This window comes from Gigantopelta aegis, chromosome 10 (assembly GCF_016097555.1).
Source record: "Gigantopelta aegis isolate Gae_Host chromosome 10, Gae_host_genome, whole genome shotgun sequence".
NCBI classification, from domain to species: Eukaryota; Metazoa; Mollusca; class Gastropoda; order Neomphalida; family Peltospiridae; genus Gigantopelta; species Gigantopelta aegis.
This window is the reverse complement of record NC_054708.1, coordinates 46552800-46674686: the sequence shown is the minus strand read 5'-3', so window position 1 is coordinate 46674686 and position 121887 is coordinate 46552800. Positions and strand designations below refer to the sequence as shown.

The following is a 121887-nucleotide window of genomic DNA, read 5'->3' as shown; positions in this document are numbered from 1 at the left end:
ACTATTAAATATTTCAACTAAATGTCAGATATTTCATGCGCAAAATGTTTTTTTCGACGACACATAGTCAAAGGTAATTGCATTGTAGTATCACAGTGATACTTTTGCCTTTTAAAGAGTTTCAGTTGCCCTAGACGGTAATTGCTATTTTGCATCAACCCCCCACCCCCACCCCCAAAAACAAAAACAAAAATCCTAAATCCGCCTATGGAAATGTGGACATAGGACAAGCTCTCTAGTTTTTTGGGGAAAATTCCGGAAATTTTATGTTTATATTTTCATGCAATGAGCTAAAAACTCGTCCTATAATTTAAAATAACAAATGTTTTATCTCTGAAGATTTGTTCCGGGTGGGGGCGAGACGTAGCCCAGTGGTACAGCGCTCGCTCGATGCGCGGTCGGTGTGGGATCGACCCCCGTCGGTGGTCCTATTGGGCCATTTCTCGTTCCAGCCAGTGTACCACGACTGGTATATCAAAGGCCGTGGTATGTACTACCCTGTCTGTGGGATGGTGCATATAAAAGATCCCTTGCTGCTAATCGAAAAGAGTAGCCCGTGAAGTGGCGACAGCGGGTTTCCTCTCTCAATATCTGTGTGATCCTTAACCATATGTCTGACGCCATATAACTGTAAATTTTATACAGTGTGTTGAGTGCGTTGTTAAATAAAACATTTATTTGTTCCGGGTAGACAGCCACCCCCCCCCCCCCCCCCCCCACCCCACCCCCACATACACACACACCAACCACCATTCGCCCCCATACGCCGCTGATAAGCCAAGTCGTGGCAGGTTACATGATACACTTAAAGGATTCGGTGATCAAAGTCCACACACCCTACATAAACATATTGACAGGATGTGAACCTAACGTGGTCTTGGCTTAAATCGCATCTGTTTTAAATATACATGAACGATTAATAAATAATATATAAATTCATTAGTACAAAATATAGCATTACTAATTTTATAAATAATAGAGTACAAAATAATTAAAAACACTGTCCTTCCAAAAAAAAAAAAATTGCGCTTTCCATCCAAGTATATACCACAGTACTTTATCTACCAGAGTAAAAATGCAATCCATTAAAAATAAATCACAACCTGAAGCCCTACACTACGCATCAACAAACATAAACTACCCCATAAAGTAGACTTTTGTTGTTTTTGTTGTTTTGTTTTGTTTTGCTCTCTCTCTCTCTCTCTCTCTCTCTCTCTCTCTCTCTCTCTCTCTCTCTCTCTCTCTCTCTCTCTCTCTCTCTCTCTCTCTCTCTCTCTCTCTCTCTCTCTCTCTCTCTCTCTCTCTCGATATAATGTTAACCAACAAACGTAAAGCAGCATCAAAACCACTTTATATTGCCTGTAGATATTTCAGGTTTAGAAATACAAACGGGAGAGACGTTCTTATATTACTGGCTTCAGGATATTCCGGGTGAGTAATATTGGATAATGTTATAACGGGCTTTCTTGATTACGCTTTAAGACGTGGCTAATAAATCCATGCACTTCAAGTTACTCAATATAACATGCTGAGAGAGATCAATTTTATATTGCAAAACAGAACTTAAAATGTCAATTCCATATATATATATATATATATATATATATATATATATATATACATGTATATATTAATATAAAATTAATATTAATTTTTAAATTTTCTTCTGATTATTAGATTAAAATACTGGTTAGAGTGCTAATTAAATTAGCTGACATGCACGCGCCTAAAAACAAGTAATGCTAAAAGGATATATTATGGTTTGGTATTTAAATTACTGTCCCTCCCTCTAGCTAACCAGAGCAGTGAATACGCATGCGACAGAGTGAGGCGCGTGTGCAGGAATTTTATCTGTGTGGTGTGTGTGTGTGTGTGTGTGTGTGTGTGTGTATGTGTTGGAGGGATGGGGGTGGTATGGAGGGAACGGGTAGTGCTAGACTGTGGACAGCGAAGTTTTTAGGTGAGGTCGAGTCATACTCTCCCAGAAAATATATTGAAAAAAAAGAGAAAATTTGCTTCATCATGGAGAGTTCGACCACCTCCCCCTCCCTCCTCCACGCACGCGCCTGAAAGTGGCGACTATAATGACTTTTATTTAAGACGATTATATCTACAACAGCTTGCTCTGAATGTGCACGTTAAACAATTTTCCATTCCATTCCATACGATTATATCGCTAGCCTTTTCACTCTTGTATATCTGTTACTGCAGTATGGACAAAGAGCAAACAACCAATACGCTCACTGTTATAAAGACGTGTGTACTGGGTGTCTGGTTTGGCCCAGGTGAAAAGTTCGGGATGTTGGTACTGGCCAGTGACTATCATGATTATTTGAGATAAGTCTCTACCTGGATAACCCACATATTCCCGTCGCTCGGTTCAGTTTAAGTCAGGTGGATTGATTTGGTTTAACAAAACGTCAGGCTGGATACTCGCTGGTATTTATTACATGCTCGTACTCCCAGAGAATGGGTGTGGGGAAAAGCATGGGTGGGATAATAGGGACGCTTAAAGGGACATACCCTAGTTTTTAAACACTAAGGTATATTTTGCCTATTGTAGCCGTTTTTGATAACTGAAATCATACTTTATTTCGAGTTTATGGCTTATATTATCAATTTCCGTACATTCGAAGTGTTTTTGGTCATCCCGGTGTTTTAATATCACAAAATGCATTTCTCATATTTTTAAAAACGCACGTGCGTATGAGAAGTAAGTTGTAGAGTCGAGTGTTAGTCTATTTTTAGAAGGTATTTCACCATTTTAAAGTCACAGACTCATGTTTTACTCAGTTGTAACGTTATCCAAATGCGTTACAGATTTGTAGATTAACTAAACTTACTGTTAATGTTCACAGGTTGAAACTAGGGTCTGTCCCTTTAACACACAATCAGACATGAATAATATAATGATTACACGTTCTCTCTCCCTCAATCCCGGTCATAGTGTTTTGTAATTCTAAAACCAAACCCCTTTCAAATTATATTATGCTAATTTTTAAAATCAGATTTTCCAGCTTAGGCCTATATCCAATCAATGTTGAAGCTCCCTATCATAAGCGCCCACAAATCAGAAATTTGAGCTGTCCATGACCTTACACCTCTTGAATGGACCGTGGAAGGTCATCTCGTTTTGGAGCCAGTCACGGGCGTACGGGCTCCAAATTTTGTAGGGGGACAAATTTTTCATGTCAACTCATTTTGTCCGAACGTCGCCATCGTTTTTGCAGGAATGCTTACGGAGTCGATACCGGGATGCACACCCAGTCTCCACCCTTCTGTCGGCAGTAATAATGGAAACATGCGTGTTATAAAACTCTATAAACATTTTTTTTCCTCAGGGTGTGGGTTTTTTCTAGCCTCAGTTAAACCACAAACATTACAAACACAAAATATTAAAATACCACATGGTTTCTGTAATCAACAACAACAGCGACCGCTAACTTGTGTAAACTTCTCTAGTCATCATCCGTTGTACGTACGTAGTTCAAGACGTAGTTCACAATACCCATTGCGCCGTACACTGGCGACTTCAAACGCTGTCGCCGCCGTCGCTGTAGGCGGTCTTACAACACAGCGAAAATGCACTTACATTACAAACTGTTTTATCAAGTTAGATCTCGGTGTTACAGTTTGTACGAGGAAGACAACTGTAGATATAACAGAATATAACAGTATACAGTGACAGTGGTCAACTACAACAATACGGAAATTAATGGTGCGGTATTAAAGTCAAGCGTTCACAATGTACTTTAAAAAAAAAGAAAAAAAAAAAGAGAAGTTTATTCAATGTTTTGTGTGTATTTCTTCTTCTTCCCTTTCTTTCGAATAACAAACATAGCACGTCAGTACATACGATATATTATAGTATATGCATATATACCACATACGAGCAATGACGTCACACACAGATGGCGATTTACCAACCACATGTATGTGGTGCAAGCATTGAAAATACATCCTGATGCTAACAGTGCGTGCTACTACATAAATGATAAATATCCAACGTTTGTCACATGTCAAACCGTTTAGAAATACAATAGCTTTTAACCTTTATTTTCCGTGTATTGACAGATCTGTTATAAAGGTGAAAGTATTAATATTTTGTTGTTGATAAATTAGATAAAGCCTTTTTTTAAATTTAATTTTTGAGAAAAACAACATGACTACGTAAACTCACTACTGATATTTTATATAATGGGGCAAATCGTCGAGGGAAACACTTAAAGCTGCCGTCTTGGTCTCCACACCATTTCCTAATGCAAAATACAAACACACAGGTCTACTGTTTGATAAACATACGTGACACCTACTGTTTGATAAACATACATAACACATACTGTTTGATAACATACATGACACCTACTGTTTGATAAACATACGTTACACCTACTGTTTGATAAACATACGTGACACCTACTGTTTGATAACATATGTGATACCTACTGTTTGATAAACATACATGACACCTACTGTTTGATAACATATGTGATACCTACTGTTTGATAAACATACATGACACCTACTGTTTGATAACATACGTGACACCTACTATTTCATAAACATACGTGACACCTACTGTTTGATAAACATACGTGACACTTACTGTTTGATAACATACGTGACACCTACTATTTGATAAACATACGTGTTTGTACTATAGAAATCAGTAGAAAAGGTGTCTCGTCTTTCTGTCGCTCATGGTGAAACAACGCCATACCAGTCTGGCACAGAAGTTATTCCATCAGGGTTATGATGTCCAGGGACTCCTGAGGGATTTCAAAACGTTTTATGGTAGACATTTGGAGAAGTTATATCTACTAAATACGATGCATCACTGACCAAAATGATGGCTTATGCTACTCCATATTTTGAACTTATGCGTACCTTTTCATCTCTTTGGTGAAACTCTTGCACAATTGTTTTTATCGTTTTAGATAAGTGACGGACTTGACAGCTATAGTGGCAGTCCTCATGGCAACGGCGGGGCAGATTATGAACACCATTCGCAAACACCTGGTATAATCACTGTTTTGATAGTGATTCATGAATGTATGTCATAACAGCTGTACTTATTCCAATGAGCTCTGTCCTGTGCTAGTTTTGATTTAATAAACTAATATGTAGTGGCAGTCCTCTTTGTGACGTTGAAGGATGTATATTGATCAGTAAAGGTTCTCCTCGGGAGTGGCTGTTTTCTTAGGCACTAGATATAGATTCATAGAAGCAACCACTATTTTGCCAAATGTTACATACAATGTTAAATACAACAGAGTGAAAGGGCCAATCATGGATAGACAAATATTCATGGAAGCAACCACTATTTTGCCAAATGTTTCATACAATGTTACATACAACAGAGTGAAAGGGCGAATCATGGATAGACAGAGATTCGTGGAAGCAACCACTATTTTGCCACATGTTACATACAATGTTACATACAACAGAGAGAAAATGCAAATCATAGATAGATATAGATTCATGGAAGCAACCACTGTTTTGCCACATGTTACATACAATGTTACATACAACAGAGAGAAAAGGCGAATCATGGATAGATATAGATTCATGGAAGCAACCACTATTTTGCCACATGTTACATACAATGTTACACACAACAGAGATAAATGGCGAATCATGGGTAGATATAGATCCATGGAAGCATCCAATATTTTGCCAAATGTTACATACAATGTTAGTTGTTGCAACCTTTTGACGCCTATGCAAAATTCAGCTTAGAATTGGTAGAGAGACAACTAACAGCATACTGGAATTGATATATTTTAATGTTTTGTTTAGTGCGTATTAAAAACCGAGTGCTATGAAGCAGCATGGTAGAGGTTATTGATAAATGAAAGAACTAGAAAATAAAACCACATATGTCGTCTGTTGTTAAACATAGGCAGTGGGTTACTATTAAAAAAAGGCGTCGTAGACTTTCGCCTCATTAATTCATTTGTTGTCGCACATATTTTTATCGTAATTATCGACATCAGTTGGCAATCAAATAACGAAGCACTGGATATTGTCAATAATACAGGCGTAAAATAAAGCAATGAAATTCAGAACTTGTGATTTAAAAACCCAAACACCAAAAAAGAAAACCCTACTCAATCTGACAACACAATAGACGTGAATTAATGGAAGCAGAAATCTTGATTTTGAAATTAAAACCGCTTGGTTACTTATGGTCTTCTTTGGCGTTGCCAGCGAGTTTTTCATAGAAATTCTTATGATTCATCAAAGTTAATTATTGCAGATCCTCTTGATTTTTGACGGCATTGTGTCTTTCGAGTTCCACAAAAAATAACAATCAATGAGTTCTTGGAATTCCAGAAACGAAGCGTAATCTATCACAGCAGTTGTTAATCGACCATAAGCATCGCAAAATATAAGCAAATATATTGCAGGGCCCAGCATAGAGGGGTGCAGTGTAGAAGGGGTGTAGTGGGTATGTAGGGGCAAATGTCCCTAGAAAAATGCTATAGCTGGGGTGGATCCAATTTTGTCATGCCTTGGTTTAATTGGTTGTTTTTTTACTATCCACACCAGAAAGTTTTGTAATTAAAAACAACAAAACAAAACAAAACCCCCAACAATCCCCCCCGCCAAAAAACTGCCACCCCCCCCCAAAAAAAAACCCCAACCCCAAAAGACCCCAAAACAACAACAACAAAAACCCCCAACAAAACAAAACCCAAAACAAAACAAAACAAAACCCAACAAAAAAAAACAAAAAAAACAACAACCCCGCAATGTACAGTATATAATATAAGGCTCCAATTGGTAACCATCCATAAGCATTGTGAAAATATTATGCAAATGTTTCATCTGAGCTTTTGAAACGCTTGGTCTTTTTCTTTAAAAAGACGAAAGAGTCCGGTGATACAATACATTTTATAACACAGCGTAGGTTCGAATCCTGCCAATCGACACTTTGTGTTTTAAGCATAGCATAGCATAGCACAGCATAGCATAGCATAGCACATGTTCATAAATCAACGCTAATATATTCGTTCCTCGTAACACGAGGAACGACGAGGAACGAATATATTAGCGTTGATTTATGAAGATGAGCATAGCATAGCATAGCATAGAAGGGCAGGGCGTGGCACGACAAGACACATTACAGCGTATGAACAGCAATAGTGATAGTGTAGCATATAACGTAGCATAGCATAGCATAGCACAGCATAGAAGGGCAGGGCGGGGCACGGCAAGGCAAAGTACAGCATACCAACAGCAATAGTGATAGTGTAGCATATAACGTAGCATAGCACAGCATAGAAGGGCAGGGCAGGGCGGGGCACGGCAAGGCAAAGTACAGCATACCAACAGCAATAGTGATAGTGTAGCATATAACGTAGCATAGCATAGCATAGAAGGGCAGGGCAGGGCGGGGCACGGCAAGGCAAAGTACAGCATACCAACAGCAATAATGATAGTGTAGCATATAACGTAGCATAGCATAGCATAGCATAGAAGGGCAGGGCAGGGCGGGGCACGGCAAGGCAAAGTACAGCATACCAACAGTAATAGTGATAGTGTAGCATATAACGTAGCATAGCACAGCATAGAAGGGCAGGGCGGGGCACGGCAAGGCAAAGTACAGCATACCAACAGCAATAGTGATTGTGTAGCATATAGCATAGCATAGCATAGCATAGCATAGCATAGCAACGCATGGAAGGGCGGGGCGGAGCAAAGTACAACATATCAACAGCAATAGCGATAGTGTAGCGTATAACGTAGCATAGCATAGCACAGCATGGAAGGGAAGGGCGGGGAAGGCAAGGTAAAGTACAGCATATCAACAGCAATAGTGATACTGTAGCATATAGCGTAGCATAGCATAGCACGACATGGCTCGGCACAGAATTGCACAGCATATCGTAAAGTAGCATAAAATTAACATAGAGCATATAGCTTAGCATAGCATAACACAAAAGATAAAGCAGAGCACAGCATAGAATATTTCATGTAATAGAATATAGAATAGTATTGCATAGCATTTCATGGCATGGCATAGTGTGGCATAGCGTAGCGTCACGTCACGTAACGTAGCGTAGCATATATAGCTATGCACAGCATAGAACCACAACATACATTAATTAATACATGTATGATAAAATAAAGAAAGGAAGAAAGAAAGAAATTAACTAACTAAATAAATAAATAAATAAATAAATAAATAAATAAAATAAATAAATAAATAAAAAATAAATAAATAAATAGATTAAACATTAGAGTGCTTCAAATGCCAATTGTATATTTCTTCTTATTACAACAGGTTGACCAGAATCCTTTGAAGCGTTATTCCGTTAACTAAGGACATTTATATATATTATGTAGGGTATAATTAATATTTAAAACGTGTCACGGTTATTTGCCGTAGGGTGAAATATAGATTGCTGATAACAAAACCATTAGGCCTTTCTTGACTGTACGGAGCATCTCATCCATAACTGATTTATAAATCAATCGTGTTTGATGACCCGAAAACACACGAAAGGTGAGCGGGAGAGGTGTCAAGGTTTTGGTAGTAGGAGTTTTATAATTGTTGCTTTCATCTCCAGTATCGCACGGCAGATTCAAATTTATGTATAGTATGTGGCAGAGCAGGTATGAAAAGATTTTCTCTGCGTTAATAAATTGAAGAAAGGATTTCAACTCGGGATATTAATATAAAGCGATATCTGATGATGCATGACAGGTGTGTGACATGGACAAGAGACAAACAATTTCTTGGCCGTAACTAGCAGAAGAGGAATGGGAATCAAGATACAATTGGACTGACCTGGTGTCATAGCTCTTAACCTCAGTTCTTGGAGAAGGACATGAATATAGAGAATAACTGGTCTTAATACATCGGCTTTATCTTACGAATGGCGAAGAATGCGAAGCTCTGTCGAGCAGCATTCGCCATTCGACCGTAGCAGGATAAAGCCGATATCTTAAGACCGTAACCAGTTAATTTATATTTATTATATAACATTTAGTGAAATATTCTAAAATATGAGTGAAATAAAAGTGCTATCAGTCACTCAGTGACGATAACACATTTTAGAATGAAATTTTCACTATTTCACTCTAAAATGTGTAATCGTCACTGTAGAAAGTGTTATCTTCACTGTAAGGAAGCCTGAACTATTTTACTGCTGGCATTTTAAACATGAAGGTAAATTGCCAAAAGTTATATAATAAATAGAAAATTTCATGGTTTTTTGTCAAATATGATTTATATATCATCTCGTGAAGTTTGCAATCATATCACACGAGACGCTCATTGACAAAAACATGAAATATCCTCTATATATCTGCAATCCACTGCTTTGGCTCCTGGTAGGATACTAATAACGCAACTTGAAATGGTCGAAGAATAATAGAAAATAAAGTACTAGAGCACATCACATTGATTTATTAATCATCGACTATTGGATATCAAACATTTGATAATTTTGACATATAGTCTTAGCGAGAAACCCGTTACGTTTTCCCATTAGTAACAAGGGGTCTTTTATATGCACCACCCCACAAACAGGATAGTACATACCACATCCTTTAATATACCAGTCGTGGTGCACTGGCTGGAACGAGAAATAGATCAATGGGCCCACCGACGGAGATCGATCCCAAAGTAACCGCGCATCAAGCGAGCGCTTTACCACTGGGCTACGAAGAATAGTAGCAGTGCCTATCCCGATTATCATGTCATCACGGAGTCTGCAATCTATTGCACTTCAGGCGGAAAGTCCTACAAGCTACAGCCCGCTCCCGAAATGAGTATCAGTTCCTGGTGAACTGACTGTAACAAATTACACATACACTAATTAAAACGGGACCGATGCAGGAGCGAGAGCAATTTACAACCAGAGTTTACAAATGGCACCTACGGTGGTTCATAGTACCATACGACGTAATATATTAGTAATATATTATACATGTATGCTATGGTAATCTATCAAAGAAAATTACATCCCCTGACTGTATCATATACAGTCATTAATTAGCGCTGGGGTTTTCTGACACTTCGCACGAATCTAGGTATACACCCTCCACATGTGCACATGTGTACCCCAGCACAAATAATACATCGGCTATTGGGTGTCATACAATGGTAATGAAAATAAATAAAGTGATGATCAACATCAATATAAAAATTCAAGACTTAAACAAAAACAGTGTAAAGAACTGTGCAAAAACACAAATATCACAGAATTTTACGGATACTGAATTTTACTCAAAACTTTGTGCTGTATTGGCCATTCTCAAAGAGAATGTTACACCCCTGCACCACGGTGAGGTTACAGCACACGCAGGGGTGCTAATATGAATACATGTTGTTATCCAGATTCGGACATTTTATAATTTTTAATTCGGGAAAAAGCCAACCTGCACCCCTACGAAAATGGAAGCCCGTACGCTTATGATTATCAGCATAGTAAAAAATGAGCAAAATGTATGGAAAACTGGTCTGACAATAACTGATTGATTTATTTGTTTTGTTTAACAACACCACCAAAACACATTGATTTATTAATCATCGGCTGAATGCATAACAACATTTTGTGCAAGTACACCTTGAAAAGCAAAACATTAATATTTCTTTGGACGAATATACAAACTTATCTAGAGCACAATGATCTTTCGGGTAAATGATCTGTGGGTCACACTTCACACAACTTACATGTTCTTCTGTTCGTTCAACCATGACAGACGGGAAACTTACTAAAAAAAGACATGGCGCTGACACAAGTTATCTATGTACACCGACCTCGGTGACGTGGTGACTCCATGGTGAGGTGTAGGGTCACTACGTCAACGCCCTTTTCACAAATCACTAAGTTAAAGTTATCTATATACACCGACCTCGGTGACGTGGTGACTCCATAGTGAGGTGTAGGGTCACTACGTCAACGTCCTTTTCACAAATCGCTAAGTTAAAGTTATCTATGTACACCGACCTCGGTGACGTGGTGACTCCATATTTTAAGTTAAAGTTATCTATATACACCGACCTCGGTGACGTGGTGACTCCATGGTGAGGTGTAGGTCACTACGTCAACGTCCTTTTCACAAATCGCTAAGTTAAAGTTATCTATGTACACCGACCTCGGTGACGTGGTGACTCCATATTTTGAGTGTAAAGTCATCTATATCAACGTCCTTTTCACGTCGCTAACTCCATGGTTAGGTGTAGGGTCACCACGTCGGTGACGTTTTCACTCCATCACTAAGTTAAAGTTATCTATATACACCGACCTCGGTGACGTGGTGACTCCATGGTGAGGTGTAGGGTCACTACGTCAACGTCCTTTTCACAAATCACTAAGTTAAAGTTATCTATATACACCGACCTCGGTGACGTGGTGACTCCATAGTCAGGTGTAGGGTCACTACGTCAACGTCCTTTTCACAAATCACTAAGTTAAAGTTATCTATATACACCGACCTCAGTGACGTGGTGACCCCATATTTTAAGTTAAAGTTATCTATATACACCGACCTCGGTGACGTGGTGACTCCATGGTGAGGTGTAGGGTCACTACGTCAACGTCCTTTTCACAAATCGCTAAGTTAAAGTTATCTATATACACCGACCTCGGTGACGTGGTGACTCCATGGTGAGGTGTAGGGTCACTACGTCAACGTCCTTTTCACAAATCGCTAAGTTAAAGTTATCTATATACACCGACCTCGGTGACGTGGTGACTCCATGGTGAGGTGTAGGTCACTACGTCAACGTCCTTTTCACAAATCGCTAAGTTAAAGTTATCTAGGGTACACCGACCTCGGTGACGTGGTGACTCCATATTTTAAGTTAAAGTTATCTATATACACCGACCTCGGTGACGTGGTGACTCCATGGTGAGGTGTAGGGTCACTACGTCAACGTCCTTTTCACAAATCACTAAGTTAAAGTTATCTATATACACCGACCTCGGTGACGTGGTGACTCCATGGTGAGGTGTAGGGTCACTACGTCAACGTCCTTTTCACAAATCACTAAGTTAAAGTTATCTATATACACCGACCTCGGTGACGTGGTGACTCCATAGTCAGGTGTAGGGTCACTACGTCAACGTCCTTTTCACAAATCACTAAGTTAAAGTTATCTATATACACCGACCTCGGTGACGTGGTGACCCCATATTTTAAGTTAAAGTTATCTATATACACCGACCTCGGTGACGTGGTGACTCCATGGTGAGGTGTAGGGTCACTACGTCAACGTCCTTTTCACAAATCGCTAAGTTAAGTTATCTATATACACCGACCTCGGTGACGTGGTGACTCCATATTTTAAGTTAAAGTTATCTATATACACCGACCTCGGTGACGTGGTGACTCCATGGTGAGGTGTAGGGTCACTACGTCAACGTCCTTTTCACAAATCGCTAAGTTAAAGTTATCTATATACACCGACCTCGGTGACGTGGTGACTCCATGGTGAGGTGTAGGGTCACTACGTCAACGTCCTTTTTCACAAATCGCTAAGTTAAAGTTATCTATATACACCGACCTCGGTGACGTGGTGACTCCATGGTGAGGTGTAGGGTCACTACGTCAACGTCCTTTTCACAAATCGCTAAGTTAAAGTTATCTATGTACACCGACCTCGGTGACGTGGTGACTCCATATTTTAAGTTAAAGTTATCTATATACACCGACCTCGGTGACGTGGTGACTCCATGGTGAGGTGTAGGGTCACTACGTCAACGTCCTTTTCACAAATCACTAAGTTAAAGTTATCTATATACACCGACCTCGGTGACGTGGTGACTCCATAGTCAGGTGTAGGGTCACTACGTCAACGTCCTTTTCACAAATCACTAAGTTAAAGTTATCTATATACACCGACCTCGGTGACGTGGTGACTCCATGGTGAGGTGTAGGGTCACTACGTCAACGTCCTTTTCACAAATCGCTAAGTTAAAGTTATCTATGTACACCGACCTCGGTGACGTGGTGACTCCATATTTTAAGTTAAAGTTATCTATATACACCGACCTCGGTGACGTGGTGACTCCATGGTCAGGTGTAGGGTCACTACGTCAACGTCCTTTTCACAAATCACTAAGTTAAAGTTATCTATATACACCGACCTCGGTGACGTGGTGACTCCATAGTCAGGTGTAGGGTCACTACGTCAACGTCCTTTTCACAAATCACTAAGTTAAAGTTATCTATATACACCGACCTCAGTGACGTGGTGACCCCATATTTTAAGTTAAAGTTATCTATATACACCGACCTCGGTGACGTGGTGACTCCATGGTGAGGTGTAGGGTCACTACGTCAGTCTTTTTCACAAATCACTAAGTTAAAGTTATCTATATACACCGACCTCGGTGACGTGGTGACTCCATGGTGAGGTGTAGGGTCACTACGTCAACGTCCTTTTCACAAATCACTAAGTTAAAGTTATCTATATACACCGACCTCGGTGACGTGGTGACTCCATAGTCAGGTGTAGGGTCACTACGTCAACGTCCTTTTCACAAACCACTAACAAGTTAAAGTTATCTATATACACCGACCTCGGTGACGTGGTGACTCCATGGTGAGGTGTAGGGTCACTACGTCAACGTCCTTTTCACAAACCACTAACAAGTTAAAGTTATCTATATACACCGACCTCGGTGACGTGGTGACTCCATGGTGAAGTGTAGGGTCACTACGTCAGTCTTTTTCACAAATCACTAAGTTAAAGTTATCTATATACACCGACCTCGGTGACGTGGTGACTCCATGGTGAGGTGTAGGGTCACTACGTCAGTCTTTTTCACAAATCACTAAGTTAAAGTTATCTATATACACCGACCTCGGTGACGTGGTGACTCCATGGTGAGGTGTAGGGTCACTACGTCAGTCTTTTTCACAAATCACTAAGTTAAAGTTATCTATATACACCGACCTCGGTGACGTAGTGACTCCATAGTCAGATGTAGGGTCTGTAGCAGAGGGTTACTACGTCAACGTCTTCTTCACAAACCAGTTAAACGTTAAAAGTTTGTTTTGTTTAACGACACCATGTGTGTGTGTATGTGTTGTGTCTGTGTGTTGTGTGTGTTGTGTGTGCTATGTGTCTGGTTCTCTCTCTCTCTCTCTCTCTCTCTCTCTCTCTCACTCTCTCTCTCTGTGTGTGTGTGTATGTGTTTGTGTGTGTATATCTGTGTGTCTGTGTGTGTTTGTCTGTGTGTGTGTGTGTTTGTCTGTCCGTGTGTGTGTGTTTGTCTGTGTGTGTTTGTCTGTGTGTGTATATGTGTTTGTCTGTGTGTGTATGTTTGTCTCTGTGTGTGCATGTGTGTGGTGTGTGTGCGCGCGTGTGTGTGTGTGGTGTGTGTGCGAGTGTATGTGTGTGTGTGTGGTGTATGTGTGCGTGCGTGCGTGTGGTGTGTGTGTGTGTGTGTGTGTGTGTGCGTGTTTGCTCCCCTGAGGCTCTCATGTCGTAGAACCGAACCACCTCAGTGGACCCATTCTTTTACCCCCCCCCCCCCCCCCCCCCGTCCAAACCAATGCACCACGACTGGTATATCAAAGGCCGTGGTATCCCCTGTCCTGCCTGTTTTGGGTAATTGAATTACGTGCACCCGATAGCCTGCTATACACGAATATAAATTAATATTGTCAACATATATTGTTAGATCAGCGATAAGAATGACCTAGTTACTTCTTTTTTGTTTCATTTTTGTGCCTAAAAACCCGTGACGCCACTGACGCGAATATTATATCTGAGAGAGAGGGACACACACACACACACACACACACACGTCTAAACAATGTACATGTATTGAATATTATAATTACAATATTACAAAAAATGTGTGGGATATGTCTACACATGTAATATGATAAGAATACACCAACAATTGAAAGTATTAGCGAAAATGATTCATTATGCATTCATAATGCATTAATAACGTGTCACAGATAGTGAGTCCGTCACGATCTAAAACCCCCACCAAGATTCGATATTTCAATGGGGTTCTTCAAGCGATTATAAAACGGTTATTTGAAAATCCATAGCAGTGCAATACAGCTTGCACGTGATACTATTATTATATCATGTTACAAACGTTAAAGGGATATACCCTAGTTTCAACCCGTGAAAATTAACATTAAGTTTAGTTAATCTACAGACCTGTAACACATTTGGATAAAGTTACAGTTGAGTGAAACATAAGTCTGTGACTTTGAAATGGGGAAATACCCTTTAAAAATAGACTAAAACTCGACTCCATAACTGTTACTTCTCAGACGCACGTGCGTTTTTAAAAATACGAGAAATGCATTTTGTGATATTAAAAACACCAGGAAGACCAAAAACACTTCGAATGTATGGAAAAATTGATAATCTAAACAATAAAGTCTATGTAAAGTATGATTTAAGTTATCAAAAACGGTTATAATAGTCAAAAATACGCGTTAGTGTTTAAAAACTAGGGTATGTCCCTTTAAGCTGTCGAGGGCAACTGATAAATAAATTGATACGAGAGAGAGAGAAAGAGAAAGAGAGAGAGAGAGAGAGAGAGAGAGAGAGAGAGAGAGAGAGAGAGAGAGAGAGAGAGAGAGAGAGAGAGAGAGAGAGAGAGAGAGAGAGAGAGAGAGAGAGAGAGAGAGAGATTGTTTGTTTGTTTAAAGGGGAACTAAAGTCAAATATTGGTCCTATGTGTTGAAAAGATGCATACCCGAACTACTAACACATAATGACCGTTTAAAAAATGCAAAACGCGTAATTTTATAAGTAATAAAAACGTCCCGTAATTATTCCTGCTAACTGGGGGTAGCCATTTTGTTTCGTTTTCGTTGCGTTCGGTATTCTAGCTGGAGGGGAGGGGGACAGGGAAAGAAAGAGAGAGAGAGAGAGAGAGAGAGAGAGAGAGAGAGAGAGAGAGAGAGAGAGAGAGAGAGAGAGAGAGAGAGAGAGAGAGAGAGAGAGAGAGAGAGAGAGAGAGAGAGAGAGAGAGAGAGAGAGAGAGAGAATTTGAAACAAATAATAACAATGCACCTACCATCACCACCGATAGCAGTTAATTAAGTTTTGTGATCAGTTTGGGTGGACAACTATTTAATTATTTAGTGATACATTTATATCTGTGTGATTAAGGTAATTGTATTTAATGATAACCACACGCTGAGAATGAGCAAATAAAACACTCATGCTACTAAACCCTTCCAAAACCGATAAAAGTCCATTGACATCACACTTATATCTCTTTAAGACTCAGTTCATAATTCTGCGTTTGTTGATAGAATTAAGCGTAAACGAAATTTTTACAGTGTGTGTGTGTATATGTATATGTATATGTGTGTGTATATGTATACATACATATATATAAATATTATACGTTTATATTTGTAATTTTTAGTTTTTCTTTAAATATAAAACATGGACCTCCAAAAGAGTACATGGGTTTTTTTTAAGGTAGGGTTGGTAGGGTTTGAGGACGGGAAGGGTTATCAAAATGCAACGGTAAGAAACACAGCCTAAGCCAGTGCTAAACTATACAAATAGACTCTATATATTTTGCTTCGTCTTAAAAAAAACACCCCCCACTGTTTGGACGCAAACGGACATACGATGTAATGTTACCTTCACTATACAGGTGTGTGCATGAATGTATGCATAGTGAGAGTCTAGACTCTAACGGGGCGGGACGAAGCCCAGTGATACAGCGCTCGCTCGATGCGCGGTCGGTGTGGGATCGATCCTCGTCTGTGGGTCTATTGGTCTATTTCTCGTTCCAGCCAGTGCACCACGACTGGTATATCAAAAGCCGTGATATGTGCTACCCTGTCTGTGGGATGGTGCATATAAAAGATCCCTTGCTGCTAATCGATCGATCGTGGGGTGTAGTACACGGCGAACATACTGTCCAGGACTATGTGGGTTTTTGGGTTGTTGTTTTTTTAATTAAAGAAAATTCGCTTCAGCAGAAAGGGATTTCGATTAGCCCCCCCCCCCCCCCCCCCCCGCGGCTGCACTACACAGTATCGGAACTTCAGAGCTGATTTATTGTATTAAAGCCCAAAAGGCGGACATACAAGGAAGTCAGCAGTTGTTAATATACACTAATTATTTTCCTATTTGGGGAAAAAAATCACCGCAGGGTCCGGAGCGGGTAATCGATCATTATCCTATAAACCGGCACGTCTTAGAACCGTTATTTCTAAGATACAATGAACAATGATTTGCGTGAGCTATTATTACCACCGTACCTCATTCATCCAAGTGAGTACTGGAAACTGATTAAATATGTGTACTGTTCTATAACAATGTATCGAAGGGAGGTAAATACATGAGAGAGACAGAATAATAGAATAATAGAGAAATAGACAAACATAAAAGAAAACAGTAAAGTAAAATTTATTTTGTTTAACAACACCACTAGAGCACATTGATTTATTAATCATCATCTATTGGATGTCAGCCATTTGGTAATCTTGACATGTGGTCTTAAAGTTCAGTTTGTTTAATGACACCTCTAGAGCACAATGATTTATTAACCATAGACTATTTGTAATACTAAGTCTTAGAGAGGAAACCCGCTACATCTGTCCATAAGTAGCAAGATATATTTTATATGCATCAAAGAAAATAACGACACTTCTGCCATATGAATTACCTTTTTTGAATAGAAAGTGAAAAAATCTAAAGATGAATAGCGGGAAACGTATGCAATTTGAAATATGAATACACAAAACTAGTTTATTGTGTATTGATAGTGCAATTTTTATTTTGATGTCTTACTTTTAATTGAAATAGCGTGTGATACAAAACGTGATGTCAAAAACTGCTATAGGGCAATTCCACGAAAACATTAACTTCAGAGTAAAAATCCAAAACATGCTTTCTGATGGTAGTTTATTGTTAGTTTTCAAGGCCAAAGGCCCCAGATAACTAAACCGCACTTCACAATTCATACATGTAACCTGTTACCTACTATTTCCGCTACTTAACATGGTAACACGTGTAACATTCAAGGTAACACACGTGACTTAATGGGTAACACAGGTGACATCCTGGACAAAATTTGTCTTGTTCATATTTGTAATATCATCAGGACTGGTTAGAATAGATGGGAGGGGGTGTTTAATTCAGTATTTCTAGCCTGAAAAAAATTAAAAAATTATGGTTGGTGTGAAAATAAAATGGTACGACAATTGATCATCGTTGTATAGTATGTAATTGTTTGACAATATATGTATTGTGTCATTTTAAAAGTAAGCCATGAATTAAAATGAAAATTTCACCATCAATTCGGAACAGGAAGCAGAGGACTCACTGGAAGATTTTAAGCCATCCCATTGGCAATCTAATTAAAATTAGCTCCACATGTGGATCTAACAGCAGCCCATTGGACCTCATGTCCAGTTGACCTTTCATTCGACCTATCAAAACATTACTTGCAAAATCATGCCAGTGATTTGAAAAGAATTTGAAATGATTCGGATGAATTACAAAGTATGCCGGAAACTAATTTTAATATAAAATTAGTTTCAAGATGGAAAAAAAAAACCCGTGATGGTATAGCCATAAAATCGGTTTATACTAGTATACAATCCAGAGTTTATTACTGCACTCCCTCCACCCCCTGGTTTTTCAATGTTGAAATAGACCAACAAGTTCGCCTATTGCATAAAGTCTCGCCCTGATATTTTTAGAATTTGTATGCTCCCGAATAACTCTATAAAAGGTGAAGTGTAATTGGTCGATATTTAAATTGTTATTTATAGATGAAATGTCACCTGGACATGGGAGTCCACACAAAGCTGTTAGATCTACTGGTACACCCAGTAGAGCTAATTTTAATCAGATTGTCCCATTCGCTGTTAGGATGTTCGGACAAGTCTATTTACATAGAGCAAAATGCCATTTGTTTGAGGTCAGGCCAAGTTGAAAAGAAATATGATTTTCTCAGTTCATTGCTGAAGACACTCTTATAGTATTAGCCAGTCATCTTGGATTGTGGTGTAGGGAAATGTCAAAATAAACTATAATTTCTTACATTTATGATTTCAAAAACATACCAATATATACTGACAGAATATTTTATTCATTCTGTATAGATTAAATATTTACACATATTACATAGCATAAAACATGCTCTTTGTTTCATAAATTTAAAGTAAAGAGTCACCAAATATTCCTCTTTGATAAACATTCTGAAATGGGTTCACATTTAGTATCAGTCTTCACACACTTGCATCTTTAAAACAAAGATGTAGGCATATTCTAAATATTTGTTTTATACTGTATGTTTCACTAGCTGGATATATTTTTTTGCACACTGTCCAAACACCATTTGCTAACAAGTAGATACTCGTATTTAAATTTCAATATTTGCTCGAGGCGTCTACCTAACCTTAAATATGAATGTAAACAATACGTTATACTTAAAAAAAGATTTAACATGGTTTATGGAATCAAATAAAACCTTTGATACTGAAATCTTTCAAACATATATATTACAAATCAGGGCCCCGTTCCACGAAGTGATCTTAGCCCTAAGATTACCTTAGGCACATAGCTATGCCCTATGCACTCAAGTTGATCTTAGGGCTAAGATCGCTTCATGGATTGGGGCCCAGATGTAGGCTTAATTCTTGACCCTGTGACTCCTCTGTAATGCAATATATACTGATGGAAAGAAATAAGGGAACACATCAAATTGTAGACCAGTGGTGCACTGGCTAGACCAAATTTAATTCACAACTAGCGTAGTAATGTCTGCATTTCACACCAAGTTGTAATGTGGGATTGAATGTCTGTAGTGTTGAATGTGCTGCCTATATGTTCCCAGTCAACTTCTGACCATATGAATTTTTTTTTTGATGCAGTCATCATTTCTTGTTGCTATGTGATCCTTTATTTCTTTATCAGTATAGAAAGCAATAGTCATATTACTATTAATCATATAACAAAAAAAATAACAAAAAAGAAAAAAAAAAAAAAGAAAGAAAAAAAAAAAGAAGAAGAAAAAAAAGGAGTTAATTTCAATAAAGTGATCGATATGATATAAAATATGGTCAATGCGACTTCCAACCCAAATAAATACAATTACAATTTTTAATAAATAACACAGGGCTTTAGATTGCATCAAGTTGAGGTGATAAATGTGCCCAATATAATGATGCCCAATAATTAAATACAAAGATGCTGATCTCAAAATATTTTACCTCAAAACCACTGAAATATTAAGTTACATTAGATTAAAAGAACCTGAAATTCATTTCTGAATATTGACACTCTACAACAGATGTTAATGGCAGTACTGAACTAAAACAAACGTTCTGCCCAAATTAGTGAGATCTAAAGCCCTCAGGGGTGGGAATTGGTGAACTGTAAAGAAGAGGAAATCTAGAGGGGTCTTGGAAATTCTTGAAATCCTAGGTTAAAATCTGTGCCATCTGACACATTTTGGAGGAATGGACGATTAAAATGTGAGGAAACGTAATGTTCCATGACAGAAAAACAGCTAATCTGAGAATTCCCAAGCCCTGTAATAAATTATCGAAGGTGAAGATAGCTGTGTTTGGTGGGGAAGGGAGGAGAGATTGTTTAAAATAATGAAAAACCACTCCATAACATGCTACATGAATTTACACAAAAACATCTATCAAATCGTATGTAATATTATTTCTAAAATTAAAGATACTCCTGTTTGAATTCTTCGACTTCCATGTCTGACAGTTTCCTGGTGCCATGCAATGGTCAAATTTTCTGTTTAATTAACTGCAAACTTTAAGGATAAAACAAAAAAGCCAACTAGTCTGCACAGAAATAAAATGACAAAAATAATAACCATGTGTTAAATGTTACATTTGTGTAAAATGATAAAATGACTAAGTCAAACACAAAGTCTTATTTATTGGTGCTTTATACATCCAAGAGCAATTTAAACATGGAAGATAAACAGACACAATAATAATAATAAGGGAAATGAATGAATGAATGAATGAATGTTTAACGACACCCCAGCATGAAAAATACATCGTCTACTGGGTGTCAAACAAAGTAATACATGAAATATGAAATGTCTTCTTAGACTGAATCACCATACCATACCATACTACACTGTAGTTGATCCAATACATCACATTAATTGAAAATAAATAATAAGAATAAGCTATCTATTGCACTTATGCAACAATAATTCCATGCAATAAAATGTCTTGACTACCAAAACCTGGTTTATAGACTCAGGTGTTTTTCATTCTGTGTTTGCAAACTTGTATAATTTAATTTAGCTCTATTTCATTAAAAAAAAATTTAAATTGTTATAATTCACTCTGAAATAAACATTAAGGAATAACCAAGACCCAAGTTTCACTAATAATGAAATGGATCTGAACGTGAAAACCTAACGTAGAGCTGTCATGTAAGAGTTGTCACCCTTGCCACAAAATATATTATAACATTTTGTTTAGTGAATTAAAACAAAAAATATATATCCGGTAGACGGTGGTATTTACTTCTCAACAGGATTTTCATTCATAAGTCTTTGTAGCTCAAATATCTCTGACCAGAAAATATCACATTCAACACATAAATGTTGTACAAGTGTTGTTGATTTTCTCCACTTTATTGAGCCATGGCAGATTAATATTACATCCAAGAAAGATGAAAACAAAGCTAATCCATGTCTGTCTACTGTAGAGTTGCTAGTGTCTTAAGGCCTTGAGATAACTTTTCTATTTCTATTGATAACTGGTCCATCTGAAATAAAATAAAAAAAGAAATAGATATACTCAATTTAGCTTTAATTTTTTAGAACAAATTACAACTTCAATGTTATTATTTTGGGGGGTGTTCTGGTCAAATTCATTAACTACAGTAATCAACTCTTTCCCTCCCATTCTCGACAAAACTAACGTAAAAACCCGTCTTGGTAAACTCAGCTGTTCACATTCACAAGAGTTATCTATCTTGATTCTGTGAAGACAAGAACATAGAATAACAATCAAACAAGTTCAATATATTTTTTTGACAACTGTTCATATTTAAGTTGTTACCATAATATCAAAAACAAAATGAAAAAAAAAGAAGATAGATTTTGTAAACTTTATTTATGACATATGGGTTCTATTTCTTTTAAAACAAACTGGAAATTATTTTTTAATGAAAATTGAACATGTTTTAAAGGATATATTCACTGACAATGATGGCTGATACAGACTTTGAAGAAGATCACGATTGGAATTATTCGTCATCGAGTGAAAGTAAAAATAGATTTGATAAAAGAGTCATAAAAAATGACGTTAATGACCATGATGGTAGGTTTTTAAAAAAATATTTAACAAATATTAATTAAGTTCTTGAGTAAATTTTATTAAATAATTAGACTTACTAGGATGTTCCCTAAAATATTCGATACATCAAGATACTGTTACCTCAGTTGTTTTCTTACAATTTAAGTTGGGAAAATGTAGGTTAAAAATTACAAATTTCACATTGGAGACTTGCATCAGTGATGACGTTTCCTGATTGTACACTGAATGCAAAAGAGTTAATCACAAACCTGCTATTTTGTGAATATCAAAGTTGTTTTGGATTTGAGCTTTAGAAAGTATCAGAGTATTGTTATTCTATTTGTTTTTAGTTCACAGATGCCTTCATTTTTTTTTTAAAGATCACTTTACATTTTTCTTCATCCACACTAGGGGAAAAGAGAGCACTATCGAGAATACTGTGAATCAAGAAATGTTAGCGAGCATAAAATGTTAGCGAATTTAGCGAGGTCATACAAGACGCTAATATTTGATGAAGCTAAATTTAAGGAGACATACAACGGACTATTCTGAAAACCTTTTGTGCGGTTTGTTTTGTCTATGATTACCTGAAGACACAAAAATGGTTACATATTATTGATTAAACCAAAAGGATAGCAAACAACAACAGTTAGTTAGCATGCACATTACTGCAATTTTGTACTAAATTCAAGATGTCTGTAAGCTGCATAATCGTCAACATTCGTCAAAAACATTATTTCAGCTGATCCTACAACTTAAGCTTATTCGTTTTTTAGTTTCTGATATGACGACCTCGCTAAAATTCTGTGTCGCTAATATGTCACTTATTTGGATTTCGCTAAATGTTAAGATCATTAATACTTTATGAATTACAGTAGTTTTTCCAAAATGATATCGGTTTTCCGCAAAAAAGATGATAAACAAAACAAAAAAAATCTAACCTTTTCAGAGTTCTGGTTCCTGATGTCTTCTGGTACTTTACTGCAGTAGTCGTCGGATGTCGATGTATCCTGTAGCTTCTTCAGCTGTTTGCCTAGAGTCTCTTGTTTGCCTTGTAACTTCGAGATTTCTTTTCCTACATCAATCAGACCCTAGAAGTAATAATATGGTTCTTGAAATATAGAAATGATATAAATCCAGAAAAATAATAAGATGCAAGTTGGATTACGAAAAAGAAATGCATTAGAGCTTTTATGAAATTCTGCTTTTTCGAGGTCCAAACTACATAAACCAGTTTCCCCTTTTATAATGGGATTAAATTTCTCAACATACGTAGTTTACAATATACTGGTAGTTAATTATGTGTCCATATGCAGTTGACCATAGAGTAGTGAGAAAGACGGTTCCCATATTGATTACATAGTGGGATTGGGAGGCAATTTTGTGTACACCCACAAAGGAACTAAAAGAAAAAAACAGAAAGAAGTGTTTTACTGTCACATAGATCCGATATGGTGACAAAATATGGCTATTTTGCCACTAGATCAAGAGAGACCAAGAAACATGCTTCCACCACATAAGCCACTGTTAATAAAAAGCAGCAAAGACCTTTTATATGTACACATGTAGTTTTTTTTATAGACAAGTCAGCACACACTAGTCTTTGATGTACTGTACTAGTCATACCCCCTCCCCCACACACACCCAGAGTCCATTAAAGGTTATTGATTGAACAATCCATCACATCTCAGAAGGGCCATAACAGAACAGTTCTTTATTTCACTCAGCACCACCAACCAGTAGCATCAGAGGATTGTATACATATAACAAATAAATATACTACTCAAAAGAATTTAAGGGTCAGACGATATTTTCGACATTATTTTCTGAATGTCAATTATATTAGCTAGACCATAATGTCACGCATGGTATTGTTCCATTTTGACGAAAGTGGGTATAAGCAACCCATAAATGAATTAAAATCCACTGTCAATGACACTGTCGACTAGTTCTAATGGCGAAAACATGCTTACATTTGCACGTAAATCAGGGCAAAAGCGAAAGGTCTGCTAAGTGCCCATAACTTGCTTTTTCACAAAGCGCTTCATTTGCACGCTTTGTACGTGTATTCCATGTTCCCAATGCTGAATTTCCGTATAATTGGAGCTTACGTTCGTGTACGGTGCACACTCCAAATTCGACAATGGTACGACGTCAACTGACTATCGAAGATCGAAGAAGGGCTATTGCTTGGCTTCAGGATGGCAATACGCAAAGAAATGTTACTCTGAGACTTTGTGTCAGTCAGAGTGTCGTTGGCCGACTGTGGCAACGGTACCAAGCAACGAATTCTGTTCGAAATCGTCCACGTTCGGGAAGACCCCGAAGCACTACAAATAGAGAGGACCGCTACATCACCAATATGGCTCTACGTCAACGCACAACCACTGCACGCCGATTACGTGACAATCTGCGGACTGCGACTGGAACTCGAGTGTCTGATCAAACCATACGCAATCGTCTGAGAGCTAATAATCTTGCTGCCGTTGCCAGGCTGTTCGACCACCACTCCTACCACATCACAGAACGACCAGACGTCACTGGTGCACGCTTCATCTGCGGTGGCAACGTGTTCAGTGGGAGCACTTCGCTGACGTTAACGTTAGACAACGTCACTGGTTCGGTGGTGGCAGCGTCATGGTGTGGGGCGGCATCTCTATCCACCTCAGGACCCCCCTCTATGTGGTGGATGGCAATCTGAATGGAATCCGCTATCTGAATCAGATTATCCGGCCGTTGGTTCTCCCAGGCCTTCAGCAGATTGGCGGCGGGGCAGTTCTGCAGGATGACAATGCCAGACCCCACCGTGCCAGGGTGGTAACGGACTTTCTCAGACAACAAGGTATCGCCAGGATGGATTGGCCAGCATATTCGCCTGACTTGGCCCCAATAGAGTTCGCCTGGGACGAATTAGGCAGGAGAGTTCGGGATAACCATGCCCCTCCGGCCAACCTTCATGATCTGGGTCAACGTCTTATGGCAGAGTGGCAGGCCATTCCCCAAGAGTTCTTCAGACGTCTGATCAACAGCATGAGGCAACGATGTGTCGAGTGTATTCGCGCCAGGGGTGGATTCACACACTATTAAATGAATGTTCTAATGTGTAAAATCCATGTTTGACAACCTTCAACTTTGACACATGTCATGTGACTTTCTTGTATACAGTGACGTTTATTTGTGGGTTTTTGTAAATATGGAACAATAAATAAAAATTTTGGTGTAGTTTACATCATCAATCTAATACACTCTGAAAGTTATTTGGTTATAAATTTTTGACCCTTAAATTCTTTTGAGTAGTATATATGCTCAAAGGAAAAAGTTATTGTGACATGGATTGTTTGGAGTAATAAATTTGTGAATGGATTTATGGATGTAAACCAGAGAAAATGTGCATGAAACAGCTCAAAGAAATGCAACCAAGCAGTCGTTGCAGCGATAGCATGCTTTGTGCAAAAAACATGGAATATTTGGGACAAATGCTGTCCAATGTTCACCATAAAAGGCCAGACATTCAGTCGTTAATCATTGCCACTCTGTGCAGCCTTCAGAAGTCCAGAAGTCAGTAAAAAAGACAGTAAAGTTTGTTTTATTTAACGACGCCACTAGAGCACATTGATTTTTTATCTTATCATCGGCTATTGGACATCAAACATATGGTCATTCTGACACTGGTTTTTTTTAGAGGAAACCCGCTGTCGCCAAATAGGCTACTCTTTTACGACAAGCAGCAAGGGATCTTTTATTTGCCCTTCCCACAGGCAGGATAGCACAAACCATGGCCTTTGTTGAACCAGTTATGGATCACTGGTCGGTGCAAGTGGTTTACACCTACCCATTGAGCCTTGCGGAGCACTCACACTGGGTTTGGAGTCGGCATCTGGGATCCGAATCCAGTAACTACCAGCCTGTAGACCAATGGCCTAACCACGACACCACCGAGACCGGTCCCCAGAAGTCAGAAAAACACCATTAGTGAACTGTTTGATGCAATTTCGTCATGCCACGCCTCACTGAAAATAACAGATGGTGAGTCATAGGGATGCTTGAATCTGAGACCTCGCAGCGTGACGTCACATGTCAATTCAACGTCCACAGAAACACCATATAGCACTTATGGCAATAATATCAACAAAACAACCAGGTCAGGGACTGTCCCCTTAGCGGCAGACTACCCGTGACAACCCCTTGCCAAGACACATGGATCCGAACCACGTATCTGCGAAACAGGTTGCAGCCATCAACCCCCACAGCCCATACCATCCCTTTCTCCAGTGTTTAGTGGCCTCAATGAGACGACGGTGCCAGGCCTGTATCAATGATGAACGTCTATGCGTAGGTGCAACTATAAACCAAGTTTCATTGACGTAATAGTTTGTGACAAAACTAATGAAAATGCGAAAACTAATGACACTGTCGCCACCGCCATCAGAGAAGTAATACCTATATATTGCCTTTTTACTTATAAAATGTAAGACAAAAGCAACAGTAAAACATTGAGCTTTCCCAAACCTTGAGCATGATGTGCGTTTCACACTTGGCTGACACGGTAGACATGCAACAGCCGACGGGCGGGTCCTGGTTCACGAGGATGACGATGCTGCTAGAGTTGGACAGGGTCTGGATCTTCTCGGTAAACGCCTGCAATGTGTTGGCAGTCTCCTCGTCCGAGCACTTCAGATACACTGGAGGAAACAAACATATCTGGGGTGCAATATAACAACAGAGCTTCTAGAATTTTTATAAAATCCACTAGCCATTGGATCAATGATTTAAAAAATTTACTGCCACAATTAAAAATTCACTAGCCCTACTTTTGTTTAAGTTAATAAAACTTTTCTAAATAATAGTAATAATCAGATATGTCACCTAAAGAGGGAGATACAGCTTAAAAACACTAACATTGGGGGGGGGGGGGGGGGGGGGGGAAGGGGGGGGTTGGAACAGGATATTCATATTTATAAAATAGACTTAACAAGTTAACTGCAATATTTGACAAAAAACATTTCACTAGCCGTCGGGCATGGCAATAGTAGTAATTTACTAGCCCAACATTGAATATCACTAGCCATGGGAGTGGGGCTACCATAATCTAGAAGCCCTGTAACAGTAAAACTAGGCAATACAAGTAATAAATAAGGGCAGAACCGTTTTATAAAAGTTTTACTTGAGTTTTAATTTAAAAGTTGTTAATGCAAAATTTTATTCAGCCTTTAAAATCACTTTTAAAAGGAATGTGATTCCTATTTAAAAAAATAAGAGAGGCTATTTATCTTTAAAAAAGTGAAAATTCTACATTACACCTAAATAAATTTTAATTTTGAGCATTTCAGATCAAATTCAGTCTACTTTGTAAAAATCATTTTACCAAAAGACAAAAAGGAAGCTGAAATCAAAATAAAAAGGTGAAATATCAAATGCTTGTTTTAGCTACTCGTTTAACTTTCAGGTCTCTCTTGTGGGCTCCTGTCTTATTGGCAGGATAATTATGATATGTTACGCTGTGCTAGAAAATGAATATTTCCGAGATGTCAACTTTTAAGTACAACTTGTTTTAATTTTTGTGTACTTGTAAGCAAGTAGGCTCTGGTTCCATTATACTAATGTATGTTACTGACAAATTTAGCTGTTTTTACTAATAATACAAATTTTAAAAACAAGTTAGCTGTAACTTTAATTCAATTTTATTGACCTAGATGGTTAAAATTTTTATGAATTATGAATGTCGACATTTTTTGAAATTGAAATAGTATGAGAAAGTATTAAACTGATAAGTTTTTGATGGCACAATTAACTTGTATGCTTTATTTTCATCATCAAAACATTTTCTTTTATATTCAAAAGATTACAGTATTTTAGATAGGTTTCTCCTCATAAATATGAGCTATGTAGTATTTCGGACATTATTTTCAAGTCAGAAGTTAAAAAAGTTTGTTTTGTTTAATGACATCACTAGAGCACATCGATTAATTAATCATCGGCTACTGGATGTCAAACATTTGGTAAATCTGACACATGGTCATCAAAGGAAACCCGCTTAATTTTTCCTAATGCAGGAAGGGATCTTTTATATGCACTTTCCCGCAGACAGGAAAGCACATGCCATGGTCTTTGTCCAGTTGTGGTGCACTGGTTGGAAAGACTGAAGTTGGACAAAATGGTAATTACGAGCACACTTGAAATCAGCATTAGACCTGTAAAGGGTCATCTTTCAGCCTACAGAAACTTTCGGAAGGTTTTACTGCCGACTGTTCCACTTCGGGAAATAATGCAGGAGGATTTGTTTTCTTAAAAGAGTTTGATTTTGCGTATTTATGTGAAAATGCATATGGTTATGGATAAAAAGGTTCCAAACGTGATAGTAGACTGCAAAAGATTAAAATTCTACATGTCTGGATGTGTTGTAACTGTATTTAGATATAAGCATTCTATTTCTTATAGAATAAGTTATTATACTCAAGGTCTGTTGACACAGTGATATTAATAAAGCATGTATCAGACGTACTAACCATCAGCCTTGGTTTTTGGTGTCAGATTGTAGTCGGCTCGTATTGACCGTATACTCTTCACAATGTTCTGAGCAAACCCCACAGCTGTCTCCAGTCTAGCATCGCGCAGTGTGTACTGGAATTAAAATAACATGCACTATGTTAATGTAACGAAATGTGGTCTTATTGGGGGAAAAAAAGAAGAAGAGTTTTTAAAACAAAAATAAAATACTAGAATAAAAATTGTTAGTAATTATAATAATTTGATGTCAGTGGACTTTTATTACCAAATCAGTTGCTTTTTTTCAATAGTAAATGTACGCTCAATAAAAATTTAAAAAACAAAAATCATACTAACTAATAACAATGTTTAGAGTCTAAAAAACCCAAAACAATCGCACAGATTAAATTATGGATGTCTTTTCCAGCACATACAAACAAAGCAACTCTCTGAGTTATAATACTGGCATAACCATGATCTTAATCTTTGAAATATATGTATAAAATATCAAATATGCATTGTAATTCATTCAAAATTCTTACATCTTTTTCCAGTGGATATGGAGTCACAACTAAACTTGGCGGTTCGTTGCTTTGTCTCCTTGGTAACCTCTGGTACAGCTCTTCCGTTACGAACGGCATTATGGGATGCAGGAGCCTCAGACCCACATTAAGACATGTGTAAAGCACATTGCGGCAAGTCGCCTTGCTGTCTTCGTCACTGCCATACACTATGGGCTTGAGGTATTCCTAGACAGATACAATGGAGAAAAGGAAAGGTTAAATTTGAGGCCTCAATCATGTTTGGTAATAGGCACTGAATTTGGAGATTTATTTTCATTTTAATTCTGTCTTAATTCAGGGCTCAAAATAGACAGTAGCATATGGTCTGCTGTTATTTTTTTATAATAGCATGTCCGAAAGAAATATGATCTGCTAAGTAAAAATATGGCCTGCTGGAACTAAGACAAGTGGAGGGTTTGGGACAGTAGAAAATTACGAGCTCTGAGAAATATTCTAGAGCATTATAAAATTAAAATATAACTGCATCACGACCTCAGCCTCAGTTAAATAGAAGATGAGATGATCGTACATACATCAGGACTCTTAAAAAATTACCTGTGATATTTTTGGTAATTTTAGCAGGTGAATTTTAATTTCAACTGGTAGGTCTATAAAAATGGACTGCTTTTTGCTGGCTACTATTTCGAGCCCTATAATTGTAAATATAATGTAAAACAGATATTTTGGGATTCCATCTTATAATACTATGCTTCCGATGTATAATCTGGGGTTTCGGGAAGCACAGAATCCTGCTAAATTTGCAACTCCATTAATAATTCTGAACAAGATTAGAATATCATAAAACTGGACACTTCTATAGAAATGGTAAATGTGTCACAGAAGACAACTGTCATTCTAAAAGTGAATCATATCCAAAGGCAAACAAAGATTGCTTAAATGTTCTGAGAAAATCTTAGTTGCCTCAGTAAAAAATAAATTCTCCCCCATCTTCCAAGACAAAAATATATATGTATGTTTTGTTTCTGTTACATATCGATCATATTTTATATTCAAAGCCATTTGATATAATTATGTGGTCACTGTCATTAGTAAATATCATTTGCTATATTTACCTCTACAAATTAAAATTTATCTAACCTATATGAAACCCATATAAATGATGTCCTAAATTTAATGTGCAAATACAAAATTAGCCCAGTAAAACTTAAGACTTGTACGACTGATGGACGAATAATCAATTGAGCATGAAATTTTCAGAGGACTGGCTACAGATTTTCAAAGCTATTTCAGTGCTATATCCTGACGTCACTACAACACTAGCCATTGTCTACGGAGGTTTTACAATAACATAGCACTAAGATAGCTTTGACAATATAGGCCCTGATCTACAATACTTGCCAAATACCAGTCGCACAGTTCATACAACCAGAAGTTGTAGCATGCTGTGGTAGCCGTTGGAAAGTCGTAATTTTCAAACCCAGAAGCACATTGTCCTACAGCATAGGACAGACGACTGAGGATCCACCGGTCCATGTCCTTCTCCTTACCACACAACTGAAAAATACAGAAACTAAAATATTTATAAATGGTGCAGTTAAACCCCCCCCAAAACTAAACAAATTAAAGTATATATTTCAACAGACTTTAACAATAAATGGAGAAAACTTGAGGTGTTTTCTCTTTTATGGCTGTTGGGATGTTTGGGCCAGACTACTAGCCGTAGGGTGGGGGAGTGCACATTTGAGGACAGGCAATGTTGAAAAGAAATACATTTATTGTCAAATGAAATGAAATGACCACTGCCTCTATATGCTCTATGTTTGCTGGCAGCAACACACATGCAAACAGGTTAAAGACTAAAGATTCCGTTTAGAAATAAACATTCTACATTCAAGGAATGAAAAGAAGAACAACATTGTTCGTTTTGAGAAAAAGGGCTCTATGGTTTCTTTAAGTACCAACTCATCTTAAAATGTTTACAGAACATAAACATAGTAAAAGATATGTACAAGACAAATGAAAAGAATATCTGTTTAACGATACCGAAGAAAATTATAAACTACAGCCATTTACAATGTAGTAGCACTAATATCTGGTCTAAATTTACAAATACAGATCACAGGATTTCAAATATTTGTATATCTTTTGCATATGTTGCTCTAAATGTACTTGAATAAAAGAAAAAAAGAAAAAAAGAAAAAAAAAGATTCTTTTGTTTAATGATACCACTAGAGCACATTGATTAATTGATCATCGGCTATTGGATGTCAAACATCAGAGGCAACCTGCTACATTTTTCATAATGCAGCAAGGGATCTTTTATATGCACCATCCCACAGACAGGATGGCACATACCACGACCTTTGATATACCAGTCGTGGTGCACTGGTCGTAATTGTACTTGACATTACAGTTGTACAGTAATTCACCTAGTCTAGGTCATGGTCAGTGATTACCTGTGGTGTTTCTGTTGGCTTGAAGTTGTCTCCAAGACAGTTGAGAGCAAATTTTGTTGCATTCCACATCTTGTTGCAGAAAAACCTGTAGCCCTGAACTCGCAGCACATCCAAGTTTATGTCTCTACCTGTACAAAAACATCAATAATTATGCAACCACATTTAAATATTAATTTATTAGCTACCAACCTCAATAGTAGAGGCTAGTTGGTATGACAACAGTTTTTGTCTAACATTATTCTGTCTCATACTGGTAGCCTAGGTAATTTAAGATGCATGCCCAGGATGACATGCTTGAACCAAAACTGGTTATAAACATACAATTAATCATCATTATGTAATGCCTTGCAATATTTGATATCATAGATTTATATACTAACACCACTGATAGATATCTTTGAAATGAGAACCTTAACTTATATCAAGGTCGTTATCAAATAAATTAACATCTGTAGAGCATAATGGCTTGGATTCATTATACATTCCAACAAGCACAGCTATCTGAACTGTGGTAGATAGTTAATGCAATATACTTTGATATAAATTAAAAAAACAGAACAACATAGTTTACCTTGTGATGTGTATGAGATGAGAGCAAACCTCAGAGCATCAGTCCCACATTCTGGAATACCAACAGGATAGTCTTTTTTCTGAAAAAACAAATCCCCCAACAAATATAGGCATTTTGTACAAGATTAAAAGTAAAACATGAGACCTAAACTCATAGTAGTTTTTAATTTATATACAGGGACCAAACCTGCTTTAAAAAAAAAAAACAGAAGAGAGACCTAGGTTGTGCTTTAAAATGTTTAGAGTAAAGACTCAAAAATATTTAATCATGTCACATGCATGCTTGATATGGCGTTAAAATCTCAAGACTGTTAGTCTTGAGTCCACAAGTTTTTTTACGCACAGGCCCAGAAGTGATGTATCAGCGGCTCATATAAAAATAAGAAATGTAAAACATTTTATGCAAATTTACATCTGCACCCCAAAAATGCCCCATAACTGATAAAGAAAGCTCACCATTTCTACAGCTTTATTGTATTTCCCCAGAGAAAGTTACATAAGAAACAATCCGAGATCTAAACAAGGCTCACATTTACAACCAGATTCAAGAATAAAGTGCTACTCACACAAAAACATCAAAATATGACAGCTGTATCTGCCAGACACAGTAACAGCAGCACTGCACATTTTCAGGTATGTCTCAATCTAGTAGTACCTCCAATTTCCATCAACCTTGACTAGCCATACTTAGCAGGGAGGTGAAAAAAAAGAGTAGTTTTCCACCTGCCTTACCCCCAAGAAAGGTGTCCTTTTAACTTGGACATATACTTTATTGTATATCTTAAAGACTTTGTGTATCATTTTGGGCCGATTCTTCTTTTTTGCTGCACCCCCAGTTATCATGTGCAAAGTATAGCCCTACGCTGTATACTGACCTGTCCTTCTTTTGCTTTCTTGATCTCCTTCTCATCGAGGTTGCTCTCAACCAGTTTATCATGCAGTTTCTATCAAAAGAAAACAAAAACCCTGCTTTATTACACTGCAGTGGAAGAGACACTCATGTGATATTTATCGTCTTTTCACATTGTGGAATAGGCTTTTTGAGAGGTCATGATCTCTGATCAGGTGATCCACTGTGTGTTACACAGTACAACTCTGCATAGATGTTCATGCAAAAAGTGTGAGCATAGTTCTTTCAATTCATATTTTTAAATCGGAAATAAATTTGCTATAATATTCTTATGATTAATGTTAGCAGCATAATGAAATTTTTTTTTTTTTTTTTTTTATAATATTGTTTGTATAAACATTATCGACAGATGTGTGCAGTAGGAATGAACAGTTTTACTGATAAATAGCTAAATGACATCATTTTCTCAGTCTTTAACCTGTGCATTTTCATGTCTTGTTTAGTTATTATTTTGGAAATCATTCTGTGTGATTTTTTTCATTGACGTGTGGTGTGATAAATAAAATACTATAATCTCTCTCGTGAGAGACTGTTTATATATTATAATATAAACAATCTTAAATGGGACCTCATTTAGTATTTTCTATAGAACAAATGCTCTGCATTTTATTCAGTTATGACAAGTATAGACATTATAGTAATTTAAAAAAATTAAAACTACATTACAAAGAAGGGTTTCGCTTCAAAAGAATAACCTGTGGAATTGTGTGTGTGTGTGTGTGTGTGTGTGTGTGTGTGTGTGTGTGTATATGTGTGAGTGAATGTATCTCTCACTAAATAATGCAATCCTGTACATTTTCATAACATTAGAATAATGGATATAAAAGTCTAGTAATTAGTTATCTCATCTGTCTGTAACTAACAGGGATATGACTGCTATTACTATACCTAAATAAAAGTAATTTTTAACCATTTCAAAGCAAATCTACTGTATAAAAAATTATTTTACACCATAAAAGATGAAATCAGATAAAAAGCTGAAAAATCACATCCTTGAACTAAAATTATTACCATGAGATATTCTACTCTTGATTAGTGTTTGACATTTAGAAGTAAAAATCAGTGTAAATGTAACAATTTGTCTACATTGTGACTCGAAGAACAATCAGTTATGACAGTGACAGGACAATAATTCTAGAAAATGTAAAGTCTAAGATTAATGTGACCGTATCACCAAAGAACAGATAGAAAAAAATAAAAATAAGTGATAAAATTCAAAATTCTGAAAAAGCCAAAGAATTTTAATTTCTGAACAACGGTATATTCTTTGTAGCATATTTCCAGGGTTTTTTTAACAGGTAACCTAACCCAAGTGACTGTTTAAGCTCATACCTCCAGAGTTATTCCATGTATGACATCAATGGGGTCAATTACATTGCCAAGAGATTTACTCATCTTCCGACCATGTGCATCTCGAACCATTGCATGAAGATACACCTGAAGGACAAATAAACAAACGTCGTTATTAACAATATTATTATCAATGACTATACAATAATTCCAGGTGATATTATAACAAAAAACAAACGTTGTTATTAACAATATTATTATCAACGACTATACAATAATTCCAGGCGATATTTTAACAAAAAACAAATGTCGTTATTAACAATATTATTATGAATAATCATACCATGATACCAGGCAATAGTTTAGCAAAAAAGAAACATCGTTATTAACAATATTATTATGAACAATCATACCATGATACCAGGCAATAGTTTACAAAATAGAAATGTTATTATTAACAATATTAATATGAATGACCATACAATGATTCCAGGTGATATTTTAACAAAAAACTAATTTTTTTATTAACAATGACAATTATTGCAAGTAAACATTTTAATGTATTTAGATTCTTTTTAATTCTCTATCAATTCCATAAAAATTGAAGATTTTAATTATCATGCTGTTGCTCCAATGGATTTAAATTATTTGGCAAGTCATAAAAATAATTTTTTCTATACAAATAACAAGGTTTTAAAAAATTATGCTCACCATAATACTACTACAAACAATCATGGCAACTAAGCACATACTTTCAAAACTCCACTACAAGTGATTTTACCTCTTTGAATGGCAATTTTCCCAGAAGAGTCTGTCCCATCATTACCATGCGGGCCACCCAGAAGAACAGTATGTCATGACCTGTCTCCAGCAGAGTGCCTGGGTAGAATGCCGACAGATCTGGAGTCTGGAATATACAACAAGAAACTTGAATGACACAATCATTCTCAATTAACAACAAGCATCCAAACCTCTGTGAAAAGTGGGTAAATCACCATGAAAGTTAAACTTGATCAATAACAGTACATGATAAAGCTATACACAAAATGTCAAGGCCTTCTGAAAACAAAGTCTGGAAAACAAATTTTCACACTGCTCAAGTTCAAGGGCCATAACTCCATCACAAATGGCTCAATCGTAATGAAAGTCAAACTTGATCTGTAATAGTACATGATAAAGCTATACACAAAATTTCAGATTAATATCTCAAGGCATTCTAAAAAAAACATTCAGAAAACTATGTGGAACAGACAGTGGGACAGACGGACGGACAGACACACAGACAAATAGATGGACGGATAGAAGGACAGAGATGAAACCTATCGGAAACACTGAAACCGGTTGGACAGGTAGGGGACTAATAAGACATAAAAACACTCAATTTAATGCCATAGTAGCATTCACCAAATTCAAGCATACCTTGAACATGATGTTTAAAAAACTTTAAATATTTACCAAATAAAAATAGTTTGAATTTATTAATTGGTGAATGTTCAAGAATTAAAAAAAACCAAAAAAAAAAACCCGTCAGAACCATTATGTATAAAGGAAGTATGATTCTATTAACTTATATATATCATACTTTATTACATTTCCAGTCATAGCAGGAAGCAATCAACAATCCAGCTCTATAGCAGAATATTTAATTTCTTGTATATTCTTGTAATAGTTGTAGTCGCTGTTATTGTCATATCATTATCGTATGTTATTAGGAGAATAATTTCTTGTATATTCTTGTAAAATTTTTAGTCGCCGTTATTGTCATATCATTATCGTATGTTATTAGGAGAATAATTTCTTGTATATTCTTGTAATAGTTGTAGTCGCCGTTATTGTCATATCATTATCGTATGTTATTAGGAGAATAATTTCTTGTATATTCTTGTAATAGTTGTAGTCGCCGTTATTGTCATATCATTATCGTATGTTATTAGGAGAGGGCTTTGTAAGTTGTATAACTTGTGCCCAAATCCATTTGTACATTATATGCAATAAAATATGTTTCAATCAATCAATTGAGCTGTGTTATGTAAACACTTTCAGACTGTTAATACTGTAAAACTTACCTCATCAGGCCAACCAAATATAGAGAAAGGAAACATTGCAGAGGAGAACCAGGTGTCCAGCACATCTTCATCTACACAACAAAATAAATAACAACTGTTTTTATAAACATTGAGGGTCGAATTTACAAAGTAATTTTTCTTAGACACAAGTGTTTAAACTTTGTAAATGTATGTTGTTACATGAGTGTAAACTGTCTGTCATATCCTAACGACAATTTTATTCATTTGGGCTACCACATGACTTAAGAAAAGTTACAATAATAATTGTTTTGTTTGAACAGTAATTTACAGTACATATTAAGATGATTTAGCATATTTCTAGATGTATCATTTAACATATTTTAACCACAGCATTAATTCATCTAGGTTGTTTGCTGATGGTTACACGTTTATTCAGCTGAATCAAATCCAACACTACTAATAAAAACAAAAAAATAAAAACTAATTTCAGGATGAGATGTAGCTAGCGACAGAGCTCTCACCGGAAGTGTGATGGACCATGGGATCATACTGCCCTCGATGGACTCATTCCTCCATTCCGCGGCGGGACATAGCCCAATGGTACAGCACTCGCTCGATGCTTGGTCGGTCTGGGATCGATCCCCGTCAGTGGACCCATTGGGCTATTTCTCGTTCCAGCCAGTGCACCACGACTGATATGTCAAAGGCTGTGGTATGTGCTACCCTATCTGTGGGATGGTGCATATAAAAGATCCCTTGCTGCTTATCAAAAAGAGTAGCCCATGAAGTGGCGACAGCAGGTTTCCTCTCTCAATATCTGTGTGGTCCATAACCATATGTCTGACGCAGTATAACCGTAAATAAAATGTGTTGAGTGCGTCATTAAGTAAAACATTTCCTTCATTCCCCCATTCCAGCCATCAGTGATAAGAGCTCTGGCCTGAAGTGTGATGGGTTGTTGGTTCGATTGCCCTCAATGGACTCGTTCCATCATTCCAACTACTATCCTTCCACTGGTTAATCAAATGCTGTGATATGTTGCTGTCCTATGTGTTGGAAAGTGCTTATTAAATACCTCTTGATGTTATTTAGTAAGAGTAGCCTATGTAGTGCAGTGGGTTTCTTTTCTCACAGTAACGTATTGTTCAGGCACAGAGCAGTCTTGTTTCTTACCTTGTCTCAGTGATATTTTGTCTGCTGAGACGTTGAACTTCTCAGCTGCCTTTTTCCTCGCTTCATCTTCTGTTTGTCCACACACCCAGTAATTGTCATCAGTGTCCTAAATATCACATTTTAATTAGAATCCTAAATAACATGTCAATATCGCTATACTACACTATACCCTACTAACCAGACCACAACACCCAATTATAATAGCAATTTAAAAATAATGTTTTTAGTCATTTGTGGTTAGGAAGGTTTCATAGAAACATATTAACATTAACAATTGTGCACAGTTATCTTGAATAATGTTTAAATAATATTTGTACACACTTTCCTGACTTACTTATTTTTACTCATCTCCAGAATAAAAGGGTAATTTCAGTTATTTAAAAGTTTTTTTTCACTATTATTTAAATACGTGAATCTGCATCTTTATAAAAGCACTATACATTTAAATTTAGATGCTATTTAAACAAGTATTGCAGTTATAATTATGTAGACTGTTGCCATTTACTATGCCACATGGAATGTGACCAGTTATTATTACACTTACTGTTCCTGCTGGTACACTTGGATCGTCGACGGTCACGAAGTAGGCAGGTATCCGATGACCCCACCACAGCTGTCTGGATATGCACCAGTCTCTAAATAAAGAATAAACAAAGTCAGTTAATACAAAACAGCTAGAATGAACGTAAGCGAGAACTGAGGAAATCATGTGCAATTAAAAGATGGGAGATTAAGTATTTGTGATGAGGGAAAACAGTCCAAATTTCCTTGAAATTATATTGCTGCAGGCATTACAAATTACAAATACCGTATTTAACTATAATATAATAAATGTTTTTACGTATGGAAATATAACGAAGCTCATTGTTCAAGAGTCAACCGGAAAGTGCTTAGGTGTTCTCTTTCCAGAATTACAAAAATCTACATTTTAACGTTATATCATTTCATAAGAAGCTCAGGAATTCACAACTTTGAAAACAGAAGAAGAAAAAACATTGTTATATATGGTATGTTATGCCTTATTCTGACTTACCTGACATTACCAAGCCAGTTGTTCCATGTTTTAATGTGCATGTCTGGAATAATACGAACATCACCAGTTTCTACAGCCTAAAAAAACATCACATAAACATTTAATTTATAGTCTTAACATGTTGAAACCATGTGCAAAAACCAACTCAAAATATATTAACCATCATCTCAGAAATTAATTTTTTGAATTAAAAAGAATCCTTGTTCCCAACACCTAGCCTCATAATTGCCGATGCAGTCCTAATAAAATAAGAGTTTTTGTCTCTCCTTAAGGAACTGTAGCATCTTTCATTCTAATTTTACTATTCGTAAACAGGGATAGGTGGCAACATGTTTACTAGTAATTATTACCAACAAAACATAGCTCACTTGACTTCTGGTTACATTAACAGGATAATGGTTTTGCATTTATTTCTGAAATTATTCACAATGTTCAGCGATAGTGTTAGAATATATTATCTGATGTTTATAATAAGTTCTGTCTTACAGAATATGTCAACCAAACACACAGACTCCAAACTAGATGGATGCAGACACACACAAAATTTTCTTGTTCAAATAATGTTTAAAGAAGTAATTGTTTTCTGTATAATTCCCCCCCCCCCCCCCCCCACCCACCCATTGTAATAAAAAATTCTAAAAATTAGTTAGGCAATAATGCTAAAAGACAATATGCAAAATAGCTATCTATAAAGTTCCCTATGGCCTAACAAGGAGTAGACTGGTTTTTAGTAACAGGCAAGCAACCTCACTGACCTTGATGGCAGCTGCATTCATCTCCTTGACATCAACGTACCACTGCGGCTTGAGAAGTGGTTCAATGATATCTTTAGACCTGCTACACATCGGCACAACCATAGGATTGTCTTTTGTCTCACGATACAGGCCTTTGTCTTTCAATGCCTGTAACACTGCTTTTCTGGCATCGAATCGCTTCATACCCTACAAACACCAGCAAATGTTCACATATATTTAGTTATTTAAGATAGTACAGAAAGGCAACACATTCTATATACCTGACAACAAATGCACAACATTTTAAAACTATTGATCAGCCTGCTTATCTTCTTTTTTTTAATATACACACTGTGAAAATAACTCAACTTAAAATAATGATTCATCTTGAAATGAAAGTTGTTTTTAACAAGCTATTTAATCAATTTTAATTGTATCTGACATTCAGACCAAAGAAATTAATAAAAAAAATTCATACAATAAAAATACAATAAGGTTAAAAAAAAAACAGAAAGAAAAAAATAGGGTTTAACTTTTAGTCAACTTACAGCAAACTGTGCACAGTCACTGGTGATGTTTCCCTTGTCATCTATGATGGTGATGAATGGAAGTTTGTGACGCATTCCGACCTCGTAGTCATTAGGATCATGTGCCGGGGTGATCTTCACCGCACCTGCAACAAATTAATCTCAGCATGAGAGGAAAGAACAGAGAATGAGAGAGGAAACCCTCAGTTATTTAGGCTAAAAAAAGAAGGAAATGGTTTATTTAACGATGCACTCAACACATTTTATTTACGGTTATATGGCGTCAGACATATGGTTAAGGACCACACATATATTGAGGGAGGAAACCTGCTGTCGCCACTTCATGGGCTACTCTTTTCGATTAGCAGCAAGGGATCTTTTATATGCACCATCCTATAGACAGGATAACACATACCATGGACTTTGATGTACCTGTCGTGATGCACTGGCTGGAGCGAGAAATTATTTAGGCTAGTGCTACTGAAAAACTACAAGGTATTTTTATTTGCACTGTCCAACTGATAACATGATAAAATTCAGGAACTTTGTAATACCTATTTTCAACAACATAAAATGTGAGTTTTAATCTATAAGAAAGATCCAATATGAAAGGTGCATTGTAATGAAATTAATGTAAACATATTGTTGTATAAATTATGAAAGAAGTTTTTCCGATACAAAACAATCTTTACTGCCACTTTAATTTCCCCTTTAATGTCATGGTTCCAATAAGAATAGACTTTCAAGATCAATAAAAAGTCTGAGACTGCTAAACTAGATTATTAAATGATCAGTCGTTATCAATATCTCACTTAAAACTGGATATAATAAGTATTTTGAAAGTACTGTTAAAGCAAGACATGTTTCCAACAAATTAACATATCTCATAAGTTAAAAAATAGGTAATTCGCTATGAAAATCAAACTTGATCAATATCAGTACATGGTAAAGTTATACACAAAATTTCAGCTCAATATTTTAAGACGTTGCCCCCCAAAATGTCTGGATCACAAATGTTTGCATCCCCTAAGTTCAAGGACCATTTTAAGTCCAAAATTAAGTTAACCGACATGAAAGTCAAACTTGATTTGTAACAGTAAATGATAAAGTTATATACACAGAGGACTAACAATAAAAAAAAGTCTGAGACTGCCAAACTAGATCATCAACAACCCATTTAAAAATGAATATGAAAACTGCAAGAATGCATTATAATATTATTAAAAGCCTGACATACCTGTACCAAATGCCATATCGACAAAGTCATCACAGACAACTGGCATTTTCCGTTCGAAGAAAGGATGTTTGATGAACTTGTTGTGCAGGTGTTTATACCGCGCATCGTCAGGGTGGACCGCAACAGCGCAGTCACCAAGCATCGTCTCAATTCGAGTGGTCGCCACTATGATCTCATCATCTGAACGTGAAAAGCAAAAAATAATAATAAACTGGCTGTTGAAATACATGGCTCCATGCATTATGTAATTTTGAGTAGTGGTCATTACTGAATAAACAGAAAATATCAAAGTTCCTATGATAAGTATAACTTCAAAATATGATGTAAAAACTGGTATTGGGGAAACATATCTGACTTCCAAGCATGTCAAGAAGCAAAGGAGTGATTAAAATGAGGTGTTATTTATTTATTGAATATAAAATTACAACTTCAATATGAAGAAAATCATACAGTTAATTTATACATTTGAGGACCTAACAATAACATATATTTTTTTTGTGTGTTCGTACCTGATCCTTCGACCTTGTATGCAAACGAAACGAGTACACCAAACTCAACCTTTTCCTTGTATCCTGGCACAGCCATCAATGTACGTCCAGGAATGTCTTTCTTGTCTACCTGCAACAAACAACATCATCTCACACTTTAGGAGGTATTGTGAAGGTCAGGTCCTCACAGAAACATTTTGTCCCAAGGGTTGGAATTACCTTATTTACACCTCACAATGGTGGTTAATTCCTTTTTTTGCCCATTTAATTACAGTAACAAAACATTAATTTTGTACGCTATGGTTTTGTTTATTGTAGAAGGATTCATAAACATCTCACCTACACACTCATTTAATCATATGCGGAAACATATAGTCCATATTATGCAATGACATAAAAATTAACAAGTTAACCAGAAATATAAAGATAAAAATAATAATGTAAAAATGTTTTTTTAAAAACAATGATCCAACATGAAATGGCAACTTGGGGAATAAGTAATTCAACAGAATTCCGAAAAACATGAGTTAATACATGATTTGTTGTAAAAACATGTTATGACGTAAGGCATATTTAGAAACAGCCCTGGAGGGCCAGACAGAGTTATCTGGCACTGTGCAAAAACAGGCTAATTCAGTCCAATGGGCAAGAAATAGATATACAATATTGATAGTGAAAAACGAAAAGTGATATTTCCACAGTAAAATATATAGAAAATTATATTTACATTTTCAAAATATATTTACTCCCGGTTTATGAAATTCATGGTAGCCTGGAATATTGTAAATGCAAGTAATCCAGTTAAGAAATGGATAAATGTTCTATTTCTAATACCTCAATGTCTGAAATGGCCGAGTTAAGAGTACAAGACCAGTTGACCAGTCGGACACTTCTGTAGATTTTCTTCATTTCATGCAGACGAATAAATGCTTCTGTGACAGCTCGGTACAATTTCTGAAAAGAAACGGGTGATTAATATTTTGTTGTGTCTGCATTTTCCTTTCAATGTGTATTTGAATTTCACCTGTTAGTATTAATACTCAGTAATTTAGCAAAAAGTGACAAAAGGAAAGGAGACAAATGTTTAATGACATCTTAGCACACTTTAAACAATAGCTATTTGTGGCAAACATATGGTTATTTTAAAACTGTCTAAAGCATAAGTGACAAAAGGAAAGGAGACAAACGTTTAATGACATCTTAGCACACTTTAAACAATAGCTATTTGTGGCAAACATATGGTTATTTTAAAACTGTCTAAAGCATAAGTGACAAAAGGAAAGGAGACAAACGTTTAATGACATCTTAGCACACTTTAAACAATAGCTATTTGTGGCAAACATATGGTTATTTTAAAACTGTCTAAAGCATAAGTGACAAAAGGAAAGGAGACAAACGTTTAATGACATCTTAGCACACTTTAAACAATAGCTATTTGTGGCAAACATATGGTTATTTTAAAACTGTCTAAAGCATAAGTGACAAAAGGAAAGGAGACAAACGTTTAATGACATCTTAGCACACTTTAAACAATAGCTATTTGTGGCAAACATATGGTTATTTTAAAACTGTCTAAAGCATAAGTGACAAAAGGAAAGGAGACAAACGTTTAATGACATCTTAGCACACTTTAAACAATAGCTATTTGTGGCAAACATATGGTTATTTTAAAACTGTCAATAGAAGCATAAGTGACAAAAGGAAAGGAGACAAACGTTTAATGACATCTTAGCACACTTTAAACAATAGCTATTTGTGGCAAACATATGGTTATTTTAAAACTGTCTAAAGCATAAGTGACAAAAGGAAAGGAGACAAACGTTTAATGACATCTTAGCACACTTTAAACAATAGCTATTTGTGGCAAACATATGGTTATTTTAAAACTGTCTAAAGCATAAGTGACAAAAGGAAAGGAGACAAACGTTTAATGACATCTTAGCACACTTTAAACAATAGCTATTTGTGGCAAACATATGGTTATTTTAAAACTGTCTAAAGCATAAGTGACAAAAGGAAAGGAGACAAACGTTTAATGACATCTTAGCACACTTTAAACAATAGCTATTTGTGGCAAACATATGGTTATTTTAAAACTGTCTAAAGCATAAGTGACAAAAGGAAAGGAGACAAACGTTTAATGACATCTTAGCACACTTTAAACAATAGCTATTTGTGGCAAACATATGGTTATTTTAAAACTGTCTAAAGCATAAGTGACAAAAGGAAAGGAGACAAACGTTTAATGACATCTTAGCACACTTTAAACAATAGCTATTTGTGGCAAACATATGGTTATTTTAAAACTGTCTAAAGCATAAGTGACAAAAGGAAAGGAGACAAACGTTTAATGACATCTTAGCACACTTTAAACAATAGCTATTTGTGGCAAACATATCTTAGCACACTTTAAACAATAGTTATTTTATTTTAAAACTGTCTAAAGCATAAGTGACAAAAGGAAAGGAGACAAACGTTTAATGACATCTTAGCACACTTTAAACAATAGCTATTTGTGGCAAACATATGGTTATTTTAAAACTGTCTAAAGCATAAGTGACAAAAGGAAAGGAGACAAACGTTTAATGACATCTTAGCACACTTTAAACAATAGCTATTTGTGGCAAACATATGGTTATTTTAAAACTGTCTAAAGCATAAGTGACAAAAGGAAAGGAGACAAACGTTTAATGACATCTTAGCACACTTTAAACAATAGCTAAACTGTCTAAAGCATAAGTGACAAAAGGAAAGGAGACAAACGTTTAATGACATCTTAGCACACTTTAAACAATAGCTATTTGTGGCAAACATATGGTTATTTTAAAACTGTCTAAAGCATAAGTGACAAAAGGAAAGGAGACAAACGTTTAATGACATCTTAGCACACTTTAAACAATAGCTATTTGTGGCAAACATATGGTTATTTTAAAACTGTCTAAAGCATAAGTGACAAAAGGAAAGGAGACAAACGTTTAATGACATCTTAGCACACTTTAAACAATAGCTATTTGTGGCAAACATATGGTTATTTTAAAACTGTCTAAAGCATAAGTGACAAAAGGAAAGGAGACAAACGTTTAATGACATCTTAGCACACTTTAAACAATAGCTATTTGTGGCAAACATATGGTTATTTTAAAACTGTCTAAAGCATAAGTGACAAAAGGAAAGGAGACAAACGTTTAATGACATCTTAGCACACTTTAAACAATAGCTATTTGTGGCAAACATATGGTTATTTTAAAACTGTCTAAAGCATAAGTGACAAAAGGAAAGGAGACAAACGTTTAATGACATCTTAGCACACTTTAAACAATAGCTATTTGTGGCAAACATATGGTTATTTTAAAACTGTCTAAAGCATAAGTGACAAAAGGAAAGGAGACAAACGTTTAATGACATCTTAGCACACTTTAAACAATAGCTATTTGTGGCAAACATATGGTTATTTTAAAACTGTCTAAAGCATAAGTGACAAAAGGAAAGGAGACAAACGTTTAATGACATCTTAGCACACTTTAAACAATAGCTATTTGTGGCAAACATATGGTTATTTTAAAACTGTCTAAAGCATAAGTGACAAAAGGAAAGGAGACAAACGTTTAATGACATCTTAGCACACTTTAAACAATAGCTATTTGTGGCAAACATATGGTTATTTTAAAACTGTCTAAAGCATAAGTGACAAAAGGAAAGGAGACAAACGTTTAATGACATCTTAGCACACTTTAAACAATAGCTATTTGTGGCAAACATATGGTTATTTTAAAACTGTCTAAAGCATAAGTGTTTAATGGCACACTTTAAACAATAGCTATTTGTGGCAAACATATGGTTATTTTAAAACTGTCTAAAGCATAAGTGACAAAAGGAAAGGAGACAAACGTTTAATGACATCTTAGCACACTTTAAACAATAGCTATTTGTGGCAAACATATGGTTATTTTAAAACTGTCTAAAGCATAAGTGACAAAAGGAAAGGAGACAAACGTTTAATGACATCTTAGCACACTTTAAACAATAGCTATTTGTGGCAAACATATGGTTATTTTAAAACTGTCTAAAGCATAAGTGACAAAAGGAAAGGAGACAAACGTTTAATGACATCTTAGCACACTTTAAACAATAGCTATTTGTGGCAAACATATGGTTATTTTAAAACTGTCTAAAGCATAAGTGACAAAAGGAAAGGAGACAAACGTTTAATGACATCTTAGCACACTTTAAACAATAGCTATTTGTGGCAAACATATGGTTATTTTAAAACTGTCTAAAGCATAAGTGACAAAAGGAAAGGAGACAAACGTTTAATGACATCTTAGCACACTTTAAACAATAGCTATTTGTGGCAAACATATGGTTATTTTAAAACTGTCTAAAGCATAAGTGACAAAAGGAAAGGAGACAAACGTTTAATGACATCTTAGCACACTTTAAACAATAGCTATTTGTGGCAAACATATGGTTATTTTAAAACTGTCTAAAGCATAAGTGACAAAAGGAAAGGAGACAAACGTTTAATGACATCTTAGCACACTTTAAACAATAGCTATTTGTGGCAAACATATGGTTATTTTAAAACTGTCTAAAGCATAAGTGACAAAAGGAAAGGAGACAAACGTTTAATGACATCTTAGCACACTTTAAACAATAGCTATTTGTGGCAAACATATGGTTATTTTAAAACTGTCTAAAGCATAAGAGCAGGGATTCTAGAATGTTTATCAAATCCACTAGCCATGGGATCAGTGATTTAAAAAATGTACTAGCCACAATTAAAAACTCACTAGCCCTACTTTACTTTAAGTTAATACAATTGTACTAAATAATAATAGTAATAATCAGATATGTCACATAAACAGGGAAATAGAGCTTAAGAACACTGAGATTGGGGGTTGGGGTGGGGACAGGATATTCATATTTACAAAATAAGACTTAACTGCAACATTTGTCAAAGACAAATTCACTAGCCATCGGGCATGGCATTAGCAGTTATTTACTAGTCTGACATTGAATATCACTAGCCATGGAAGTGGGGTTACCATAATCTAGAAGCCCTGATAAGAGAGAGTAAAGTGACCTTTGATATACCAGTCATGGGGCATCATTTGAAATTGGAAATAAAATAACTGAGGAACTGAGGTGCATCCCATGCCTAAAGAAGTGAAAAGTGAACAGCTTTTATCTTCTGTTACTTACCGGCTCCATTGTGAAACACGTCCTATTCCAATCATATGAGCCACCAAGTTTCCTCAACTGATGGTAGATCTGGTCTCCCTTCCTGAAATAAAACAATCAATCACAAAATCATTATAGAAATTATTATGCTTTATAACAGAAATCTAACAGTCATTTTTAACAAAAACTTTTGATGTACTAGCATTCAGATTTTTTATTGTATTTGTAGAATGTGAATAGATTTTCATTTACCACTCAACAGACATTTGTAATCCCCTTAGGTTAAACAAATATTTTATTAAACCTCAACACATTTTTAAAGTGCAGCAAACAACAGAAACGGATTGTTTATGTACTTTCCCACAGACAAGAGAAAACATACCCCAAGTGGGACAGTGGTTGGGGGATTGGATCCTACAACCCATCACACCTCAGAGGAGTGATCTATTATGGGGTTATCAACCCACATCAACACTACTAGAGCACAGATTAATTGATCACCGGCTACTGGATGTCAAACTCTGGTAACTCTGACATAGTCTTATAGAGGAAACCTGCTACATTTCTTTTCATTAGTAGCAAAGAATTTTTCATATGCACTTTCCCACCGACAGGAAAGCACATACCGTGGTCTTTGACCAGTTGTGGTGTACTGGTTGGAATGAGGGAAAAACCTAATCAGTAGTTGAATGGATCCACTGAGGTGGTTCGATCCTGTGACACAAGCACCTCAAGCACCCTAAATAATCAGTGCATTATTTAGTACATTGTCCGAGTAGAGTAATCATTTGTCACTGACATACTCATTTTTCCATTTCCAGACTTCATCCACAAACTTCTCTCGACCTAGGTCATGTCGTGACAGTTTCTTCTCTCGCATCAGTTTCTTTTCAACAACGACTTGTGTTGCAATTCCAGCATGGTCACATCCTGGATTCCATAGCACCATCTTTCCCCTCATTCTATGCCTGGAAACAAAAATTGCTTTGCTTTTACCAGCTAATAAAAAATATTCTAGATAAGTCCAATTCACCTGAACTGAACCAGAATAGTGGAATTTTGGTTTTGAAATATTCAATTTCTTAGATAATATTTATATGGTTATTCATATATGTATCTTTCTTCTTCTTTTTTTTTGTAATCAGACTAAAATCAAGGATGCACATTTGAAAAATAACAGAACATACCATCTTACGAGACAATCTTGCACTGCACTTGTCAACGCATGACCAAGATGAAGCTTTCCAGTTACATTTGGAGGCGGAATGACAATAATAAATTTGTCATCATAGCTTGTGTTCTGAGGATCACGGCCCTGAAAGAATCCGGAATGACAGTAATAAATTTGTCATCATAGATTGTGCTTTGAGGATCACGGCCCTGAATGAAACCGACATAAGTTATACAAATATTTATTAAAATATAATGTGAACACCCCCAAAAACAATACAATCAAAATTCAGATACTTCAACCATATAAACTAGTTTGAATTAATGTTTGTTTCTATTACATGTTGCACAGAAAACAAGAGAATATAACACACACACCCCTAAAAAAACCCCCACAAAACACAACCCCCCCAAAAAAAAACACACAACCCCCTAAATATTTTAGCCTCTCCTTTAAAAACAGAAATTAATCAAACTTCCTCAGCTAACATAGCCAGAAGTACTAAAGGCAGATACTGGGGTGTTTAGTATATCAAGTGCCCAAAGCTCCCAATATCGGTATCAATGAAATTATATTTTGCCCAAATATATCAACATGGGTACACAGGGTCATGCGTGTTTGTCAGTGTGTGCATACCCTACAATAACCAACCTGTAATCCGATTTGGATACAAATTTATGTCATGGTCATGACTGTGCTTTTGTGAACATAGTATTTTTATGACAGTAAAGTTGTATTAAGGAACATCATGGTGACACTCACCCCGTATTCTGGTGTAAAATATCCCTGTTCCTCCCACCAATCATACCACACAGCCTCCACGTAGTCAGGGCTATACGCATCAGGCATTGAACATGATGTGTCTGAAAACAAACAAAATAATATTATATACATTATAAAAACACAAGGGCAGACCCAGAACATATTTTAAGAAGGCAGGATTTCTGCCAGATGGTACGGGGGGTGAAATATGTACCCTAGAACCTTGGAAATTAATGTATGTATTTTTGTAACACTTAAATAGATCGTAATATAAGAGAAATACTGTTTAAATGTTTTTAAAGTGCATGAAATGCAGTGTCGAAATTCAAAATATTTTCTAACCAATAATCACCTAGCAGGGGCACTTATGGCTATTTTGTTTGTATTAAGTACTCTTGTGACGGAACATGCTCTTATCTTTTCGCCTGTGGCTATGTCCATTGTGTTGGGGGCTAGTGCAGCTTGGTTACGTAATACCTCCGCACGACCGGGCCTCCTAATACACACCCAGACCAGGTGTGGAGGCCATGTGGAGAGTGGTTACGTAATACCTCCGCGCGACCATGGTATCTCTAGCAAAATGGCGATGATCAGTCTAGGCTTGTAAGAAAATATACCCTCTTGGTCGCTGTGGAAAAATACACATCATAAGATTCGGTCCCTGGACCAGTCTGGGATTTTTATAATAAATAACTAGGATTTTAGATATATCAGGGAGAAACATTGGAAGTATCCAGGGGAATGGACGTGGTCCAACTGAACGAACTATGTTAGTTCAGACCGGACTTGGTAAATATATATTTCTGCTCTGTTGTATAACCTTGATGTGATTGATGTGACTTTAAATATTTTAATACTGTATTATACCAATATTCTTTAGACAGTGTCTCCGGTAATCTGACGAAGTAAATTGTAGGCTTCACTGTTCTAATATTTTTATACGAGTATTTGGTAAGATAAAGCTTAGCCGGTCATCCTAGAGGACCTACGTAAACTGTAGGTTATTGTCTTTATTGTGATATGTACCAGTATTAATTCTGTATTACAAGGTTACTGAATGAGTATTTAAGGGTTAATTAAAAATTAACCAGTTAGGAATAGAGTTGTAATTCCTTTATTAATTAAGTTCCCCTGGCAGCGTTTCTTAATTATCACACGTGTGTGTGTTGTATCTCAAATTATTTTCTGGCAGAAAGCCTGGGAGGGGATCAAATGGGCACATTGACCAATTCCTTAAAAAGGACAGTTCAAAGAAAATTGTAAACAACTTGTTCCAAAAAAGGGACACTTTAATTTTTTAGAGTGGGGCAGGTCCCCTTCCTTGGATCTGCCCTTGAAACACATTAATTCTACAAGAAAAACACATCCCATTACATAAATGACTTGTAACTGATGCATAAAGTTTGTTTTGTTTAACAACACCACTAGAGCACATTGATTATTAATCATTGGCTATTGGATGTCAAACATTTGGTAATTTTGACATATAGTCTAAGAGAGGAAACCCGCTACATTTTCCCATTAGTAGTAAGGGACCTTTTATATGCACCATCCAATAGACAGGATACTACACACCATGGCCTTTGACATACCAGTCGTGGTGTACTGGCTGGAACGAGAAATAGCCCAATGGGCAGGGGACTGGGATTGATCCCAAACCGACCGTGCATCAAGCGAATGCTTTAGCACTGGGCTACAGTCCGCCCGCCTGACATATAAATGCTGTGTGGACAAAAACATATGCTAGCAAAGAAAAGCACTCAAGAAGCTAATGTTCATTTTAAGTTGAAAGAATTAGCTTACCTTTTTTCTCTCCTTTTTTAGTTGGAATGTCGTAAGTAATAACAGATTTCTCTTTTTTCTTCTTTTCTTTCTTCTGTAAATAAAAAAATCAAACCAAATATAAACAAGAATTCCACTGAATGTCTCACCTAGCATAAACATAATCTGGATTCATAACATGTTCATCTTGATGTATGTTAAGAAAACACACACAAAAAAACAAAACATAATAATTTTTAAAAACATTTAAAAATGTATTACAGGAATTATGTTGAACATCCAAAGGGACTTACAGTTTGTTAGGAATGGAGCTAAACACAAAACTTTTAAAGTTGTTCAAAAAGCAAACTATATTTAATTAAAAATGTTTACTTAATTAATTTTTAATTCTTTGACTTTAAACGCAAAAGTTGATGCCACCGCTTCCACAGCCCAGCAAAAAGAACAAAACAAACTATATCTTGTCTTTTTTCTTTGTAAAAGCAAGACAAAAAGACAAATTTAATTATCCAGGCATATAATGTATTTATTTAAATGAGAAATATTTTAGTAATGCCAAATAATTCAATTATGAATTTTTTAATTTTTTTTTAACAAGCTACATGTTTGCCATGCACATGTAACCTCCAACTCAAGAGACTCCTTTCAAAAAGAAAATAACATTACATACATTATTTTTCCTACTGTACACTAATCTTTGCATGTCTAGTGTATTGGTCTTAAGGTGGAACAGAGTTAAACAAATGTATGATTTTTATCTCTTTCTTTTCAACTTGGCATTCTAACAAACATGTACCTCATCGCCATCCTTTTTCATAGCATCTTGTTGTGCTTGTTTCTCTTGCTTTGCTTTCAGCTTTTCTAGTTTTTCTGCTTTTTTCCTTTCCTTCTCTGCTTTCTTCAGATCTTTGGAACCAGAAACCTTATCAATAGAATCACCTGTAAAATGATTCACAATGAGATTGTTTGATTGATTGAAAAGATATTTTATTGTATAAAGAAAAGAAAAAAATCAAGCACAAGTTTGGCAACTTACGAGACCTTTTTCAACCTATGAGATTGTTAAGTACAGTATTTGGTAAAGTAAAGTTTGTTTTATTTAACGACGCCACTAGAGCACATTGATTTTTTATCTTATCATCTGCTATTGGACATCAAACATATGATCATTCTGACTTTTTTTTTTTTTTAGAGGAAACCCGCTGTCACTACATAGGCTACTCTTTTACAACAGGCAGCAAGGGATCTTTTACTTGTGCTTCCCACAGGCAGGATAGCACAAACCATGGCCTTTGTTGAACCAGTTATGGATCACTGGTCGGTGCAAGTGGTTTACACCTACCCACTGAGCCTTGCGGAGAACTCACTCAGGGTTTGGAGTCGGTATCTGGATTAAAAATCCCATGCCTCGACTGGGATCCGAACCCAGTACCTACTACCCTGTAGACTGATGGCCTAACCACGACGCCACCGAGGCTGGTTACAGTATATGGATGATAAAATAAAATAATAGTCATGGCTTCATATTGCACCAAAGCTGAGACAATAAAGGGTGTGCACAAAATAAGCAAGCCCATCATTAAGTACAAACTTGCTAACCTCAAAACATTTCACCTCAAAATCAATGGAATGTAAAGCTGCAATTAGCTTAAAATGACTTAAATGCATTTTTGAATATGTACAACTCTTTACCAGTTATCATTACATTACTGCATATAAAAGATCTTGGTGTGGTCAGAACAGACAAAAAACCTGTTGTGTCCAAATTAGTTTGAACAATCATAATGTTTAAAAGTAGGCTTATCATGTTTTTGAAATATACTCTAAAACCATAATCATGTTCAACAGAACATCTGTTAAAAAAAAAATTAATTTCATGAATATTGAGCATATATACTACTCAAAAGAATTTAAGGGTCAGACGATATTTTCGACATTATTTTCTGAATGTCAATTATATTAGCTAGACCATAATGTCACGCATGGTATTGTTCCATTTTGACGAAAGTGGGTCTAAGCAACCCATAAATGAATTAAAATCCACTGTCATTGACACTGTCGACTAGTTCTAATGGCGAAAACATGCTTACATTTGCACGTAAATTAGGGCGAAAGCGAAAGGTCTGCTAAGTGCCCAGAAGTTGCTTTTTCACAAAGTGCTTCATTTGCACGCTTTGCATGTGTATTCCATGTTCCCAATGCTGAATTTCCGTATAATTGGAGCTTGTGTTCGTGTACGGTGCACACTCCGAATTCGACAATGGTACGACGTCAACTGACTATCGAAGATCGAGGAAGGGCTATTGCTTGGCTTCAGGATGGCAATACGCAAAGAAATGTTGCTCTGAGAATTCTGTTCGAAATCGTCCACGTTCGGGAAGACCCCGAAGCACTACAAATAGAGAGGACCGCTACATCACCAATATGGCTCTACGTCAACGCACAACCACTGCACGCCGATTACATGACAATCTGCGGACTGCGACTGGAACTCGAGTGTCTGATCAAACCATACACAATCGTCTGAGAGCCAATAATCTACGCTGCCGTCGCCAGGCTGTTCGACCACCACTCCTACCACGTCACAGAACGGCCAGACGTCACTGGTGCACATTTCATCTGCGGTGGCAACGTGTTCAGTGGGGTCGAGTGATGTTCACTGATGAGTCCAGGTTTAGTCTCCAGTTCAACGACGGTCGGGTTCGTGTCTACAGACGTCCTGGGGTTTGTTTGTAAATATGGAACAATAAATTAAATTTTTGGTGTAGTTTACATCATCAATCTAATACACTCTGAAACTTATTTGGTTATAAATTTTTGACCCTTCCCTTAAATTCTTTTGAGTAGTATATATTCATAAAGATGACAGGTAGGCCTATTTCACTTGTTTTTAGTCAAATATGATTTAGACCTACATCTTGAGTGAGCCTGAGGTCTGCAATAGAGCTGAGCGGTATACCGTATACAGGGTTCTCACTGGACTTTTTCCATTGGGGGGTCATTTGAGCTTCTTGTGAAATTTGGGGAGTCCCATAATAGGATTTTAAGTTAAAACTAAAAAACTAAGAGTCCTGTCCAAGTTCCATGCTTCTAAAGACACTTTTCGAGGGTCAGTGAGATCCCTGCGTATATACCGTTCGGTATCGGTATTATGTCAATAATGATTTACCACACCGAACAAATATCAAAATACCGAAATTTCGGTATTGAAAAATATTTCACGGAAAGAACTAATAATATATCTGACAAGGTGACCGGTCAAAACCCCCTCAGTCTAAACCCCCTCCAGTCAAAACCCCCTCCAGTCAAAACCCCCTTATTTAGGAAATAATTATAAGAAATGACAAAATAATTAATACCCAAAATATTTATTCACACTTGCATATTATAACATTTGATTGCATAGACTTTTGTATAAGTCATAATCCATTAGATCGCATTTAGATCTATTTCCATCTGATGCAGTGTCCGATGCCTTTGAGAGTATCCTCCATTGACTTAGCACCATCTCGGCGGGCTGTGCACAAATTCAAGAGCTTAGACTGCAATTTGACTGTTTTACGGCGAACACGTTTTGCTGGGGGCTCACCCCTGTTGTCTCGCAGTAACAGTGTGGATGCCATTGCCTGGTCTTTTCGCAGACTGTCTATGGCACGCCAGATGGTTGGGTGAGCATGTCCGATAAGCTTGGCAAAGGCATTATTCCAGCCTTCACACACGTTGTTGGTTCGAGATCCATTAGTTAGTGTGATGTCATGGACATACCAGAGTTCTGGAGAAAATGTTGGAGGCGATCGACGCATCCTGATGGGTGGAACAATGCCGTTTGGTTGTGTTGGTAGCTGGATACGGCGAAACTGACCAGAGACGTATGTGTTATCGAAGTAGTCGATTAGTGGTTCAAGTCCTTCTGGTGTTTTCCCTCAAGTATTGGATACCGGACACAACATCACCTGTTGGCAAAAATGCCAAACCATCCAACATGCCACAGAAAAGTTTTACGTCACTGTTCTCCCGATACAAATGTACAAGTCCCAGACTCTGAATCTTCCTCCACGTGCTCTGTGTCAGGTGATAAAAGCAGCCATGACTTCTAGTGTGTGGGCCGAACGTTGAACTGACAGCGTTGATGATGGCTAACTCGTAGTCGGTGATCACAGTTGATGGATCTAATTGAAAATCAAGCACCTGACACTTATTCTCGATGGATTGTAACAGTTCTTCATATGTGGATTGGCTCTTGTTTGAGAGAAATGCATAGACACAGCTGATCGATGAATCTCCGAGCGGCGCACGAATGACAAACAGTTGATGGAACAGGAGCGGAGCAGAGTTAAATGTTCCATCCATGTACCAGACATCCGAACGAGCCAGATGCGTTAGTCCCTCTTCAGTCGCAAACACTAACATACGGCTGGGCGAATCCACACCATTGTCATAGATCAAAAACATTTGTGGATCATCACCTCCAGTCGTAATCCACTGATCCTCAATGATTAAGTCTTGAAGTGATTGAGGATTGGCATGCTCCCGACGTAGTGTACGTTTCACAACTTCTGGGTTGCCTAGAGCAGCACGAATATCAGTTGTAGCAGTTGCTGTAGTATCCACGACTATCTGGGTTGGCGTACCCCGCGATGTACCACTTACGTTCTTCATGGTGTTTTTCAGCCTACTAGTACTAGCTGCAACAGAGTCGGGATTGGGATCATGAGTGTGTTGGACAGTGTGTATCACTGTCTGGATCTCAATATCTGTGGTCACTGCTCCCTTGCAAGAAAAGGAAGCCCTGTTGGAGCATTCCCATCGCACTGTAGACTTAGACTTGTTCTTTTTGGTATACATATATCCTTCATGCAGAAGCTTTTGACCACCCTTGTGATTTTGTATCACTTCCATGGTTGTTCACAGAATGAATGATTAATAGACCAGACCCTAACCATTTTCTTGTAGCATCCCATGTGACATTTGCTGCATGTACTCTACTTTCATGTTCAAAAATAACTGCTCAATCATTAATCCCATCAATAGCTAAGATCCCTTCAATAGCTAAGATCACATAAGTAACAGAGATTGCTAATTACTATCAAATTCTTTCATTATATTATTTAAAGGATTTCTCAAGGCTTCCCAATTACATTAATCCCTGCAGCAGCTAGCCAAGATCAAGCTGTTGTTGTTGTTGTTGTTGCTAATTACTATCATGTTCTTTCCTTATATTGCAAATTACTATCAAGTTCTTTCATTATACTATTATATTATATAAGTAGTTTTCCTAGGCTTCCCAATTACATCTATCTCTAAGATCAAAAATTTTGTAAAAACTACAATTCTAAGTCTATGAGTAGCTTCACTGAAAGCCTAAAGTCTATGTAGTGTAACATACACTAAATAACAACATAAATAAATATATTTCAGATAATTATTCAAAAGAGATTAAAACAATTATTCATCTATGTTAATATTATACCAACTTTACCACTATAAATACCAAACAATAATAATAAGAGGGGGTTTTGACCGTCTGACTATTTATTGCAGGGGGTTTTGACTGGAGGGGGTTTTGACCGAAGGGGGTTTTCACCTGGATTCATCTGACAAACGCAAAATGGATTGGTATAAATCTGACGAGAGCCTTGTATTTAGATGAAATTAGTGGGTGAGCTACAACATGTGCATGCATTTAAAGCCAAGTACACCGAAAATAGCGCTCAATATCGGTATCTTGTCAATACTGTACCGAGGTAAATCACCCCCAAAATACCGATATCAATGCCGAACATCAAATTTCAATACTGCCTAACCCTAGTCTGCAATCATCACATTAACAAATGTACTAATAGGAATAATATACAAGAGAAAACATCACAAGGTGTCATATGGTTGAGTATTGTAAAATCAAGAGTATTCTAAGTTCGAGACTTGTGCTTCAACCGTTGTTTTTGCTAATAAAATTATCAGAAGAGATACCAAGAGGTTATGAACAAGTTTCATGGAAATAATATAATACAAACTGGTATAACCAGAACACAATGTTTGTTTATATGGTTTTTAAATGTTTTCACTAATTCCCATTTTCACTCCGAAAACGAAACCCTGAATTATAAAAAATACGGAAGTAGACAAAAAATGGTTTGGGTTGGATGGCAAAAATGACAGCTTTTATTAACTGACATAATGGGAGAGATTCTGTTCAGCCGGCCATGATAAAGTAATTAAATGGGTACTAACAGCAAATAAGGCACTGACAGACAGTGAGAAATATGCTCTGAAGTCTAACCCCAACTCTCCCTAAAACTACCCTAACCATTGGGGGGGGGGGGGGGGGGGGGGGGGGGGGGGACGGGTCGAACTCATGCCAATGGATATTATAAATAATAAAATGTAAGTAATGCCTGATGTTAATTATGAAAAAAAGGCTCAAACTAGATTCATAGTTTATGATAGTATCATGAGTCAGACTCATAGTGAATAAACAAGAGACTGCGACTTTTATTAGTTTTAAGCCTACCTTGATCCATATCAGTCTGGACAGTGTTCTTATTATCGCTAGCAGACATGACTGCTACTGTCAGTTAAATGTGATTTTTAAAATTGTATTTATTACTCTATTTATACAAGCATAAAATAAATAGCAAAATGTTGAATCAGAAAAACGGACACGTTCTGAACAACACACCGGAACACATGCAATATTTAGTCGACAGAACTTCCGGATTTGACCCCTTCGGAATAAATCGGAACATCTCGTAAGATTACGGTTATTCCGGTATCACTCGGCCAACCGGCATATCGATTATCAGGGCCCGTGCTTACAAAACGTTTAGAATCCAGACTCAATCTTTAATGACGTCACACACATGCAATTTGTATGGCGTTGCAATGACATTAGTATCTCAGACGCTATTAGAGTCTAGACACTAAAAGTTTTATAAGCACCAGACCAACTCTCACTCACACCCCAGAGCGAGTTTAACGAATCAAGTGTAAGGCCACTACAAGGACTACGCTCGCTCTATCCATTAACAACTAATCCACTGTCCTGGAAGGAGTCCAAATAGCTGAGGTGTGTGCCCAGGGCAGCGTGCTTGAACCTTAACTGGATATAAACATGAACAAAACTATAAAATAAATGAATGAATGACTGACTTGACCTCAGTGTTGTAGTGTTGTCATTAGTCTAAAGGCTAGTAGGTAAAAGTACTCTGCTGTTCGAGAGCTAGACGGACATTTGGATGGTTATGATCAATCTCTCAGTCAAATATAACTATATGGTGATAACGTGGAATTGCTGTCTACCAGTGGGTAGGTTAATTCCCATTCTAATACAATAACACTATTCATTGGTTAAATACATAATTTCTGTCGGGTTTCTTCCTTGTTTTATTTAACGACGCACTCAACAAATTTTATTTACGGTTATATGGCGTCAGACATGGTTAAGGACCACACAGATTTTGAGAGGAAACCCACTGTCGCCACTGCATGGGCTACTCTTCCGATTAGCAGCAAGGGATCTTTTATTTGCGCTTCCCACAGGCAGGATAGCACAAACCATGGCCTTTGTTGAACCAGTTATGGATCACTGTTTGGTGCAAGTGGTTTACACCTACCCACTGAGCCTTGCGTAGCACTCACTCAGGGTTTGGAGTCGGTATCTGGATTAAAAATCCCCATGCCTCGACTGGGATCCGAACCCAGTACCTACCAGCCTGTAGACCGATGGCCTGCCACGATGCCACCGAGGCCGGTGTGTACATAGTATGTTTCGAGCCTATTTAATATGTAAAATATTTGTTATCAGCAAACTTGAAAATGATCAATATAATGGTTTTTAACGTCAAACAGGGTTATTGTTGTATTAGAGCAGGAATCTTTACCTACCAAGTGGTAGGCAGCAATTCCATATTTTCACTATAGTTGTCTCTGGCTGAGAGCGATCACATAACCGTCCAAATGTCCGTTTAGCTTTAGAATGGCGGTTATTTTTGTTTGACAACACCACCAGTGCACATTAATTAATCATCTGCTATTTGATGTCAAACATTTGATAATTATGACTTGTAGTCTTCAGAGGAAACTATGGGCGTCGATCAGTGGAGGACAGGGGGGACGTGTCCCCCTCTTTTCAACGCCGGGGGACAATCTATATATGCCCCCCCCCCCCCCCCCCCCCCCCCCCCCCCCTTTTCGTTTAGCAAAAACAACAACACCACAACCAACAACAAAAATAATTAAAAGTTTAACCACTAATGTATACACACACACAAACACGTCCTCCCCCCCGTTAAAATCACACATGTGCTTTACCACTGGGATACTATATTAGCATAAGTGGCTACATGCCTTTTCAAATTAGTCATCAAATTGGACACCAATCAATGACTCGGCCGTCCAGCTGAATTTGACATCAAATTCAATTAACTATAGTCTGTCCCACTGTGAACGCCTTTTGTTATGCTACGGAATTTACTACAAGTTATTTATTTCTGAGCAGACGGTTTTGTAAATTAGAAACAAAAAAGTATTTTTTTTTTGTCATTTCCAAAAAACTTTTACTTTTCTTCTTACGTGAAACAAAACTGAAATTATTTACAAAAAACATTTTTGTAGGAGGATGGGATGGACTACAGGCTCCAAGTAGCATAGGCTTGTGAGATCTACGCAAATGCCAAGGCCGTACCCTGATCAAAATCCTAGGGGGAGGTACTACTTTCTATAACAAATGAAACACCATACAAATTAAACCTTAAGATGTATATGCTATTTTCTGGAGTAAAAAAAGAAAAAAAGTGTGATTCTCAGGGGAGCAACTGCCTCTCCTGCCCCCCGGAGGGTATGGCCCTGAATCTATTCCTGCAAAGGATTGCTCAACAATTACGAAAGCCACAATTCAGCAATTTTTCAAACCCCAATTCACCCACCTTTTTGTAATGCTAAAATGTCTTTAAAAAAAAGATAAAAGCGAAAAAAACTAAGAAAATGTTTTTATTTAACACTCTCCACACATTGTTGTTTATATGGTGTTGGATCACACAGCTGATGAGAAAACCCACTGCCACCACTCCATGGGCTACTCTTCTCGATTGCATTAAGAGATCTTTAATATGGGGCAGGACGTAGCCCAGTGGTAGAGTGTTCGCTTCATGCGTGGTCAGTCTAGAATCGATCCCCGTCAGTGGACCCATTGGGCTATTTCTTGTTCCAGTCAGTGCTCCACAACTGGTGTAACAAAGGCTGTGGTATGTACTATCCTGTTTGTGGGATGGTGCATATAAAAGATTCCTTGCTGCTAATAAAAAAAAAAGAGTAGCCCATGAAGTGGCGACAGCGGGTTTCCTCTCTCAATATGTGGTCCTTAACCATATAGCCGTAAATAAAATTTGTTGAATGCGTCGTTAAATAAAACATTTCCTTTCTTCTTTAATATGCACCATCCCAGACTGAGTAATATATACCATGGCACCAGTTGTGAAGCACTGGCTAGAAAGAGAAACATCCTAGTGAGCCTGCCAACATGGTGCTTGTTACTCCTGCCCCATTATCCCGATAGGATTACTGAATTTGGTTTAATTTTACTTCGGTAATAATTGTGAATACATGCATATTGTTTTCATGAAACGTTATACAACTGTTAATACCTCCCACCATATTTTGTACCGCATTCAATTACACACTGTACTCCACCTGGTAAATGTTCAATGGCCCCAAAGCAGACTGTAGTTGTGCTAAGCCTTTGAACACACACAAAACAAATCTTAAAAGAGACAGACCCTAGTTTTTAAAAACAACATATTTTTCACTTTTAAAACCGTTTTTGATAATTTAAATTAGTACTTACATTTTATTATTTAGAATATTAATTTTCGTACACCTGTAGTTGTTCTGGTCTTCCAGGTTTTTATGCCACAGAAAAGCAATTTTTTTTATATAATGCTTAAAATAAATGTTTGTCCAAGAAATAATGGTTGAGACACACTCTAATTATTTTTATATGGTATTTTCCCATTTAAACATCACAGATTAATAACTTCTCTCTGTTATAATATTATACAGATATGTTACATGTTTGTAGATTAACTATATTCTGTGTACATTTTCACTGGCTAAACCTAGGGTCTGCACCTTTAAGGCAGATTTTACATGTTAAACTTTTCACACACCGTCACATCAAAGGGTATCATAATCTGTTCTGTACTGCCCTTGCTTCTTTCTGTTTACTTAGCATATGAATACACCCTCTTACATTGCACAATGCTCATCCATCAAATTACAATCTCTTCCACATAGACGGCTTACTATGGGTTAGCACTGGCATGAAATAAACCACTTCATTGGATGTGTAAATAATCTGAACCAGAAAAAATGTAGCAACCTTACATATAGAGAAGTCATGACTGATGGATACCCTATAAATGTGGCAAGAGACGAGCTGCAGAAAACAACATCACTGTCGGCACTCTCGTGTCATGGTGTGGGGCAGAATGACGATCAGTGGTAGAATGCTCACCTGAGGTATATTGGGTTGCAAGGTTAATTGCCCTTAGTGAACTTGGTCATTTCCCTCATACCCTACCCATGTGCCATGACTGGTACAAAGACCAAGGTATGTACTGTCCTATCTATGGGAAAGTAAAGTACAGATGAACAGACAGACGGCAATGAAAGCTATAGTCCTCTATGATTGGACTGGTAGTGGATTGAAATTTATGTCAAACAGAAATGACTGGCTGCATTTTACATTATAAATAAAAATGAGACAAACAGCCCTACCTTGCCCCACAATGCTTTGTAATGAATCCCATGATACTCCCCAAAGAGCATTACTTACTTGTAAGTGACACCAAAATTACACTGAATACTTCTATAATAACTATATGTGTCTTCCATAAAGTACAATGGTGCAAACAAATTTGCACATTTTTGTATGATCAGCTATGCAGTCATACATTGTTTTTTTTCCCTTACTTGCATGAACCAAAAACATAATTGTGGCCCGTTCTTAAAAAATTTGCAGAACATTCAGTAAACATCCTGTTCATCCATGGATAATTTGATAAAACCTTGCCTTTGTTTTTAATAAGCTACCAGAGTTTATATAGATTAAAATGCATACTACAAATCTAATAAAAAAACAACTGCACAACTTATTGAGTTTTATTAAACTTTTAAATCACTGATAACAAAACTCAACAAAACATATGAGCAATATACTATTCTTCATTAATGTTAATATTTTCATTGTCTTCTAAAGCAAAACAAATGATATAAATTGTTTAGCACATGATATATTTCTCTGGACATCCAGTATCACTTTAGCACAGACGACAAATTTTTCACATGGCTTAACGGAGGTTTAAACTTGTTGAGGGCTGCTGGTGATATTGCTGAATTCAACGATGATAGAGGTTTAGGAGATCCATAAGCCAGGAGCTTGGCCACCTTGCTGCGAATGACAGACTTTTGTTTCTTGACCAAGTCATTTTTTGGAGATGTTGAATGGGATTCATGTTGCGTGTCACCGCCCTCATCCATGGGTGAAAACAAACGCTGTATACATTCAGGGGGGAGGTTGTCCAGAAAATCCTGTAAAAAAATGAATTTAAAAACACTCACTGAATGGTATGTCCGTTAGCAGTTCAAATGAGTAACAGTAGGCTACAACAGAGATTTGGGAGTGAAATCTGATACTCCAGATCCTCGGCATGAATTGTCTTGTGATCAGCAACACATACCAATCATTTGACTGGTTGATGCCTTTTAGTTTAATGGTGCAACAACTGGGAATTGATGGGGTAAAAAAAGGAATGCATGTCCCTTTCACAGCCCAACTTTTTGTTTTATACTAGTAGATCTCTTAAGTTCAAGGGCCATAACTATGTGAAATTTGGGTAAATGACCATGAATGTCAAACGTATTTGTAACAGTACATGATAAAACTATACAGAAAGTTTCACCTTTAATATCTTGAGGTAATGTGTGAAAAAAACCCCACTTGTAAACAAATTTTTGAATCTTCTAAGTTCAAGGGCCATAACTCTGTCAAAAGTTTGTAAATCGCCATTAAAGTCAAATTTGATCTGTAACAATATATATATATATATATATAAAAATAAAGCTATCTAAAAATTTAAGCTCAATATCTTGAAGCACTGTGAAAAAAAAGAAGGAAATGATATGTGGGAGGGACAGACAGAAGGATGAAGATGAAACCTATAGTCCCCTCCTGGTGGATTGGCAGGGGACTAACATCGACATATGTAGTTACTTAGTAAACATTACATAATAATATTTTGTGAATTGCACATACACATTATTATTGAAGCAATCCAAGTTAATCAATCTGATTCCAATTATATGGCATACAATTTTGTATTCACTTCATCACTTTCTTTTTTGTTTTGTTTTGTGAATACTACTACAGGCATATGGAGATAGTTACTGTTAAGAATTAAAGAAATAAATACAAATTCACAAGCCTTAAATTAAATAATTATAACGATTTACTTGTCTCATTAAAGAACTTGTCAGTATTTAATATACTATTAAATGTTAAAATATAAATAATAGTAATAATAAACCAAAAGCTACCATGTCAATGTTTTCCTGTACACAAGGTGTTGCAGACTGCCTCCGGGCACTCTCTAGAACTGGATTTCTTCTTTCTGGAGTGAAAATATGCTGTAAACCGTGAAGGTGGTTTAGCTTTGTTTTAGCTCTCTTCAAAAACTGCTCCTTCTCAGCCTTAAAGAGAAAAAATTAAAACAAATCATGAGATGTGCAATTAAGAATTTACATTTCTTTGTAAAAAAAAAAAAAAACCCCTGTACAAAAAACCCTGTACGCTTGGTTATAAATACTTACAATAGATGTTAATTGTCCCATGGCCGACAATGGAATGTCAGACAATATCTCAGACCTGTACTATAGACATCTCTAAACTCCTTTCGATTAAGATGTTTCTGACCAACAGATGTTTTGTCAACAAAGATTTCACCAATAATATGAGGCATGTTCAGGATGGAAAAATGATTGCATGACTGGTTTTTGGGCCCAATGTTAAATGAACGTGATACGATAGATGATAGCACCAGTCAAATTGTCCGCGATCGCTCGGCATTCTGAACATGCTACTCTTCTAACGATATATCAAACAGTCTGTCTTTGTTTAATATGCCACAATAAGTAATGTTAAAAAAATGATGTTTTATTGCAAAAAAAACCCTTAAGTTGTGTGTTTTGTTTGAAAACACATTTTATTCAATTCCCCCCCCCAATTTGAACAATATTTTAATTCAGTTAGTTGTTACCAATATGTCATTTGTCTGCATGCCTAATATAATATACAAGAAAATATCACCGAAATACCCATTGCGTTATTTATGCCTCTCAGTATAGATACTCCTAACAATACAATTTATCTGATAAGTGGTGAATGCAAGTTTAAGATAACCGTATGAGCAGACCTCACTATCACTCCACTCCCCATCACTCGCCTGAGACTAGTTAAGTACGATATTAATATGGTTATATCTCATACTGCTCCCTATGATGTAAGTCAAGGGAGCAATTAATCACTCCCCTTAAGTTATATTTTACTTTGGTCCATGCTATGTCTCACCTGAATAACACTTTTCAGTTTGTCAAGTTGTTTTCTCTCTTCTTGGGAGCTGCCCGTGTGACTGAAATGGCTCACTTCAATGCAGGCATCCACAGATACAATACCCAGACCACGTGACCATTTCAGTACGAGATTCTTCACAACAAACATTTTGCCTTCATGCAGGTCACTCATACCAAAACTCTGGAAACAAAAACATTTGTGATACCCATCTATTTCACCGTAAGCAACAGCTATTGACAACATCAATCACAAGTTGATTCAGAATATAAAACAACATTTATTTTAAAGTTAAAGTTTGTTTTATTTAACAATATCACTAGTGCAAACTGATTTATTAATCATTGGCTACTGGATGTGAAACATTTGGTAATTTTAACATATAGAAACTGGCTATTCTTTTTTCCGTTAGTAGAGGGCAATCTTTTATATTCACCATCCCACAGACAGGATAACACATACTAGAGCCTTTGATATAAGAGTCGTGGTGCACTGGCTGGAATGAGAAATAGAAATGGACCCACCAACAGGGATCAATCCCAACCGACTACGTCCCGCCCCAACATTTATTTTAATTAATAAATCAACAACACCGAATTACATGATGCCCATATTAAGTACACACACTTAAACAGTATTGTCTTAATGAAATAATCTAGTACAAAATAGGGGCATAGTAATTAAGTCATCAGCTCTAAGGGTGACAGGCTGTGGCTTTGCATCCTGGTACCTGCTTCAACCCCGAGTGAGTCTTAATGGTTCAGTGGGGAGGTGTAAAGCCACTACCCGGTCTTCTCTCTCACCAACTATTAATCACTTGCCCTGGACAGACAGCCCAGATAGCTAAGGTGTGTGTTCAGGGCCATATTTTCAAAGTATCTTAGCGCTATGAAATCGTAAAACCATCATAGGAAGGAAGGAAGGAAATGTTTTATTTAACGACGCATTCAATACATTTTATTTATTGTTATATGGCATCAGACATATTGTTAAAGACCACAATGATATTGAGAGAGGAAACCCACTGTCGCCACTTTATAGGCTACTCTTTTTGATAAGCAGCAAGGGATTTTTTTTATGCACCATCTCACAGACAGGGTAGCACATACCACGACCTTTGATATACTAGTCGTGGTGCACTGGCTGGAACGAGAAATAGCCCAATCGTAGGGTGTGATGTCACTACAGCACACGCCATAGTGACGTCATAGCTTACAATGATTTTACGATTTCATAGGCTAAGATTGATTAAAAAATATAGGCCCTAGACCTTAAGGTAATTTGATGTAAGCATAAAAATACATTGAAATAGTTTTAATTTTTTTTTTAAATTTAAATTTCTTTTAAACATCCAGTATTACTAGGAATAATTAAAAGTATTCTTTTGAATAGCCATTAAATGCAGGTTTGATTACATAATACTTTTATGTACAACAGGTCATGTATAATAAACTTAACAGAAATACATAACAGAATGATAGAAGACTGAAAATATACCTCACCTGAACGCCACCCCAGAATCTAATGCCCATGAGATCTCCATCTATGTCTGCAACGTACACTGTGTCGACCTTTTTGTCACTGAAATTTCAAGTTCAGGTTTACAGTGATATTACAATATTAGTTTAACTTAAATACAAATTCAAGAAACAGGAAGGAAGGAAATGTTTTATTTAACAACACAATCAACACATTTTATTTATGGTTATGTGGTGTCAGACATATGGTTAAGGACCATACAGATATTGTCAAGAAACATGAAAGTTAGCCGTCTGTGGTGCACACTATTCCAGATGGGTATGTGGTTTTGAAAGAGAATATACAATACTGTGTTTATGAATATATGGAAGGCACACACCTTGCATATTTACGATACACAGAATAACAAAAACAAAACAAAACAAGAGTTAAGTGATGAACAGTAAAGTTGTTATTAGTCACTGTATAAAATCTCAATATACCAGACATTTTTTACTTTTCTCAGGGTAAAATATAGGATACTATTGTAGTATTTCGACCACAAAAATTCCATTTTTGTAACAATGAGAATAACTAAAGCAACAATAAATTGTCCATTCTTATTTTTATTAAATATTACAAGTTAACACATTAAATAGGTCTGTGCTTAAGTACCTGTTAGAGGAAATATCCACTGTAATGCCAACAAAATCAAACTCTTTATTTGGTGGAGTCCGACATCGTAAATCTCTTACCTTCCACACCTGGTAAAATAATGTTATGTTCTTGTTAGATAAGTAAACTAGTAGTTCCTGTCATTACACAAAATGTGAGAACACAAAAACCCCAATATTGCTAATGGTAGTAAAATAGTACATGTGGAAGCAGCACGCCTCCTCTTTCATATTTACATATATTTTGGTATGTATATGGTTTGAATACCTAATTAAAATGAAGGAAGAAGGAAGGAAATGTTTTATTTAATGACGCACTCAACACATTTTATTTACGGTTACCACACAGATTTAGAGATAGGAAACACGCGGTCACCACTTCATCGAATACTCTTTTCAATTAGCAGCAAGGGATTTATTATATGCACCATCCCACAGACAGGATAGTACATACCACAGCCTTTGTTACACCAGTTGTGGAGCACTAGCTGGAATGATAATTAAAATGGAGACATTGTAAGAATGCTCAATACATTGTCTTGGCTTCCTATTTATTGTGCAAAAAAACATACCAAGAGTCTGCTAAGTATTCTGGTGCCGAATAAACTTGTGGAATAATAAAAAATGGCAATATGTTCTGGGCCTCGTTCCACAGAGCGATCTTAGACCTAAAATCACCGTAATTGCACAGCTAATATATGCCCTTAAGGTGATCTTAACGCTAAGATCGCTTTGTGGAATGGGGCCCTGATAAATTATTGTTCAAAATCTTTTATTAACACTATAATAATTGTACAGTTACCTCTCTAGGTTCGTACACAAGATCAAGATAATTTTCATCTATAGGCAGTTCCTTGATGCAACTCTGGCGTGATGCAGTCAGATGAACACTGTGACTTACTAATCGTGTCCTAAAACAAACAGCCAGTCAATGTTTAGATCTGGGAATATTTTCAGTGGTTGCAACCAATTTATTTCTACTTTATTGTTAATTGTAAAACAAAAATAAACACTACTATTGCTATGGAATATTTTATTTTTAAAGTGACAAAATATCACATGAAACGTAAAAATAAAATTTACAGTAGTGTACTTGTTGGGTAATCAACATGGATATTAACTCATTGTTGGACAATAAATTATGAAAACCAGTTATTTTCAATAGAGAATTTATTTCAGAGCAACCATTTCTCTAACCAAATGTACCAATATACTGTTATTAAATATATCAGTAAAAGGAATATCTGAATAAATCCTTTAAACATGGAGTATGTTTTCAATATACAGTACAATCCCGTTGGGTCGAACTCGGAAGGGTCAAATACACCGCAACGCTCAAACCAAAAACAAAGTCCCGAGTGACACTTACACATTGTTGACCATATGGTTAGGTCGAACTATCCATTGGGTCGAACACATTCTCGAGTACCACTGGGGATCGAGCCAATGGGATTCAACTGTATAGCAATATTTACTTACTTTGGAGATGAAGCAACAAGGCCAAAGAACTTGTATCGTTTTCCTTCCCTGATGTCCATCCAGTCTGAGGTTGGCCTCCAGATTGTCACTATAGTAGCTAAATTAAATGTGATATTGGTGATATGTCAATTCAAAAACTAGATCTCAGAAGTTTTTTTACTTTTATGCAAGTTGAATACAGGGGGTTACTTTTAAAAAATTATAAAATAACTTTAAAAAAAAACCCCAGTCCACACAGCCATGAAAAATGTCCAATAGTGGTTTCAACTATACATTATATCTACAGTGTAAATGTTATGGGGATGTTGTCCATCAACAATATTTTAATGAATGTACAACAGTACACTAGAGATGGTGTGTATGTGTGTGTGTGTGTGTGTTGTATGTATTTCTTATCGTAATGTCAATGTCATGTACTCTATTCTTGTATTTTAATATATTGTTTTGATTGTTTCAGGGTTTTAAAAATACATTGTGTGTGATGTTGAATAAAATGCCACTGTTCTGAACTATGCAGCTGTTTGTCGTCTATTTTGGAACAAACCTAATGCTGTTACATTTGGAGCCGATGTAGGGACAATGGCTTGACATCCTCACACTGGACGTGGATGACTGACAGAGCGAAAGAGATTGCCAATCCCCTGGAAAGATTTCCAACCCCTAGGAAAAATTGCCAACCCCTCAACTGTTTAAGACGATGGATGATGAGTATCCAAGATTTTAATTCTCAAAGACTTTCCAATGTTGCAGTTTTAATTTAATTTTAAAGACTGTGATCACACAACAACGGACTCTTTATTGAGCACTCATGTATGTTTATATTTATTTGTTTGTGTAGATATAATTTCCTAAGTACACGTGTATCCTTGTGTATATATATTTATTTGTTTGTGTAGATATAATTTCCTAAGTACACGTGTATCCTTGTGTATATAAATTTATTTGTTTGTGTAGATATAATTTCCTAAGTACATGTGTATCCTTGTGTATATATATTTATTTGTTTGTGTAGATATAATTTCCTAAGTACACGTGTATCCTTGTGTATATATATTTATGTTGTAGGTACCGGTACATTCTTTTGATTTGTTTTGTTTTGTGTTCCATTTTTTTTTTTTTACGTCTCTGTGATTTTCTTTTGATATATATTATTTGTTTATTTATTTGATTTGTTTTATTTGTTTAGGGTTTTCTTTTTCTTTTTCCTCTCTTTTGGTTTACATTTTTTACATTTGTTTGATACCTTTTGATTTGTTTTCATTTGTATGGTATACATTTAATTTCATTTATCTAGCAATCACTGTATACATTGGCAAGATATGATGACTAGATAAATCTCTATATCTTTGGTCACTGACCAAAAATATAGGTCATGTGACATAAGCCCGACTCGACTCGAGTATTTCAGAGTAGATTTTCAATAAACATAGTCTTTAAATCATTTGTTTAAGTACAGTAAATACAAATAAAGTTTAGTTTTGCGACAACAATACAAAACTTGTATATTTATTTATGAATTAAGAGTTTAGAAACGCTGTTTTAATGTGGCAGAATGTAGCTAGCTTCTTATAAATAATGACGTCATGTATCTTGTATGACGTCATACGGCAAAAGCCTTGCTAGGTTGATAATACTCGATTTGCGTACACAAAACTGGAATAAATAATGATTTTCTGAATATTCCTGTAGGATTGAAAAATAAAAGAAATAACTGGTTACTGTCTTAAGATATCAGCTTTATCCTGCTCAGGTCGAATGGCGAATGCAGTTCGGCAGAGCCTCGCTGTATTCGCCATTCTAACCTTCGCAGGATAAAGCAGATATTTTAAGACAGTAACCAGTTATTCCCTATTTATTTTCAAGTGCGAGCAAAAGTAACATTTTATTACTTCTTATAAATGATGTGATGTAGCTTGTTTCCACTGATACATATTTGTGCAAACAGAATGACTATTTGGGACTGTTCAAAGGGAGTAATGATAAATTAGTTTAAACATAAAGTGAAATATTAAACTAAGAGTTTAAATAATTAAAGAACTTAGTCATTTAAACGTTGTATATTAATTATATTGATTTAATTGGTATTGTGTCATACAGTATAGGTAGTTCAGCTTTCAGTGGAAGTTCCTTATTTTGAGGATGTTTCCCAAGAAATATTTGACTCATAATTTTGTTTCAGTGTGTACCAAATTGCAAGTTATCACGTGTAATTGTTACTCTTCATGCTGATATGGTATACTACCGTTGTATCTAATTTGTAAACTTTCAGATATTTTGTTTATTTGATTTTTGGTTTTCATCATGGATAAACTCACTCAAGAAGACATAATACAATTTGTTTCAGCATTTCAGAAATTGCAAGCTTGGTCTAAAACAGTTAGTGCTGAAGACTTGGTAGAGTGGATGTCCAATTTATGTGCATTCCAAAGAGGAATAACATGGTACAAAGCCTGATCCTGCTAGTTTTCCAACATCTCTTACATTAAATCAACCACCTAAATTACCTTTCTTTTCAGGTGATAAACTGTTTGATACTTCTTTTGATTATAACTGCTTGTTGAAAGACAAATCTGTTTCTTTCCAGGTATTGTTGAAGGCGGTACAGCAGTCCTTACGTGGTGAGGCAGCTACTGCTGCTATGTGTGTGGGTCCCGATTGGGATGTTAGCCAGTTGGTTTCCAAGCTAGAATGTATGTTTGGTACTGTAGTTAGAGGACAAAGTCTGCTGTCAGTATTTTATAATGCTCGTCAAGAGGAACGCGAAGATGTCACTTCATGGGTGTGTAGACTGGAGGAGTGGCTGTACCGAATATCAGCCCAGAGTAACGGACTTAGGAATGATCTACAAGACAAATCTGCATACATCTTAGATCAAAGTGGTAGTTTTGGCGACTTGCTCAGGGCACTCAGGAGAATGGAAGCAGATATGCTAGAGAGGCAACCAGTTAAGGCTTCAGCTGTAAGTAAAGCTGCTGTACATACCAACGATTCTGAAGTTATTAAAGAAGTAAAAGGTTTACTTAAACAGTTAACTGCAGATGTTGCTGAGCTGAAGAAGTCCAGACATAAATTGACAGTACCATCACGAACACAGCAGGATAGCCAAGGTCAACACGGACCTCAACAGCCACGACGAGGTTATCTATTTCAACAACCACAGCAGCTGAATGAACAGTATCAACCTAGAGATGAACCCGTTTGCTTCAGATGTGGACAAGTAGGTCATCTCAAATATGGATGTCGGGTAAGACTTGATCATTCTCGACGACATGCTTTAAACAGGAAGCATTCTATGAGGAGGGGCTACCCGTAGATTCCAGACCAAGATGCCCTATCAACTTTATGCAACAGGATAGTACCCATTTAGTGGGAAGTCTAAATGAAAGTGATGTTATTATCAATAATATTTCCACTAAAGCTTTGTTGGACACTGGCTCAACAGTATCTACTATTGCAGAAAGTTTTTACAAGAAAAACCTGTCTGATATAGTGATGAATACGCTTGATGTTATTTTAAAGAGAGAATGTGCGGATGGACAGCAGATACCATACCATGGTTATATTGAGGTAGAACAACAGGCAACAGGAGCTAGTTCTTCTGGGAAACAGCTCTGTCTTTTATTAGTTGTCCCTGATTGTTCTTATAACTCTCAGGTGCCACTTCTTCTGGGAACTAATGTTTTGTCAGCATTCATGAGTGAGTGTAAATTAAAACATGCTCGTCGTTTTCTTCAGGAAGCAGATATCCATACACCATGGTATCTGGCTTTCCATTGCATGTTGTTGCAGGATAAGGAATTATCCAAACAACATTTTTCTTTAGGCAAGGTAAGAAGTGCGACATCAAAACGCCTGCGGATTCCCTGATGAGGTACTTGTTCAAGGGTATGTAGACAAGCCAGTTATGTATAGGTCTACATGTGCCTTGATTCAATCTACCAAAGGTTCTGTTATACCAGAGGACATTGACATTGACATTGTTCCTACAATTGTCAATTGTCAATTACAGCTGTCAAGGTAAGATGTATGTTGATGTTCATATATCTAATATTACCACTCGTACCATAAGTATTCCACCTCGAGCTCTCTTATGTGAACTTCAGGCAGTAACAGTGGAGGAGATTCCAGATAAGGTGTCAGTTTCTGATCAGTCTGAAGCTCTTCTTGGTAAGATCGAGGTCGATGAGGAAGCCGTGACAAAGGAAGAACTCGAGAGAGGTAAGGATATTATTTCCCAGTTCCAAGATATATTTTCAACTGGTGATGATGACATAGGACATACAACAGCCATCACTCACAGAATTGAGCTCGGCGATGAACAACCATTCAAACAACGACACAGGAGGATTCCACCAGCAATGTACCAAGAGGTAAGAGATCATTTCCAGCAGTTATCTCCCTGGTCATCCAATATTGTTCTGGTGTGGAAGAAGGATGGTAAGCTTTGCATGTGTGTAGACTACAGGCAGCTCAATCAACTGATGATTAAGGACTCATATTCTAATTTCTATCCCATGTATTGAGGAAATGTTTGATGCACTCTCAGGTTCAAAGTACTACAGCACCCTCGATATGAAGAGTGGGTACCACTAAATTTTACGTAGGTCCACTGGTACAATCGTATGCCTTTTGGTCTGTGCAACAGTCCTACTACTTATCAGAGGTTGATGAACGAGTGTTTCGATGGTCTTCAGCTAACAGTTTGTTTAATATATCTTGATGATATAATTGTGTTTTCAGATACATATGACGAACATCTTGAAAGACTTGAACAGGTGTTTCAGAGGATCAGAGAAACAGGAATGAAGCTGACCCCAAAGAAGTGTTCGTTCTTCAAGACAAGAATCAAACTCTAAGGTCACGTTTTCAGAACATGGTATAAAAGCAGATGGTGAGAAGAGTCAGAAGATCCAAGACTGGCCCACTCCAAAGAATCCGATCAAGGTTAGACAGTTCCTTGGATTTTCGGAGTATTATCATAAGTTCGTTAAAGACTTTGCTAAAATAGCTAAACCTTTAAACGCATTAATGCCTTCGACAAAATCCAAACGAAATAGCAAAACATCTGATAGACCTTGGGAATGGGGACATCGCCAGGAAGAATCTTTTCATAAATTGAAAGATCTTTTATCTTCACCACCTGTTCTTGGATATGCTGATTACAGTAAACCCTTTGAGTTACACACATCAGGAGCAGAATGGACTGAAAAGGGTCCTCAGCTATGCTAGCAGAGGATTATGTAAGTCAGAGGGAAATTATTCAGCTCATTGCATGGAGTTTCTTGCGTTGAAATGGGCATGGTATGGTAATACGTTTACTGTTTATACTGATAATAATCCTTACTTTTGCTAAACTTGACGCCACAGGACACTGCTGGCTGGCAGCTCTTGCTGTATATAACTTTGACATTGTTTACAAGTCAAGTGTCAATAACGAAGATGCTGATGGGTTATTCAGACTGCCTGGAATACAAGCCTATAACCAGGAGTGCACCAAGATTGGTTCAGAGTCTGTAGGAGCCATTTGCAATCTTTTGTACACTCAACCATTTGTCCAATCTCTTTTGTCTTTCAGCAGATACCGTGGTTGATAACCTTCAAGAACATGATCTCCAGGGTATGAACGATTGAGATTGGAGGATGGCTCAGCATTCAGATGTTTCGAGGCCTTGGATAGAAAATGTTCGACTTGAGAAAAAACCCAGTCGTCAGGATTATCCCCACTCAACGGCCAATTCTTCTTTGCATCGGAGTTTTGACAACTTGGTACTTCTGCAAGGAGTTCTACACAGGATGGTGAAAGTTGATAGTCATGACCGGTATCAACTGGTGCTTCCAGCTGCCTATGTGGGTGATGCTTTCAAAGGTATGCATACCGACGTTGGATTTCCAGGAAAAGGGAGATATTACAACGTGTGTGTGTGGCGAGGGTGGGGGTTAATGTCACCATATGCTTGTAAACAAAAAATATTTTGATAAAATATTCCTTACAAAATTAATATATTTTTGATGTGGGGGAATAGGGTACATAAAAAGAGTACTGTTTGTATGGCTGTCAAAATGTTGTTAATTGTGAATCAAATCCTTAACTGCCATGTGTCCTATAAATTACAGGATAGGATAATTCTAGGGCCATGCTGGTAGATTTCAGCTCTGAGACATAAACACAGAAAAATGCTAACAAGTGCCCTTTTTGGTTTAGAAGGTCTCTTTTTATCTTCATCCCTACCTTTACCCCAATTTTACGTTAAGCCAGTTAGGGACCTGCAGTTTTTAAAATCATATATCTAAGTGGTCACTACTTAAAAGCATGTCTTACTTATTTTAGAATCAATGTCTCTTCTGGCACACCCAGCAATACGAATCTTCTGAACAGGTGTAACCTTTCTAGTGGTCTCATCCTGAATAGATAGAAAAAAAATACATTTACTGTAATGCGTTCTCAACAGTGAATGTTACAGATTTGAGAAATCACAATAATCAAAATATATTTTAATTTAAAATTTTAATAATAAATGTTTGACAATACCCCAACACAAAAACAAACATTGTCTAAGAAGCAATAAATACTGTAACAAATTTGGTAGGGATTTTAACTTTTCTAATAATAAAAAAGACTGGAATTCCAACAAAAATTAAACACTAATTACAAGAAGTGTTAGGGTAGCTCAGAAAATATCTACATTTTAAAATGTGTTTGTTTTTTGGGAGAGGGTTCAAAAGTGTATGCTGGCATTAAACATCTCTTCCACCCATATAAATATGGTTTGTAAACTGGTGAAAATGTAACAGTGAACAACAGCCCCTTACTCCATGTGCCTCTTCCCAAGCCTTGTGGAAATCGGCCTGCAGCTGTTGCTGTCTCTGCTCATGACGAGTGCGTTGGAATTCCTCCATCAGTTGCTGCTGCTCCACACTCAACCAACTCTGTAACAGATAGATATCATTTTAATATAATCACTGGTGTAGACAGTCTAGGGTCCCGTGCTTATAAAACTTTTAGAGTCCAGACTCAATCTTTAAAGATGTCACACGCATACAATTTGTCTCGAATCTAGACTCTAAAAGTTTCATAAACACCAGTCCAGAAAATACGGGAGGTCGGATTAAAGCGGCATAATACAGTACTAATTTAAACAATTTAAACATCTGTAACAAAATTGCAACAACATTTATTACAACTCTTTCATAACTCAATTTCGAAAATTCATGTAACATTTAGAGATGTTCATTTCCTTTAAGCAGGCTTCTAATCCAAGTCTTATTTTAAAACTTGATCTTAAATGTAAAATAAATTTCGCATATAATCAACAAGTCATATATAGTTCAAGATTAGATTTACGAGTATACATTTTGTGTGTGTGGACAATTCATATTAATTTAGCAATTGTTCAGCAAACATAATGAACACAGAAAATGTTAGTTGCTCATACATGCAGTTCTTCTGGGTGTAGTGATGATTCCATTGCTTCCCATATCTCACACCCAGACTGAAGGCCTTCTAGATCCCGTTTTCCTAGTTTTTTTCTACCTCTTCTGTGTTCTAAAAAAATAAACAAAGACAGGTAACCTAATAATTTAAATTATATCTGACATAATTTGCAGGCTTCTAAAATTTGTGAAAGATAGTTTCATTCATGCATCACTTGCGCAAGCCTAGTTTTGTGTAATGCATTTTTTTGTTTGTTCATTAAATTTACATAATTATAACCATGATGGGGGTAAGGATAACCAATATGAATTTTATTATCATAAGCAATAACCAAATGGGTATTTCCGTTTGTTTTTGCAGGACCATAAAATGGGTTATTCAAATTTTCAGTTCTTAAAGGCCTGATTTGACTTACCTTGAGTTTCTTCCCGTTCAAACTGAGCCTGAATCTTTTCATACAATTTTTCCATCTTTTCCTCTTTGCTCTGATCAAACTGGCGCTGAATCCGTTCTTCAGCCTCAGCTGTTCGGAAGATGGGAGTGCTGTTCTCCACCTTTTCCATATACTGAAGAAATTCAATATAAAAGAAAAATCTATTATTAAGTATTAATGACATTGATGTAACTAACACCTTAGATGAGTTTAAATGAATGTAAAAAAAAAAAAAGAACAAGGAAAAGTAAACCGGATTTTAGAACTCTATGCAGACTCACCATGACTGGATAGATTCTGAGCACAACGGAGTCAATGCAGCCAGCTATACCTCCACTGGGATGAAGGGAGCAGGCTGCCACACACAGGGGGCGTGGATCTCGCTGGTATCCCAGCCGACTATCCCATGACGCTGGGCGAGTCGAATTCATCGACAGCTTTAAGAACAGGGATGAAGGTGCCTGCAAAATAAAATGTTAATACAGCATTTGATCCCAAACTTTAAAACCCCCCAGCCCCACCACCGTTACACTTTCAGATATTACCGTATAAAAATAAATTTGGGATGAGAACAAGCTCATTTAACAGGATGTTTATTTATTTTTTTTAAAGTAGAAGGATGCTTGTTCAAAGTATGCAGTTATGTTTAGCACCTTCCTAAACAATGTAATTAATCTGTAAAACATAGCTGATGTGGAAGTTACCATAACTGATGAACTTCACATGTTGGTGGCTTTATTTAACAAGCCTAATTCAAGATAACCTCATCCTGAATTAATAAATGTTGAGGTGATAATAAACAAAATATAATGCTATTGTTATTTGTAGTGCTGACCTCAAGGGGTGAGCAGGCCTCCTCACTACCTCCAAGTTCTGCTCCACTAATACACAGTTTTTGTCCCACCACAATTTGTTTTCTTTCCACCATTTCTAACAGTGCCCCATCCAACTTTCCCTTGACAGAATACCAGCCATCTGTCAGCTCAAGAAAAACCTGTAAAAGTAAATGTTGTATTAGATGACCTGACCTAAGCACAACAATCAACTACACATAAAGTACTGCTGCATCTGTTTAATTCACGATTAACCTTTTAGACTACTGAATTAATTTTTTACAAAAACCAAGTTGAGTGGGTACAAGTTTATAATTTTACTCACATATATTCACTTAAATCATAATTTATAAATACATAAAATAAAGTTCATATTTGAATCAGTAAGTATTATTTTTGTAGGTTTTTATAATTTTTATGATATTTTAGATCAGTTAATGTTGCCAAAAATCGAAAAAGTCATGTTTACTTACCGGCATTTGTGGCCAGCTGTCCAACATTTATGTCTATTATTCCCGATAACAGTGGTTTTCTGACCAGAATTAAAAAAAAAAAAACGAACTACGATTCATATCCTAATATTTATTGATTTTCGTTGTTGGTAAAACGATCAAATTTATTATCAAAATAGCTGTCACAATCAGCTATTGACCCCTGAAAATGACTGCACCGTGCCACCATTGTTGTCAAGCTAAAATACTTGCTGAAAACCACTTTTTCAACTCAAAACCAAAAACCTAAAGATACAGGAAGCTGAGTTGTCTTCTGTTTACTGTTATATAAGTCTTTCCGGTGAGTGTCATGTGCAAAACGGCAGGAAATATGAATTGGGGAATGCACTGTATACAGTATGTCGACTGGCGTGAAGTCGGGCGAGATATCTCGCCTGCAGTAATCAAAAGATTAAAGCAATAAATAGGAATTCAGGCTGGAACATAAGAATTTGCTACCTACAACAATTTTGAAAGGTTTTTGCCAAAGGCAAAATGCTCATCTACTGCAGCAATTTTAAACCAGTAATTTTTGCAACAAAGATACTTACAAAAAATTATCTCTGCAACTGATTGCAATAATTTTTATCCATTGACAAAAAATTGTTATGTCAATTCATGTTACAACTATGGCAATGCTTGTTACAACTATGGCAATCCATGTTACAACTATGGCAACTGTCTTTGGTGCCATCACTGAGTTCATGTCCTGGAATTACAACAATGAAGCAGGGAAGTCAGCAAACAAAATACTTAAGACTTTGATATATGATACTGATTGTGACATCATCATTATTACACCTAAATCATATTACCTAAAACTACTCTACATTATCAGATTTTTAGTTCCCAATTACGTTAAACAAAGAGCAAATTATATATTTTACCTCTTGAGAATGGTCATCTTCTTTTGTTCCATTTGATTCTATAGTTATGGTGACAATTCCACACACACAGAGAATCAATCTCTTACAAGCTGTATCATCCTTTTCGATTATTTTTTTTAAACAAGACCTGGTAAAAAACAATTGTCATTCTTTTATATTATGAATTTACAAAAGCATTCATTTAATTAACATCACCACAACCAAAGGCCTCATATGGGTCATTGACAAAAACATAACAATATAAAACCAACAAAATAAATAAATGATTGTTTTTAATAGCTACAGAGTTCCAGAAACCAACAACATGTCTTATTTCATGACTTGGTCAAGAGAGGAAACTCATTGCCACCATATAGGCTACTCCTGCTAAAGAACCAGCGGGGGATCTTTTACATACACTTCAAAATCCATGTCTGAGGGAAAGTGTAAGTCATGAAGAATTGGTTGAAAAAGAAACATTCTAGACTCCATCGAAGACGATCAATCCCAAGACTCATCACATCTCAGGCGAGCACTCTACCACTGACCTACACCCCACGCAATTGTCAGTCAGATGAAACATTTTGTTACATTATGTTAGGTTTGTAAATAATGATAATACTTTCTCACCTGTGACAGTTATCTATTTCTGTGTCATATCTGTACTTGAGCTGCAGCATCACCGAGTCAGGGCTGATGGATCTGTGAAAATAGATAGCGTAACATCATCCAAAAATCAGCACACTTAAACTACTTGATGTACAAAATGAATCTGACCAATAAAATCAATCAAAATAAAACATTACTAACAAGCATTATAAGAGTTCTGTCCCCTACCGAACTCAAATGTTTTTCGTGTCTCCTAAATTCAAAGGCATACTTCTGTGAAAAATGGGTAAATCACCATAAAAGTTATATTTGATCAGGAGCAGTACATGATAAAGGTATATGCAAAATTTCATATCAACATCTTCAGGCATTGCAAAACAAAAATTCTGGGAAAAAAAAATTTCAAGGGTAAATTACCATGAAGGTCAAACTTGATCTGTAACAGTACATGATAAAGCTATACACAAAATTTCAGCTCGATATCTCAAGGCTTTGTAAAAGATTATCCCTGAAAACAAATTTTCACATCTCCAAAGTTTAAGGGCCATAACTCTGTCACAAATGGGTTAATGGCTATGAAGGTCAAACCTGATCTGTAACAGTACATGATAAAACTATACACAAATTTCAGGTCAATATCTCAAGGATTTCTTAAAAAAATATCCGGAAAACTATATGTCGGACAGAGATGAAACCAGCAATCCCCTCCTGTTGGACCGATAGGGGACTAATAATAGTAATTAATTTCATAATTCCACACATATTTTATATTTAGTAACCATAGTAAATTTTGATGCCCCTATTAATACAGGCTTTTTCTTCTCCAATTTTGGATATTAAAATGTGGTTTAGACTAGACCCATGTGCCATACCTTCCTCCAAACTGCTGGGGAAAAGCCACCTCATATGCTGCCAGCTTCCACACAATCCATTTATAGTGATTAGTAACCCAGATATCTGTCACAAAGGACGAGTCCACTCCTTCGATCGTCAAGAAAGCTCTGAAGTAAAAAAAACCCATCAGTGATTATTTTTATTAAACAAAACTGAAAGAAGCAAAGATTCATAAGAGGTTTAGTAATATGATAAACATTAAACATCTAACGACTAAAAAAATCTCACTAAAGACCACAACTGGTATAAAAGAAGTTATTAAATGTTTTGAACATCAAGTAGAATGAGTCTCAGAAATTCAAATTATTATTAATAACTGGATGATTGTAGTAAAGTAATCAGCTTAACCATAAAACATAAAAGCTTTATGTACATTTATCAGAGAATGTTTGTTGTTCTAGTGAGGTCTGCTTAATTATTTTACGGTGGAATTAAAAAAGTTTTACTCTTATGCATCCACACCTCCTATGTGGTAATTGCAGAAGTTGCCATAACTAACTTGTGTGTTTAATTGTTTACTTAAATCATTTCACGGCAGCAGGATTTAGCTCAGTCGGTTGAGTGTTTGCTTGAGGTGCTTGCATCATAGGATCGAACCACCTTGGTGGATCCATTCAACTGAATGGGTTTTTCCCCCTGTTCCAACCAAATGGTCAAAGGCTGTGGTATGTGCTTTCCTGTCTGTGGGAAAAGTGCATATAAAAGATTCCTTTCTGCATTTGAAAAAATTTATCGGCTTTTCTCTGATGACTACGTGTCAGAATTACCAAATGTTTGACATCCAATTGCTGATGATTAATTAATCAATGTGCTCAAGTGGTATCATTAAACAAAACAAACTTTTAACTTTTAAATCATTTCACAATTTGTAAACCATATTTACTTAAATCAATTCACAATTTGTAAACCTTGTTAACATAACGTGAATTGATGAATAGGTATGATTATTCAGCAGTTTGGTCGGCAACTTTCCAATCAAATGTAAAAGAATCAGTCTACATGTAGCCGATGGAATTGTGTGCTTCTATGCTACAAGTTTGATGTTTTCGCCCATAAATACTTTGGTCATGGTCTCATGTATTTGCCTGTCTCAACCCCACACCTACATGTAAATCGTTATGACACACATGGGTTATACTGGTTATATTTCCCTGAATATCTTGAACTATGCGGATAATAATTTCTAATATGTCGCTTAGTTGACAAGACCACATGTATAACAAGACCATATTATCCACATGGTTCAGTATAATCAGGTTAATAATAATCATACGAAGCACACGTGTAATAACAAGTGTAATGATGTAATTTTGTGCATATGGAATATGATGTCATTTCGTCATCTTTCTAGTTGTGGTTGAAACATTTTGAGATGGCCCTTGTTATACATATAAAAAAAAACAATAATATGGAAAATAAAGAAATTATTACAATTGAGTGTGTGTCGTACTGATTTTACGAAACTCATGTCAGGATTTATGTATTACACTCACTCTTGCTCGGTCAATACAAAAATCCTGACACTTGTTCCGTAAAATCAGTATGACACACAAGCTCATATAATAATCTCTATATAACTAATAACAGACTTGTAGAACTCTTCGGTTCCTGCAAATCCATCATCATCAGCTACAAGGAAAGCACCATCTCCAACAAGAATGTGTGACTCAAGGTTTGGGTAGAACTGTCTCACGTTGAATCTGTAGTCTTGTGCAGTCTTGCTGGAGATATTAATGGTAGAAGAAAGGATGCCCATATTAAGCAGCTGAAAACAAATAGATAAAATTCCATGTAATAAAAAAATAAACATTAGTTTTTATGACTACAATATACATTTTACAGATATAATTATTTAGTGCTGTCTAGTATTGAATATTTTCTTTTTACACACTGAATATTTAACACTTTTTTGTAATCTTTTGAAAACTAAAAATCGAAATACAACCAAAATAATTGGTAATGATTCAAAATGGACCAACAGGATGCAAGTATTTTGTCCCAGATTACACATGCATCAAGAAAATATGAACTCTTTTTTAGAATTACAAGGTGAAAATAATTCCAGATTTGGCCTTGGACAATAGTTAGGGGCGGGACGTAGCCCAGTGGTAAAGCGCTTGCTCGATGCACGGTCGGTCTGGGATTGATCCCCGTCGGTGGGCCCATTGGTCTATTTCACGTTCCAGCCAGTGCAGCACGACTGGTATATCAAAGGCCATGGTATGTACTACCCTGTCTGTGGGATGGTGCATATAAAAGATCCCTTGCTGCTAATCGAAAAGAATAGCCCATGAAGTGGCGACAGCAGGTTTCCTCTCTCAATATCTGTGTGGTCCTTAACCATGTCTGACGCAATATAACCATAAATACAATGTGTTGAGTGCATCGTTAAATAAAACATTTCTTTCTTCTGTTTTTTTGGGACAATAGTTAATATAACATACCAAATCACACAAAATACTACATTATAACATGAAACCCAAAACTTTACCTCTTGCACCGAGAGGCCAGTCTGCAGTGTAAGATCCGAGTACTTGTATCTGGAACAGCTCGACTTCATTACAGTCATTCTTCCACAAGATGGCCGCACTTTCTGCTTCTTCTTTGACATAATGATCTCCTCTTGCTTCTTCCTTGCTTCCACAAGAGAGTACAGTTCTCTGCTGGGCCGTTTTTCTGTAAGTGTGGTTGAAGTGTCTGTTACAGGTGTGGTTTTTCCCAATGACACGGGGCTTGAACCCACTACTCTGCTGTTAGTCTGGACATGTTTGATAGCCGATTTTGGACAAAACACGGGCGCTTTAGTCTTTTTCACTTCTGAAGTGTCAGTGGGTTTCTGAGCCATTGGTACAAATGGTGACTTCTTGTAAGGTGTCTTGAAACTGGAAGAAGCTGATCCAGGGTCTGGTCTTCCCACAATGTTTTCAAGGGAGTACTCGCTGCACCTTAAATGAAGGATAATTTAAACACTCACATAAATACTACCATGTGTATTAATAGCAGAGGTAGAAATTAAGAAATATTAATGTGGGGTGGGGGATAATATCTTTGGAAGGATGCTAGTCCTTATAATACATCACTAGACCCCCCCCCCCCCCCCCCCCATTATTGTTAAGAACCATATGACCAACAGATATGTAACACTGTGATCCATCCTGAGAAGGTAAACTTGTTTTTTCATAAACTTTTCTTGGTTTATGAATCTGCTAACCATAAAAAATCATGAAACGAAAATGAAATAAAAAATGTACATTGGAAAATCATACAAGGGACAAGATCATTGTTTAAACTGTATTCGACTCGAATGATTTCTACTGGTGCAGTTATTTAATTTTTATCAAGACATGAACACAATATTCAATGATTAAAATTATAATCCCCCACAGGTTATAATTGTTCCTATATAAATGAAAAAAGAAAAGACAGAACAAAAAGTTAATACTATAGACTGTCCCATCTTTCTTCAAAAATAAAAAAAATAAAAAATTCAGTTTGGTTCGACGCAAGAAGAAAAGTAAGTGTTTTGGAAGTAAATACTATTTTTGTGTGCAATTTGGAAATCAATCGGCTCAGAAATAAATAACTTGTAGTAAATTCCAGTATATAAAATAAGGTGTTCTCTGTGGGAAGGACTATAGACATAAATGAAACATGAAGTAGTATGTTGCCCACGTTTACCTTTCTGATAAACTATCACTGTACAGGGGCTCAAACTGCTTTCCTGTAACACTCCATCGATCTGTGTGATATGCTGAAAGATATCATCAACAAACTTTAAACTTTGAGTGGATAATCATTTTTAAAATTTTGGAAGTAGCTAAAAATAAAATATGTACAAGCTAATATGACTATTTTTCAATACATCAGTTAAATTAATTTATCATGACCTTTCGGATTTAGTAAATGTAATTTCGGAAGTAGCTACTACTGTATATAGTCTTTAAAACATTTGTTGTTGTTTCTTGTTTTATTGACTGTACTGCTAATCAACAGATGTGTGCTTCACAGTTGACTATAAATCAATTTTTGACATGTCTCCTTCAGAAAAAAATGCAAATGGAAATGTATTAAATTAACTGTTCTCAACAAGGTTTTTTTCCCCATTTAATTATTAATTCCTACTTCATGTGGTGTATAGTAAGTGAATCTACAAATGTCAAGAGTAGCCTGCCCAGAGGCAATTAGATGCATTCCAGAATCATACTTTCTTAATTGATACACAGTAGGGATGTCGGGACTGAATGGGTACTAGTATTACTGAAGGTGTGAAGATCGGTTATTTGCTGCACCTTATCACTGTTGTTAAAATATCCCTTTTATATAATAGTGAAACTTTAATGTGGCTGCTTAATACAGATATTTTAGTGATTGGGGATCCTATTTAGTTGGCCGCTGGCCATGTTAGACAGGTGACTGCTTATTACAGGTGCATTTACATTATAATCGTTTGGGAGGGAAAAAAGTGGTCGCTTAAGACAGGTGACTGCTGAATACAGGTGGCCGCTAGGACAGGTTTGACTATATATATATATATATATATATATATATATATATATATACACATATACATATACATATATGTAGACGTTAATGTTTTACAATGCTTACATCAGTTAACTGAATTTATCTTGTCCTTTCACACATAGTAAATGTAATATAGTATGCATTGCACAGGACTTGAATTAAATATGTTGAGGTTCAGGGTCCAATTGGTCCCCAGGATTAGTCAAGTTAGGAGCGCTATTATTAAAAAAAATTACATTATTTTTGTAAGTGCTTATTCAACAATAGTGTCGTCATTAGCGACCAATTATTTCAATCCCTGATTGTGATATATGATTCACATAATTTGTTAATACATGTACATTATTGACCAATTAGCAGTATTTGAATGACTAGCAAATTACCTTCTGGTGTAGACTTTAGCACTTTTCTTCTTGTTACACGCTGGTTCTCTGAACACCGACCTGAATAAGAAGAATCTCCTTTCTTTTCCTGTACATTTTCATTTTCATCCCACTTTAAACACGTTCTAGTCGTCTCATTATTACTAGACACAATTTCCAACTTGCTTATATCAATACTTGCAGGTTCTTTTCCTTCATTTAGTCTAGACATAGTCTCTATGTGTTGTGTTTCTTCCTTGATGTTTTTCCTATTTCCTGATGGGATATGAAGCAAACTACTGTCCTCAAGAGGATTGTTTTCAAAATCTTTAAACATTTTCTTTGTCTGCTTCAGAGCAGAATCAGATATTATTACTGCATTTCCTGAAGCTGTCTGAAATGCGTTATCATTTTTCTTTCTTTCTGAAACTAGACTAACACTGTCCAATCTAGATTCTTCACTCAAGTCTGAGACATGACTCAAAGACTCGTGCACGACATCAACACATGTTCCTGAAGCCGTCTGAAATTCAACTGAACACATGCTATCGATACCTGGCAACAGAGTGTGTTCATCATTCAAAACCTTTTGCGCATGTGCTAGTGCTTTGTGAGATACCGCAACAGATTTTCCAGCAGCTGTTTGAAACAAACATGATGCTTGACAACCTCAGAACCAGAATTAATGGAGTCATTTTCTTCCCACAGACCTTTAGCTTTGTGCAGTGCAGTTTCTGACACACTGACTGTCTTGCCCAAAGCGGTTTGAAACATGCAAGATCCATCAGCTGGTCTATTGAAATCCAAGACAGAAGAAGTGTTTTTCTTCCAAACAGGTTCTGCACGACTAACTGGTGCCTTTGAAACAGTAGCATTCTTGATTGGTGCAGACAACAAAACACCTGTTTGCAAAGAAATCATAGGATTATCTGTAGGCACACTAAATTCATCTTTCCACAAAGATTTTGCACGATCAAGTGATGATCTGAATACAGTTAGATCTTTACCGGACGCCGTCTGAAACAGGCCTGTTGGTGCATTACAGACATCTTGACCTGCTGATGCTTTAGACTCATCTTTCCATAGAGATTTTGCACGGTTAAGAGATTCTTCCGATATGGTAAAATCTTTTCCTGATGCTGTTTGGAAAAGTGCTGCTTTTGAACTAAGTACCGGTATATCAATATTTGAAGAGTCATCTTTCCATAGAGTTTTTGCATGGTTAAGTGATTCTTCAGATATAGTTACATTTTTGCCCGATGCTGTCTGAAAAAGGCCAGATATATCATTACCTGTAGGTACACTAAATTCGTCTCTCCACAAAGACTTTGCATGGTCAAGTGATGCTTTCGAAACACCTACAGCCTTTCCTGAGGCTGTCTGAAAAAGGCCTGCTGGTGCATTAGAAATATCTTGACCTGTATGTATTTGAGATTCATCTTTCCACGTAGCTTTTTCGTGATTAAGTGATGATTTGGATAGTGTTGCAACTTTATTTGATGTTGTTTGGAAGAGTCCTGTTTGTGAATCAAGTAACTCATTATTTACAGATTCATCTTTCCACAGTGATTTTGCATGAGTAATTGATTCCTCGGATATAGTTACATCCTTGCCCGATGCGGTCTGAAAAAGACCAGCTGTTAAAGTAGGTATATCATTACCTGTGGGTGTATTAAATTCATCCTTCCACAGAGACTTTGCATGAGTAATGGATTCTTTAGAAACAGTTACAGCTTTTCCTGATGCTGTTTGAAAAAGGCCTGTTGGTGCATTAGAAATTCCATGACCTTGTTGTTTAGATTTATCTTTCCATAAAGATTGTGCATGGTCAAGTGATGCTTTGGATACAGTTACATCTGATGCTGTATGGGAAAAACCTGTTTGTGAATTGGGCATGTCATTATTTGAAGATTCATCTTTCCATAAACATTTTACATGCTTAAGTGATTCCTCAGATATAGTAACATCTTTGCCTGATGCGGTCTGAAAAAGGCCTGTTGTTGAGTTATTATTAGGTATCACACTATCTGCAGATACACTAGATTCATCTTTCCACAAAGATTTTGCTTGGTTGAGGGATTCTTTAGAAACAGATACAGCCTTTCCTGATGCTGTCTGAAAACAACCTGTTGGTGCATTAGAAATATCTTGACCTGTAGGTACTTGCAGACCTGTAGATTCATCTCCCCAGAGGGATTTTGCATGGTCAATTGATGCTTTAGAAACTGAAACATCTTTGCCTGATGCTGTTTGGAAATGGCCTGGTCGAGAATTAGGCATCTCATTATTTGAAGATTCATCTTTCCATAAAGATTTTGCATGGGTCAGTGATTCCTCAGATATAGTTACATGTTTGCCTGACGCCGTCTGAAAAAAGCCTGGTCGAAAATTAGGCATCTCATTATTTGAAGATTCATCTTTCCATAAAGATTTTGCGTGGGTCAGCGATTCCTCAGATATAGTTACATGTTTGCCTGATGCTGTCTGAAAAAAGCCTGTTGTTGCATTCTGTACCACATTACTTGTAGATACACCATTTTCATCTTTCCACAAAGACTTTGCTTGCTTAAGTGATTCTTTAGAATTAGATACAGCTATAGCCTTTCCTAAGTCGTCATTTATATCATCCTCAAATAATGTATCATCAGTCAGAAGATGATGTAGATGCTGAAAGGTATTCGTCTCATCTTTGGTGTCTTGTTTTGATAATACATCTTCACTACGTAAGTCACTGTAGTTGTCTTTGGTCAATGCAGATATCTGATTGTCTACAAACTCATTCATTTCTAAATCAGATATCTCTGTCTCAGGCAACGTTGCTTCCAAATTAGGCCCGTAATTCATATCAGCCAGAACATTCTTAGCTTCCAGCAAAGATTGTTCAGAAATGTGGACTTTTTTACCAGATGCCAACTGAAAACCTTGGCCCAGAAAACATTCTGGTTCTGAAATCTGTTGTTCTCGTGTCTTTATTTTATCTTCATGCAGGATATTTTTGTGGATTTTATCACTTTTGTTCCCTTTATATTTTTCATTAAAATCATTTGAAGTCATTGTTATCTGGACTTTAGATGCTTGATTACAATTAGATTTCTTTGTTGCGCCATATTCACCATCCTTTTCATTAATGTCCAGCATCTGTATGACAGACTTGGATCCAAAAAAAACTTCAGAGTTACTATGTCTAGATGGAGAACCAGGTGACTCTTCTGTTAAACTGCAGTTAGTTGGTGATCCAACCATGTAATCTTTCACCAGTAAACTCTTTTCACTCTGGCATGATGTATCTTCAACTGCGGTCGGATTGGTATTTTGGGAACAGAAGCCTTGACTTGGACACTGTGAGAAAATGTCATGGGAAAATTCTTTAAGCATCATTTCACTCATCTCACTTTCACTCACATCAGAATTTACATTCTCTTCATATTGAGGATCTGGAATTTTTGTTTGCAACTGTTTAATGTCTTGTCCATATTCAATTGCCATTCTGTCATGATTATTATTATCAGTAGTCTTCTTAGATGAATCAACTTCTCTTGGTTTTTGAACTGAAATTCGCTTAGGTTTCTTGAAAGGTCTAAATCCTTTTGGCTTCAACATTGGGTTAGCAGATTTGAAAGAAGTGGTTCTGATATTTTCCTTTCCAAAACAAGTTTTGAAATCACATTTGTTCTCAGGACCAGTTTCTTTTGACAAGATAGTCGAGGTGTGTTTGGCAGCTGTACATTTATTTTTATCGACAAGAATACTGTGATGTATTTCCTCAAAATTATCCACACTTTTGGAATCTCTTGTGTCCAACCGATCAGTTATCTCTTTATCGGACATATCTGTTTCTCTCACATGCAGGACATTTTTACTTTTAACAACCATATTTATTTCGCCACCAGATTCAGAACCTACATGACCCTCACTTGTTGTACTATTTCCACTGTGATCGTTTTCTGATGTTCTGTTAATACCTTCAGTCTTATTAACCAAGCCTTTATTTTCTTTCAAATGTGTATGACTAACAGACGAAAATGCTGGACTAGAACAATCAGTCTGATTCAAGATTTTCACATCATCAGCTAACAAAGTTTTAGCTTTCTGTAAAGCATTTTGGTTGCACTTCATAGCTTTACCACTGGCTGTGGAAAATGAAGGAAATGAATCTTCGATTGCGTCCAAACCCTTCAGTGATCCAAGTCCATTTTGTTCACTCTCTAATAAAGTCTGAGCTTTCAGCAGAACACTTTGATTGATTTCCATAGCTTTACTACTAGCTGTAGAAAATGAAGGGAAAGATTTTTCATGGACATCAGAACACTTCAACGATTTCAGTTCATTTTGTTCACATTCAGCTTCCTGCAAATCATTTTGGTTGAACTTCATTGCTTTACTGTCAGCTGTAGAAAATGAAGGGCAAGAGTTTTCATGGAGGTCAAAAGACTTCAAAGATGCCAATTCATTCTGTTCACACTCTAACAATGTTCGAGCTTTCTGTAAAGCACTTTGATTGAGCGTGACAGCTTTACCACTAGCTGTAGAAAATGAAGGTAAGGATCCCTCTTTTGGGTCCAAATCTTTCATAGTTGCAAATTTGTTCTCTTCACACTCGAACAATGTTCGAGCTTTCTGTACAGCACTTTGATTTAATGTGACAGCTTTACCACTAGCTGTAGAAAATGAAGGAAGAGATCCTTCATTTGGGTCCAAACACTTCAGTGATCCAAATTTGTTCTGTTCACACTCTAAGAATGTCTGAGCTTTTTGTAAACCACTTTGATTTAACTTGACAGTTTTACCATGAGCTGTAGAAAATGAAGATACTTCATTAAAACCTCTGAACTTCAGATGTTCCAATTCATTTTTTACCAAGTCAGGTATATTGTCCCGTACTCCACACGGGTCATCTGCTGTTGGAAACTGAACTCTCTGACTGACTGTATCATCAATAGAACACGTTTTATTAACTACTATGGGATGTGATTCAGATTTACAGACAGTACTGCTTCCAACACACCTGAAAGCAACCTCACCATCAACAGCATTGTAAAAACATTTACTAGTCTCTGAACTTGCAACTTTGGACTGAATATCAGCAGAGGAAGAAAGGGTCAGTCTTGATGTTGTTTCATTCAAACCGTTGTCAACATTCTGACTACATTTATCTGGAGTTTCTCCGTCCTCGATTAAACCACTTTTGTTAATTAGCTGATTGTCTACAACACTATTATCACAAGTTGTTTCTTTGTCATCATTAACAGTGCCATTTTTATCTATTGGAGCTATCTGTGAAAATTCCATGTCATCCAGAAAGGCATCTTTGACAAAGTTTTCCACCTCTTGTGTGTTCATGTCGAAATCATAGTCATTCTTCTCCTCGGGTTCCTCACTCCCGCAGAGTTCATCAGCTGACAAAAACCCAGAACTCGGCCTAACAGTCTCCACAGTTTGAGCCTTACATTCCACCAAGACATCGCTGTTTAGATGATCATCTTTCACATTCCCCTTTAGTGTGGAATAACTATCTAGTTCACAGTTGCTGGAAGATTTGCTTTTAGGTGTCACCTGTAAATACAAGGAAAACAAACATTACCTTTCTGTATTACCCATCTCCAAAGGCTGACAAACCATTAAGTTTTAAATATGATTACCAAAAGTGACATTATGGTAATTTTTGTTTAGGATATCACAAACATATTCAATTTCATTTGTTATTATTATCGCATTAGTAAGGTTGCTATAAAACACACAATAATTCTAACCCTTGTACACAATCCACCCCCGCCTATCAGAATGCATCCAGTTATACAAAATCAGTTATATGGTGGGGGTTTTCTCATGTTTTTTTTACAACTACAAATCTGACTGATGTGTTTTTAGTGGAGTTCAGTTATACTGACGATCACTCAATGAAAGGCAAAGTCAAACACCTGGGACACAGATGCACAATTGTACTTACGGAATGTGTGCAAATTGGTGTTTATGGCCTAATACCGCACCACTGGGCTGGCAGTATTCTCATTCTAGGTCAAAACTGGAATTCTCCATTACCTCAGGTGAGACATGAACTCATTACCTACCAGCCTTGAAAAAGATGACATGTCTACTAACCTACTGAGGCTGGTTGATTCACAGTATATAGTATTATAATAAAAAAATAAAAATCCAATTTATAAATCAGAAAATGAACATGGGATTAAGAATTAGATATGAACATAAGACTGGTGAATAAGCAATTAACTAAACTGTTAGGACTTAGTCCAGATATGCTTATTTTTAACTACAGAATTAGCATACCAGTGTTTGACAAACATTTAAGAAAGTCACAAGCTGTCATTGCTTTGACTAGTGCCCTATGTATTACAGTAATACAGCTGATAATTTGCCCAATCAGAAATTTACTAGCTGGGAACGAGGACTAATGAATTTGTTGAATCCTACATTCAGTATTACCCGACTGACAGATGATATCAGAGGCTCATTGATCTCCCTTAAATGCATATCCATCTCTGTCATGTCAGGAGCAAACATCTCGGAAAACTTTTTAAATTCTGAAAAATTAAATATTACAGTTTAAACAATAGGACCAAATATATTGGGTGGTCCCCTAAAAACGATAACCATACTGAATATGAAATTGTATAATAAAAAAAAGTATGGGTACGGTAACATTGATATTTCACACTCATTACTGTATGGATATTTGTGACCACAGGTCAAATATTGTTAAAATAGCAATACTTTTGAAATAAATCCATATTCAGTAGGGTTATCATTTATTTGGGGCTACCCAATATACTGCACTGTTGAAAAAGCCTACATATAGTAAGAAACATCCAAACAAATCACTACATAGAAGCTGTCAAAAAAAACCCAGTTAACTACATAAAATTAGTACTTATTCAATGTTTGTCAAAGGTTTTTTTTTTAAAAACCCATGTTTTTGTACAGATATTAAAAAGAGCACTGAATATAGGAGAAAATAACTGCCATTTATAAATACAAATAAATGTGAAGTAATTCTCATAATAATTATTAAACACCATTTCATTTTCTTACCAATATAATTCCTTCGTCGTGGTACAGCTTTGGCTACTGGGATATCATGCTCCATGTTTTTCTTAAGCTGAATCTTGTTGCTAGATCCATGGTTTCTGGGTGAAACAGATGGCTGCAAAGAAAATCCATCCTCGCATAAGACATTGTTTTTGTCAGTTTCTTTTTCTACTGGTATATTTTCCTTTTCATGCTGTTTTCGATCTGTAACATCAGTGGCTGAACTGACATCGTCAGGCTTTTTATTTCTTTCAGGTTTCATGTTGTGGAAGTTAAAAATGCTCTCTGGACACACATGACTAATTTGACTGCCAGATGGATACAAGAATTTACGAGTCCTAGATAATCGCAGACTTGTATCTTTACTTTTAGCTTTTTTCGGAGGGTCATTTGACGATTTTAAATCTTGATGCATCTTTGTTTCAGGAATGTTACTTTTGCATTCACTGGAATCTTTTGGTTTGGTTTCTAGTACCGTTTCAGAAGACTCAAGTGTGAGAAAATCAGTATCTAAAACTTCACGGTCCAGTTTGGTTGTTTCTTTGTTAGAACTTTGACACATTTCATTCCAAACAGATTCAGACACCTGGGAAAATAATTCATCACCAGTGACAGATGTCTCATCAGCAGACGTCAATTTATTCTGATCTGTGTGGGAACAGTCACCAACTGGAGCAGAGGAAAGTTGTGCTTGCACAACCACTTCACTGGGATTTTCTCTTTTCTGTTCATTATCGGTAGATAACAACCCAACTTGACTGCACCTATCTGGACCTTTAAGGCCATCTACTGTATCAGTACTAAGTTTGGCTTCCTTTTCTTCCAAACTAATTCTATTAGAACTATCATCAGTACAAACAGACGAAGAATCAACCAGTTCCTCATTACATAAAATATCTATCAAAGATTTTTCACTTGTTCTTTTGGAGTAAACACATGAGTTATTTATATTAAGGTTGACTATTTTCAGAGCTAAATCACTGCTTGCACTATAATCAAGTGGACAGTAATCAGAACACTCCATGTTCTGGTTATCCGTAGCCATCTCAACACAACTGACATCCTTGCTGGAAAACGATTTTCGCTTTCTAAGTGAGCGGCTATTTTTTTCGGACTTTTCAACATCAGCTGCAAACCTGACCCGTTTTCTCTCGGAGACTGTATGTTTTGTGGCAGAAGAGAGAATTGACTGCGGTCCTGTCTGACTAAAAGATGGCGATGATCCCGAATTGAAAGACATTCTCTGCTCGTCATCTATGGAAATCAGTTCGGATGCTTTTCGCTTAACTCCTTTGGGTGCTGCGCGATGCTTTTCAGAGGCCGGACTGTCAAAGAATGGCGACAGCACTGATACAATGACAGAATTGGTAGAACTTGGACTTAGCATTCCTCCATTCTGCACATCACTTACTTGTGATCCAGATTTCATATCTAGGGTAGTCTCTCCTGTACCAGACACAAGTTTAGAGCCAAGTGATAACCGTTTTTTGACTCTCTTGTTAATAACTGGTGATACCTCTGTTCTAGTTTTACTTGGGTTGGTATCAGTACAAGGAGAAGAATCCAGCATGTCGTTATCTCGACTCTCCTCAAGAATACGAGCGAAGTCTTCCGAATCCAACCCTGTTCTGTCCGGTGTGAACAACACTCTGGGGAATCCCTGGCAAAGAAAGTAAAGTTTGTTTTTATTTAACGACGCCACTAGAGCACATTGATTTTTTATCTTATCATAGGCTATTGGACATCAAACATATGGTCATTCTTAGACTGTTTTTTAGAGGAAACCTGCTGTTGCCACATAGGCTACTCTTTTACGACAGGCAGCAAGGGATCTTTAATTTGTGCTTCCCACAGGCAAGATAGCACAAACCATGGCCTTTGTTGAACCAGTTATGGATCACTGATCAGTGCAAGTGGTTTACACCTACCCATTGAGCCTTGCGGAGCACTCACTCAGGGTTTGGAGTCGGTATCTGGATTAAAAATCCCATGCCTCGACTGGGATCCGAACCCAGTACATACCAGCCTGTAGACCGATAGACTAACCATGACGCCACCGAGGCTGGTCCCTGGCAACAAAGTGAAAAATATAATACAAAAGCTTTGGAGTTGCCAGTATCCTGTATCATGAATCTTATAAAAGCTTGTGATCATAACTAACAACTGTATTCAATTTTGTAATCTTATTATTTTGACAATAGAAAAAGTGCTTTTCTGTCTTTAAAACTGCATCTTTCACCTCAAAGTTTTTATTTTACAATTCATGATGTACATAAAAATTATTTGCACAATTATAATATTATGGTAGACTTTAATATGTTTATCTCATAGAATGAGATATTTGTAATGATAGTTAAAAAAATTGGTAGCTTGTAACAATATCTTAGTTCTTTTTAATCAATGTGTGTATGAATATACATATGCCCTATTCAGATGTTTTTGTGCCTGTTTTGTAATCTTTAGAGTTACGGTCTCATTAACAGCTGCAATTATTCCACTACTAACATATATTTTAATTGTGCTACCTTCACCAAAGAATTCTAAGGTTTCATATATATATATATGTATATATATATATGTGTGTATGTGTATGTGTATGTGTGTGTATGTATGTATGTATGTATGTATGTATGTATGTATGTATGTATGTATGTATGTATGTATGTATGTATGTATGTATGTATGTATATATATATATACTCTTAAAAAAAAAGTAGGGGAACTCTAATAAGAATTTACAATTGCCAAAATTGTAAGGTACATGTATATTAGCTGTGGGGAATGGTTATATGATAATAATGAATTAATTGGGCAAACATTACAACCGGTAGTTCAGTATTACAGTAGGTTTTATGACCACCAAAGTTTTTTATCAGTAAATCGCAAATTCAAACAATAAAAATGACTAAAAACAAAACAATAACAACTGTATGATCAACAGAATGAAAAAGATTGACAGAAATAATGTTTCACAGTGATTAATGCACCTTCCTAGAAATGGTCAAAATCGAGAATGACACCCCATGCACGTGTACAGGGCAACTGTTCATTGTTTTGCCGCCATTTTGTTTTTGACACTGGAATCCAAAGATTTGTTACTCTAATACTAATATGCAAAATGGTAACCAGTCTTTTATTAGTTTTAAAGGTTGCATGTCACTATTTACAAATACTTTAAATGTGTAAATTATTAATTTAATTTATAAAATATGACATAAATTGCAAAAAAGTTTTTTTTAAAAGCTTAGGAACAGTATCATGAAATAGATAAATTTAACGAAGTACCCAAATTGAAAAATTTGATGGGGGGGGGGGGGAGAGAGAGATAGAGCCTTAAACTGCAATACATGTACACTTTATTCTAATAAAGGTTCTTAATTGTTTCTTTTCTCTTTTTGTTTTTTGAGGGGGTGGGTGGGGGATGAGTTCCCATTCATAAGTAAATAAATAATGCTGTTAATTGTTGTAATATCTCGGTAACATGGATTATTTTTTATAACTTAGGTGGTTTTAGTGGAAACAATTAGTTTAAAATTTTAATAGGTATGGTAACTTTATTCTAAACTGATGAAAATTATTTGCATATTTTTCTAAACAAACCATAAAGCATGCCCATCTGTTGTATAAATTTACAAATTGACTAAACATGATCTCAGTATGAAAAATGGGCAAGTGAATTTTTCACCATGGCCAGTGAATTTTCAAATCCACTGGCCCTATGGCAAGTGAATTTTAAAAATATTCTAGAACCCCTGATATAAAGAAAACCATTTTGACAGTTAACCTTGATTCTTGTGATGGTTTCAATCTTATCATCTGGATTTTCTTCACAATCTGAAAAAGAAAAAGAAAAGAACTCTTCAGGGATTAAAATTACACATGACAGTAAAATCTGGAAAACTTTGCATGGTCTGGAAATGTAATTTACAGTAAGCTTTTCATCTAAGAACAAGAACAAGAACAGGAACAGTTATCAGAGTAGTAATAGAATCTGGAATTCAGGACAATTCTCATCTTTCTTTTTATGAATGAATGTGTAATGACACCCCAGCACAAAAATACACACCGGCTTTTTATATGATAAAACATAAAACCTAGATGACTAAAAAATTTATCGTAAAGCCTTGAACAGAAGCCTAGGCTTCTACTGTTTTTTGTGACACTCTTGAGACCCAGATCCTATTTTTCGGGATGCAATTTGTATTAAGCACAGTCATATTCTAATGTTGGCCTCTAAACTTTTTTGTACATGTGAAAACCTCTCATCTCACTTAGAAATAAAAAAACCTTTCTCCTTTCCTGTTCTTGCCATTTGGTTTAAGCTTTTGATGTTATGCAATGGAAATGAGTATAACGTGGTCATTAATCTAACAAAGCTACAATATTAGAAGTTGGCCTTTATAATAGGCAGGTCTCTATTCAAGGCAGGACTCTTTATTTTTTTCGAGATGTTCTGAGACTTGGCTTCTTATCGAGGCAGGCTTCTATTCATTCAACGATTTACAGTATGTCAATTATCAAGTTTGTTTTGTTTAACAACACCACCAGAGCACATTGATTTATTAATCATCGGCTATTGGATATCAAACATTTGGTAATTCCGACATATAGTCTTAGAGAGGAAACATGCTACATTTTTCCAATAGTAGCAAGGAAACTTTTATATGCATCATCCCATAGACAGGACAGCACATACCACAGCCTTTGATACACCAGACATGGTGCAATGGCTGGAACAAGAAATAGCACAATGGGCCCATCGACGGGAATCGACCCTGGACTGATCACGCACCAAGCGAGCGCTTTACCACTGGACTACATCTCACCCTCTTCAATTATCAAAGACGATTAACATTGCTTCATCAATGTAAAAATTAACAGAACATTGAATACTTTGTGTTCTGTAGACATTACCATCATGCAGGTCGACTGTCATGTCATTCTTAAGACAGGGTGTTGCCATGGAGCTGGTCCATGATATAACAGAATCATCCACTCCCAGCTCCTTGCTGATGTCCGTACAAACATTCACACTGGTGTCCATCTTTGGTGTTGACACAAACGCTGGGCTAAAACAAGTAACGGATATATCATACAAAAATGTATTTTTTGGCTATTTTGAACTTTACAAAATCCTAAAGATACATTGGTCCTATGTATATTTTAGTCTGTTGCAAATATCAAAGTTTATTTTTTTCGTTGCACAAATTTTCTTTGAGCACTTTTTTTTTTAACAGTGTTTTAAGTAAGTGACCACAAAAATGTAAGTTGATGAAAATGCAATACAACAATGTAAACACATTTACTAAATCCTACAATACTAGATAACATATTTACTAAATCCTACAATACTAGATAACATTCAGTTTATTTGTCCTTTTGTGTGAGTGGTCTGCTTTTCAGGACATCATTGGTCAGAATTTATTCGGATAGTCAATTTTTTAATTTTTTTACTTTTCAGTTTTTATTGTAGCTATCGTAATAATTATATTATGAAAGATATTTATGAATTGAAATACTTCAATTTCTCATGTATAATTTGCAGAATGTTTATAAGAAATATTTAACAATTTAAAACCTCGATGTGGTGACCAGTCAAATAAACCGAGTGCAATTTCATTTCAAAGATATCAAATATCAGACATGAAGAAACAATGATTCTTGTTTATTATTTCATTAAAATTAATTTCCAGAAATATGTCTTATTTCATACAAAACATAATTAAGTAAATTTTGAGAAGAGGTGTGAAATTTAAAAACAATGGGTTGATATAATGATTAAGATAAAATCTTGTTCTAAACAGGGTCACAAATATTACCTGACGCCCACCAGAGGATGGGAAAACCTGGGTGTGCTGGCATCCTGAGTCGCAAACACTGCCCAGGTGCTCAGCGGTGTTAAGTTTCCACCTCCAGGGGTCATAGCTGAAACATATACATGTGCATGAATTTTCAATTTCATAATTTGATAATCTACTTAACACTACCCCAAAGGCCATAACGGCCACATCATTTAGATTAAATTACATTAATTCCTATATTTGCACGTACTCTATGAAGACAAATTTTGAACGAAATGAGGGCTCACACTGGAACATTTTTTGGTTTAGCCAATTTTCAGAAATGTAGCATATTTCCTTAAAAATCTTAAAATGTGGTTAGCCAAAATCAAAATTTTCTATAAAAATTAGCAATTGGCTAATTTGACAACATACAGGGTGAGCCCTGGATATTTTTTCAGTGAATATCACAATTTTTCCAAAATGACAGTTTTCAGATGGTGACTTTATTTGCTTGATATTTTAACAATGCTGATCAAATCTTAGTACTCTATAACAAAAATACTTTAAAAATTTACTGAAAATACTCCAATAAACATAGAAATGAAGTATGATTTACTATAAAATAAAAACCAAAAATGTATTTTCGACAAACCCTGTAAAGAATGGTGTGTTGATAGTGGAGAGTTCTCTACAATGGCAGCTGGTGCACATGATGCTTTGCCTTGACTTGTAGAACATCTTTGAATGCTCTGTTCAGTCAGATTATCAAACCATTTAGTACTGCTGGGCCCAATCTCTGTGAAACAAAATGTATTCAAGGTTAGATGGGGGAAAAAAAAAATGAAAAAAACCCCCAAAAACCCCCAAAGATTTCAAAATATCCATTAAAAAAAGCGAAGCATTAAAGGTGGAGACCCTAGTTTCAACTTTCAACTCGTAAAACTGGACACTAAGTTTAGTTAATTTACAAACCTGTAACACACTTGGATAAAGTTATAACAGAGTGAAACAAGAGTCTGTGATGTTAAAACCAGAAAATATCCTTAAAAAAGAGACTAGAACTCGGATCAATAACCGCTACTTCTCACACACACATGCATTTTTTAAAATATGAAAAATGCATTTTGTGATATTAGAAACAACAGGATGACCAGAAACACTTCGGTTCTATGGAAATGGATAATCTAAACAATAAAATACAAGTAATGTTTTATTTCAGTGATCTTAAATGACTCTAATAGTGAAAAATATGCTGTAGTGTTTAAAAACTAGGGTCTGTCCCTTTAAAATTTAAGATTGTTTTTCTGAAATAATTACAAATATGGTAGCTTAAGAGAGTTTGGTGACTTATGCCCAGAATAAAAACACATTTTTACTAACAAAACATTTAAAGAGAAACAGTTATTATTTATTGGCAGTTTTAATGTCCTCACATATACGGTAAACAATAATATATTAGTTGAATTATTAAAATTTCTAAGCATATTGCTAGTAGTATTTTATAATTAACCAACAATATCTACAAGAATATACCACATGCAGACCCTAATCTAGGTGCTGTAATGAATGGGTTTTTTCCACATAAAGTCAGCTCAAGTCGCCAAGTTATTAGCAGTAGTGAGAAGTCAAAGTTGCCATAATTTTCTGAATCAAAAATAAAATTACTGGTGTCAAAGCTCACTTATCATCTTGTTGGTCGATGTTTTTACTTTGCGCCAGACGGTATATCAAGGCATTATGTGCCATTTGCAGTGACCAGTCAAACATAGTAAATTCTTGGCCACATTCATTTCAGTATGCCACATTTTTAATGAAAACATACAATTGTTTAGCTCAAATTTTATTACCGGATGCAGTAGTATATTATATCTAAATATGATTTGAACCAAGTGTATAATTTGAAATCTTTGTTGACTGAAAGCAGGAACATGACAAAACTGCAAAATGTACCGATAAATGTTCACTTCCCTTTTTTTTTATTATTAAACTTCTCCACTTTCTCCTGGGAAGGGAGAGGACTAAAATAATCAAGCAAGTTAGTAGTGAATTACGGTTCTGAAGGTTCTTGTTGACTAAACATCTCTTTCTTCTTAACTTTGACTTGAATTTGACATCTTTGTGATGGCATCCACAGTGTGGACAATCTCTATCCATCCAGACCACTTACATGCAGTTTCCAAATGTGCTACCTACTCGAATAAAAGAAATACATAAAATAACTTAATAAATATTGTGGGAACACACAAAAAATATATTAAAAACTAGAAATGTCTTTGGAACACTTTGACCTAAACTCCTTAGTACCATATTGAGTGTTCTGCCAACAAAGTATGGGTGAACTGTGACTGTTCATTACCTCGAAGTGGGCACCATATCTCCAAACATGTGACCAATACTACACACGATTTAATTATGTGCACTAACAATAAGCTGAAGGAATGTTGCTATCCTGTTGGAACAGTGCAGCTCGAACCTTTTAATGAGGAATTATTTCTGTTTGACTTATGGAAAATATTCAAAAAGGCACACATCAAATTTGGTATATCTTGTTCAACTCTCTGGCCTCCTCGTGGCAAGCAAGGTGCAACAGTAACGTTTTAACGTACTGGCAAACAAGAGAGAAATATGTTTCATTCCCCCACCGCGACGTTTTTTTAATAAAACTCAGAAAAAGATAGGTAACAGTTTAAAACTTAGGACTTATATTTTAGTTATTTGTTGAGAAATTAATGAACTTTTTTGTTTGTTATTCAATATATGTACGTATGTATGTATGTATGTATGTATGTATGTATGTATGTATGTATGTATGTATGTATGAGGACAGGTAATGTGAAAAGAAAATATTATTGACATTTAAAGAAATATCTTTGTAATTAAATTATATTTTTATTTTATTTCTATTAATTAATAAATGTTATTTTCTTTTATTTTCTTATATTAATGAAGTTATATTAACTTTAATTTATTTCTACTTTTAAGTTAGTTTATCAACTTTAATTAATTTTTAGGTTTAAGGTTTTTGTTGTATTTATTATGGAACGAGAAATTACTTCACTGATCCTTTTCCACATGTATACAAAATTGTTCCGAGTTTCATTTTCCTCCCATAAGGCACTGCATGTTTTAAACAAAACCCAAATAGTCAGACATTGAGTCCTGGATGGAGGAGCCCGCCGTGGCCGGCTCTTGTGCCCAGGACAGGCGTACGCTACAACAGCTTGTTCTGAATGTGCACGTAAAGCCCTATGACCTGACCTCAGTTGGACATTTTTCCTTTAATTCAAAGTGAAGATCGTTTCAAGGATCGTTTCAAAGTAAGTATATGCTCGAAATTGAACACAGTACACGATTTGGATGGGAAAATGCGGTGCGACGATTTACCCAATACTACTCAATACTACCCAATACAAATGCTTGATTTAAAATGTTCTTTACACAATACAGGTAATTTTAAATTGACCGAACGCACCAAATCATTTGAAATAGCATTGGATTGTTGGGCTGAAAAAACAGCAGGTGAAAAGGAGAGACTGTTTAAAAAATTCTTGGCAAAAAAGAAAAATCAATTGAACGACCACTTCGTGCGTGCTACACAATCTGCCGATTTTGTGTGTCCTAGGCCCAAACTATCATGTGGAAAAAAATCAGGCCAAAGAAAACGATCAAAATCTGAAAAATCTAAAACTTTGACACAAAAAATTGAAATTACTTGTGATTGTGCTCAAAATTCACACCCCTCTTGTTATGTTCCCAAGAAGCAAAGTGGGAGTGCGTTTTAAGCAAACATTCGATAAATAATATGTGAATTATTCAAATATGAATATGATTGTTGTTGCTAACATCAATATGATCATTAAACATGTGATATCTTTGTAGATTTGTTGTTTCATTTCTTACATACATAGTTTTACAAAGAGAAACCTATTATATATTGTACCGGGTATATATTATTCGTATTATAGAAGGGTGAACGAAGGGAGGTAAGTCAACGTACTGGAGTCTGCGGTGTATACAATTCGCCGCAAATAACACGTGTAACTAATATCCAGGTTTAGGGGTTCTTGCGTGATGATATAATAGTTAGTAGTGGTATATGGTAAGTATTGGGTAGTATTGGGTAAATCGTCGCACCCGGGAAAATGTGATGGTAGTCGTTATTTTGACACAATTCTGTTTCGAGCAAAACTGCTCGGAATGGTTGGAAACTGCTAATGGCATTAAACATTCCCAGGATTAACTTTGACAGTGATTGCACTTGTAATCAAAGTTAATCTTGATGAACTACGGACAGCACTGTACGTTTATTTACAAATAGTTTACAAGTGACAGTCACACTGACAGTTAAAAATAAACTATTACTCTTAAAATAGTGTTTTAAAATGTATGCGTGATGATTGTAATTGTAGAAAATATTTAGAACTGTGCAAAAACTGGTTAATTCAGTTCAGTGGGGAAAAAAAAAAATTGATCCGTAGACCAAATATCAAAATGAAAATCGAATCGCAAATAAATAAAAAATATCGTCAAAGTCCCCAACTGCGTTATACTTCCAACTCCGTTCACTTTGTTTTCTCATGCACGGTTCGCGCAATCAACATCCGATTTGTTGTCATCAGCATGTTGTTCATTTCAGAGGTTTTTCTTCACAGTTCGGGAATATTTTCATTAACAATAAAGTTCAGAAAAGTAAGTATCTAAATACAAAACTTTAGAAACCCCTAACACCATTAATTTTACTAAGTCGTTTTTGTTTATTCCTTAAAATTACCGATATCAGGTCCACATGACTCGTAGAAATTGACTTAAACTGGAGAAAGATGAATTAACATTCGGTGCATATCACATGATCTCACACGTGCCACATCAACAAGGCCAAAGCATTAACATTTTATGATTTTTAAGACCCCTGTTGTTAGAATTTGTTTTCAATTATTATATTCGATCTGCAAAAGGTACGCTACATTTTTGTGCCTCTGTTGTAGTGAATAGTTTTTATAATCCATTCTTAAATTTTTTAAATAATTTTGAGTGTATAAATTGTGATAATTAAGAATCAATTCGTTAAACAAATTATATTTTTTAACTATTCACTGGTATAAACGTAATGCCTATCAGTAATGACATCAAGTGTTAGCGATGTGTGTTGATAAAACGCAGACCGGACCACAATGCTTGACAAATTGAATTTTTCCTTTTAAAAACATATTAAACTTCGACAACTGTGCATAGTTAAGACACATATTTGTTTTCATATAGTGGCATTAAAAATGGAAAATGACGAATCGCACATGCGTGCTACGACACTTTTTGCAAACGCATGCGCCTGAACGCAGTTAGAAACGTCACACTCTTTCCTGTTTACCGGAGGGTGTTTCACTTTTCTTTACTAGAATATATTTGCTTTACGTCCACATTGTTGATTTTTCACGTTAATTGGTTGCAATCTATTTTGTTTCACGTATAGTAGTTCAAAAATGTAGAATAGTATTTCCGTAAATATCTCATTCGTGTTTATGTCGTTAGGTGACATCCCCAATATTATTATTATTATTATTATTATTAACCATAGCACCCCCGGTGTTATTGATAGGGGTATATTTATAGCAAGCCAAATTGGAACTCGTTTGCTCTTACATGCTTGTAATGAGTTTGTAGAACATTTTAAAGTTGTAAAAACTCTCAACTCAAATTCGGCGCCATTTGTCTTTTTTGTTTGTATTATTCTTCACTTGCTGGAAGCACCAGCCACTGGTAACGGTACGACTAACGTTGTAGATTATCTTTAAAAATTACTTTCATCCTGCCTGGTGGCATAACATAACAATTTTAAGATTTTCGAGTAAATTATGCATTTATGATTCAGATGTTGGTTTAATTATCACAAGTAAATGTCAGAATAACTAAACATGACCCTTGCAGCTATAACATTTTAAAGGTTATTGAGGTTAGCCGATTGCTTCTGAATGGTGGAAACGACCAAAGATTTCCCCGAGCGTAAACATGGTGTTACAGTGGATACTCACCCATAAATTTATTACTACCGGATATTGTAGCACATATACATTTAAACGGTGAGAATAATTTAAAATAACAAAATTATCAAAACAATATATAATCAAGAACCTACATTTATACCAATATATGCATTTAGAACTGCTTACCAATGAGGTTTTGTCCATTTTATACTATTTATAGGAGCTTATTAAACATGGGTTAATGTTAAATGGAATACACCGGCAAAACTTATTTTGGACTTTCAGCTTATGTGTATCACAAGTATGCAAAATTTACTGATTTGTTGACATTGAACCTGAATCTGTTTGACTCAGTTTGTCATCTTACATTGTACAATATTTGGTAGCTAGATGGACATCCATTTCTGCAATGCCATTGCCTTTTTAAAGTGCAATAAGACTTTAGATCACAGGCCGTGACTTCTAGAAATTATCTAGACTATACTAGTCTATAGACCTTCCTTAGGTCGACGACCCTTGCACACTATAAATATAACATATCCAACGGGGTTTTTTTTTTATATGAGGTATTTGACAAAAGGTACTTTTTATTTCATTTATCTTTTAAAATTTAAACAATATTGTGTCCACAATTATGAAAAATAAAAACATACCAACCTATAGTTCATCTAGCCCGAGTACTCTGACTGTAAGAGAGCTAGACGGACATTTGGACATAAATACGCTCTCATTACAGTCAGAGACCAACCTATGTATATTTTTGGCAATTCCTGACTACCAAACGGTAGGCAAAGATTCCCGCTCTAATACCACAACAATCCTATGTTTGACGTCAAATACCTTTACATCGATCATTTTCGAGTTAACTGATACAAAAAAATCCACATATTAATCACTAATACATAAACTACAGAAAGAAACCCGACAGCACCCACATTCAGCTACGCTTCGTGACACTCCGTCGCAACAATTACAACCCTGTATAGCTGTTTGACAGTAATGCTAATATGAATAAATGTTGTCATCAAGATTTGGGCATTTTCATTTATTTCGGGCAAAAAGCAGCCTGCCCCCCATTTCTCAAAAATTAGAAATTGTAGGCCTATGGTTATATAATAATGCACATGTATGTGGTCATTTCATATTGAGTCCTTATCTGGAAATATGTTCTGCTGAACATTTTAAATATACTGTAATACAGTGAAACCTCTCTAAACTGGACACCCTCAAGACCAAGTAAAATGTCAGGTTTTTAGAGGTATTCGGTTTAGAGAGGTTAAGTTCTGTACTGATTTTAAAAAATAGGACCATGAAAAATGTCCAGTTTAGGGGGAATTCCGGTTTATAGAGGGTCCGGTTTTGAGAGGTTTCACTGTATATCCAAAAATATAAGGTATTCCAAATAGTCTGAGCCTATACACTAAGCCTAGTGTTTGAATTGAACAAATAACCAGGACCTGATATTTCACATTACAGCCAGAATGTTGTCTGTCTGGAACAGGGCTCACACTTAATGAGGGCAACAATGATAATTGCTACCATTGTGACATGAATTGTCATAGGTCAGGGAGGGCAGTTTTTTGCTGTTGGATAAATAGAGTATTATACATGAGTAGCCATTAGATACCATTTATCTCACAACGAGTTGTTTTAAAATGTATCCAACGAGAGAAAGTGAGTTTGATACGTTTTTAAACAACGAGTTTTGAGATATATGGTATCTAACAGACACGAATGTATTATTCGATTTCTTACATATCCTCAAAAATCATGTTTTAAGCAAATTTTAACATCTTTTTCTACTAAAAGTTATTTACAACTGTTGCACTTGTAACTAACTTTCATGTCACAGACCCATAATTGTCAGGTTAACTATACATGTACGTCACAATGTAATCGATTTCCATCGTGTAGTTTTTCATTGAATGTATGGCAGTAGTGACCTAGTCATCACCTAGGAGCAGCCAATCGTATGTCTTGAAAAATAACGCATGGTGTTCTCACCAATGTGTGTAAGAAAAATATGTATTATTGCTGTCTGTTGAAGGGGTAATTTTTGGATTTTATATTTGTTGCTGTGGGCCGGCTCAAAAACCGTCAGCGAGCATTTTGCCTATGGCAGTTCTTAAGTTCAGTTTCTGCTAGAACATATTTGATTGATAATGGCCTAATAAACACCGGGAGTTTAGAATACTGTACTACTATTTGTGTACCATGCATTAAATAAGATTATCAGAGGTTGAAATACTGCCATCCAGACCAGTTTAATTGAGCTGGTCATCATCACCATGTGCCGGAAAATGTGTTTGCATGTCGGACTGCCAATTATTTTATCTTTTTAGTCATACATTAGTCAATCATGTTTGATCTGGTAGGTTTGGATTCGGGCCAGCAGGAATTTTAGCAGGTTTTAACCCCTGATTATCATCACCATCATCATCATCATTATTTATTATTCACCAAATAATTCTCCTATATTTTTGTATATATTTTACTTTTTAATCTCATGAATAGAACCGAGGATAGTATTTGGATTTATAATGATCAGGGGCATCGCAGACTGTATGGCCGGCCGTACCACTTTTGTGTGTGGGTTATATTTGTTATATCTGCGAAAATATCCTTACAAGTAATTTGAAAGACGAGTCTAGCAACCATAAGCTGTACCACTATTTTTTACTGTGCTGCCCCTGATGATATATATATATATATTTTTATGATTCACATGAAAATGTATTTTATGTATTGAGAATTATTTACAAATTACAGTTCTGTATATTACGGCTGAGTAAGACAACCAGTGCACTATGGGGTCAGCACTGTCAACATTTCTTGAGCTGTATGATGATGCAAAGACAACATTGAAATGGAAGGATGTTCTGAAATTGATGGGCCTGGTAACAACTTCATGGTATATCTACAAAATAATGTTGAGACCATTTGTGTCACCTCTAAGAAAGGTAATACATTTTTCATTAAAAATATTTTGTAATACATGTATGTACATGGAGTATCACAAGTTTGGGTTCATCTCATCTGTTATAGCTAAAAAAAAAGGGTACATGGTTCGACTGCTGTATTGGCTCCCACTGAGAGTGAGTTTTAACGACTCAATGGGTAGGTGTAAAATCACTACACCCTCTTCTCTCTCACTAACCACTAACCACTAACCCACTGTCCTGGACAGACAGCCCAGATAGTTAAGGTGTGTGCGCAGGACAGCGTGTTTGAACCTTAGCTGAATATAAGCATGAAAATAAATTGAAATGAAATGAAATGAATGGTGCATGTTTAATTATTTTTTATAATTAATTTAAAAGAAGTAAGTAAATATATAAGTAAACTTAAAAGTAATATTTGAATATATGTATGTGGTCCATAAACTAATGTATGTATACTAAAAGGCAAAAGTTATTGTGACACACAAAAGACAAAGATAATTGATGATAAGTTTTTACTGCCGTGTATGAAACGTTATAACACGGAAAGAGAAATGTCCGAAGGTATGGGAACATCACTAGAGGGGGTCCAGAGCGACGTTCACACAGTCAGTAGTGAGTGTGTCCACCTTGAGCATCTCATTGAGGTCACTAAACTCTGGAGAAAGGGATGGTATGGGCTGTGAGCGTTGCTGGCTGGAACCTGTTTCGCAGATACGTGGTTTGGATCCATGTGTGTTGGCGGGAGGTTGTCATGGGTGGTCAGCCGCTATGGGGATGGTCCCTGACCTGGTTGTTTTGTTGATATTGTTGCCATAAGTGCCATATGGTGTTTCTGTGGACATTGAATTGACGTGCAACATCACACTGCGAGGTCCCAGATTCAAGCATCCCTATGACTCGCCATCTGTCACCTTCACTGAGGCGTGGTATGACGAAATTGCATCAAACAGTTCACTAATCTGGACTTCTGAAGGCTGCACAGAGTGACAATGATTTGCGACTGAATGTCTGGCCTTTTATGGTGAACACTGGACAGCATTTCTCCCGAATATTCCATGTTTCTTGCACAAAGCATGCAATCACTGCAACAACTGCTCGGTTGCATTTCTTTGAGCTGTTTCATGTACATTTTCTCTGGTTTACATCCATAAATCCATTCACAAATTTATTACTCCAAACAATCCATGTCACAATAACTTTTGCCTTTGAGTTTGTAACCAACAAGTGTTAAATAATATATTACATGATACTATTAAAGCTATTATTATTATGTGTGCATTGTTTTCCTGGAGGTAGTAGACCAGTGTACCATGACTGGTATATCAAAGGCCAAGGTATGTACTGTCCTGTCTGTGAGAAAGTGCATATAAGAGATCCTTTGCTGCTAATGGAAATATGTAGCAGATTTCCACTAAGACTACAAGTCTAAAATTATGAAATGTTTGACATCCAGTAGCCGATGATTAATAAATCCATGTGCTCCAGAGGTGTCATTAAACAAAATAAATCAACATTTAAAAAATTATTTAAAAAAAAATTCTTGTATGAAAATTATGATACATTTTAACAAAAGTTGCTGTTTTGTTATAAATAAAAAGTATAACAATGTTTAAGATTCCGGTTCTAATTAAAAATATATTTTAGGTTCCTGGTCCACCATTTCGGCCAATTGTGGGCAACATGTTCGATGCTCTAAAACAGGAAGCAATGACCAATACAATCAAGTAAGAATTATGGCATGTTTAAGAGGGAAAACGCTTTCAATCAATTTGACTGGTTTTCATCATATTATATCTTATCACAATCATTTAATGTTGGATGCAAAGACCAGTCTAGTGAGTTATCACAAGCACCTTTCCTCCTGAACGTGCCTCAGGCTTTATCTCATTTATAAATACATTGTTATTATTAATATGCATATCGATGATGCTGCAATTCAGAATGGAATTGTTTGTCTGTTTTATACCAGTTTAGGACAATTGCCAGTTAATGAAGTTAAAAAAATGTCTGAATCTGGATAACAATGGGAGCAGTTGACTCCACTCCCTTACAGCTCTCCCGTCTTTATTTAATCTTTTATAAAAAAAAAAACCCTCAGTAAATACATGCTCATGCATTTGAAAGAAACTGTTGAAAATAATTTCTTTTCATACATTACCTGACCTATAGCACAAATATCCCAACAGCCAATGAAATACCATAGGTCAGAGGTCAGGCTAAATATTTATTTTCATATTACAGTGAAACCTCTCGAAACCGGACCCTCTGTAAACCGGAATTTTCCCCAAACTGGACGTTTTTCGTAGTCCCTTTTTAACTATCTGTACAGAAGAGAACCTCTCTAAACCTGATACCTCTTAAAACCAGACTTTTAGAGGACTTTCACTGTACCACTTTTTTATCTTTTTTTTTTATCAAATAGACTGTTGATTAATGTTTATGTTTTGTTCACTTGCAGTTGGATGAAACTTTACAAAAGTCGGTTTATTAGGTTCTACTTTTTGTTTGGCCAGGAAAGATTGTTGGTTGCTGATCCTGATATTATCAAATACATCAATGTTACAAACAGCAAGAATTATGTTCGCCAAACAACGTAAGAATTAAAAAATTATGTTTCATTTAAAAAGTGTGTTTTGTTTAACAACACCACTAGAGCACATTGATTTATTAATCATCATTTAATGGATGTCAAACATTTAGTAATTATGACATATAGTCTTAGAGAGGTAACCTACATTGTTTCATTAGTAGCAAGGGATCTTTTATTTGCACATCCCATGGACAGGATAGCACATACCACAGCCTTTGCTATGCCAGTTGTGGTGAACTGGCTGGAATGAGAGATAGCCCAGTGGGTCCACCAATGGGGATTAATCCCAGATCGACTGCACATCAGGTGAATGCTTTACCATTGTTCTACGTCCTGCCCTCTGATTATATTAGGCAGTGTTTTTGTCAGAAAGAAAATTTTGGGTATGGCGCTATGGAATTCAATGCAACCACAGGCAACAGGGGGTATGAGGGGCCTTCCCCAAAAAGAAAATGGGATAAATTTAAGGTTATCATACATTAACAATAAGAGTAATTAATTTTGTCAAAAAGTTAACATTTAAAAAAAAAATTCTGCCAGAAAATTTGGGTATGGTGCCATATCCACTTTATCCTCTGGCAGAAATCCTCTTAGGGTACCTGTTTTACCATACTATGGAGATGTGAATATATGATGTGTTTGTGGCAGTTACTAGTTTTACGATACTATGGAGATGTGAATATATGATGTGTTTGTGGCAGTTACTAGTTTTACGATACTATGGAGATGTGAATATATGATGTGTTTGTGGTAGTTACTAGTTTTATACTCACCAGGCACATGATCATGGTAAGACTGTCTGCCAGAAATTAATTTGAGGGTAATTATTAAAAAAAAGAAGCTGACCATAATGCTCATATTAGGGAGATGTCGGTTTGAAATTGGACACTGCATTTCATGCACTTTGACACATTCTGACAACAGTTCTCTTATATGATCTAACTAAAACTACAATGTTACCCAGGATTCATATTCATTAATTGCAACATTTTAGTGTAAATATAATATTATTTTCCCTTGGTATCGTCTGGCAAAAACACTAAAGTTTCCTTTGGTATATCATCTGGCAAAAACACTGAATGTGGGTGATGGGGTGGGGGTTATGGCCATATGAATGAAATCCCATTTGGCAAGATGTTTGAAAATATTTAATATTAGCCATAAGCAGTCTATTTCATTACAAAAATGAATCCCTTTTAAAAAAAAATTCGTAAATCAGTTCGTGCATTATTACAGGTATATGTTTTTTTTCTCTTTCAGACTAAATCTGTTGGATGGTATGGCTAATGACTTTGTCCTAAATCTGAATGGTTCAGCACACCATGCATTACGAAAACTGCTAAATCCAGCTTTTAAACTTAAAGTTGTTGAAGGTAACAAGTTTTGTTTATTTATTTTCACTTCAATAAGCATCCATCCAAGGCAGTATTAGAATGTGACCTCTCAAAACAGAGTTGACTGATTAAAACAATTCAGTCTGTATATTAGTTGACAAAGAAGAATTATAATGAAACAGCATCTTAAGACAGGTACTTGCTTAAAAGAGGTGGTCACTCAGTTTTGACTCCATATAAATGTAAAATACAAAATATTTGATTATATTCTAATCTTGTAAGGAGTATTCAAGAGATTTATTGTTAAACTGAAAACAGAATTAGAAAATCAACTTGTCTATATTTTTTAGGTCACCAGAGTCAACGGTTCGAGTGACCTATTGCAATCTGTTTTTCGTCTGTCATTGTATGACGTGCATTGTCTGTCATCCATCTTTTGCCCATAAGAAATTAGACAGTTTTTGCAAAGATGTATTAATTGTAGATGTATTTCAGACTTTGTGCCAACCTATGTTGAGCTTTCTGAGAAGTTGGTTTCACTGTGGAATCAAAAAATAATGAAGTTGGGAGAACCAACGGTGGTGGAGGCACAGACATGTTTGGCTGGACTGGTAAGAAACTCCTTACCGTGCCGGTATATCTTTGCCTTTAAGATGAATTTGTTTCATCAAAATATAATTTTTTATCTTGGGGTGATCGTCTTATAAAATGAGTTGACTTATACATAGGTCAGTAAATAAATTAAGTTTTCTAGGCTTGAAATTAGGGATCATTACATTTCATTTTAACTTCATATTCATATTTATATTCAGTTAAAGTTCAAGCACACTGTCCAGGGCACACACTTAAACTATCAGGGCTGTCCACATGCTCACTGAACCATAAAAAACTTGCTTCGAGTGGTGCCTGATTCTGAATGCAGTACCTACTAACCATAAGTTTAATGGCTTATTCACTATGCCACTGTGTACTAAGACTAGATTTAGCCAAGAGTTCAGACTTTTATTATATGCTTGTTAATTAAAGCCTGAGTCCAAGCTTATCAGTTTTGTTGTCTGAGATATAGGCATTACTTTTCTGATGGCGGTGGTGATGGAAACAGCATCAACTTTTCATTTTAAGTTTTGCATTTCAATAACTTTCTCACAAACTGGGTCAGTGAAACTTGGTGTAGGCTATAGTTGCACCTATGGATGTTCATTAACAGTGTGCCAAAAGAAGTTATGGAAAGTGAGACATTTAATACTGCAGAATTCTTGTGTATACATGGGAGCCTGTTCATTGAGAACAGGCATTTTTGCTGTCTAATAGGGGGCGGGATTTAGCTCAGTTGGTTGAGTGCTCGCTTGAGGTGTTTGCGTCACAAGATTGAACCATGTCGGTGGATCCATTCAACTGATTGTTTTTTTCTCTCGTTCCAACCAGTGCACTACCACTGGTCAGATGCCATGGTATGTGCTTTACTGTCTGTTGGAAAGTGCATACAGAAGATCCCTTTCTACATTAGGAAAAATGTAGCAGGTTTCCTCTGATGACCACGTGTTAGAATTACCAAATGTTTGATATCCAATAGTTGATGATTAACTAATCAATGTGCTCCAGTGGTGTTGTTAAACAAAAACAAACTTTAAACTTTTTGCTGTCTAATATGACTTTCATTTAATAAAATAATTGACCGGCCTCGGTGGCGTCGTGGTTAGGCCATCGGTCAACAGGCTGGTAGGTGCTGGGTTCAGATCCCAGTCGAGGCATGGGATTTTTAATCCAGATACCGACTCCAAACCCTGAGTGAGTGCTCCACAAGGCTCAATGGTTAGGTGTAAGCCACTTGCACCGACCAGTGATCCATAACTGGTTCAACAAAGGCCATGGTTTGTGCTATCCTGCCTGTGGGAAGCGCAAATAAAAAATCCCTTGCTGCTAATCGGAAAGAGTAGCCCATGAAGTGGCGACAGCGGGTTTCCTCTCAAAATCTGTGTGGTCCTTAACCATATGCCTGAGGCCATATAACCGTAAATAAAATGTGTTGAGTGCGTCGTTAAATAAAACATTTCTTTATTTAATAAAATAATTACACAATGAGTGGGTAAGAGGCAGTTCAGCTATCTACTCTGATTTATTATTAATGAAATAAATACAGAAGCCTTGAGTTACAATATTATTCATCATTCAGTTTGGACACTTAAAACAAGGTTATTAACCACAGTACACTTAGTTATCTATCTATAAAATGTACATAATATACTTTCCATGTGGAGAATTACTTGAAAACATGCATATTTAATTTTTATGGAAGTTAACTCCAAACCCTGCAATTAAGAAAATGTCTATGACAAAAAAAACCATGCAATGGAAAATTTTTTGAATATACATGTATCTCACAGCAACAAAAGTGCCGTGGGGAATTTAAAAAATCAACAACAATCTCCATGGCATTGCCAATTGCTGTGGGCATTTGCAGGGATTGTAACTGACTACAATAATGAAAATATGTTTTGTTATGTTGTATTTGATATGGTTTCAGACACTGGACATCATATGTAAGTGTGGGTTCGGCTACGACATGAAGGCCATTGAGAAGCCACAAGAGGCTGGTGTGTATGCCTTCAAGAGAATGCTTTTTGGGTCACGAATCAGGTAAGTCTTAATCTCATTTGAAAAACCCCCAACGATTCTGTGAACATTAAATGTGATCTGCTATTCACTGTTTAACCTTCATCCATGTGTGTTTCCACTCATCTGTCTGTCCATACATCTATTTCTCTTTCCAGCTAGTTTACCACAACTGGTACATCAAACGCCATGGTATGTGCTATCCTGTCTATCCTTGCTGCTAATCGAAAAGACTAGTCCATGAAGTGGCGACTGCGAGTTTCCTCCCTCAATATCTGTATGGTCCTTAACCATATGTCTGATGCCATATAACTATAAATAAAATGTGTTGAGTGTGTTGTTAAATAAAAACATTTCCTTCCTTCCTTCCTTTTAATCCAACCAGTTAACCTACAAATCCACCCTTTTATTGACTCTTGTATGCATACATGTATCCATCCTTTCTACCATCAATGCAGTAATCTACCCAGTATGTTCATCTGTTTATCTTTCAATGCATCCATCCAGTTGTCATCCATCTATTGAACCCATTCCCAAATTCATCCAGTTGCTGTTGGCCCAACCATCCATCAACCTGTCATCCATTTATCCATCCATCCAGTCCCCATTCATACATCCATCAATCCATCAACCCATCGTCCATCCATCCAGTTCCCATCCATTCATCCATCAATCGTCCATCCATTCATCCATCCATCCATTCATCCATCCATTTATTTGCCATCCAGGGGCATCCACCCAACCTTCCATTAACCCATCACCCATCAATCCAACCATCAATCCATCCATCCATCCATCCCACCCACCCTCCCTCCCTCCATCCAGTTTCCTATCATCCATCCATCCTTTCATCCATCCATTCATCAATTAATTAATATTTCAATGCATCAACAAATTGTTTTTGTATGATTGTAAATTCTTTCTTTCATTTCAGACTGACTAATATGATTCCATTTTTCTCATATTTGCCTTCAAAGGAAAAAACTCAATTCAAAGAAGACGCTCAGCTGTTCAAGTGAGATTCACTTAATAGTTCTACCTTTGTCTTTATTAAAATGTTTTGCAACATAATGTAATGGAAAGGATTTTTTTTTTTTTTTTATATAGTGTCTTTTTATTTAAAATTAAACAACATTCAAAATTCCTTTTTCCCAAAAAATTGCAAAAATAAATGCTAATATTTTTATATTTAGGAGATAACTATATTGAGTTTTTAGATTTGCGGGTGTTATTTTCTATTTGATCCCGCAATGTCATTTTTGATCAAATAGAATAGAATAGAACAGATGTTTAACGACACCCCAGCATGAAAAATACATTGGCTATTGGGATTTTTGACTGAAGGCGTTAGCCTGAGGTAAAAAATGAAACATTTCCAGGCATCAAATAGACAATAACACCCACAAATCTAAAAACTCAATATGGTTATGTCCATTGTAAACTAAATAATCTTTCTACGGAACTAACTGTATATTTGTTATTTCTTGACAAAAATACCTGACTACAATCTAACTGTTGACCCTTGAATCATCAACTTTGACTGTTCCAATTGCTATGATGTCACTTTCTAATGCTGTCATTAGCTTTCCAGGTGTTATTTTCATTTGATCCCCTAAAAAGAATGTAATTGACCAATCACAATACAGAACACACTAGCCATCAGTTTACAATTCTTTTTACACCACTCTCCGAATGGGTGGGATGTAGGTCAGTGGTAGAAAACCTCACCCTCAGTAAGCTTGGATTCCCCCCATCCCAACCAGTGCCCCATGACTTGTACATCAGAGGCCATGGTATGTACTGTCCTGTCTATTGAAAACTGCATAATTATAAAAGATCACTTACTGCTTTTATAGAATGAAAGTCATCTCTCTCTCTCTCTCTCTCTCTCTCTCTCTCTCTCTCTCTCTCTCTCTCTCTCTCTCTCTCTCTCTCTCTCTCTCTCTCTCTCTCTCAACAAGTGTAGAAATAGCCTTATGTTAGACACCAAATAGCCATAGGTTAATATTATCTTCTGAGGTGTTCGATGTATTTCTGTGGTTTGTTTTCCACCTCGAAGTGTCAAATGCACTGAACAACAATTTAAAAAACATCTGTATGGATTGTATTTCCAGATCAACGATAATGAAGGTTATCACACAGCAAAAGCAACTGTTCAAGGATAATCCTCAGTACACGAGTAAGAAATTTAGTTTCAGAAGTCTATAGCAAGATTTATTGATTTTACGTCCTCATAGAAAGGCCATTTTTAACATAACAAAAGAAAGCATCTAGATTTGATTTTTTCAAACATTACTGTAACAGTAACTATGCTTATTCCCAGATGAAAAGGCCAGCATAACCACCTACTTTTTAAGACCCTGTACAGTTTATCTAGATTTTTTGTCCATTTTCTTTCCTGTTTACAAAAGGTTTAATTTCTTTATGCCTTAATAGCAAAATAAATTGTTATTTAAATGATTAATTAGTACAACCCTCACTCAAAATAAATTCCCAACACCAGTATGAGAATGCTGAAAGTAGGCTGTTGAGATCCACTTCTAGGGAACCAGAGCATTTGTTTTTTGTTTTACTTAACAGACCTCAATGGAAACAAGAATCTTCTGGCCACTCTGCTGCTGGCTCATGATGAGAAGGATGAGGGCATTACAGATGAAGTGATTTTTGCCAATATTGCTGGATTCATGTTCGCTGGTTTTGAGGTGAGGAGTTCAATTTTAAAACACAATGTTTGATTTCTATTACAGTACTACATATGACTCGGTGGGTGGGACGTAGCCCAGTGGTGAAGCGCTCGCTTGATGTGCGGCCGGTTTAGGATTGATCCCCATCGGTGGCCCGATTGGGCTATTTCTTATTCTAAAGGCCATGATATGTACTATCCTGTCTGTGGGATGGTGCATATAAAATATCCCTTGCTGCTAATCGAAAAGAGCAGCTCATGAAGTGGCGACAGCAGGTTTCCTCTCTCAGTATCTGTGTGGTCCTTAACCATATGTTTGATGCCATATAACCGTAAATACAATGTGTTGAGTGCGTCATTAAATGAAACATTTCCTTCCTTCCTTCTGTCATCCGGTAATTTTAACTTATTGAGCTTTGAAAGAACATTTGACCATCTGGTCTATTAATTGAATACCATAGCATATTAACCTTTGATAGGACATGCTGAAGAAAAAAACATTTTATTTAATGACACACACAACATATGTATTTATGGTTATATAGTCTCAGAGTTATGGTTAAGGTCTACACAGATACCGGTAATGAAAAAGGAAACCCACTGCAATCACTTCTTGGGGTACTGTGTTCAACTAACAACAAAGGATCTTTTTTTATGCACCATCCCACACAGAATAGTACATGCCACAGCCTTTGTTACACCAGTTGTGAAAAATACCTCAATGAGCCCACCAATGGGGGGATCCCACATTTTGACCCTTGGTAGAATATACTCACATTGTTATATCCTTGGTAGAACATTCTAACATCTGGAATAGATTAATAAATAAGGACCCTCCTCAGTGTGAACACTGTCAATGTACACTGAATGTGCACCACATTTTGGTGGATGGTGATCATCTGAAGCCGATGTTTTGGAATCTTTTAAATTCTACCCACAATTAATTTTAAGTTTTTAAAACACTTCCGATTTCTATACAAAGTTTTAAAATATACCCACCTTGATTTTTGTATTATATTATACGTTTCCACACAGCTCCTTACACTGCGGTATATAAATAATATTTATCATCCATTTAAGGCTTTTGTAGGAAATATCGCGGGCACTATAAATTGCGATATATCCTGTGATATTCTCCGCAGGAGATATTGCTTCTTATAATCTTGATTGATCAAATTTTAATTATAAGACAATATTTTGTTACGTCACTGTTTGTTTCAGTGCTAAACCCATCATTAGTGACGTCATGCCACTGCCGTTCTACTAGTTAACAAATTGCAATAGATGATAATGGATGATAAAAAGAATACCCCCTCGTGTCTTGTGATATAATTTATAAACACTCGATAAAAGTATAAAGGCTTTTATCAACTCATGCTGATAAATTATGATATCACAAGACACCCGGGGGGCAGTATCCTCTATATACTTACCTTTAGTGACACCAAATGTGCTGGAGTGTCGTTAAACATTCATTCATTATCATCTTAATAGATTATTCTAATATTGTGCCTCTTGATAGGATAGTCTAACATTTTGACCTTGTGCTACTATATAGGTGATGGTTTAGGTGCCACAAAGTTAGTAATTTGTATTATATACAAATACCTTATTTTTATATTGCAAAAAAATAAATCTTAAATCTTTTAATGAAGATGATTAAAATAGGTATTCTTGTTTTCATTCAGACTACCAGTCATGCTTTGACGTGGACTCTCTTGAACCTGGCACAGCACCTTGATTGTCAAGAAAAGGCTAGAAAAGAAGTGTTAGGACAAACACCCAAGGGTCAGACAGTCACTGTAAAAAAACTGGACCAAATGCCTTATGTGACTTGTTGCATAAAGGAATCTTTGAGGTATGTAATAAGAAATTGTCCAAAACAATAGTGCTTAAATTTGTGTATTAATTTGATCTCTATCATTTTTGTAGATGAAATTGAGAAAAACAAAGTTAAAGTCTGTTTTGTTTAATAACACCACTAGAGCACATTGATTTATTAATCATCGGCTATTGGATGTCAAACATTTGGTAATTTTGACATGTAGTCTTAATTAGAGAGGAAACCTGCAACATTATTCCATTAGTAGCAAGGGATCTTTTATATGCACCATCCCTGCTTCTTTATTCCATTGGTAGCAAGGGATCTTTGATATGCACCATCCCACAGGCAGGATAGCACATACTACAACCTTTGATATACCAGTCGTGATGCACTGGTTGCAACGAGAAATGGCCCAATGGGCTGACCAATGGGGATTGATCCCAGACTGACTGCGCATCAAGCGAGTGCTTTACCACTGGGCTACGGCCTGCCCTTCACAAAAACAAACGTCTGTGAAAAACACATTCTGGAATCCATACATCAAATACTGGATATTTTGTTTATAAATGACAGGAATGTTTGTTTACAAATACTTCAAGACATTTAGTCAGCAGCCACCAGTAATGAAACATTATAAAAAAATTTTTTTTTAATTTTAAAACTTTATTACCCCAGATCACTGGCAATGTCAAGGTTGTGATGCCTGGAGTCATTGTCTTACAATGTACAATAATAATAAAATTATAACATATTTCATATATACATGTACATGTATGCACACATACACATACATATAGATACACATGTACATACACACACACACACATACATACATACATATATATATATATATATATATATATATATATATATATATATACATACACATACATACATACATAGACATACACAGACATACATACATATATACATACATATATACATATACATGTACACATATACATACATATACTGGTATATACATACATACATATATGATACATAGGGTAGTTACATTCATTTCATTTGTCATCTATATTGCACAAGCATATCCATACATATTATAATTCAGTGGCATAGGCAGGATTTTGTATTGGGGGGGGGGGGGCACCTGTGTAGTGGGATATGACACAGGAACCTTTTTAATGTTATTAATAAGCGAAAAGGTAAAAATTGGGATTCGTGGGGGGGGGGGGGGGGCATGGCCCCCCCTGGCTACGCCACTGTTATAATTACTTTCCATTAAATTCTGATAAATTTTACTGTACTTGTTATTTCACACATAATAGCCAACTAAACATTTCCAATATGATAAATTAATTTTTCATTATTTTGATTACAGATTGTATCCACCTGTTACTGTGTTCTGGAGAACACCTGTACATGATGATCAAATAAATGGCTACTTTATTCCTAAAGGCACACCTGTTGGTATCAGTGTTGGAGCTCTTCACAGGTGAGGTTATCACTTAATGAGGACCTCTGCAAAAACTTAATAGCACTGGAAAAAAAACACTTTTTTTTTAATAATTGGAGAAAAGTCAAGATATTCAGCATTTTAAAGGGTGTTACTGTTATTTCATTGCCATAGTTTTTAACGGCAGATTATAAAAAGTAAATCCTCTTGGAAAGCAGGGAATATCAGGAACAAGGAAATCAGTTGGAATTTTATCATCAATCATTGGTTATAATCAAATGGCATCATCTAATTAACTTTCGATGATACATTTGAGTAGAATCATGTAAATATAAGAAAGGACCATGCACCTATTATGGTGCTGTTGTGTGTTGAATATAAGACACTATAAATGGCAAATTTTACCTTTAAAAACTATTTAATTTTCTTTTTCTTTATGTACACATAAAAACAAACCCCAACCCAGCACATTTACCTCAATTACATCATCTAAACTGGAGGAACAATTACAGAACTTTATCAGAACTTATTGCTATAAGACATAGGAATTCTGTAGTTGTACTGGTCTTTTGACTTATGACCCCTATCTCCATCAGCACATTAATATGGAGTTAACTTGGAGTTGGTGCACTGAAAAACTATATCCATATAAGAACTTTGCCTCCCAAGAAATTTTATATATTGTTATGTAATTACCAACACCTTATAAAAATGTTAAAATCAAGGATTCAGATAATATATCGATAAATTGTCAGATTCAACATAAATTGGATTATAAATTAAGTAAAACAAAAATTACTTTCTTTTGTTATCAATTCTAAAGTAATTAATTTATGGTCCATTCCAAAAATTATCAAATGGAGGAATGGGAGACAACTCCATTTTTTTTTTTTTAAGCCTGCAGGCTGGATGGGTCTACTGAATTGTTTATTTAACATGTGGATGATTTGGATGACATTTTACTTTAATGATCGGAATACAAACTAGTATGCAGTATTTAAAAAAAAAAAAAAAAAATTAATATGGTATTCTACAAGTAGGTTATGTTTCATTCATCGTGAATATATTTCATTGGGGTTTGCAGATTAGTAGTATTCTGTAGCTGGTGGATAGATTGTCAAACAAATTGTCTTCTCTTCACCTTTATCAAAATGGTTTTGTTTGACCTACTTTCAGATTGCCGGAGAACTGGGATGATCCCGATTCATTTAAGCCAGAGAGGTTTCTGGAGCAAATCAACCCATACAAGTTTATTCCTTTTGCCACTGGTCCCTACATGTGTATTGGTAACAAATTTTCCATGATGGAGTCCAGAGCAATTTTAGCTGTGCTTCTGCAGAATTTTAAGTTTGAAATGGTGCCGGACTACACATTCAGGCGTGAAGCAACTCCTATTATGCATCCAAGTCCTCCATTGATTCTTCGGGCGACAAGGGTGTAGTTCGGATGCAGGCAGTAGTTGACTGGTGTTTTTGTTCTTGGATAACAGTTGACTGGTATTCTTGGACAATACTAAAACATTACAATATGTGACATACAGGATTTAAAATGTATGTCTTGCTCACTGTGCAACATATATCCATGTGTATTGTTGTAAGGATGTTTACCACACAGTACTTTGATAGTCTAAATTAATAACTGTAAAAACAGTTTTTTATGTGTGGTTTTGTTTGTTTGGTGTTTTTTTTAAAGAAAACAAAAATGGCATAGTTCTGATTAAACAGTTATATTTGTACATATATAAAAGATACAGAACACTAGGTTTAATGCCAATCAGTGCATTGTATATTTAGAATATAGGTCAGTAGCACTAGTTATTTACATTTTTATCTAGCAGATACCAATAATTACTATTAATCACACTGTGCATTATTTGGAGAACCTTTTTATGTGCGACTGTTAAAAGTTTATTTGTACTCGCCATAACAATTTATTTAATAATTACCTGACAATAAATGTGTATAGTATCCATCATGCAATCATGTGAGATAGAAGTAATGTACAGCTGAGGTGACGGACATTTCAATCTGGGATGAGTCTTACCAAGGGTGGAAATTTCCACCACCAAGGCAGGGGACAATATTTTAAAATGATAGGCAACCAGAAGTCAGTTCACGTGAGTTTTATACGTAGGTAACCGATTGTTCAGTTAAGTGAATGTAGTTCTTGTAACGGACGAATTAGACCTACCTAATTGTAAAACACTACGGTTCTGTGCTACATTGGTGGTTCAAATGTATTTAAAAGCATAAACTGATTTTCACTTTCATTACTGATATATGGTACTTTTAATTTTATAATTAATTGTTAACCATGTAACCGATTGGTGGTTCTCGTGATTTTAAAGTTTCGTAACTGACACGCAAACAGAACGGTTCTCGTGAAATATTATGCCCTGCAAGGGTGTACTTTTTCTGTCCCACATGACTACATATGATTGATTGTTTTTCATTAATTCATTCAGTAATTAAACTTATGCTACATGAAGTGACTAAGATGGTTAAAAAAGTAAAAAGATTTAGATACACTATCATATTTGATGTTTGTTTCATGCATTAATTAAAATTTAATACTACAAATTAATGAGATAACTTTTATAATGCAGGTTTTAATAAAGTATCAACCTGAATCTGTTATCCAATGACTTTAGATCACCAAATGTGCATTTATAGTTTCATCCTTCATATTTATTCGGCTATTTTAACTCGTTTTTTCAATTTTGTTCTTCTGAGAAACACAGACCCCAATTATTAGGCAGTGTAAAATATTTTTAGTCCGTCTGTCATATGAGTGAATTTGCATTGAGCTGCGGTTAGGCACCTCCCTACAAGTAGTTTGGCCAGCTCATCCGTCTTTGGCAGTGATCCATATTAGTCTAGCCATTACCCTTTGACCAATCCAGCTTGGGTGACCCTACCATGAGTTGAAGCTCCCACTGGTATAGCTCTCCATGTCACTGCTGATAGTACTAAAACAAATAACTTCCGGCTGGGTCAAAGTTCGAGGTGCACATAACTTTTGATAGAGAAGTGAACACTTCAAGTCCTGTGATTGGTGATAAATGTGAGTTGGTTGTAAAAAAAAAAAAAAAAAAAATCTGGGCAAAAAATGTATGCAATTTTATTTCATCTAGTACTACTGTGTCAAGTAGCCTTGTGCTTGAAACATGTATGGGGTACCTATAAAAAAAAAAAAAAGTACTTGAATTGTGTGTGGAACTAGGGTAGTCTTAGACTTGGTCTAATTAAAATTAGCTGCACTGGTTAATTACTATTACCTGTGGATCTAACAGCACCCCGTTGGAGCTCATGTCCAGTTGACCTTTCATTCGACCAATCAAAACCTTACCTGCAAAATCATGCCAGTGATTTGGAAAGAATTTGAAAATATTCAG

The 121887-nt window shown here is 36.0% G+C and overlaps 3 protein-coding genes across 3 annotated transcripts; 1 reads left to right on the top strand and 2 right to left on the bottom strand.

The window, feature by feature from the left end:
- Positions 1-20858: 20858 nt before the first annotated feature.
- On the bottom strand, positions 20859-57287 carry LOC121384625 (valine--tRNA ligase-like). The gene is made up of 27 exons (XM_041515089.1): positions 57120-57287; positions 51405-51547; positions 50630-50702; positions 48827-48927; positions 48081-48208; positions 47697-47861; positions 46915-46996; positions 42547-42666; positions 41734-41842; positions 41225-41404; positions 40009-40133; positions 39482-39667; positions 38727-38803; positions 38238-38328; positions 37694-37799; positions 36560-36630; positions 35275-35400; positions 34536-34640; positions 33169-33237; positions 32295-32373; positions 31724-31851; positions 30666-30821; positions 29286-29492; positions 28764-28878; positions 26767-26939; positions 23199-23348; positions 20859-21724 (listed from the first exon to the last, which is right to left on the bottom strand). The coding sequence occupies exons 1-27, from the start codon at positions 57166-57168 to the stop codon at positions 21656-21658; spliced, it is 3183 nt and encodes a 1060-aa protein (XP_041371023.1). The 5' UTR covers positions 57169-57287; the 3' UTR covers positions 20859-21655.
- A 4466-nt stretch (positions 57288-61753) lies between these two features.
- LOC121384627 (breast cancer type 2 susceptibility protein homolog) lies at positions 61754-102918 on the bottom strand. The gene is given in 29 exon segments (XM_041515090.1): positions 61754-62194; positions 63200-63352; positions 64230-64412; positions 65732-65810; positions 66363-66451; positions 67164-67272; positions 67841-67937; positions 74160-74241; positions 74651-74767; positions 75274-75383; positions 75688-75838; positions 75987-76166; positions 76541-76699; positions 77917-78043; positions 78526-78597; positions 79377-79505; positions 80988-81163; positions 81890-82343; positions 83077-83149; positions 84306-84885; positions 84888-89837; positions 90726-90823; positions 91332-92988; positions 95113-95162; positions 96243-96397; positions 97148-97253; positions 97764-97907; positions 99163-99300; positions 102749-102918. Coding segments are annotated over 28 exon segments (10659 nt in total). The 5' UTR covers positions 99266-99300; positions 102749-102918; the 3' UTR covers positions 61754-61918.
- Positions 102919-103350: 432 nt separating this feature from the next.
- On the top strand, positions 103351-121528 carry LOC121383999 (cytochrome P450 4d1-like). The gene is made up of 13 exons (XM_041514137.1): positions 103351-103390; positions 105859-106049; positions 107676-107755; positions 108490-108624; positions 109882-109994; positions 110451-110566; positions 112480-112592; positions 113503-113583; positions 114683-114747; positions 115149-115270; positions 116940-117109; positions 118419-118532; positions 119670-121528. Exons 2-13 carry the CDS (start codon positions 105897-105899, stop codon positions 119932-119934), a joined length of 1527 nt encoding a protein of 508 aa, XP_041370071.1. The 5' UTR covers positions 103351-103390; positions 105859-105896; the 3' UTR covers positions 119935-121528.
- Positions 121529-121887: the final 359 nt, after the last annotated feature.

Coding starts and splice junctions, on each gene's coding strand:
- LOC121384625 (XM_041515089.1), bottom strand. CDS start 57,168: ATGTCTGCTAGCGATAATAAGAACACTGTCCAGACTGATATGGATCAA. Junction 51,548..57,119: donor CCAGACTGATATGGATCAAG/GTAGGCTTAAAA, acceptor ATCATTTTACAG/GTGATTCTATTGATAAGGTT. Junction 29,493..30,665: donor AACTGTGCGACTGGTATTTG/GCAAGTATTGTA, acceptor GTATCTGTCTAG/GAATACCTCAAGCCCATAGT.
- LOC121383999 (XM_041514137.1), top strand. CDS start 105,897: ATGGGGTCAGCACTGTCAACATTTCTTGAGCTGTATGATGATGCAAAG. Junction 112,593..113,502: donor CTTTTTGGGTCACGAATCAG/GTAAGTCTTAAT, acceptor CTTTCATTTCAG/ACTGACTAATATGATTCCAT. Junction 115,271..116,939: donor TCATGTTCGCTGGTTTTGAG/GTGAGGAGTTCA, acceptor GTTTTCATTCAG/ACTACCAGTCATGCTTTGAC.